This window comes from Sphaeramia orbicularis, chromosome 12, assembly GCF_902148855.1.
Source record: "Sphaeramia orbicularis chromosome 12, fSphaOr1.1, whole genome shotgun sequence".
Lineage (NCBI taxonomy): Eukaryota > Metazoa > Chordata > Actinopteri > Kurtiformes > Apogonidae > Sphaeramia > Sphaeramia orbicularis.
The window spans coordinates 74,189,094-74,300,251 of NC_043968.1; the positions used below are offsets into that span (position 1 = coordinate 74,189,094).

Consider the following 111,158-nt stretch of genomic DNA (forward strand, 5'->3'; position numbering starts at 1 on the left):
CATTTTGTGCATTTTGTGTGCTATTGTAAGGTGGAAAGCAGCAAGGATTATGGGGCAAATTTCCGGTGCATTTATGTCTGAAGGACGTCACAATTCTACAACACAACTCATGCATAGTACTGTTCAAGGACACTTTTTATTTTTTCTGTTCAAGGACACTTAAACATGTCTTGCACCAGCCTTGCAACATTACAATTATGGAAAGGCACCAGGTCTTAGTTTAATATGAAGAAGTATGTAGAATTATGATAAAAATGATTCACACAGTTTTTTTAGTAATATTAAAACCAAACCAGCTGTTTTTTCCTGTGACCAGTGCCCTGTTGGAATCACATATGAACACCACTTTCTTACTGTTTTTAAAATATATAATAGATATAAGCATTTTCATCACTTTTTCAAGTCGAATAATCAGGCTAATTAAACTGGATCGGTTGGTTATTTGTGATGTCAGCGTTAATAACACGTCATCCACACAACAAAAATTATAACCAGCCAAGGAATAGGTGAACCAGAAGTAAACACTTTAAACACGTTTTCAGACTTTACATAATACATGCAGCGCAAACAGTGTCGTAAACATCAGCTCTGCTTTTTTGAAAAGTAAAATGTCAGTTTCATCCAACCCCCACTTTTCATACAAATTAGTTGACTCTTAAAAGAAAGATATCAACTATCCTTATCCCTTTGACTAACTGACTAATCAAGTAATTGTGTGCATTTCTAAATGTAATAATTAGGCTTTGGCTCTGAGAACACTTAATTTGGGTTATAGAGAGAGACCAGATCTTGGTTTATAACTGGAAAAAAGTGTGCGAAATTATTATACAATTACTCACTGTGTATTTGTTCATATTTAAACTAAACCAGGATGTTTTTTTTATCTATCTATCTATCTATCTATCTATCTATCTATCTATCTATCTATCTATCTATCTATCTATCTATCTATCTATCTATCTATCTATCTATCTATCTATCTATCTATCTATCTATCTATCTATCTATCTATCTATCTATCTATCTATCTATCTATCTATCTATCTATCTATCTATCTAGTGTGCTTTCATTTGTATGATCATCCACAAATGAGAATCCTTGTGTTTCTGTTTTTACAGTAGCTCTCAACAGACTTCTTCTTTTTTTACATTTATGGTCGGTGACATCCAGTGTTTGTGTGTTACCATCACCCGCTATGTTTGAGAATTTACGAGAACTATGCGAAGTTTAACATTTTTACCTCCGCCAAGGAGGTTATGTTTTTGTCGGTGTTGGTTTGTCTGTCTGTTTGTCTGTTTGTGTGCAAGATAACTCAAAAAGTTATGGACAGATTTGGATGAAAATTTCAGGAAATGTTAATACTGGCATAAGGAACAAATGATTAAATTTTGAATCTATCTAGCTAGCTAGCTAGCTAGCTATCGTTGCTCAGAATGTACATCACACAGAGATTTAGGATGTTGAACATGAATTGTGAACACACTGAACAGCAATGAGTATTTGTATTTTGGCCCAGTAGTTTTTTGGGCTCTTTTCTCTAAGTCAGTCCAGCTGCTTTTTGGCACCTGGTTGAACTCTAAAAAGCAGATACATGGTAAAAACTTGTCAAAAACACAGCCAAAAAAAAAAAAAAAAAAAGGAAAATCACAACAACACTGCATACAATAGTATATATATATAAAAAAAAAAACAGAAACAGTGTTAAAAAAAAACAAAAAAAACCCCTGAACAGTCTATTTTTATAGTGAGTAGGTCTCACTCACTGTTCTGTGTTTTGCCCCCATTCCACGGACGGTGGGGGGGTGAACTGAGCATGCTCAGATGTCTGTCTGTCTATGTATGTATGTATGTATGTATGTATGTATGTATGTATGTATGTATGTATCTATCTATCTATCTATCTATCTATCTATCTATCTATCTATCTATCTATCTATCTATCTATCTATCTATCTATCTATCTATCTATCCATCCATCCATCCATCCATCCATCCATCCATCCATCCATCCATCCATCCATCCATCCATCCATCCATCCATAGGTGCGTTTAAGGGTTATGCTTTGCAGTAAACTGCACCATTGTTTCAGGCTTGCTGTTTACAAATTATATAGCAGAACATATACAAACAACTTTGTCATGGAAACCAGTGTTTGAACCCAGTAAATAAAGAGCCGTGTATCAATGATGGCTTGGGAAATCTCTGGCCCTCCCCTTTTCAGCTCTACTTAGAAGCAATGATGTTATATAATAAGGCCATCTGCTCTTCACATTGATTTTAAAGTCCAATCATATGACAAAGCTGTGATGAATAAAACCGAACAACAGATGTGTTTTCCTTCTTATATCCCATTTACATCCATACACATTGCATTTTTTGGCATTTTTCTGCAAAAATACAATGATTTTTAGTATGTGCTGGTGAATGCCTATGCTTTATTTGTTGATGCTCAGATGCAAAAAAAAAAAAAGGAAGCTGAGACATGACTATCGGAAAGAAGCTGAAGACAGATTCCCAACTCGAACTCAGTAAAACCTTTTATTGCGTTTTCAGTCTGTGCCAGTCTGTGGGACATTTGGTCTGTAAATCAGACATCTGGAATCAGTGCAGAGAAATGAGGAATTAATTCTGACAATATAATGACATCTGGTGACGCTTTTTGGTACTGCAGTTCCCAAAGCAATAAGGTGAAGCAATTAGACAGAAAAAACCCCCACTGAGGAACTATTCGAACATGAAATTAGCCTGTTGTCTTGCAGAGAAAAGAGTGTAGGCATATAATTACGTGCATCTGTCGACATGTGGCAGTTTAGGCCAGATACTTTGACTCTATTTCGGAGAAAATAAATAAATAAAATAAAACAGATTAAAAGACACAAAAAAACAAACAATTGCACAGTGTCTTTGATAATCATGAAGTGACTAATAAGGATTTAGATCTTGGGCTGTTATAATATTATCAGCCAGTCACCCTGTTGATACAAATGTCCGTTATAAAACAACCCTTTACTCTTTGGATGAAACATAAATCATTTGTTCTAGAAATCACAGTAAATAAACAATGTTGATTTTCTCTCTTTAGCGATAAGATCTGCAGCAAAAACAAAAAGGCTCTAACACTAAAAGTCATGATTACTTTGATCAGTTGTTCAACTTAGAAACAAAATAGTGTTGGAAAGCCTTTAGAGCACAGGTGTCAAACATGTGGCCCGGGGGCCAAATCCGGCCCGCCAAAGGGTCCAATCTGGCCCGCGGGATAAATTTGTGAAATGCAAAAATTACACTGAAGATATTAACAATCAATGGTATCAAAATCATTTTAATTCAGGTTCCATATACAGACACATACAGTCCAATTAGATTTCAAGTGGGTCAGAACCAGTAAAATATTATCCTAATAACCTATAAATAATGACAACCCCAAATTTTCTCTTTGTTTTTCGCTGTAAAAAAAGTAAAATTACATGAAAATGTTTACATTACCAAACTATACTTTCACAAAAAACGTAAATAACCTGAACAAATATGAACAAATGGAAATATCTTAAGAAAAGTAAATGCAATTTTACCAATATTCTGCCTGTTACTAAATGTTTTGTGTGATTGTAAAGCACATGTTTAAATGATAAACTGATAAACCGAGGCATAATATTGTTAAAATTGCACCTGTTTTTCTTAAGACAATTCAAGTTGTTCATGTTGTCAGATTTTTAAGGAAACTTTGTAGATGTAAACCTGATCATTATATAATTGTACTTTTTTCACTGTTTTAATTTTACTGGTCCGGCCCACTGGAGATCAAATTGGGCTGAATGTGGCCCCTGAACTAAAATGAGTTTGACACCCCTGCTTTAGAGTGACTGCTTAATAGAGTGTTTTTCAACCTTGGGGTCGGGACCCCATGTGGGGTCACCTGGAATTCAAATGGGGTCACCTGAAATTTCTAGTCACTGATAAAAATTTAAAAATAAATAAATTTTAAAAATATCACTGGTCTACAAGGAAAATGCTTCCAGAATAAAAGTAATGAAATTTTACCACATGAGAGTCACTGATAAAGAAAAATCAAGTCAAAAATGCTGGTTGGCTGAACTTTCCAAGATACAGTCTTGGGTCAAAATGTGAAATTCAAGAATTAACGAGAGAATGGGTTTGACTCAAAAGGAATATTTGTCTCAGAGCTACAAGATCTACTTCAAAACACTGTCTGCACATTAGAATACATTCACTTTACAGGTTCTATTTAGTGGAAGATTTATAAAATTATTATATAAATGTACATAAACCAATATATATGTGTAATAGCACTTTATCGTATACCTTGAAAACATCAGTAAACCGGCACGTTTGTCATTTATTTTCCAATTAATCTTATTAAAATACATAACATTTAGCACATTTAATCTCTGAAGCAAATCATTTCTAAAAAATTGTAGACCAGTGTATATGGTGACCTGAGAAAGATAATCACAATGTATAAAAGACAAACTGTGAGTCTGAAACTGAAGCACTGTGGTTCTGTTTATCAGTCAAATGTTCATTGTGGTCAGTTTCAGATGCTGCAGCTCTTTCATAATTCATAGTTTGAGTTCTTGTTTGTTCAGTATTAATTGTCAGCCTTGGAAATCCAAGCTGGACTGACTGTACATATCCTGACCAAGGAAAATCAAATTCTCACTTTGTGCAGTAATCTACACCTGGCTTTTCTGCCTCTGTCCATAATAATATACATTTTATAGACTAAGTGTTTTCTAAAATTAACATTTATTTGCAACATAGTACAGCAAATTATTACATGATCAAAAACAAATTAATTTTAGCAAAAAAAAAAAAAAAGTCTCAGTTTTGAATGTCTGCACTGTAAGCCTGGACTTTGTATTTACTAAAATGCTTTAATTACGATGTACTTAAATGATTTAAGTTTTATTCCATTACTATAAAATGTTAAGTATATTCTACTAATTTGTAGACATAGTTGAAAGTACGAAAAAGTTTAAGTTGAATGGAATTAAATCACTAAGTTTTAGTCATGACCACACATTTTTATCTCCACATTGCATTGTGGGTATTGGGCATGTTGTTGAAAATGTGTTATTTTTATGTGCAGGGGTTCAGCGGGATTGTGGTGTTAGTGTTAATTTGGACTTAATGTGTGTATGTCAATGTTTATTGGCTTTTTTGTGTTTGTTTTTGAATTTTTGTAGAGCTGCACCATGAGTCAGAGTCATAGGAAGAACAATGGCTTTACTGTTCATCTAGGATAGATCTTATTTATAAAAAATCTTTATGTCATGCCAAAATAATAGCATTTCCTGTACTGGTGAATTACACTGTGCTGTCTTCCTGCTTAACTTCCATCCATACTGCAATATATTACGATGAGTAACTTCATAAAGCAATTTATATTGCAAAAGATTTTAATTTAAATCAACTCGGAATGAGTCCAAGTTAAATTAACTTGGCATTTAGTGTGTTGTACTTAAAATAGCAATTCCATTCAAATCAAGCATTTAAGTTTACACTCAAGTTTTCATCACTCATTACTTAGATTTTTTAAGGTAACCGGTTTACTAAAATTTTTTAAGTAAACTCAACTTATCTGATCTTACAGTGTGGGGTTGCCAGAAATTTGCGATGTTAAAATGGGGTTACTAGCCAAAAAAGGTTGGGAACCAAAGGCTTAATGCATGTTTCTGGACCAAAGGTCATAAAATCAAAAGTCACAGTGTGCTACTGTGTGTCACTCTGCCATAATAGATACATTATTTAATTTTAACAGAATATGATTTCTAGATGATCTCATGAGTCCATGTCATCCACATCTCAGTTGCCTCTGGTGAGTAAAAGAATAAAGACAGATATCAGCTGCAACAATGGAATTGCATGTTTGATACTTGAAAGCACAAAAATGTAAAACTTTATTTGTCAAAGCTCACCTGAACATGTCATATGTTTGCAGTGACTTAAGGTAATCTTTTAGAGCAGGGGTGTCAAACTCATTTTAGTTCAGGGGCCACATACAGACAAATGTGAGCAGAAGTGGGCAGGACCAGTAAAAATAATAACTTAATAACAATATATAAATAATGTCAACTCCAAACTTTTCTCTATATTTTAAAGTGAAAAAAGAAAAAGGATTAGGAAAATGTTCAAATCTACAAACTATCCTTTAAAAAATGTGAATAACATAATCAGCTATGAACAAAAAGAAATTTAGTGAGAAAAATAAGTACATTTTAAACAATACTATGCATCAGTTTATCATTTACAAACGTGCATTACAACTTACAGATCACAGAGGATCTATAAATACACAAAACACTGAGTGACAGGCAGAATATTGTTAAAATTGCACTTACTGCTCCTACAAAATTTCATGTTGTTCATATTTGTTCCGGATATTCACATTTTTTGTAACAAGATAGTTTGAGAATGTAAACATTTTCATGTACTTTTACTTGTTTTACAATAAAACAAATAGAAACATTTGGAGTTGTCAGTATTTAGAGGTTATTATGGTACTATTTTACAGATCTGACCCACTTTACATTGAAATGGGCTGAATGTGGAACCTGAACTAACATTATTTTTAATACCTTAAGTGTAAATTTTGCATTTTGCAAATTAATCCTACCTTTTGCCGTATGTGTTTACACCCGTGTTTTGGAGCATTTCCTCAATGATCTACGCAAAAGTGTCCCACATTACCTGCCTTCACCTCAGACCTGATGGGTGCAGCAGACTCGCAGCGCCACAGTTTAGGACTTCGTAAGAAACAAAACAGCAGTCACTTCTACTACCTGTAGTTGATTAATAAATAACCAACATTGTAGTAGGAAGTAATAAATCTTACCGATCCCCAATAAAGATCCATAGTCAGTACAAGTCTGCAACTGAGCAATAAGAATCAAAATGGCAGAACAAGTATGTAAAGCACAGGTGTCAAACAGGTGGCCCAGGGGCCAAATCTGGCCCTCCAAAGATTCCATTCCGGCCCGCAGGATGAAAGTGCAAAAATTAACCTGAACAGTCAAAGTTGTCAAAAATCCTTTTGGTTCAGGTTCCACATGCAGACCAATGTGATCGCCAGTAAAAATAACAACACAGTAACCCATAAATAATGACAACAACAAATTTTCTTTGTGAAAAATTATGTGGAAAAAATTGAAGTGAAAAAAAATAACATTACACTGTGAAAATATTCACATTTACAAGACTATTCTTTCACAATAAAATACAAATAAATACATACATAAAAACAAAGATGAACAACCCCAAATGTGCAATTTTAACAATATTCTGCCTGTTACTAAATGTTTGGTGCATTTATGGATCCACTGTGATCTGGAGTTGTGTTAATAAAAACAGATGTAATATTGTAAAAACTGTTCAAATTTTAGTTCCAAACTCCAAAATTTTAACAATATTCTGCCTGTTACCAAATTTTTATGTGACACTGTGTAAATGCACATGTATAAATAATAAGTCGAGGCATAATATTGTTAAAATTGCACTAATTTTTCAAATGAAACTTCTGTTTTTTCAGGTTATTCACATCTTTTTTTGTAAAATGCAAATATTTTCATAATTTAATTGGGGTTTTTTTGTACTAAAACAAAAAGAAAAACTTGAATTTGTCATTTTTTATAGGTTGTCAAGTCATTATTTTACTGGTCTGGTCCGCTTGAGATCAAATTGGGCTAAATGTGGCCCCTGAATGAAAATGAGTTTGACAGCCCTGATGTAAAGGATGAAAACAGACTGAAGGAATGTTCTTTGATGACAAGGCTGGACTTCACCTCCACCTGTTACCTTTTATTTTACTCACAATTACTGCAATACATTTTCATTGTGACCTTAACCCTCCGGTATCTGGGTGCGCTTTTTAGGCACACTTTGCACTTCGTTTTAAAAAACTTCATTTTTTTCCCACAATTTAAATAAGGTTAGAATTCTAAAGTTGTTCATTTGTGCATGATCTTTAAAATTCTGGCCACCAACTAAAATTTGCACAATGTAAACAAACGAAAATTACAAGACTAGCATCTGTCTCCCAAGTGTGCCTAAAACGCACGATTTCTTCCATTATAACCACTGTTTTTGATCCGAAAGCCATTAAGTCATAAATCCTGCTTTTACTGATATCTGGGCTTCATTTGAGAGGTGAGGGTCTAAATTAATTTATTAATGTTGTTGATGTTGCTGTTAATCATTGACATATGCCAGGCTGCAAAAATCAAATAATATGTAATCCAATTTTTATGTAGTATATTGAAAAAGAAAAAAAACCCCAAAAACATATTTTGTGTTTTTTGCATCAAAAAATGTAGTGACATCATGATGAAAAGAGATCGTTTAAAGGGTTAAAAAAAAATGTAAAATGAATGATATGTATGATTAGGGCTGACCTAGATTTACAAAAATAAAATCAAATTAGAGCAGAAAAATAAATCAATATATAATATTTAATAGTTTGATTTATACGTGTGCCATTTTTGGCACACTTGGTGACAGATGCTAGTATTTTTGAACATTTGACCTAGAGCCAAAAATAATAATGCAAATTAACCAATATTGCTGTTAATCATTGACATATGCCAGGCTGCAAAAATCAAATAATATGTAATCCAATTTTTCTGTAGTATTTTGAAAAAACAAAACAAAAACAAAAACAAAAAAACCAAACCAAAAACATATTTTGTGTGTTTTGCATCAAAAAATATAGTGACATAATGATGAAAAGAGATCGTTTAAAGGGTTAAAAAAAAATGTAAAATGAATGATTATTTGATATGTATGATTAGGGCTGACCTAGATTTACAAAAATAAACTCAAATTAGAGCAGAAAAATAAATCAATATATAATATTTAATAGTTTGATTTATAGGTGTGCCATTTTACGCACACTTGGTGACAGATGCTAGTATTTTTGAACATTTGACCTAGCACCAAAAATAATAATACAAATTAACCAGTGTTGCTGTTAATCATTGACATATGCCTGGATGAAAAAAATCAAATAATATGTGATCCACTTTTATGTAGTATTTTGAAAAAAAAAAAAAAATAAATTTTTTGAGTTTTTTGCTTCCAAAAAACTGGTTTGTTTACATTACAAACACGGCATTTAAAGGGTTAAAAAAAAGTGCCAATTATTGTGTATTTGGTGTTTTTATTTACGGCTCAAGTTGATGAAATAGAAAAAAAGTGTAAAAGAATTAAAAACAAACTGTATGAAATTTTTTTGGACATAATTCCATTATTAGTAAGGGCCTTGCTGGACGGGATATATATATATATATATATATATATATATATATATATATATATATATATATATATATATATATATTAAATTTATTATAAATAGTATCATCTGGCCTCCGCCTACCTGGGTCCATTATGACTGTTTTCTTCAAGTGTGATGGCATTTATCCCTTTTCATACTACCACAATCGCTGAAACTAGTCTTATTTCTCCTAATGACTCATGTAGAACATTCACATCAGCCTCCTTCGTGCTGTTACTTTGGTTTAATCCGTTTGCTTCTGTTCATGCAGTGATTGGATGTGCGGCACCAGACCTGCGCTCCGATGGACACTCTTAGCACTGACACCCCATGAGACTTCTTAGACAGACACAGTGACTACAGTGATTAAAATTCACAACGACATCTGAAAAATCCACGATTTTATGTCAGATCGTTCGAAAAGAGAAGAGCCTGAAAAAAAGAGGAAAAACACACGACACAATCCAGATCCACGCCCTCTGCATATTTTATTGGCCAGTGAGAGGCTTTGGGAAATATATGGCGTCGCTAATTGGCTGATGTTTTTAGCAATCATGCATAGTTGCTCTCTGATTGGCTGAGTCTTTAGGAGGAAGTCAAGTGTCACAACGTTTCGGGGGGGATAAGCTCGGAGTTGACAAAAGCGATCTGTATCGAAACATTTTGGACGCAGTTTTTTTTGAAATTCCGGAGTTGAGTGTGGACGGACCACACTGGGGAGGATTATATTATCTGATTTGTGGATCGGTCCGCCGTGCTGCCTTGTGCTGAGGACTTGGTCTCTGCGTTGACTTGACCACCACCGCACGGCACAGAGGAAAGTGGGACTTTATTGTTCAAGGCTAGCTAGCTAGCTTTGCCAGGCGGCTTGTTTTTTGTGTGTCTGCCGTGGACCGCAGGCTATATGGCTACGAATTACGAGCCAATATATGGACTTTCAGAAGATGAGGTAAGCATTGCTCTTAATAAGACTCCGGTGTGGAGTCAGCAGACATGGTTATTCGTCTCCCAGAAGGGGTTAAATTAGAGATAGCTAACTATGACGTTAGCTGGGAGCTAGCAAGCCCTCACCCACGGTAACATTCCATAGTAATGTTCAGTCAGCTGTCACTTTCCTGCACTCTTATGCCTGTGTTTGCATTACTCTACACACCCCAGTTCCATCAGCAACTGCATAGTGTTCATTCATCTCAAAAATCAGCTGCAACAATATTATCCTTTTCCATAGAATGTTTCAGTTCACCAATGAACGACTTGTAACTGGACTAGACCCTCAAAGTGTTGTTTTTGTCAGCACTGTTTACCAGAAGAAAGTGTTGGCATATGGAAGGGGTGGGGTGGATGACATTACAATACAGCCTCTCTGTCAGACTTCAGGACCATCTCATGTCAACATTAGAGAAGTTTATGTTGTGGTGAGTGATTTTTGACTTCTGATTGAAGCCCATGCCCACTCCACCCTGTTGAACTATGGCCTTTGACCCTCTAGTGAATTTTGGATGAGAGATTTCATGTTGACGTTGTTAACTATGGCAGATTCGAGCATGAATATTTTAGTGACATAATGTGATCCTACTAGGGACACGATCATCTCATAACAGAGGTCTGTCATTCCAATTACAGCCAGGAAGTATTATAAGGATGTCCTTTTTTTGGAGGGTCTGATTGATGATTAATAAATGTAATCTATCAAATGTTCATTCTGTGTTCCCATGGGAGAAGAGGGGCGTGTCAGGCTGTGCAGGCTGTCCTTGTCATAAACCAGTAGATTGGTAGCTTAACAGCAAGTACAAGAGATTTGCATGTGGACTTCTGCAGTTGAAGAAACTGTGAAAAGTACTGCATATTTTAGGGCAGGACTTATTTTTGCAGGCAAGTCTGAGTTTGAACTGTTCACTCAGATTGCTGATTTAGATATACTGTTGGCAGATGCAGAGTGCAAAGAAATAGATATTTGAAACTGAAGTACATGTGCTGATGTGTAACATTTATATGATAACAGTCACAACAGCAATTTGTGGCCTGTGAGTTATCTGTGTCAGCTGGCATCTTGACAAGGTAACTCTTTTCACTCTAACTACTTTCTGGTATGTGGATGTATGACTTTGTCAAAACTTGCCATTTCTAGTGTGTTGTTGCAGCTCGGAAGTTGTTTGTTCTTGTTGCATGGGAGGTCAGAATGGTAAAATGCAGATACCAGATTGGATGAGAACTCAGACTGCAATAGTTCCCCATCGGCAGGATTATACCACCAAAGTACAGCCCGTGAGCAAGACTGCATTCACCATTAAACACTTAAAACCATGCCATGGAATCTACACAAGTAATGGGTTTAAGACAATTGTGGCCTTGCATTCCAAAAGACAATGCACTTCCTTTGCCTATGAGGTTCAGTAATGATACACCCTCTGACCAAGGCTGAAGTAACAGCTGGGCTTGCCTTGGCTCCTGCCTGTACTTCATCTCTTCCTACATTCTCAGGCATTCATCAGAACTAAAACTATGATGTACTGTATCATATGACGGTAACACTACTTAGAAGAAACACTGTGCTGTTAAACTTACGACCATATTATATGCTACAGTGAAGGTGAGACAAAAAGTGTGTGCAGTTGTAACCTCATGCTGGAAGTAATTTCACTGTGGACTGCTTTATCTTTTCATGAGAGCTGCTATGAAAATATATGTGTTCATTCACGCAGTAACCAATAATACAATAACCAATAATTATAACATTTAAAACACATGACTTATCATAGCTGGGCTGAACTGCCAGTGTTCCAGGCTGCCTGTACTACATGTGTTATTGACATTTTTTTTTCCACTTTCTTTTATGTCATCTGTCAACTTCAGATGTATAATTAAATGTTGATTAAATGTCTGGATCTGCCATCTCTTTCTTCTGCAGCATGAAACCAGAGTGCTGCGGGTTAAGGTCATTGCAGGAATTGATCTGGCAAAGAAAGACATCATTGGAGCCAGGTGAGTAGTATCACATAATAATTTGGAAAATACACCACAGAATGATGAGGAGTTTTGGTCACTTGCCCTGAAACAGCACATGAAAATGGTCAAAGTAAGACTGGTGCATGTGCAAAAAATATTCATGAAGAAAAACTCTTATCAGAACAAGAACAAAGGTTGTAGCTCTAACGTTGTCTTAGGCATTCTGCAAATAATTTAGAGGGTCTTTTTTTTTTATTAGGCTATATCCTTTCAGCCTTGGGCAACATAGTGTTAAATAGTTTAACTACATTCCTTCTATATATAAACAAAGACTTTGAACAAAGTGTTAATTAATGATTACCTAAGTGCCTTTCCTATCCAGCTCATAACTTGCTTCATTTACAGTTTTTCTAGATAAAAACCTGTCTAATAATTATACATTCCACATACTAACACTGGGGTCACCTGGGAAAACATGTCAAGACCAATGTTAAAATTAAACTGTTGTGAGTCTTTGAGGTGTGAAGTTCAAGGGCCTTTTCTCTGACACTTTCTGACTTCCTCGTCTCATGTGTGATTCTTTGAAGAAATGTAACCAACAACTTTCATGTGACATTGCATAACATTCCTCTGTAGAGCTGTAGTTAAACCCTGTGTTAAGTTTTGCATGGAGTGACTTCTGCCCCTTGAATTTTAATAGCATTCTTTTTTGCCCCTCCACGGTGACATGAGTACTGTGATCAATTAATGTGTTACGAGCAATAACCAACCGCACCTGAAATCAGTTACTGTTGTGTTCATGTGATAAATGCAGACAGCACTAGGAAGGATACATTTAGCTTAATGTGCCAAGATTTTTATTGGAGACCATTTCTAAATTGCCACAAATATTCTGTTTTGACTTTTCTGTGCTGCAAGGTGTTGGTCATTTATGTCTTGATGTGGAAACCAATAATTGTAAACACATTTATGAGGGCATGCTGAAAGTCCACATTTCCTCCAAAACTCCACAGTCCTGTAACTTCAGTCAAACAGTGGGTTTCACAAAGTCAGAAGAGATTGAAGAAAAAGGGATCAGACCCTTTTTCTGAATCTTTTCCAAAATGTAGTGGATTTATTCTTGGCCCAAACTTTAATGTTTTTGCACAATCCTGTTGACAAACGAACAAATTATGAAACAAACAAGTGATGATTAAGAACCTAACTTACACGACAGTCATAAGTGTAGTATTCTCCCTTTCATAAGTGACACTTAAAATGCAGCAGCTCTCTGTCTTGGATTGCTACACCACCAGTGATAGCATCATCTAGAGCAGAGACCTTTATCTAGTGCTGTTCATTGGAATGTGCTGCATCTAAACTATGAAAAAGCAGTTTTTTAGTGAAGAGAAAGAGAGAGAAAGAGCTCAACATCTTTATCAGTGTGAGTGCTGCTCACATGCCAGAGTTCATGTGTTAGCATCCTGATGCCCTGCTGGCAGGACAGCCCATTCTGGCTCAGGAGAGTACTGTACTGTACTGAAGAAACGCTGAATGAGGGCTCGATGTGTGGCTAGCTACCATAGGAGACAGTGCTGACTTGGCAGTCTGTCACCTCTTAAGAGCCTCAAACAGTGCTGGCTTGTTCTTTTCTACTTTTTGCTCCCAAATCATTGCTGCATTCTGTATTGCAGCTTCTTATGGGGACAGCTGATTGTCCAGATTTAGATGCTTTCTTATTGCTGGCATTCATCATTCACTATTTTCCTGGTGACTCCATTACTGTCTTACCTACAGATGTCTGCAAAGAGCCTCTGGGGCTAATCTGATGGTGCAATTGAAACCAATATCTGAGCAAACATAAGTGAGTGAAGTTCTCAAATCTTAAGTAGATGGTATTTTTTCAGAATGTGACAGCAATGCCATGGGACAAGCTTTTTATCCATTATGTGGATGCAAATTGATGATAGTAAATCAGGAAAATAGCATGTGGGGCTGCCCAATTTGGTGAAAAAGTCTTATTTCAATTATTGTGGACAATACTGCAACAGTAATTCACATCTACTTGCTCGGTTATAAACGGACGTGCATAGAGTACCAATCATTTTGACTTGAGTTTTTTACCCTGAGCTTGAACTAGTAAAAATACAGCAGTGATTTTCATTTTGCAATTTTTACACAGTACCTCTCTGTGTTACTGAATCAGATAAAATAGCACCCTGTAACACGCACACTAAACCCATTTAAATTGCATCCTTGCGCGATTATGTAATTGCAAAGGTTGACATTGCTATTGGATTAATTGTGCAGCTCCCCTGGCATGCAATCAAACAACTGGAACAAGCTACAGTTTGAATCTAGTCACCTGCTAGCTCTCATTTCCCAAAGTTGGCTTGAAGTAGTTTGTCTGCTCCAGCAGGATTATTGTTCAGAGAAACAAGGAGGTGAGAAGGAGTGCAGCTGAGATACAGTACTGTAGGGCCATTGTTTTTGTTTAGTCACAGCCGATCACAGAACCCTATAAACACACAATTAGAGCCCATGGGGTTCCTGAAGATGTTAATTAGCTATTTTGCTAGGGCTCTATTTATAGCTCATTTTTTTAATGGATCTCTGAAATCCAGTGATCGGCTCATTCACTCCCCAAGAATGAAGTACTGAGATTGGCAGGCAGGCAGACCAAATCTAATTTCAGGCAAATCGATCCTGGAATTAGATTGGTTATATCAAGTCGGAATGGCTAAATGTCCCATGAAAAAGTCATTATGGCAAATCAGATTCAAAACATTCATATATGAGTCAAATGGGTTTTCTAAATCGCTGTGTCAGACTGACCACTGAAGTCCACATGTAATTCAAGGCACCATTTTATATTAACATTACGCTGAAAAACACAATTTGGAAAGATGGAAAGTTTACTAAATATTCCATCGGAGTGTGGCATAATAAGTCACACTTTTACTTTATCACATGGTTTCAGATTCCAGCATCACCAGTCATTTTATTTACACACAATTTTGATAGGTGTTTTGGAGTAAAGCGGCACACTTATAAAGGGGTTGGACAAAATAATGGAAACACCTTCACCTCAAGATGATAATGCCCCAATCCATACAGCTAGAATTGTTAAAGAATGGCATGAGGAACATTCTAATGAAGTTGAGCATCTCGTATGGCCGGCACAGTCCCCAGACCTCAACATTATTGAGCATTTAAGGTCAGTTTTAGAGATTCAAGTAAGACGTCGATTTCCACCGCCATCGTCTCTAAAAGAGTCGGAGGGTATTCTAACTGAAGAATGGCTTAAAATTCCTTTGGAAACAATTCACAAGTTGTATGAATCAATACCTCGGAGAATTGAGGCTGTAATTGCCGCAAAAGGCGGACCTACACCATATTAAATTATATTTTGTTGATGTTTTAAGGTGTTTCCATTATTTTGTCCAACCCCTGTAGGTATACAGATTTAAAGAATTGAAAATATTTATTTGCAAAGCAATGCTTGGGGTTTGCTAATGTTTAGTTGATTGACATTACATTGATATATAACTGTGAACTATATCTGACCATTTACAAAGTATGCTAAAAAACTACTTTTTGGGAGGTGCTGTTAATTGAACTAGGTCTTGTATAACATGTATGTTTTTTTTTTTGTTTTGTAATTGTGATGAATGGTTTTTAGTTGTTGTTTTGTTTTGTTTGTGGGTGTTTTTGGTAATCTGTGTATTGCAGTATAAAGACAATTGTGATGAGTGTGGACTCCAAGAAGAATAGTGATAGCCTAACCCAAAGCTAATGGAGATCCAAATAAATGAAATGAAATAGGTAACAGTGACTGATATTGGATTTTTAAGCTACATTCAGCAAACTAAGCAGCAGGAAACAGCTGATAGCTAATTAGTCATCTAAAATCATCCCTGCTCCTCCAAATATTTTTCACTGAAAACCCATCATGTCAGACATTAACTTCTTTGCACTTCATTAGAAACTAGGAAACCTTTCAACTGAACATCTAAGTCAAACTAATGAATATGTAACAAAATAAATCTGAATCATGGAAGTGGAACTGAATGTTAAACTAACCTTAAAACCTAGGTTGGATCAATTGTTTTAAACTGGTCAGCTTAAATCTTCCCCAAAGTCAGTTCTAGTTTGTTGTTGTTACTGTTGTTATTATTAGTTGATACATGTGCCCTATCAATGCTGATTAATTGGCCAAAATGATTAATTGGTTATTTCTGATCAATAACCTCGACATGGGTGGGTATCTCAACTGGAGCTCTAGTAGTTGTCAAACTTCAAGTCTTAGCTGGTTTATTGATGTTGGCTTGTTTTTAGGGCTTAGTGATATAGACACAAATTCAGGGATGTTATGGTGGTGTTTATTGAAGTCAAAATATTGTGGTTGTAGAAGCTGCCATGTTGCTTCAGTGATCAGCCAAGGAAGTACAGTAATAAGACTGGCATCAAATGGAGGCTTAGCAGCAATTTGTAATTAAAGCCTATGGTTGTATATTTAACCTTCATATATCACCTGTAATTAGCTGTCCATGCTGGGGGTCTAAATTGTGGTCTTCCATCACCGGGTAGATTTTCTACATCCAGAGGGAACGGTGACAAAAAATATCACACATTGAAGCTTTAAATCTATACAAACAACAACCAAAACAAAAACCAGTCCTTGAAAATGTGTCAGTGTGCATTATTTGGTAAAAAAAAAGAAAATTATTTTAAATAAAATACAATGTGTGTGCAGTTATTAGGCAAATGAGTATTTTGACATATCATTATCATATTTATGCAAGTTTCCCAACTCCAAACTATATGAATTCATTTTCTTGTTGAAATGAGTCATTTTCAGGCAATATATTGGATGGATTCGATGGATTGGAGAGATAATGGCCTTTAACACCCTATATTAAGATAGGGGTACAACGGTACGTGTCGTACCGTTCGGTACACCCCTCACGGTTCGGTATGAGCATATACCATGGTACGGCTCATTTGTCATTTTCAAATGACATTTCTGGACAACTTGCGTTTATATTACAGTTTTGCAAGACGACTGACTTACTATCATTGGTTGGAGCCGGACACGGAGCCCGGATAGAGCATTATGTGATGGAGCCAAAGGCAGCGAGCCCCGGCCTGAGCTAGAAGCGGCAAGCCTGGCGCGAGCCGGATGTGGCCCAAGCCGGAAGTGGCGGACCCCAGCTAGAGCTGAACGCGGAGCACAGCCTTTCTACTTCCAACTACCCTTCTCAGTATCAACATTAGTATCCACATTAGTGCAACCTCCTCTGTCATCACCATGCTTGTTATCACAGACTTTCTTTTTCCTCTCAAAAAACTTTACTCTTCTTCATGGTATTTGGCCAGTATGGTAATTAAGAGTGGCGCCCTCTGGTGGATTGATTGAGAAGCGCTCATTCCAACGTACATGACCCGTGGAAGTATGAAGGCAGTGATTATTGACAGTGTTTGAAACGGGAGAACCTATTTACGCATATGAAGGAACGTAAATGAGCCTTAAGGCTCTCCATCACCTTGCAGTTACGTTTTGGTGCACAGCGGGGCTCCAGCTTGGCTCTGCATCCGAACTGTACCGAACCGTGACTCAAGAACTGCAATACGCACTGAACCGTGGATAACCTGTACTGTTGCATCCCTATATTAAGGTGTGCAGAATTATTAGGCAGCTTCTTTACTTTAGGCAAAATGGATAAAAAAAAAAAGGGATTTAACTAATTTTTGAAAAGTCAAAAATGATAAAATTCCCTTTAGACAGATGAAATAATCTTGAAACAGGTTAGCTATTGAAGCATCACCACAAGATTATCACATTTTATTGCAAATAGTCAACAGGGTCACAAAATATGCAAAGAGAAGAAAACACACAAACTAACAGCAAAAGATTAAAAATAGAATCACGAGCGAAATTAACAGGAACACATGGACCTGCAGAACCACTATGTTCTAGAACAAAAACCTACCTACAGTGTCCAGAAGTAGAAGATGTTCAGTGCTCAGAGACTATGTTAAGGTGAGAAAGGCTGGAATACGACCACCACTGAACAAGACGCATACGTTAAAACATCAGGACTGGGCTGATAACCATCTGAAGACATGTATATTATACGTTTTATGCACAAATGAGGTCAGAGGAACTGTTGATTGACCAGACAGATGGACCCACGGCTGCACCAGTAATATCACAGAACTCCACTTTTGGGTTCTCCACTGAAATGTTGCTCCATCGTGTCAGGTAGTAATGCAAAGTCTGACATGCCCATTTCTTCTAAACTGCCCCTCTTCAGATCCATTTATTATATTGAATTTCTCTGCAGAACTTCTTTAATTCTACTACATAAGTGTCATTGCCTGGACTGTATCCAATGGTTCAATAAATCAATCATTAAGGAATATGACATGCTTTTTTCATGAAGTATATAAACAATATTTAGCTTTTATTCTTATAGACCCTATCAAAAGAGAAATTCAGTTCTCAGTATAAAACCGCCGCTTATCAATGAATTAAGTGATCAATAAGGTCAACCAACTAATGCAGTGTTTTTCAACCTTGGGGTTGGGACCCCACGTGGGGTCACCTGGAATTCAAATGGGGTCGCCTGAAATTTCTAGTAATTGATAAAAATAAAAAAAATAAAAAACTTACTAATAAAAAATCTATGGTGAGTTTACAGAGACAATCACAACACATAAAAGACAAACTGTGAGTGTGAAACTGAAGCACTGTGGTTCTGTTTATCTGTCAAATGTTCATTGTGGTCAGTTTCAGATGCTGCAGCTCTTTCATAATTCATAGTTTGAGTTCTTGTTTGTTCAGTATTAGTTGTCAGCCTTGTGAATCCAAGCTGGACTGACTGTACATATCCTGACCAAGGAAAATCAAATTCTCCCTTTGTGCAGTATTCTACACCTGGCTTTTCTGCCTCCGTCCATAAAAATATACATTATATAGAATAAGTGTCATTTAAAATATAAGTTTATTTGCATCATAATATAGTAAACTATTACAGGATCAAAAACGAATAAATTTTAGCAAAAAAAGGGACTGGGGTTGCTTGAAATTTGTGATGTTAAAATGGGGTCACGAGCCACAAAACGTCGGAAACCACTGAACTAATGATTAATGGATTAATCGATAATTTGCATCCCTAGTAGTAATCATGAAACATGATTATTTCTCTGGCAATAATCGTTGCACCAAAATCTCTAATCGTTACATCACAACTCCACTTCAACTCAGATGCCAAGGTGGAGGTGGGGTTCTGGTATGGGCTGGGATTATTAATGATGAGTAGATGGACCTCTCTGGGTTGAAGATGTACTCAGAATCAACTCCCAAAGCCACTTGCGGTGTTTAGAAGACACGTTCATTTAAGCAGTGGTAACGAAAAAGTTTGTATTTTTCAAGAAAGGTGTTTTTTCATGATTTTTATGCAGGACAATGTTCCATCACATACTGACACCACTGAGTGTCTAGCCAGAAAAGTCTTTAAAGATGGAAGAATAATGACAGGGCCACCTCTCTCACCTGACCTAAACCCTATTGAGAACTCGTCCTACCTTCTTAAACAGAAGATTTATGGTGAAGAAGAACACTCCACTTCTCTGATCAGTGTCTGAGAGGATGTGGTTGTTGCTGCACAAAAAACTGATTGTCAACAAGTTCAGAAACCGACACACTCAGTGAATGGAAGGATAATGACTGGCATTGAAAGCAAGGCTGGCTATATTGGTCAGAGACTTTTTTATTTTTTATTTTTTTGGTAAATTTTGAGTTGTTTTTTCATTATTTTCAATTCAACAGATGAAAATAAACAAGTGAGAAAAAGTAGGAAAATATTTGTTTTTCATTTAGTTGCTTAATAATTCTGTACACTGATATTTGCCAAATGTTTGTGTGCACAGATATTTTCTTAATAAAGACAAAACCTCACTTTCTTTCTTAGATATTCAGGCTTGAGCTTTATGAACATTTTGGATTGAGCAAGAGTGCTGTAGTTCTTCAATAAAATGACTCCTCAAAAATACAACTTGCCTGATAATTGTGCACACGGTTTAAAGCAGTGAAAGGCAGTGACAATCAATCCATAATGAATGATTTACAACAAATGTGGCATTTTGTGTTTCTGTTGAGCAGCAAAAGTCTCCAGAGCAACCACTAATCTTGATTTGTATGATTTAGATTAAAAAAGCAAAATTAGATTAATCAAATGAATTCAATATGGAGCGGGGCAATCTCACAATCTTATCATGATGGATTTATTTTTTCATATCTCCTTTTCAGATGGATTACATACATACTATACAGATTGTGTCATCGAATAACAACAGTGTCAAGACTTTGCTACTCAGTGTATTAGTGTAATTATGATAATTTACAAAAAAATATGACATTATGAGCCGTTAGCATTAACACTGCTAGACGTATATGTTTATTAAAGTCAATTTACAGTGATTCTTTAGTGTCTGTCCACACCAACGTGTTTTAGTTCACATTATCGTGCAGTGGATGTGTCATGTGTTGTTGTTGCTGCTGCTGAAGAAATAATGACAACTTCATATAGTGAAGAATTCCTGGGGGTCTGCTCATCTCTGATTTACACGGATGCTTCACAGTTACGCTGGAGTGTTAAAAACATTTTTGGTTTATTATAAATCTCCCCAGCCTATGTAATTATTGGAAACACTGTCTGTAACTCTCATAGACTGTCATGGATTTACATTTAAGGAGAATCTAGACTGGTGTTTACATCATCAGCTGTTGTCAAAATATTGAAACAATACAGTCCCAGCCTTTAGTTTCATCCTCCAATCCCAATACTTAAACTACAATTAGTAACATGATTTGTACTCTCATAAAACTTAGCCAAAGAAATATGTAGGTTAGGATGGAACCCAAAATGATCATACAGAGTCATTGCTTTTGTTGTGTTGGACCTTGTCGTGATAATAAGTACAAAAATGACATTATAGTTGACACAAAGTTGGAAAGTGCAACACATGCACTGAACACTGTATAAAGTTGTGAAGACCACAGTTTTTTTTTTTTGTTAAAGGAGTGATATTTTGCCTTTTTAAATGGAATTCTTCATTTTCCAACATTTCCCTGTGGTCTACATAAACTGTAAATGCTCTGCTTGGGTCTGAATTCTTCATTAATTCAACTCCACAGGTCCATCTTCAACCCTATTTCTGAGTAATGATACTAGAAAGGTGGTTTGGAGCACTGGTCCTTTAAATGCAAATGACCCACTTCAGGCCCTGCCCCCTCCAGGTTGTTTGCTGTGCTGCTCTGTGCCGTTCAACCAACAACTGAACATTTTAGGTAAACGGCTCCAAGTTTGGACATATTTTCAGTACGGACTACAGCTGCTGCTGCTGACAAGCAATTCTGTCGTACTCAGAGAAATGTCCGTCTGAAGTCTAGACGTTATATGCGCAAATGCTGTGACATAACTAGCTATAAAACGTAACAAATTAAGCAGGAATTGAAACGGGTTGTAGACAGCCACTGGATTTTTGCCAGAATGAATATAAAGATAGTTTTGCAGCACCTGGAGGGTTCAAATTCAAACTTTATGAACTATTAGGGTCCAAATACACAAATAAATGAACCAAAGACTAATAAAAGTGTGTTTAGATAAATATATCTTTAGGTAATTCAGGATGTTCAAACTAATTTTAGTTCAGGGACCACAAACAGCCCAATATGATCTAAAGTTGGCTGGACCAGTAAAATAATAACATAATATATAAATAATATAAGTAATGTAAAATAAATAAGTAAAGTTTATAAGTAATGTTTTTTAGAGTGAAAAAAGTAAAATTACATTATGAAAATGTTAACGTCTACAAATTGTCCTTTTAAAAATTTGGGAACAACATGAACAAGCTCACATTTCTTTAAAAAAAGTGCAATTTTATTATTTACAGTTTATTATTTATACATTTGCAATACAACTTACAGATCACAGTGGATCTATAAATACACAAAACACGTAGTAACAGGCAGAATATTGGTAAAATTGTTCTTAATACTTTTAACCCTTAGGAGTCTGAGCCTATTTTGGCCGTTTTTCAGTACTTTTGATTTTGCTTTTATATACTATGTAAAGAAATGTTTATTATGCCCATGGTATCATTTTTTCCAGCACAACTTTATCTACCTCATCTGCCTATTATTTTTTCACTTCAACCTACTATATCAACACAAAAAGACAAAAAAATAGGACCAATGGCCCTGTAGCTTACCAGCCAAATTAAAAGCTTTGGGAAATGTATCCAGATGCCATTTATCATCACCCGGTTATGTGTATTTATTATATTACAGAAATAATATAATACCATGTTTTGGTCATATTCCAATCAGATCTGTAAAAAATTGAAACTCCAACTTGATATCATTGATATTTACTGATTCATTGTATCAATCCACTTCCTATCTCTTACAATGGGACAATTTTTCAAAGTCGCACCAAATCTAGAATCAGATCCGGATTGAAATAATTTCAATACCTTGTGCTGACATCATCATACAGAAGCTGTATACCAAGTTTGAAGTCAATCGGAACTGTAGTTTCGGAGAAAAAGACAATTGAAATTGTTTCCCTATAAGAGCCCATGTTAAATTTTCCGTCAGTTCCCAGATCCAGAAGAAGATCCTGATCAGCATGTGGACATTATGTTTTGGTCATCTCTTCATCAGGGCTGGACTGTAGAAATTTACACTGGATATCATTTATATTTACTGAGCTATTGCATCGATCCACTTCCTATCTCTTATAATGGGGAAATTTTTCAAAGTGGCACCAAATCCAGAATCAGATCCGGATCTAAAATAATTTCACTAACTTTTGTTGACATTATTATTAAGAAGCTGTATACCAAGTTTGAAGTCAATCGGAATTGTAGTTTCAGAGAAGAAGATGATTGAAATTTTTGTAACGGACGACAGACGATGATGACAGACGCTGCCGCTGGATGCCGCATGATGACAGTAGTTTACGGCCTGTCGGCTGGTAAGCTAAAAACACACAAAATATAAGATCCAATTTGAAAAATATAAATACACAAAGATACTTAATGAACCTTTTCAGAGACTTTAAAAGTGAATATTGGTTCCAAATATTAGGTATAGAAAATCAAATTTGTAATAAATTAAAACTATACTCAAATATTTGACATAAAAGCAGATCTTTACCCAGGCATTTTCTCCAGTTTTGTCACCTCACATTATTTATAGGTTATTATGTTATTATTTTACTGCTCTGATCCACTTGAGATTAAATTGGACTGAATGTGGAACCTGAACTAAAATGATTGTTCATACCTTCAGTGTAATTTGTGCATTTCACAAATTCATCTCACGGGCCAGATTGAACCCTTTGGCGGGCCGGTTTTGGCCCACGGACCACATGTTTCACACCCATGAAGTAACTGATCCGTTCATGTATCCGTCATTCACCGGTATTGAGTTTTACGCATATGTTCACCACAGAATTCTAAAAATGTATTCCAAGTGAGATTTTAGAACGGTTATTGACCGCAGTGACCTGACGCTGTAATTCATGCTGCCTTTTGGAACGGAGATCAGTGGAATAATTGTCCAGTAATGAACAGCACAATTTCAAGTCTCCATCCAGAACTCACTAGAGGTCTCTACCCTGTCAGCACCTTTAAATAAACTGTTTTTTAAATAGCATAGTCACATAAACTCTGAGTACTATTTTATGCTGCAGTTTCTATATTTAGCTCACTGCTTTGTCAATACTACATTATAGCCTTATCTCACAATACCCAAATGCAAGCAGTTTTTTATCTGCAGAGCTGCTGGTGGCGGGCTCAGGTTTCAGGTCTGGGAACAAGCTGTATGTTTAGGTTGTAACCCAACAATGAGGGCTCTGGTGTGCTTAGTGTGATGGTAGATTGGACATAGGATTAGTAAGGGTGGGGAGCACAAACTGCTGTGTGTGTCGTCGTAAAAAGTGATGCGTTCAAACTATGAAAAGACTATTGTTGTATTCAAATGCTGAAAGCTGCCACTTGGAACAGTCTTTTGGCATGTTCCCTGATGTTCATCTATTCACCATTTAATTCACTGTGCATTCTTTAATGAATCTGTTTAAAACATATATTAATTCTCAGTCAACATAATGTTGTTTTAGGAACCTTAAACACAGTATACTGTTAGTATTGTAGCAGATCCTTTTAATATTTATTTGGAAATACATTTGCTAGACTTCGTAACACTTGACTGCAGGCAGTAGATTAGTACCTGTGAATCTGAATGTGTTGTAACAAAATGAAATCTGTGAAAAGCTCAAGATCTCATTATAATAATAATAAAAAAATAATCTTTCTTCCTCTGTTTCATTGTCTCTGCAGCGATCCTTACGTGAAACTTTCCCTCTACGTTGCCGATGAAAACCGAGAGCTTGCCTTAGTCCAGACAAAAACCATTAAAAAGGTGAGTGTTCAACTAAAAACAGTTGCTTTTTGCCACCGTATTAAACACATCACTTTCCTCGTCTTTTAGTCTTACCATAATGAAGTCTAGTGTGTCAGCTGTTTGTCAGATTGTCCTCGTGTGCCTGAATAATCTCCTCCCACACCGTCACCACACATTCACACCATGGTCACTTAAAGGAAGCTTTGTCGAATCCTTTTAAAGTCACAGGTTTGAGATCACCTTCCTCTCCTTAATCCCACCTCGCTCCCATCACCACCTTTACTTTAAACTGAATCACATCCTTTGTAAATGAAAGAAAACACTGGCAGTTACTAGAGGGCAGTGACTCCTAGTTGATTCATAAAGGACTCTTTGAGTCTAGAAGGGTCTTTTCTTCCGGTGGCCTATTTTTGGGGATGATATCTATTCACAGTAGGGGGAGCTATTACATGCTATTAGTGTAACCTGTATTCAGGGACTATTTAAGGACTGTGTTTTTCACTGAAATATCTGTGTTCCACAGTTTTCTCTTCTTTTATAAGTTTGGGGCACAGCTGATGTCAAAAACTAAATTCGTGTGAAATCACTGTGGAGAGCAGCAGTCTCACTAAAGAGCCTTTTATCCCAGATTTAATACTTGCAGTGAGTTCTCAGTGGGCCTTAATGCAAGTGTTTTTCAACATTTTTTGGATGACTTTGTTTATGTATTATCTTGTCTAGCTTTTCCACGTTTTTGTATACAGATGTGGTAATAATAATGGTCTAAAATTATGTGAAATTCTAGGCTTTTTTTTTCAAAATGTGGTCTCTAACCCTTTCATGCATAGTGGTCACTACAATGCACAGCTATTCTACAGCTGTTCTCTTGTATATTCATGGATTTTGTTGTTTTACTTGCGTATCAACCAACAGTGGACGCTTATGCAACACCCCATACATTACAATTCATACCATTACTGTTCCTGTTCTTGCTAAACCTGATCTGCAGTAACATATTTGAGTGTAAATCAATTGTTAATTGTTATTAGACTGTAATTAAAATTTCTTTTAAAACAAAAGTTGTTTTTTTTGTTGCATATTATCTGAGTGAGTAATAACTAGTGTTCTAGTATGTTAAAATGTGAGGAAACATCAGATTCACAACATTAATAATGATTGTAATGCCATATATGTCATACTGTGTGGAAATATGGGGCAATGTGTATAAAACTAATATAGACCTGATAATTACACTCCAAATAAAAGCTATTAGAGTCATAAACAAAGTTGGTTATCTCCAATCAAGTAATCCACTTTTTGTAGAATCTGGTTTACTAAAATTTTTTGATATTGTATATTTAAAAACAATGGAATTTATGTTTTGCGTTAAAAGTGAAAACCTTCCTTTTTGTATTCAGAAAATTTTTAAGTTAAGAGAAGGACATTATAATTTAAGAGGGATGTTTGTGTTTGAAAAATGTAAAGTAAGAACAAACGTTAAATATCACAGTGTTTCAGTTATTGGTGTCAAGCTATGGAACGAATTGAAGGATGAAGTGAAATTGTGTAGCTCACTGTCGAGTTTCAAAAAGACTTTAATTTGTCAAATTATGAAGGGCTATGAAAGTAATATGATTACAAAATGACTTATAACACTGAATGTAGTATAATTTGTGTTTAAGTATTTATCTGCTGCAACTTCAGGTGTGGACTTGGACTAAGGATGGGAATAGGAAAAGCAGAAATAAGCCTCCGGCTTCAGCTTCTTCCTTTTTCAGTTATAAAATGTGTTAATTTTATGTTTGTTTTTTAATATGTATGTGTTTTGTTTTGTTGTTTTTTTTAAATATGTATGTGTTTTGTATTTTGTATTTAACTGAAATAAACATTCATTCATTCATTCATTGTTTTTCATAGTTTTCACACAGTATGTCAGTAAATACATATTTCTTTGCTTCAAAAATTAAATGCATGGTGTCCAGCAAAGGGGACATTTTTGTAACTCAATGAAAAATAGATTCATAAAAAAATTTCAATCACATTGTTTATTTCATGCCTAAAGAGGAATAAAAACATTTGGGAAAAAAAAATCTTGATTTAGGTAATCATAATAATTCATGCATGAAAGGGTTAAAGAAGACTTTACATTATGCACTACATGTATATAAAAATTATATATTTGTATAAAAAGGCCAGAACTCAGATACCTGGGTGGGAGAAAACCGCTCAGCTAAATAAAGAGAAACAGAATTATACCCTGTTACATCATGTTAACAACCACTGCTATTGTTTGATTTTTATTACTTTAAGACATCAGGTTTATCTTATCAATAGTGTATTTGTTTCAGTATAACAGGAAAATTTTAAGTATGTGTGTTTTCTATTTTGATACTATAAGCGTAACATGCATATTACATCACACCTCATGACCCTGCTGGAACCCGAGGGAAGTCCTGTTCATTACCAACATGTGAAATCCTCTTGGCTTCAAGCATTAAAATAAACAGCCTTGTAGCAGATTGAATACACAGGTACTGTGTTACATGTTTCCTTACCTCCAAAGAATATAACTGTATGTGAGGGCATCTCTACAGCACCACACTGATTTATTTATAGTGGTTTGTGCACATTTTATTGACATTTTGAAAGATATGGATTTAGCAGTTTTGTTGTTTCCAGCATTTTCTGATGAATTATTCAGACACAAGACCTGTAACAACAACTCACGACATGAGAATTTTGCGTGGCCACTGCTGTCATGTGACTTGAACGTCATCCAGTGTAACGTCGCATGACAACATTAATTATTGAAAATCAATAAGAAAGTCCGTTAAGGAAGGAGCATGACAAGAGATAAAACTTGAGTTGTTTTCCTGTTTGCAACAATTAAACAGAAAATGATGGAAACTCTAATAACTGCAAAATCCCTGTCTTTTGGATGTCAATAAAATGTGCACAAAACACTATAAATAAATCAGCGCGGTGCTGTAGAGATGCCCTCGCATACAGTTAAATTCTTTGGAGGTAAGGAAACATGTTTGTCAAGAGTAAACTCAAATAAAAACAGCATCAGTACTTTTGTATTTTTTCAGTGAAATTCAAATGCAAAAAACTACACGAGTACTGAGTATTCTATCAGAATTATTAAATACATGCAGCTCTCAGGATTTCGGTCTTCCCCCTCCTTTCAAGGCAGACCTGCCTGATTAGTACATTTTTCATTTTACCCTGTAGTTAAGAAGGTTCGCTATCTGCCAGCTAACCTGCTGCTGGAGTCATGCAGGCAGACATATGCTGCCAGTGGCCATGCTTGCCTTATAGGATATAAATAGCTGACAATGCACTGCTATGTGGGGCAGAAAAAAGAAGCATCACTGCTCTGCTCTTCTGTGGGCTCTGTGTGTGTGTAAGTGGGGCATCTTTGATGGCATCTTTGTTGTTGAAACTAAGAGTTTGGCTCGTGGCAAGATGACATGAACAAAAGATATAAGAAATAAATACAAGAAATAAGCACCAGTCTGAGACTTTTATCAGTAACTAAATGTTCCTCCGAGCTTTTTTCATCCTGGATATATTAATGTTTTGGTGTTTCATTCTGTGGGACACAACAGAATCACAATATTTAAGCATTATTTGATTGTAATTTGCCTTTTTGCTCAGGGCAGGAGGTTCATTTGTAACTCTGATCCCTCCATAGTATTTTAACCGAGACGCTATTTTATTGCTGCTGTAAAACGTCGCCAAGTGTTTATTAATCCGATCGACTTGTGAATAAAGGCTTCATTGACATTCTAGTGTTTAAGTCATTTCAATCACCAGAGGAATTTTAATGAGAAGTGTCACATAGCTTCCAGACTAATAAAATATCAGATGTGTGAGACAGAAGGGGAGTGTGCGCATCCACGTCTTGAGTGGATCGGCGTAGAAAAAGTTGGTCGAAAATCCTCATGGCTGTTGATCCAGGGACTAATGCCGATCACTGGGATGTGTTGTTACTGTAACTCCAAACTTGCCCCTAACAACCTAAGAGGATCATTGACGCACAAGTCTCAGCCTAATTTTCTCACTCAGGCCCTCTGCTTTCACTCACTAGTTGGATGGGTTTCATACATCTGTTCAGTTTCCTGTGTAAACAAACCATGGCGCTTATTTTACTTTAACCCTTTAACCCCTGACGTGTCTGTGGTGAGCATTCTGAATGTGTGATTTATTTTAAATATTCATAGAAATTCAACCATTTGCTCAATGGGAAAAATTTCAAAACGCTCTGATAGAAAAGACTTTTTTCTTTCCATGGACATCCGAGCATGCTCTGTGCACCCCCTGCCTCCTTTGTAGTGGGGGGTAAAACACAGAGCAGTAAGTGAGACCAACTCAAAAAAAAAAAGACGCTTTTTTGTTTTTTTTTTAACACCGTTTTCCTTGTCGTTTTTTGTTTTTACTGTTTGCAGTGTCGTTATGATTTTCCTTTATTTATTTATTTATTTTTACTGTGTTTTGACTGAGTTTTGGGAGTTCAACCAGATGTTGGACGGATTTAGAAAAATAGAGTCCAAAACTAAAACTACTGGGCCCAAATTCAAATCTTTGTTGTTCAGTGTGTTCCAGTTCACAGTTCTTGTTCAGCATCCTAAATCTCTAATTCTGAATGTTTTATTTAGTCCAAATCTGTCAAAATTCAACTCCTCTCTTTGTCTTTTTCTGTTATTCCCCCTGTTTTGACCCTAAAACACACAGTAAAATCAAAACCACTGAAGAAAAGGAACACAAGCACATTCTCACAGCAGCTTTAATGAACCTGAAACAGACGACAATTCAACTGCAGCACTGTTACCTGGAATAATCCTCAGGGGTTAAAGGGTTCATATGTAGCCAGCTAAATCTCAGCATTAACATGTTTATTCTTTTCTGTTTCAGACCCTAAATCCCAAATGGAATGAGGAATTCTTCTTCAGAGTGAGTTCACTTCAGAAACACTTCAATGCATCAGATCTCTTTTCCTCTTGTCGTCCTTCACACTATGATGCTCTATTATTGCACTTGTTTACTCCAGAATGGTAGAGTAGTGGTGTTAGAGTTGTTAATCTCAGGTTGCAGTTGAACTAAGAGCCAAGTTCAACCTTCTCCACCTCCACTGTAATCAAACAGACCATATTAGACTTTACAAGCTTAGCCACATGCGTATGATTACTGCCCACTGGTTATTTATAAAAGAATTATAGTTCAGTCCCAAGTGATAGCAATTAGAAGACTCACGATCTTCTAGCCACAGTCGATGTTAATTATTGTGATAGTCATCCGCTAAGGTTACCTAGTAGGTGTTTGCATGCATCTTCTTTGGCTTTGGATGCCACATAACCGCTGACTGACTCCTTTTACTTCTCCCCTGTTATTTTGATTCCAACCCAGGTGTGTCCGCAGAATCACAGGCTACTCTTTGAGGTGTTTGATGAAAACAGATTGGTAAGAATCAGTCTTCATAAACTTAACTCCATATTGCACATTGTTTTTCCTTCTAGTTTGTCATTGTTTTTCTCTAGCAACAGGTTTTCTTCAATTCCATTTGCAAAACACTTTGTCATCCAACAGGATTTTCATGGTTTTGATTTTCAAGTCACTCAAAGTCCTGAAATTAAGAGAAAATTGTCAGAAATTTTTGGAAAATAATGGAATTTAATTTTGTCTAAGGGAGCAGACCTGTTAGATTTTAGAGGACGACAGGGAAGAGCTTTTTACTGTTAAAAAAAAGCGATGGTTTGTTTCAATCAAACATCCTGTTTTTATATTTTCATCTGGCTGGCATGGGATTAGCTATCTGTATCTGTTTACATTTGGGTTTACTACTTTTTTTTTTTTTTTTTACATTTGCTTATGTAAGGCCTACAGTCTTGTTGTGCCAAGCTGGTAATAATAACTTAAAAACACTGTAATAATTTAATCACTAAAATGTACTTATAAGTGTGTTTGAGCAATTACATCACATATTGTGGTTTTTAAGTTCTAATTCTATTTTAAGTTTCTGCATATCCTTTAAAGAATCTGAAATCAAATAATCTGAATTTTAGGCCTTAAAATTACTTCCATTAGATTTTGTCTGTTCTTAATATGTATTAGAATATGATTTTAATGTTATTCCTTTCACTTCAGAGTCTTAATAAGTGGTCTTGAAAAAATGTAATGAAAATTATCCGAGCGATAGTACAGAATCTGCAACCTAAAAGCATGAACCAATAAGTATCAATGCAAACTGTGCAATGTTAAACCTGCGTATGACTTCCATCACCAATGTGTCATCAAAACTGTAAAGCCCGAGTCATAGCCTAAGTATCACGAATCTATAAGTCTTTCCTTGATCACGCACCTGAATCTCTTCCCTCACGTTGAACAATTTCAAAGTGTATTCCACCATAAACACTATACGTGTTTACAAACAGAGCCGGTAGGTCACTTGGACACTTTCAGAAATTAGTGTCGACGTGTTGTTTAGGAAGCGGAGCTCCACCTACCCGCTTTTGCTTGGTCGACATGTTTGTTGGTGCTGCTACTGCGGCTATGTGGAGCTCCACTTGCCAAAATGCACATCGCAACATATTTCCGAAAACGCACGAGTTACCTACCGGCTCTGTTTGTAAACAAATGGATTGTTTATGGTGGAGTACACTTCAAAATAGTTCACCGAGAGGGAAGAGATTCAGGTCCATAATCACAGAAAGACTTAGAGGTTTGTGATACTTAGGCTGTGACTCGGGTTTTACAGAATTGATGAAAAATTGGTGACGAAAGTCATACGCAGCTTTAATGTTTAAAGTCTGGAAAAAAAAACAATTTAAGAAGCATATTGTATTTTTTTTATGACTCATTCTGCTTCTTTGTGATGATACTGTTTTTTGAAGTTGTACTTTTATAGTTCAGAATTAATCATACCACTAAAAATGATAGCACCAAATATAATTACATGACAGTAAAACTGATGTGGTTGTGTAACCATGTTGCACTCAGTGATTCTCTCGGAATTGTTTTTTTTTTTTTTATTTCACCACAGGGATCAGCATCAGCCTGGAATTAATTGCACTGACCTGCTTTTGTTTGCAACATTTCTGTTATGTCACATTTATCAAAGTAGAAGATTTCTTGACTTGTCAAATTAAAATGTTGTTGAATATCAGTTTCCATGACAGCTAAACTGAATAAGTGTGTAGTGTCAAGTGTTGGAGCAATTTAAAGTAGGACAGTGAGTCTTAATAGACAACTTGCTACTGTTCACAGACAGTCCGGGTATAAGACTCCTTCACCTTAGTTAACCTTCCTTTTGCAGCAGCAGCAGCTATGGGGTGAAGTGGTTACTGACATAATGAAGGCATTATTTTGTGGAAGAAGAGAGAGAATGTGCATGAAGAGCCTTTGAGGCTGCAGTCATATTTGTTTTGTATGGTTTCTCAGTAACTCTGGGTCTGGATCTTGAGCTTAATGTTTGACAAAACAAACAGCAGATGCGTTCATACACTGTTCTGGTGGTCTTGTCTGTGTAAGCCACATTCTTCCTGGGGCTCAGGTTCAGGGCTACTGCTTCTTCACTGAAGCAACGTGGGAGGTAAAGTTTTCATTGTGTCCTTTTTGATGAATATTACAGTCTCTAGTCTTCTGTAAGGTGAGGTGCTGATTAATTTTTGTACATATTCTGCCTAAAATGAGTGCATGTATTTTGCAGCATGTGGAGGAAGAGGGCATTTCTAATGTTTCCGTAGTGCTTTAGGTGCTTTATGTAGCAGCAGGGAAGAGGATGACCCAAGAACACACAGCAAAGCAGTCGGAGCACTGCTCCTCTCCTTATAAGTCTGAGGAGGTTCTTTTCACCTTAGGAGCATGCCAAGACTCTCCCCCACCACCGGCCTGTACTTCTTTAAAGGGTGTGCTTGTCCTGCTGCACTCATGATTTATAGTTTATTTGTCTGAGGAGATAGTTTAAAAACTAGACTTAACTTTGTGCTATAGCAGCTTTGGCAGATTTCACTTTATATAGATGCATACGTGAAATGATGCTCTAAATAATTATTTATTGCAGTGTGCAATGTTTGTTTGTTGTTAATTTAGGTTTTTTATTGCTTATTATTACTATTATTATTATTATCTATTACTGTCATTATTATTATAATTATTTATTATTACTATTTTTATTATTTATTATGACCAGTACTTCTAATGTGCAATTGCCTATTCTTACCACTGTTTTCCTAGTTACCATTATTATTTATCTTCTTTTCATTTTTAGCTTCCAATTCTTCTTACATGTGTACATTTGGTGTTGTGCTCCCACTGGATCTGTACTTTCCTGGAGGGCTCTGCCCAAGGGATCAGTAAAGTCCTATATAATCGAATTTCTAATCTAGTAGACTAAATGTCAATGAATTTAAGTGTCCACAGATTCTACTGTACTCCACATAAGACAATGTAATGTATAGTGTAGAATGTAGAGATAAAGGTTTGAATAGGCCTCCAGTACAGTGTAGTACTGCGTTTTAAGCAGGCTTGTTATGTCATTTGGCAAGCTGGGCATGCTGCCATTGGACCACACATTGGCATTTTGTTTCTTTTATACAGAACATTCTCCATAACATTTCACACACATTTATTGACTGTGCATAAGACTGCAGGCAGTGTGTCATCACTGAACATATCTGCCTGCCAAGCCACAATTTCTTCCAGCATTACAGTCTTCTCATTTTGGCTGTTTCTGTGCCTCCAGTCAATATCACAGTTTGTCTGTTTGATGCCCTCTTGCCACAATGCAGATCTCAGTTTTTAGTTTTTGTCCTTCTCTCCTTTGTTCTCCTCGTGGTACACCATCAATAGCTCAGCTGTCAGATTCTTGCAGCTTGCTTTTGAGATGGAGAAGGAGACGCACTGAGGACTAAACCGTTGCTCAAAGCAGCCATAGAACAGGAACAAGGCAGCCACTTTGTGGATCTCTGAGGCATCCAAAGGCCAAATTATCATAGGGACTTTCTGAATTCCTTGTATGAAGGCAGACTGCTCCCTTAGCATTTCTGCCTTCATTTGTCATAGGCTACTTGAATTATGTTTAATAATTAATGGCTTTGTTGTTTAGCTGTACACATTCCCTCATTAATGTCTTATATTCACTGCACATACTATACTTTAAAATGCTGTGAGGTATATTTTTTCCACAGTAATGTGTAATGTAGTCTAGGATCACAGCTGAGATGTATCTTGAGCAGTTTTTTGGTGGCCTATAAAACCAGCAGACAGTTAAGTGTTTGGCTGTGTAGGGGAGAGAGAGAGGGTATGTCTACTCCATTTGAAGAAGCCTTTTTTTCCTCAGAGAGGACTGCGCTGTTTGCCTTCTCAAATCTGCAATCTGACAGATTCTGCTCCTCACCCTGCCTCGGGGGTTTTTTGGTTCATTTTTAGCAACAGCTTCCTTATGTTTCTTTTGTCTGTTTCCAAGCTACAAGAAGTAACAGCCCAATTTGTCACATAAATTGTCTGTAAATTATGTATTTCTTGTGGAGCTACTGAAGTCACAGAGGTAATGTGATAGAAGGAGGGATGGGCAGAGGGATGGGAAATGGTTCAGGCACCAGTTGGCACTTGAGGGCAGCATGGCTTTGTAACTGGAGGTGGTGGGGCCATTGGTTGTCACATGACTGAAACCCACTGTCACCTCGGAAACCAGGAGCGCCTACCGCTCTTATCCAATCATGTCAGGAATGCTGGCCCTTACTCGGCTCAGGCTATTTCTGCTGTCTGTCTCCAGTGCTTAGTATTGCTAAGAGTCTGCCACCCCTCCTCACCCCTTTTTCTCTTTAGCCTTCACTCTGCCACTCCTCTGAGTGTGTAGTGTAAAGTTCTCAGCTCTCTTGCAGTGGATGTTTAGTTTTTGTGGTGTGACTTTTCTTCAGTACAGTTTACTGTGGAAAGGAAAGTTGTGGAAGAGACTCGGAGGGGTTGTGGGAGGGGAGTAGAGGGAGAGTAGATGAAAAAAGGGGATCAGTCATCTAACCAGTCAAAGAATAGAAGTGGGCGACTCTAGGAGACGGAGGGAGGAGAGGAGGAGAAGAGGGAACCAAACCGGCAGAAGTCAGAAAGTAAGTGAGACTGAACAGAGCTGTGCGAAGTGAGGTGAAAATGGCACAACGTCTACGTTTGTACTTTGGCTCTGGCCGCAGTAACACAGCCCCGGAGATACTGGACGGAGAGTCTGACGAACAGCAAACACATCGTGATCTGACCATGACACCCCACATGCAGTCGCCTCCAGGACCGTGGCCTTTTCAGCAGGAGCCAACTTCACAGCACTTCCCACCCAGAGCGTTTGGGCAGCGCTCGGAGCCTTCACTTAAGCGCAGCTCATCCATGTTCATACCCCAGCTTGCTGCCTACCCTGAGCCACGGCTCACTAAGAGCTCCTCCATGCACATCTCCCTACAGCGCTCCAATGGATCAAATAATGAAGATTCCAGTAATCGTGTCGATGATGTCCCACCACCTTGTTATACTCCTCCAAGCCCTGCGCCTCCATATTCAGAAGTACGAGCAGATGTTCCTCAGCAGCCGCCTCCTCCATATTGCAGCTCAGATTCTTTAAACTCAGCAGCTTTCCTTACAGAGCCAAACTTACCAAAACGTAGGGTTTTCAGTATTGGTTCTAATGGTCATACTGTCTATAGTAGAGGTCAGCCTGGCATCAGTGTCGGTGGGATTTGTATCCAGAGGAAGTCTCCTGATGGCTGTGACATCCAACATTTCCGAATCCTCCCTTATGGAGATACTGGCTGGTCTGTTAAGCAGCAGAGCTTAGATCTGTCCTCTGGCGTTAATGGTGGAACACAGAGACTAGTGTTTCAGCTCCAGCAAAATCAGAACCAGGATCAGAGCCAGGGCAGGCAACAGTCTGCTTCATCCCAGGAAGAATGTACCAATGTTGGCTTTGCAAGTTCAAGGGGGTGTCGTATGGTGCGCTACCCCAGAATTAAGCTTGAGAGAAGCTCATCTCACCAGAGACTTTATCAACACAACGAAAATGACCCAGATGATGAAACTACAGAGGAACACCAAACGGACATGGGTACACAAAGAACGAACACAAGAAGCAGATCTAATGGTTGTACTTTCAAATTCAGTAGGGATACTCCCAGAAGACAGCCTCATTTTAAGATATATTTTACCCCTGGTGGAGGTGGAGATCAAGATAAGATTCCTGGAAATGATGCAACAGAGAGTAGTCCTGAGGTAAAGATTACTGTTGACAAAACTTCTGAATTGTTACTGTGTCTCTAAAACATTTCCTGAAAGAATTCTTGTTTCCTCCAAAATTATGGATTTGCGATTTTGTCAAGACACAAGTAATTTGAGAAGTTACTGCTATTTCACTCACTTCCAGATTCCAGTTCAGATGAGGAGAGATTTGTGTGGCGCAGGAAGAAGGTGGTAACAGTGGAAAGTACAGACACTGTAGCTGAGCTAAATCATACACGCTGGCTTTGTTTTACTTCACAACCACAGGCATTTGAGATTTTAACACACCATCAGCCAGTTCAGTGAGGAAAAGAAAACAGGAAATGGCTTATGGATGAATGGATAATTTCTCCCCCTGCACTTGTTGCCTTCTGTTTCACAGAAATGTGACACTAAAGTTTGGTAATACCCTTAACTGAAGCTAGTGCTCTTGGAGAGTTGGCTGTTTCTATCTTTAGTCTGTTTCGAGTGTGGTTGTTGATTTTGAGAGTGGCCAGGCGGCATGTCTTCTTTGGCTCCAGGCTGGTATGGATCTGAATCCCCGCAGCTGCTCCAAAAGTGATTAAGAACTAAAATGTCATTAGGTCCTATATGACCATCAAGAAGTTGAACAAACTATGACTATCAGCTTTTCCCAAATGTAATGTTACGATCTAGATCTCAAAACAAATCTTAAGGTTATGTTTTTGTCATCAGTGGGTCAGTGAAACACCCCAATCAAAGCTTTATTCCCAAATTAGGCATTTTTTGTCCTGTGTTCACTAAAAGTAATACTGATGCTCTTATATGCATGTATTTTCTTATTTTCATCCTGCTTTTTTTTTTTTTTTTTTTTTTTTTGTCTTCAGGGTGTTTTTGGTGTCAGCATTCAGCCATGAGTTTATATCTAAAGACAATAGCAACATTGCATGTCATGCATGTGAATAATAATATGAAAATGAATGGATTCTCTTTCATTCTGCTCACCTCATTAACTTTACCTTACAGTTCTGTGTAAGAGACAAAATCCTGGGCAAAGCATGCAGAAAGCACACACAAAGTGCACCTCTTGACTCTTACTCGTCTCCCAGATCTGTCAGTTGGGCAGACGGAGGAGATGGGAGGACGTGTGTACTTGTTGTATGTCCTTCTAGAATATTCCCTTTGAGGTTTGCAATGATGTGGGTGACTTTATTTGCTTTATAACATAATCACAATGAAATAATCAGAGAGTAAGGAGTGAAGTTCTATTTACAGACATAAATGAGAATTGCTACTTAGGTTACCTTGTATTTTCTTTATTTTTTGTGTGTGTGTTCTGACGGCCTGCGGGAAATTTCACTTCTGGCAATATGTCAGTGTGCCCTCACAGTTGCAGGAGTGAACAGCATTTCTGATTAGACTTATGCTTGCTTTTTCCAGAACAAAGGGAAGCTTTCCATGATGACATCTATGATATGCTCATCTTAAAGTTAAATGTTTGATAGTGTAATATTTATCAAAAATGTATCCTGTCAAATATACAGCATTGTCAGAGCCAAAGAGTCAGGTTATTGGCAGGTTAAGGTGGTCCGATGACTTTTGCTGTTGCTCTTTGACTCTAAAACCTGTACATTTTTTGCATTAAAATGGATTTGTATTATTTCAATATTAGTAAATGGATCAAAGCCACACAAAACAAATCTGCAATTTTTAAAATAATGAACACCTGAACATATACTTTTACCATCTTATTCCCAGAATTAATGGCCTGTTTGGGATAAAACAATATCTTTCCCCTTCAGATGTATAGGGAAATCTCATAGTTTTTCTGTTTTATCAGAAACCTTTAGGTGTTGCACCCAAGTCTTGTGGTTGAGAGAACCCCATATTAGCTTGAGACAAAGTGAGTGTCTTACAAAAAGTAGCTTATTTATATTATTGAAGGCACTTAGACCATACTTCTACGTATTTTCCACATATCCTATTTTACTTCTTTTTAAACAACTTATGTTGCAGTACCCCTGGGGCATCTTGGAAGGAAAGCCCCTCATAAAGCACAATGACAGGTCCTTTCCAACTGTCCTGGAGATGGAGGACCCCTGTTCAGAGTCAGGATACTACACCAGTGTCTGCGCCAGCTTGACTAGCACCACCAGACAGCTGTGCCATGCCATGTCATGCCGTGCCCTGCTTAGATCCCCTACTTGCCTCTCTGAATAAGCTATTACAGGCCAACAGTCTTGATATATTTACCTTAGATGAGACTGTGAATGGATTTGGGGGGTGGGTGGGTTTGTGGGAAGTTTGTAGTGTGTGAGAGATCCAGTTGGGTTATTGTTGTGAAAGGCTTTTCTCTGTCAGCTCCGATCTGTCAAGAGTTGCATGGCATTGTAATCTAGCAGTGTCAGCACTGAGACTGTTGAGTAGGTGAAACAACTCACACATCAGTGCCAGCCTGGACCTGATCCAAATCACTCTATATCACTCCCATATACCCGAACTAACATTCCAGGAAACTCCTAGTCTATTAACGAGAGTGCATTACAATTACAGTCAGCCAGTGCGTCACCTTATTCCCCCCACTCGCTTTTTGTCATTACGTTAAATTCATTTATGCTCTGATATCTTGCTGCACGATTCCTTCTTTGTTTGGTGTTGACCCTCCTCAATTATGGCCCCCTCCCTTTGGTGAGTGTAACCTGGCCCTGGGAGGCAGCTGCAGGCTCAACTGTGACCCTTTGATGACTCTGCAATTAAATCCCCCTGCATGCTCATACCCACAGCTTAAAATGCTTGTTATAGTTAATAACAGAAAAAAAACTGCCACGTCTCCCAACAGTGCATGTCTTATAGTCAGCCACTATCACAACCATCTGGTTCATCATTCATTAGTACTGAAGCAAATGCAATTTCCAGGTCATTCAGTATTAAATGCTTATAGTGAGTCATCAGTGCTGGGAGACCTGACTACTTAATTTATCATCAACATAAACTGTTATTCTAGACTTTATAAAAACTTTTACAACAGCAATAAGGTGGGAGTTTAGATTACATATCACAAGTTGCATAAAAGAGTGTAATACAATACTGATGATTTGGTTCAAGTTGCTTTTGTTGTCTCTGACTCACAGCTTAACTGAACACTTGTGTAATCACTAAATGAATGGTCCTGTTGGTTTGTAAAATGAAAGCCTCTTCTGCTTTAAAAACACAAAGTTGTGGATCAGTTGTTTAAACGCTGTTTGTGTGTTTCAGTGGGTGGATGTGTTTATCAGAGTAAACATGCTTTCACAGGTATCTGTTTACATGCCTGTGCATTAATAACTCAGCGTTTTTATGTGACTCATTTGTAACCTTTCAGTGTTGAATTCCAGCTCTATTCAGTGAAATGGAAGCCCAGCACGCTGTATACTGATGATATATACACTCCTTTGAGTGATCAGATTAAACCAGTGTAGTACATATCTTTTCCTTGGTCAGTGTACAGTAGTCAGCTGTATACTAGAAAGCAGTGGTTCCAACCTTTTTTGGCTTGTGACCCCATTTTAACATCACAAATTTCTGGCGACCCTAAACATTCAAAACAAGACAATGTTTTTGCTAAAATTAATTTGTTTCTGATCATGTAATAGTTTGCTATACAATGTTGTAAATAAACTTTTATTTTAGATGACATTTAGGCTATATAATGTATATTTTTATGGACGGAGGCAGAAAAGCCAGGTGTAGATTACTGCACAAAGGGAGAATTTGATTTTCCTTGGTCAGGATATGTACAGTCAGTCCAGCTTGGATTTACAAGGCTGACAATTAATACTGAACAAACAAGAACTGAAACTATGAATTATGAAAGAGCTGCAGCATCTGAAACCGACCACAAAGAACATTTGACAGATAAACAGAACCACAGTGCTTCAGTTCCAGCTTCAGTTTGTCTTTTATGTATTGTGATTGTCTCTCTCAAATCACCATATATTTTTTATTAGTAAGTTTAAAAAAAAAGATGTATCAATTACTGGAAATTTCAGGCGACCCCATTTGAATTCCAGGCGACCCTACCAGAGGTCCCGACCCCAAGGTTGAAAAACACTGCTATAAAGCCTTTAGAGCTTTTTTGTTACATTTCTTTTTTTTCTTTTTTTTTACCTCTCTGTATTCAAAAACCAACATGATTGAAGTGAGCCATTTTCACGTGTTTTAAAGTTTGTTTGTTTTTTTTGCTTATCCCAAATATTCGATAGTTGATGTCTCGTCTTAACCCACCGTTCCCTGTTAACGGTGTCTCCAGACCTACAGTGTTGTTAGTAATTGCCTGCTGTCTAAATGAGTTGTGTCCTACACACAGGCTGTATCCAAGAATGGGCTTTTCCATCTCGGACAGGTAATCATTGCCCCTAGTGGGGGCTGCTGCTGTGCAGCTCCATCATCTGTCAGTCCTCCCCTTTTCCTCTCACTCTGCATTAATTACAGCATACGGACGGATACATCTCCGAACGTCTTGGATTTGAAACAGACCTTCCCCATTTCTCAGACCTTCTCCTGTCCTGTCCTCTATCCTTCTGTCCCTCTGTTTGGCTGACGTGGCTTTTATCTGGTGGCAGTGGATGTTATTTTTCCTTGCTGGGTTTCACAGGTTCTTCTCCTAGATCAAAGGTCTATCCAAAAATAAACCCTTCACTCAGCCTTGGGTTTGGATACTTGTGGAAATCTGTGCTGATTGGTTGAGAACATAAAAGAACTAATCACTATAAGATCATAACAAGAGGAAACATTGTTTAATTCAGTAACAGGTTAATTAAAATAATAGATAATTGCATTATATTCAAGGTTTTCAAAGATTCTCAGATTTCACACAGGTGTTCCAAAAATAAGGCTAGATGTTCATTTGTAGTTGGGCTCTCCTTACAATGACAAGCTCTGAATCTTTCTCTGTTCGTGATGAGCACAAAATGCTGGTTTATCTTCTGGTAATTCATTTCAACATTGTGGTTTTTCCTTCTCATTCCTTGGAAACTATGATATTCCCTAAATAGTCTCAAAATGTTGGTGCTTTCCAGTCCAAATGTTGAAAGTCATCTTGTCTTTTCTTTCCTAGACCAGAGATGATTTCCTGGGACAGGTTGATGTTCCTCTCAGTCATTTGCCGGTGAGTTGTTTGCACCTGTGTGCCGCTGCTCGGTCTGATGTTCCACTGCTTTTTAATACTCAGCTGTTTCTTATCTTTTGTTTTGCATTGCCTGATTAACCTCTGTAAAGGTGAAGCTAGGAGTGTGTTGTGTGTGTTTTGTCTTAAGTGTGAGAAAGTGCAAACCTCAAACGTAACATCATGTTGCAACAAACAGCTTAACACAAATGCACAGTGGGCTATCTGCTCTGTAAACAGAAGTGACTGTCCTGAGGGCAGATTAAATGGAAAATGAAAAACTCACATGAAAATTATCAACTGCTGTAAGATAAGAGCCTCTGAAAACAATAATATACTGATGTTTTTTAAAAAAAGAAAAATTATTGAACAGATAAAATCCCATTGAGATTGAGATCTCTTTTAAAAGGGTGACCTGCCCAAGTGGTCAAGCAGCACACATCATACCATAATGACAAACAGGTTCATAGATCAGGGATAACAATAAATTATCACAGGCAATAATTTAGTAATAACACAAAATAACACCAAGAGTTTGACAAAATTTGTGCTATGTAATTTAGGTCACCAGGAATATTTTAAAGTGCGAGATCTGGTCAAGATCAGCAAACAGTTTAAAAACATAGGCACTGTCCAAAGGATTCTCACTGTTTAGTCAGTAAAATGGTACAGAAAGCCTGTAATGAGATGAGTTCTGGTATTTTCAGCTCCGATTGAAGAGTATTCCAGGCAGAGGAGGCTCGCTTCCCCAATTCAGTTTGAATCCTGGGAACATTCAGATAATAAATATCACATGTCTGAAGGGCATGGGGGCTATTTGTTCTCTGAAGAAGAGAAGATAAATATGACAGAACCAATCCAAGAAGAGCCTAGTAGATCAGAGACAATCAATGGTGAACCAAGCTCAATGAAGGCCACTCATCTTTTCTTTCTGTCTTTTCTGTGAATAAACACACATTACACTGACTGTTAACAACAAATATTTAAAGTTTAAGATCTGAAATTTTCTTAAACTTCTGTGTGATTTCAGACCAAGTTCCTGAAGAGTGTGCAGGGCTCTCTGCAGCTCTGCTGAACTTGTGTACTTTTAAAGCAAATCGGTAAAAGTTGTTGGGGTTAATTATTAATGTCCTATTTGGCTCCCACTGGTCCAGGAATTAGAAGATAAAAGCTACAGCTGAGTCACGAGATGTGATGTCAGTGTACAGAAGAGAAGACCTTTGGTCTAATGAAGAAACACTTATTTCATACATTAAATAAGATGTCATAGTACTTATGTGTCTAACGGGGATGATTTAATGTTGTAAGAATCTTATCCTCATTCAATATTGGACTTGGTGTTGTTTAATCTCTAGATTTCCTTCATTTTTCATGAACCAGCCATGTTCTTGCTGAATCATGTGAAGCAGCCTGGTAGCCACATTTACTGTGTGAGCTACTTCAACAGTTTTTTTCACCACACTGCATGACACCCTGTCCCACTCATGTACTAGTTTGTATGAATCACACTGAAGATGTGGCTCATATGTCCTTAACTATGAACAAGGCTTGAAAAGTAGTGTTTTCACACTAGTAGAGTGGGAATGTCCAGTCCCTTTTGGCGGACCATCATAAGACCTTAATTCACAAAAAAATATCTATGATAGTTGATGGTGAGAGAGGAACCATTTTTGATCCCATATGACTTACATCATCAGTTACACATATGCCTAACATTTTGAAACATGATTCTGCAAATCAATACATTTAGTTTGTTATAAAATTTATGAAGTGTTGGACTGTGAAGTTAAGTGAAGTGCAGTTATACAGGGTTTCCATAAAGTCTCTTTACAATATAACACATTTATTACAAAAGCAAATAAATAGACAAATCTGTGGAAATTATTACGAAATGAAAAGTAGATATTGAAGTTTTTTTGCCTCATTTAACCCACCTCTATATGGACAACATTAGCTGCTCGAAGCACATCAAGATGGGACTGGATTTCTTGCCATGTTCACTGTAGCATAAGCCCCTTTACACAGCACTTCTGTTACGGGAATATTTCACCTTTATTCTGGAATGACTTCTGTGTAAACGAAATGGTGGGATCATTTGGTCTCACCTTTATCGCGGCTTTGTAACGCGTCTGGAGGTAGTAGCAGAGCCGTGACAAAGGTGGAATCAGGATTGCAAAACGTTATGTAAAAGGAACACCTCTCGTTCTGCAACCAAGGTGTGACATTTTAATGGCGGTGACCCCCACGCCTGAGACAGCGGGCGCATATGGAGGCACTGGCATGAATTCTGCGGCAGCTACCCTGGGTGCTGCGGCTTCATGCCAGGGGTGCCGTGGCTTTGTGCCACTGGTGCTGCAACTACATGCCATTTTCACCTGTGGCATGAACGAGGTACCCAGGGCGGCTGCTGCAGAATCCGTGCCAGTGTCTCCATATGCGCACTGTAGGCTGCGCTGCGTCACTGCCCCTTTGATTGGGGATCACAGGTCCATTGTGTAAAAGTCCAGCCTGTCTCACCTCTGTTACTCCTTTGGCTTGACTGTGTTTAACGGTCAATGGTGGAAAAAAGGTGGGATCACCATCTTGCGTTTTTTCCGGGATCTCTATGTAAAAATGGCTATAGACTCATCAATTTAGAGTTCAGTTAACTTTCAATAAACCACAATACACATTGTGTCTTTTCTTGTGTAGCCATTTTTTGGAGGGTTATATAGCAGAACCTATTTCATCAACAGTGTACCTTAAATACACAAATGCAATGTGATTTAAAAATTGTGATAACAACTGAGTACATAGAACAAATTTGATAAAGAGATCTTATCAATTGCTTTTGTAATACATTTTTTAAACTGTAAAGAGACTTTGTGGACACCCTGTATTATTTGAAATACTACACCAAAAAGTCATATAAGTGACTTCATCCTAACATTTTATCTAACGACAATCTGCCCAGAGGAAAGTTTTCTTCAGCTTCATCACGACCAAGCATGTAAAATGAGAAAAATGAGATGTAATGTCCCAAGGTAAAATCCCAGAGACACGATATACCATCTACTGAGCCATGTCACACAAATCTGAAGAGTGTTTTATTATTACGATGGTAACTATGGATTTGCAAATGTATCTTTGAAATGGATAATATAACTCAAACAAGTTAAGGTTCTGGAACCACACTGGGAGGGGTACAACTCTATTTAATGAGCAGATATATAAAAACAATAAAAATCAAAGCTGTCAGATATTTTGTGTACTGCTTTGTTTATAACAACTTCATGTCAAAACTGTTTAACAAGATCCGCACTTGAGATTGGTCTTGAGATATGGAAAAGTAATTGGCAGGTTCAGTGGTATGTAAGAACACAGTGAACTGCCAGCGGTAACTGGTTTGGCCCAGTCAGGGCCAGTGGGTGATTTCTCTAAATTACTGAAGGTCTTTTATGCTCTTCATTTTGAAACAGGAGAAGCTTGACATTACATAATGATGATGGCTGATATTTCCATACCGTCAGATGTGTATCTGCTTATGTATCCAATTGACTGTTGTCAACAATCTCCTTTTAATTTGCAGACAGAGGACCCTGCCATGGAGCGTCCCTACACATTTAAAGACTTCCTCTTGCGGCCCAGGAGGTGAGTTTCTTTGGATTCTCACAAACAAACTGTATTATATCTTTTTATTTTAATAGTCTGATTTGTTCCCAAGCAAGTTGTAGCACATAGTATTAAACATTGCTCAGTGTCGTGGCAATTCCAAAAGGTATTAAGTTCACGGTAAAGGTCAGTAGCTCGTTGAAGGTAAAAAGACCATCTGGTGTTCTAAGAGACACTTTGGAAAGTCTCCCACATTTCTTAGCATCAGCCTGCGAGGGGCTTTTGGTTTGCGAGACACCTGGTTCTAATGTGCTATTTGCAAATAAGGGTGTTTTTGCTGATGTATCTTTCCAGTCACAAGTCCAGGGTGAAGGGTTACCTGCGTCTGAAGATGGCCTATCTGCCCCAAACAAGGAGGACATGAAGAGGAGAGCAGGAGAGATGAGGGGAGGAGGCTGAGGTAGGGCTTTGGCTGCCACTGCTGTGATGAGTGCTACCAAAGGCATCTTTTTTATCATCGTGTTCATAATGGCACACAGCCACACCGTACTCCACTTCTATTCCTTCCTGCCCTCCTAAAGACAGACTTCTAAGCTTAAAGTATAAAGCAAGTAGCCTATTTCAGAGTATTAGAAAAGTGAGAATGTCTGTGCTTAAAGTAAGACCAGAAAAGAGGTTTCGTTTATTCTTGTCTCTAAGAATCCATCAGTATGTAGCTGCCAGAATCTGGTGAAAGCCTTATCCAGGTCAGAGCCTGAGAAAGTCATTTACAACACTGCCCCTTATTCAGAGAGAGAAACTTACAGCTAAGCTTCTCCTCTATTTTTTATGCGTGTTAATGTTTGTGTGTGTGTCGAAGTCTTGTGGGTGTGTAAGCTGCAGTGCTCGAGTGCATGTCGGATACAGTTTCAGGAGTAGTTTAAAGCTTCGTAGTGACTATAAAAAGCAAAATTACAAAAAATGAGAAATGTCACTCTGCCAGCCACCCTTGCATCTCTTTGAATGTGTTTTTATCAGTGCACTGACCTGCAGGAAAAAATATATTAAACCAGTCCTCGGAGAGTGTTTCTGTATGTAACTGTTTCTTGCTATCTGTCCGTAGTCACTACAGATGCATGCACATCCTGTGGTTGGAGATATCCCAGTCAGCCAGCGTCTTGTCAGACAGAAGCAAATGTTAACATAAGCATTAAAAACCACAACATAGAACTCAACCTTTTAATGAGCGTCAACTAATTCCTGCAAATTCATTGTTTGTCTGAGTTTGAGTCCCTTCTTTCAGATCTATTTACTGACATGGCAAAAGAAGCTTTATCATGTTTAATACTTTAATTTAAATGGAAACTGTCATATAAGCAATGAAAAGTAAGAAAAGTTTAGTTTTATGAACAAACCCAGAGCAGGGTGCCTCCATACCTTGTAAACCAATAATCACGTCCTCTGATGATGGCATGTGTTATGAGTGACGTGTTAGAAGTCAGTCATTTAACAGATACATTTTTGGTGTAAAGTAACTAAATTGATAAGTAGTAGTAAGTAGCTGCTGTAATCATCACTGGACAATATTAGCAAGACTTGGTATGAGCTGTTCTAGTTAAATCAGATAGCTGTGGTCGCCTACATGACATTGACTTTATTTGCTTACTCACTTTTTCTCCTGATCTTCATTGAAAATGGGTCTGCTTATTGACTATAGATTGGTGATATGTTAAGTGTCATGATACATGGGTCACAATTCATTATATTAGGGTGTATGGTGATACTATAAATAAAGTAAGACTGTTTTTAATATAATTTCAAAACATATCTCACACCACAATATGCTTAAATTCTCAACAGTATTTACCTCTTTTATGAGGAAAAAATGCTAATTATAAATATTGCAATATAATTTTAAAATTTATTTAGATAGTGCCACATCATCAAAAGTCATCTCATGATACTTTATATTTACAAGTGATCAAACCAGACTCTTACTATAATTTTATATTGCTTCAACTAGAAATACATAATTTCCTTCACGGGGGGTAATTTTGTTCATGTTGTCAGCTAAAACACTGATGTTTCTGTGTCTTGTTGGTTTACATTTTATCATTACAAACTTCTAACTTCTTTACTTTTTTATGTAGTGTTTGTCATGTTCTGACCATACAGAAAACTGAGATTAGGCTTTGAACTTAAAATAAATGATGTGATCTTTTTTGTGATAACTAGCAATATCAACTGATAGCAAAATTGCACAATAATAGTATGTTTGGCTGTCAACCTTGTCAAAAAACATAATCCACGTTTCTATTTCTTGCAGTCCCTTTGAAATCACTAGTTTTTGTTCAGTCTTAGCACTAGAATTGTCCTATATAAGTTAAGAAAAAGAGCTCTGTTGTGAATTTTGCTTGCAAATTACTAATAATAAGTATAAGTGTGTATTGGCAAGAATCTGGGCGATAGATACAAATCGCAATATTAGGACCACGATACAATATTTTGCGATATATCCGATACTGTTAATAAGGTAATATTTTTGTTTGTTTTGTTTCCTCTATAATTATAGAATATTTCCTGGAAAATTTTAGTTCCACCAGAAAATATGCACAAATACTAAACAAATTTTATTTGATCAGAACAGGATTTAATACTGTATCACAAAACTTTCCTCTGTATAAATGAAATTTTGTTGTAAATAATCATAATAATGATAAACAACTAAAATTATGTTTACAGACATTACAGTTTAAGATCCTGCTCAAATGTTAATATTCTATTAGTTGTAGAAAGAATGCATAGTGCGCAGTCCCTGAATCATCCAACATCATAACATTGTTTTTGTGTGATCCCAACAAAGAAATTAACATCTGCCTCTCAGACAGTAAAAAGTGTTTTTAGGATGATTGAAATAATCATTATTTAACAAAACAGTGTTATCAGTTAAAAAAAAAACTACATGCATGACCTCACAATACTACTTTTATAATATACAAACAACAGAGCATGTGAATATAGAAATAAAAGCAGCACAAAAAAGAAAAACAAAAACATGAACCTCTGCCATGTCTCTATTTGAATAAATACTTAAAATATCGATACAGTACTTTTTAGTATTGATACAGTATCATCAAATTAAATATCACGATATATTGTGGAACCGATATTTTCTTACACCGCTAATAAGTGTACTGTGTTTTTGAGGCTGATGTTCATGTGTAAGTCTTTATACCAGTATTTGTCATGTTGGGTCAGATAATGTTAAATCTTGCTTTCAGGGTTGGGATGAATCTGCAGACTCGGGCTCTCAGCGACCACAGCAGATGCTGCCACCGTTACCTCCAGGTTGGGAAGAGAAGGTGGACAACTTGGGACGCACCTACTATGTCAACCACAACAACCGCACAACACAATGGAAGCGTCCCTCCAACATGTACGGCACACCTCCCTCCCTGCGTTTAGTCTTGTGTTTCCTATCAGTGATTTGTCAAACACTTGACTGTAAATGAATGAACTCACTTCCTGTCTTTCAGGGATGTGATTTCCGAAACTGAGAGCGACAATCAACAGCGGCAGATCCATCAGGAAGCCCACCGTGTCTTCCGCTCAAGACGCCACATCAGTGAAGATCTAGAGAACGAGCACTTGGAACCCAGGGACATGGACAATGTAAAAGAGAAAACACAGATAATACACTCAAACGCATTAAGAACAATTAATTCATTCTGATTTTGTCCTTTCTGTCGGCCTCATAGTCCTGGGAGCTCATCACAGAAGAGGACCCTAATGACAGCTTGGCCCAGTCTCTGCCCGGCCCCTCCTCCGTCATGACACCACAGCACCCGCCAACACCCGTCACCCAGGAGTTCTCTGAGGATCTGAACCTGAGGCTGTCTCTCACACCTGATGCCAATGGAGAAGTGCCAGGACCTAGCTCTGCTCTGGTGAGACCCATAAAGTAGCAGTCGCAGCCTAAGTCATTTCCCCATGTGACTGATTTCCTAGCAGTATTTACTTTTCTATTGATTCTATTGTCCTTTTCGTTCTTTTCTAACAGAGCCAGTTGTCAAACAGACTGCGTTCCTCTAGTATGACGGATGGTGTCAGTGACCAGGCCCAGGCACCTCCTCTTATGGTACATATTTCCACTTGTTCCTCTGTCCTCCTCTCTCTCTCTCTCGACTTCCTCATTTTCCTTGTTAAGTTAGCATATTGAACATCCTCCTCTTTGTTCTCTGATTGCATTACACGGGCTGTTATTGTTGTGTCGTGGACCTCCTCTTTCCATGCCTCAGTGCTGTGGGTGTACCACGCATCCAATCATCTCCTTAGCTTCTCCTTGTCTTTAAAAATGTCCACTTGTCTTTACTAGGCAGGTGTTGCTACCCCCTCACTTTTCCTTCCTGCTGTCCATGTTTCCTCCGTTGTACGATTCATTCCTCTCTTCTTGCTTCAGTAGAATTACCACACCTCTTCCTCCCCCTCACTTTCACTTGCAGCTGTGTTTGATGTATCAAAGGAAAGCTGGCTACAGCTGCGTGCCAGGCTGCGGCGTGACCACTCCAGTAGTAACCATTGGCAGGGGTGTAAGATTAAGGAGAGCACCACATCAGTGTTAATGCTCCCCACAGAGCACTGAGTCATAGCATCAAGCTGTCACAGGATCTGAATCAGATGTTTGTCACAGCTGAGTCACAGCAGTGAGCTTGGCATTTTGAAGCTGAGGAATAATACAGGTGCTGGTGTTAGCTGTTCACTTTAACACTTAAAGAGGGCTTCACACAGAGAATATCATCGGAGTGATTTTCCTCTGTTCTGCAGGGCTTAAAACCTGCACAGAGTTCATAGGCGCTGTTCAGGTCTGGCATTAACATACACCCTGAATGGGTCTCCAGCGTCTCACACCTCCCTCCTCTATATGCAAATAAGCAAACTCATCTTTAGCCTAAAGCGTAGTAGATGCTGTCATTCTGAATTTAACTGAGTCAATTTATAATGTGTCTTTAATCAAAGAATGCCTGCAGCTTTTGAGGTGGAATGTTTTCTTGTTCAATAATTGAATGGATGAGGTGATGCTGTAAATACATCTATAGACTTCAAATCTCCATTGGACAACTCTGACTATTCCATTTGTATTATTGGTAAAATATGTGCATTTGTACCTGATTGTTCTTGGCTATTTCTCACAAAGGAAAAAGTGTCCGTGTCAGTCCAGTATAGCACTAGTCTAGTCTATTTTGAATGAGTATCTGTGTGTCCCATGCCACCATGAATGTGTCGTGACTACATTCACACCTTCATCCACTCACGATGCATGTTAATGCCAGGTCTGATCAGAGTTATCTATGTTCATATGTATGAAATTGTGGCTATTTTGGTGCTGTTTGGATACATGGTGAGATAAAAAAGAATGCCCTGAAGTTCTTAATTGTCCTAGGTAAAATGAAGGAGGGGGAGGAGCCACGTGTTTAGGATGTGTATGTGTGATAGCGTGTGTTTATGTGTGTGAAAACAGATGTCATAGACTGACAGGGATCGCTTATTGCTCGAAGGCGGTTAGTGATTTTATCCTGTATTTGCAGTTCAGTTTAAGAAGTTTGAGATTATGTATAAATAACACTGGTGTAATCAGAATATTAACAACCTAGCATCGGATGAGCACTAAATACAGGGTTATTCAAAAAGAATGAACTGATTTCATGACGCATTGCTTCAGTTTTCAAACATCGTCATGGAATGAGTCAGTGACCATTTGAAAGAGGAGTTTTCTAAGTTTTGAATGGCTGCCCCAGGCTGATGGTTCGAGCTTTTCTAAATGAAAAAGTGCTTGGCCTGTGAGATCCCCAGACCTCACCGTGTGTGAATTTTTTTTTTTTTTTTCTTGTGGGGATATGTAAAAAATCGCGTTTATGTTCCACCGCTACCCACTAACCTCAATGACCTTAAACATCAAATAACAGCAGCGATCAACTCAGTGGATCATGATATGCTGATACGCGCCTGGGAGGAATTCTCTTATCACATTGATGTTGTCCATGCTGCAGGCGGTGGACACACTGAACACTTGTAGGACAGGAAATAAAAGTTGATTGTGAGTAGAATACTTGTGACTTGGGTGGAGTTTTCTATTGCTTTTCCTTATTAAAATATTGCGTAATGAAAACAGTTCATTCTTTTTGAATAACCCTGTATATTTGTTTATCTTTGGTATTTAAATGTTTCCTATTTTTGCTTGAGATTCATACCTACTATGAACTTTGTGAACTTCATATCCCATTTCTTGCTGCTCCTTCTCCTCTGAGACAACAGTGTTTTCTGACAGATGTTAGCTTTTTTTCCTCGTGTTGAGATAGAATCTGCTGCATTGTGTAGGGGTTAAATTTTCAGCTTAGAAGTCTGTGTCTCTTTACCAGCAAGGAAACATAATCCTGATAACCTCTTCTCACACTTTCTTAACGTGTTTCTTTTTCTTTTTTTTTTTTTATGTGTGTCTAAATCTTAATGATGACATTTTCCTTAACCTGAATCAAATCAAATCAATCACAACCACACCTCACACTTCACTGTGCTCTTTGCTGCTTGCGGCCATGCCCGCTTTCACCGCCTCACTTTCCCACCGTGGCCCATGATCACTGGAATCACCTCTTACTAGACACTGTTCACCTGCTTTGACGATAAATTCCCCCCTTTGTCCATTCAGTCTTTGCTCACTCAGACCCTTCACTGTCACCCAGTGCTCCCACTTGCCCCATTCCTTCCACACTGGCAATTGAATCCTAACAAACTGTGAACTAAAGACCATCTTCCCCTGTTGTCTACACCAGCAGAGTTCCCAGACCAGAAGAACGAGAGCTCAAACAGTCACAGGTGGTGAGGAGCCTATGGTAATAACCCAGTTTATATACAGTCTAAACCCTGTCGATCGTACACCCGAACACCCTCACTTCCCCATGACATACAGCAGCTTACAAAACTTCTCCTACAGTAAAACACAATTTCATGAAACGTTATGCATAAAAAATCACCCTCTATTTATAAAGCATAGTTGATGGACCCATCCAGTACCAGATGAAACTTCCTTTATTCAACAGATCAACAGTTTGTGTGAATGACATATACAATAATACAGTACATAGTTGTTGGTTTTTTTTTTACTTTGTAAAATGTGTTTAGTTGAGCAGCAGTACTTTTACTTGGTTATATCTAAACCTGAAAGTGCATGTTTTTTTCTGTGGTCATTTGGTCAACTATTTCAGGACCCTGTTTTGCTCCAAATGGTTAATATGTGACAAATCTAAGTAGTACTTATCTACTGACTGTCTGCCATGTGGTGTTTGTGTTAGTTCCTCTCTGTTTTCTATTGTTTTTGTCATGTGTAACATTTCACTTTGTCATATTTTGCATTAAAGGTCCAGTGTGTAAGAATTAGGATGATTTTAGATGTTCTAATTGACGGTTGCTCACACTTTTACAGCTTCTGAGCTTCTTTTAAAATGACCAAGACAAAATGATCTACCACCACTGTATATTAATACATATATCAGTGCATAGCTCATTAGGTAATATTACTACCATTTATCTTAATGGTCGGATAACTCAGTGGGTAACGCTACTGACTGTGGTGCATGCAAATTTTGCTAATTTTAGTTCATTTTTAATGTCATGTGATCTACCCATGCTACTGTCACAATCTACTAGTCCATCGTGATTGACGTATTGGACACCCGTGTTGTAATTGCTAATTTTATTTGTTTGTAGTCACATGAGACTGAGAATGGTTGTGTTTTTTTTTACTTCAGAATGAATGTTTTTATATCTGAAGAGTGAGCGCATCCACGATGTTGAACCATTATCCAGTATTAAGGTGCATTGCTGTCACCTACTATGTTCGAATGTGGAACAGAGTTGATATCAGAAGGATATTCATTTGGTTTGAGCCATTTCATCCCTAGATGTGTCTAAATATATCACACACTGAATCTTTAAGATCAAAAACTTCTTGTCATATGTGATACAACTAGGGCTGGGCGATATGGAACAAAAATCATATCACAATCTTTTTTTTCTAATCAGATGATATCGGTATGTATCAAGGTATAAATCAAATCACTGTTTTTGTCAAACTTAAACTTTCCATTACTCATAAGTTAGTTGTGAAGACATCAGAAGGTTATTTTTTGATTTAAATCTGGTGTATTTTCTGTCAGAGGTTGAACATGACAGATGTCCTGAAGAACATTATACAACTGTTTCAGATAAATAAAATGGGTACATATATTTAAAGCTAAACTAAAAGTCTGACCAGCAGGAAAAAGCTTTCAAGTTTTAAAAGAGAACACAAACGAAACAGACCGTCTTCACCAAACAATACCCGGGTATTTACGGGGGGGTACATTCCTTAATTGCTGTAACTGGCGTGAAACTGAAAGTGAAACTTAAAGAAAGGCGAGTGTTTGCATTCTTCACATAGGCTACATGTATTCGTTTGATTCACCTCCGTATTGTATTGAAGGCCCTGAACCGAAAAAGTTCGCACCCTACTTTTCAGTAACCCGGCCACCCGAGTTCTTTTCTACTGAGGGAACAACCGCTGCAGTCCAAACATTAGCACCTGTGCTCTGTGCATCAACCTAACCTGATGTGGCTCTAGTGTGATTGGTTCGGTGCAGCGCTACTTAATTATGATCGGCTGTTCTGTCTATCAAAACATGGTCAAATGAATTCTATAGAAATTGTATAGAGCAGTGGTTCCCAACCTTTTTTGGCTCGTGACCCCATTTTAACATCACAAATTTCTGGCAACCCCGGACATTCAAAAGGGAGACACTTTTTTTGCTAAAATTAATTTGTTTTTGATCATGTAATAGTTTGCTATACTATATTGCAAATAAAGGTTAATTTTAGAGGACATTTAGTCTATATAATGTATATTATTCTGGACGGAGGCAGAAAAGCCAGGTGTAGATTACTGCACAAAGTGAGAATTTGATTTTTCTTGGTCAGGATATGTACAGTCAGTCCAGCTTGGATTTACAAGACTGACAATTAATACTGAACAAACAAGAACACAAACTATGAATTATGAAAAAGCTGCAGCATCTGAAACCGACCACAATGAACATTTGACAGATAAACAGTACCACAGCGCTTCAGTGTCAGCTTCACAGTTTGTCATGTCTTTTATGTATTGGGATCGTCTCTCTCAACCTACCATATATTTTTTATTAGTAAGTCATTATTTTTATCAATTACTGGAAATTTCAGGCAACCCCATTTGAATTCCAGGCGAACCCACCTGGGATCCCGTCCTCAAGGTTTAAAAAACACTGGTATGGAACATGTCTCATATTTCTATCAAGGAAAAGTCATATTGCAGTATATATCGCCCAGCCCTAGATACAATTGTTTATCACAGCTGATGAGGGATGGGGTTTTAAGTCCCTGTTGTTGTTTATGTATATGTATATGGTTGTTGAAAAATGCTTATTGTATTGAGTAGTTATGGCTTTAAAGTCGACTTCACTGAGCCTCCGTCCACTTACACAAACAGTAGTGTGTACCCATACTCCTTTTCTGTGGTGCTGACAGAAATGTTAAACTATTTGAAGACTCCCTCCTCATGTCTCCCAGTGTATCAACCTGTACTGATGAGTTGTCTTTGCTTTGCTCTCTATCCACACTCGGCCAGTCTCCCACCGCGTACTCCTTGACCACCCCTGGCCTGCCCCCTGGATGGGAGGAGAGGAAGGACGGCAAAGGAAGAACTTATTACGTCAACCATAACAACCGCACCACTACCTGGACTAGGCCAATTGTGCAGGTACAGCAGGTCTGAAGGCTGGCTGGACTCCAAGCATGGGACTGGACCTTGCCTGGCCCCCCCCCCCCACTCCCCCAGTCACAGCCTACGTCTGTGTGCTGGACCTCCTCCTCTATTTCCCCCCCTGTCTTTCTTCTCTGAATAATGGAAAAAGACACCACTTTACAAACCAGTGTTTCTCTTCTGTGTTCCTCTGTGTTATTTCTTTTTTTTTTTTTTTTTTTTTTTTTTAATTCTGTCTTGCTGTATCGTATGTCTTTCTTCCTCGTCTAGCGTTTTGTTTGCACCAATGGATGAAGCGCGACTCTGCATTGGCCACATCTTTCTAAACCCTGGCATGGATTTGCAACCGTCACTTTTCCCTCCCCCCCTTTTCCAATTTCCAATTTCTCCCCTGTTCCTTCTCCAGTAGTTGTTCTCTGTCTTTCTGTCTGCAAATCAAGCAGCTCCCTATAGTCTAAGTCGCTACAAGACAAAGAGAGTGTGCTCCATGGGACCGGGTGTATGTTTACTGCTCATGTCTCTTCTCTTCAAATCCACCCATCCATATTTGCTTTTATGTGAAGAATGCAGATTATAACTGTTGATCTGTCATCGGTCATCACATCACATAGTGGCTTATTTTCCCCATTTTCCCATCTGTTTTCATTATTACTCAGGAGACACTGCCAAACAAATGCCATTAATCGCGGTTTTTCTATACATCGTGTGCTTAATTATACCTCATTGTATGTGCCGATTCACTCATTGCGAGTATTGGATGTAAAGCAGTGACACTAACTTTATTCTTCCCCATACTTAACGTCGGATACGTAACTGTAGCCTTCGATATCTTCAATTCCCAATGATTGCTGTTTTTGTCGGTTTTCCGCTACCTATGCTTTTGACATTGTAGGATCTTATTTCTCTGTGGGAAGAGCTTGCATCCAGAGTTTTTTCCCACTGCTGACAGGCATGTGTGACAGCATGGCTTGTGTTGGGACAAGTTTTTCTATTTTTTTTGCCAACAGCATATCGTACCTTTACCAAAAACCCAGCTTAACCGTAAAAGTGCTATTCTCACTAACAGCTGACTGAAGATGGAGCCAGCACCTCGGCAGCAGCTTCAGGAGGAGCCTCGGCCTTGGCATCCATATCCACCCCCTCCTCCTCTTCCAATGCCTCCAACAACCACCTCCATGAGCCCCAAGTCCGACGACCTCGTAGCCTCAGCTCCCCCACTGTCACCCTTTCCACCCCCTTGGAGGTGAGAATTACCCACCTTTACCGACCTCTTCCATCATTTCTCTATCCGTTCCCCTTTTCCACAATCCGAGGATTTCTTATCCTTCGGTCTCCTCCTTTCTCTTCCCCATTTCCTCCTTTCTTTTCTTGCAAACCTTCACCCCGCCACCATCTCCACCCGTTTCCGCCAGATCATTGACCTCGACTGGATCGAACTTATTCACTGAGCTACATCAGTCGATTCCCTTTGTTAATATGACACTTTTCTTCTGTTCATCTTTCATTCTTTCAGGGTAACTCTTCCTTGCTGCTGCTTTCTCTCTTCCCATCCCTCCCAACTTCCCATGGACATGCTAATTTAATCATTTTAACTGCATATTTTTCTCTCATTTCCATCGAAGACACTTGTTTTTCTTCATGGTATTCTTTCTCTTGTCTAGAGCTTGGATTGAGTTGACAGAGTACTAAAGCAGACCGACCATTTAAACCCATAAAACGGTTTGAGCTTCATTCCAGCTTTGTCTTTTTGAACAATTTGCATTCTGTGTACGTTTCAGTCTCGTCTGTTCAAAGCAATAACAGTAACAGGCTAATGTGATTACTGCTGGATGAATAAGGGCAGTCGTTACTGAATTGATTGCAAGTCCCCAATGATTGTTGTAATTTTCTAAAAATGTCCCCCAGGATGTCCAAATCAGTGGTATTGATTGTCCATGTGATCACTTTAGAGATGAAAAGGCAAAGCAAAAATAAATACTGCTGACTGACGCAGATATATTTGACAAAGTTTTCACAATGGAGTCATCTTTTTCAGTGTATTCGTCTCAATAATGGATAAAACAGCTGTAGTGTGTGTTTTATTTGGTAACGTTTACCGACAGTGGAAGGCTTTTGCTCTACTATGTCACTTATTTATTGGACAGGAGATTTACTGCCGACACTGTGTGCGCTTTCATTCTGACTTGAATAGAAAAGCGTTTTTAGGTTGTTACTGGCAAGTTGTATTCACCCTTATTTTCTGTGGAGCCAGATTATAGGGTTGGACCTATTAAGAGGTGGGATGATTTACAAACTATTGGGAGGGTTTCAATGATGTCTAATGGTTAACATTAGACTTCTCTACTGGAATTATGGACTTTAAAGGAAAGCAGAAGATCAAATAGCGTGTCTAGATTTTTTTTTTACAGCTTGTTTGAAGTTTACTTCCAGATTTTCTTGATGTATTACTCCAAGCTTGATGTTTAGTTCAACACTTATTCAAGTCCGAGATATTTGTATAACATTTACAATTTTTGAAGGAGGATGGAAGATGGGTTTGTATCATCTATCACTGTGGTACTCAGCCTTAAAATCCACGATCAGTCGACTTATTTGGGCAATATATTGAATCCTTTTTATTAGTCACCTTTTGCTTATCAAATGCTGTGAAACTGTCTTAATTATTAAACTGACATTACAGTGTTTTTCGAGGACTCAAGAGAAGTTCAAAATGCAATGTACAGGGTGGGGAAGCAAAATTTACAATGAACATTTAGTTGTTTTTTCTCAGCAGGCACTGCGTCAATTGTTTTGAAACCAAACATATATTGATGTCATAATCATACCTACACTATTATCCATACCTTTTCAGAAACTTTTGCCCATATGAGTAATCAGGAAAGCAAACGTCAAAGAGTGTGTGATTTGCTGAATGCACTCGTCACACCAAAGGAGATTTCAAAAATAGTTGGAGTGTCCATAAAGACTGTTTAGAATGGAAAGAATGACTATGAGCAAAACTATTACGAGAAAGTCTGGAAGATACTATTAAAGAAGAATGGGAGAAGTTGTCACCTGAATATTTGAGGAACACTTGCGCAAGTTTCAGGAAGCGTGTGAAGGCAGTTATTGAGAAAGAAGGAGGACACATAGAATAAAAACATTTTCTGTTATATCAATTTTCTTGTGGCAAATAAATTCTCATGACTTTCAATAAACTAATTGGTCATACACGGTCTTTCAATCCCTGCCTCAAAATATTGTAAATTTTGCTTCCCCACCCTGTATTTGTTGTTATTTATTCGTGGTGAATATAATTCTTTAAAAAAATGAAAAAAGGTGAACGACACGCACATCCAAAATTAGAGGTGTGCTGGATCCCAAAAAAGTAGAACGTGAGAAAAAATAAAGGAAGGTCCGCACAACCAGTGAGCTCCCAAGCTCACTGGTTGTGCGGACCTTCCTTTATTTTTTCTCACGAATATAATTCTTTAGGCATTACCCACTAGTTATACTTCATTACATTTATTTTTAACAAACTTTTTTCAGCTGTTTGTTAGACAAGACATCCTTTATTAATCCACAGGAAAATCTTGTTAGTTTTAAGATTAAAAAAAGAGAAGACAAGATATGTCTACATCCTCTTGATTATCCCACAGGGAAATTTGGTTGGGAAGGTAGTGCAACATTACAGCTGCATTGATAAAAATACTAAACATAATGAGAATTGCAATACACATTGAAGCAGATAGTGTAACGCACTATAAGGACAAAGCAGTGAATAAAAACAGCCTCATAGGAAAAATTATTTGTAACAATAGAGAGACTTTAGAAGATAATATGTTTGAAGAACCAGGAAATGTGCGAAACCCAGGACTAAACAAGTGGTTCCAGGCACAACAAACCCTGCCCTTCACACATATTGTAGCTTATTTTGGCGTCGATCCAGCTGATGTCATCATGTCTATCAGTGTGCTGATGACAGCACAGACACATTTTGGCCATTATAAGTAAATGGTGAAAAAACTTTTTTTTTTTTTTAAAAAGTAATAGAAAATTTTAACTTTGACCTACTTTTCCCAAAATGTAATCACATCTATTCTTCGTCACTTGCAATCTACAAACCCAATTTGGTATGAATTCAACTGATAGTTTTGCTGCTGAAGTGTTAACAAACAAAGAAACTGAACCAGAAACGATACCCCTTGCCTTTTCTTCAGGGGATGGGGTCATACTATAAATTAGTCCTGTCCGTAATATATAACATCGTATTGTTATTTGTTAAGTACAGTTATGGATGTGGAGAGAAAAGACTTTATTTGGTTCATTCTTAACATCAGCATTGGTTGAGTTTTCACACAACCAGTCACTTTCATTACTGTTTCTTTCTGTTTTTTCTTGACTTTATTGATTTGAGTCACAAATTGTATTTGTTTTATCTCTGACTTAGAGTTAATTGTATCTGTCTTTGTCTTTGCGTTTGTGTAAGGAGGGACTCGTCATCTTTACACAATAATTTTGGTGACTTAAGTCTAAGATTTTGAAAACCTACAGAAGTTTGAAGCTAGTCCTTCATATCCTGTGCACATTTACTCTGCATACAGAATGAGTTCTGTCTGAAACTTCCAGGGTTAATGAAGGTCACCACATTGTAAAGTTGTGTTGACTTTTTGACTTCGCAGTGTGTTTAATAGCTCAACACAGAAGTAAACATGTTTTTCCCACCACTAAGGGGAAATAAATGAAGGTTTACTTAATGGGGTTGAGGATGTGCATTTATGTGATAACAAGACATCACAAGAGTTAAAGGAAGTGAAACACTCACTGCTAGGTGTTGTAATTACAACATCTAGAGGAGGTGGGAGGTCTGCGGATTAATTAACGGAGTCTTCTCCTGCTGAAAGTCACATTGGTCTGTAATAATTAAAGAATAATGGAGTGTGAGGAGCATTCAGTAGTCTAGCAACTTACTTATAGTTCATGAAGTAACAGAGTATCAAAGAAGGACATGGTGTAAAATGCTGTGATTCTTTTTCAGATTGCTATAAGTACATTTGTTTCAGAGTGTTGATTGACATTTATTGAGCTTTTTGATTAGCCAGTGAACCTTGAAGGGAGAAAAAACTATTTTCATGTTAAACAATGGGGAGGAGTTGGTCTGAGCTGTCATCTGTAACATTTGATGGGTATTCATGGATTATTCTGTTTATACATCAATTAATAATTTAGACATAGGCAGTCTATTACAGATTTCCATCTAGAACTGAAATTTCAATGCAGTTGGCTCAGGAGACAGTGAAAACATAAAACGATAAAAACAGACACTTTATATACATGACAAAATAAATATGCATGTAAAAACGATGTGTCAGTATAGAAAGCCGTGGGGTGTGTGACGAAGGGAGATATTATTTTGAGTTGAGCAGTCTTATGGCATGTGGAAGAAAACTGTTTGACCACTGGAATATTCTGGAAGCTAAAATCTGTCTTATCAATTTTCCATTCATTCTGTTATTCCTGTCCTCATTACTATCCTTGCAGTTCAGAAGACCACCAGGGCTTTGTTTTTTCCATAGTTCAGTACATATTTCATTATCAGTCTGTCTCCTCGTCTTTCCCATTTAGTTTCACCGGGGGATAGATTTACATTTTGCTAATTTTTTCCATTTTCGTTTCAGGGAGCCAACAACATCCAGGTGCGGCGGGCCGTGAAGGACACGTTCTCCAACCCACAGTCTCCCCAGCCGTCCCCCTACAGCTCACCGAAATCACAGCATAAGGCTCAGCAGAGCTTCCTGCCCCCAGGCTGGGAAATGAGGATAGCCCCCAACGGACGACCTTTCTTCATTGACCACAACAGCAGAACCACCACCTGGGTGAGTTGGCACACTTGATAGACTATGTTACTGAGGTTTTTTTTTTTTTTTTTTTTTTTTTTTTTTATAATCACTTCTGCCTAGATGTAGTTTTTGTGTATTTCCATGAGAGTATGGTGTAAATTACAGGGGTATTAAAGGGCATTTTGACTTTAACTCATTAGTCAGACTGGGTTATGAAAAACCTAGAAAATAAATCAACTTAAATCATCTTGATTTTTGGAAGAGTTAAAGAATTTAACATACTCTGAATTGACATTGGAAAAAAAAAGACAGAAAATTTGACATTTTGACACAGATAGATTAGACAAACATGATGTATGAACTTAAATCACTATGACTGAGGCAGTTTTTCTCAGTGTGACCATCCCACATTATAGCAATGACCATGAAAATCCAATCATACTCAATAATTTGTCAACTGTCATGTAATCACTGGCTATGACTTAAATGGTACCTGTGGTGAATTTTCATTGCTAGCTATTTCAAAAGATCACGTATGATACTAGCAGTTCCATCAGGTAACTTGCGTTTTGGTACGTTTGAGTACTAAGTCACTGCTCGGTCAGTCAGGCATGGTTAGAGACATGTTTCCTCCTTCATGGGCTGTTCCAACGTCAGTATTGAAGCAGACTCGTCGTATTATCCAATGACTTGGGCTGTGATGGACTGGTCACTGACCCTGTGCAGCAGACACCAGTCTTATGCCCTGTTTCCACTATGTGGAACCGGCTCGACTCGACTCTGGTACCAGGTACTATTCCTGGAGACCGTTTCCATTACAGGATACTACTGACTTTACAGTACCTGGACGTCATAGCGATGTGGCACGTTACTTCCATGTCGTCTGCTCAGAGAGTCGCTGATAAACTCGCTCTGTGCATGTTGTCTCATCAAGCCCATGCTGAATTTTTTTGTCTGCCACCAAAGACTGAATCTCCTGACTGAATGGTGTAGTTTTGCGGGCTGTCATCATGTGGATTAACCTACCGCTGTATTTACTGTCAACTTCCGCATCAGTTTTTTGTAAAACGGCGGGTCACAGAGACAACTCTCTGACCAATCAGTGGTCTGCACTGTTTACACATCACATTTTGATATCTGTTCCACAGTCTTGGAACCTCAGTGGAGATGAGACCAAAAAACTAGTACCGGGTACTAGATTCCAGGTCCTTTCTCATAATGAAAACGCAAAAAAGTCGAGTCGAGTTGAGCCGAGCCGGTACCACGTAGTGGAAACGCGGCATAAGATGACACATTATCGACCAGCGCTGGGTCACATCTCTAGGACAGTGGCGGAGTGTAAAGCCTACGACTGCACAAACAACAAGTGTGAACACATGCTTTACACTCAATCTCAATCACTGACTGCTGCTTGTTTACTCGCACTCAATCACCCAGAATCAACGATGGTTTGTCACTTCCGGCTGGCAATGGCTGCTCCCCATAGGTTCTGCCCTCACCTGTAATTCACGTAATAAAAAGGTCCAGTGTGATGCATTTATGGCAATTTTTTACTGAACTTGTATCTCTCTTGCTTATAAGTAACAAACAAGTGGTTCCAGGCACAACAAACCCCGCCCCTCACACATATTGTAACTTATTTTGGCACCGATCCAGCTGATGTCATCATAGACAATTTTCGGCCATTATAAGATTTTAAAAATTCATAAAAAATTGGAACTGTGTACCTACCCAATTTGGTTTGAATTCAACCAATAGTTTTGCTGCTAAAGTGTTAAAAAACAAAGAAAACAAACTGAACCAAAAATAATACCCCTTTCCTCCCCTTTGGGGGCGAGGTAATAAATCACAATTAATGTCGTAAACATGCTCAATACAGGTCCACTTTAAGGCCCTGCTACCAGTTATCAGACAACAGTCCTCACTTTTTCTCCGTCTGCCATATTAAAGGCAGAGGAGCTGAGCATTTGACAGAACTCTTCACAGTTTAATTGACAACTTTAATTCACTCTGCAGTAAATATATCCGGTAGATTTATTTAGCCAGGTAGTGTTTTACAGGCTAAGTTTTTATTTTCCTTTCAGAGGTATTAAAAGGCATTAAGTTTGTACTTCAGTAATGTGTAAATCCACTGGTACGGACTGGAAAAGAGATGAAACTGGTCCTAAATTGCATTCAGAGTTGTTTAAAGAGAACTTCATGAAACCTGCACAAACCTTTTGTTCCCCTCAGTTGCTATAATGTTACATCTGTAATGAAGAGTAGCATGACACCAGTATTAAAAAAATTATAATAATTAACCATAGTGAACTTCATAGAGATTATAGTAATGCCCCTTGAAATGTCTTGGTGAAGTTTTAAAGCAGGTCTATAAACGTGTGGAAACCCTGTTCGTGTGCTTTCTATTAAAATAGCACTCTATATTGATTATATGCGTATATTCTTTATATTTTTCTTAAATTTTTAGCAATTTAGCAACCTGATGGAAATTCTAGCTACTGAAAAAGCTGTAAAACTATATATCTACGTATGTCTTTGTACTTGATTCTCAACACTACATGGTGAAAATCTAGGGCAGTGGTAAGTGATGAACTCATGGGGTCTTTTAGTGACATCTGGTGGTGTGAAAGTAAATCTAACATTGGTTTGACCCTGAATAAGAATTATGCTCCTTCAAAGTCTTAAACTCTGTGGCTGTGATATTGAGGATGTTCACTTTGATTTTAAACAAGAACAAATCTAAAAATATATACAAATATATGTCTTCTTTACATCCTTTCTTTTCTTAATATCAGTTTGTTTGTTCTTTTTGTACCACTAGGAGGATCCCAGGTTAAAATATCCGGTCCATATGAGGAACAAAAATTCAATGGAGCCTGGTGACCTTGGCCCACTTCCCGTAAGTACTATCTTCATTAGACCGAAGGGATATTTATTTGGCAACCAAGTGCATTTTGCAGTAAACAGCTGAATCTATTGTAGTATTCAACTATTTCTGCTACTGGCAGTTATTTGCACAAGTGAATAACCTTATTAATATTTTCCTCCTTTTTCACTAATATCTAATAGTATTTTGTTGACCCTCCCATAAGACAGAAAGTGGAATGGAAAACTGTGCAAATTGTCACAAATAATGTTATTACAATGCACAATACTGTCATGATGCATTCACATAAATCTGATCACAGGTCAGTAACACGTGACAACTTTATTCAAGACTCGTGCAGTTGAATCCAGAATGTGCAGTTATTTAACTGTTCAAATCATGTATCGGGATTATGCATCAATGAAATTTGCATATTAGGAAACAAACATACACTATATAAAGCATTTCTGTCTGGCGTTTGAACATTACTTACTTCTTAACCCTTTAACCCCTGAGCCATTGTTTCATTGAAACGGGCTGCTGTTGAATCGTCGTCTGTTTCAGTGTCATAAAAGCTGTTGTGAGTACGTGTTTGTGTTCCTTTTCTTCAGTGGTTTCACTTTACTGTGTGTTTTAGGGTCAAAACAGGTGGAATAACAGAAAAAGACAAAGAGAGGAATTGAAGTTTGACAGGTTTTTACTAAATAAGGCGCTCAGAATATACATCAAGAAGAGATTTAGGATGTTGAACATGAACTGTGAACTGGAACACACTGAACAACAAGGATTTGAATTTGGGCCCAGTAGTTTTTAATTTGGGCCTTTTTTTTTTTTTTTCCTAAATCAGTCCAGCTGCTATTTGACACCTGGTTTAACTTCAAAAAGCAATTGCACAGTTAAAACATGGTAAAAACACAGTAGAAAAAAAATAAGGGAAATCACGACAACACTGCAAACAGTAAAAACAAAAAATGACAAGGAAAATGGTGTAAAAAAAAACAAAAAACAAAAAAAAAAAACCCAAACTATTGATTTTTATAGTGAGTCAGTCTCAGTCACTACTCTACTACTCTCAGTAATTTTGCACCCCATTACACAGGTGGCAGGGGGTGCACTGAGCATGCTCAGATGTCTATAGAAAGCACAAGGTCTATTCTATCAGCCCATTTTGAAATTTTTCTTATTAAGCCAATGGTTGAATGTTTTTGAGCATTTAAAATAAATCATACATTCCGAACACTCACCACAGACACGTCAGGGGTTAAAGGGTTAACCTACCGACCTACTAACCAGTCGTACTTCTGTTTTTGTGTTAGTTAGCTCAGTAAACATCACTTGCTGGTTGATCTGAAGCACTTGTTTGTGGGTTTTGCAGTAAAAGATGAGATGTGAGCATGTGACAAGACTGTATCAGACATTTCCTTTTTTGTCCTTTGAGTGGGGAGGGGGGGGTGAGGATGAGGAATTAGATTCTGTCAGGGTTGGGCTGTGGGAGGGTGTGTGTGTGTGTGTGGGGGGTGTTCACAATTCCTAATTTGGTTGTGGTGAATGTCTATCAACCATGCTATTATTTCTTTGATGCAGACAAACTCCCACCAAATGCCAAACATGACTGTTGCTAAATGATAAATGCTCAAACGTTAATGCGCTTGTACATCTCACAGGCTTGTGTGGAGTGTGTGCACGGGCGTGTGTTTTCTCTCCCTCTTTCTCTCTTTTCTCTTTCCATTCTGGTGGATCTAATGTATGCTTCTTCTTCTGCACCTGGCCATGTCTGTTTGGCAGAACCTACCAGAGGAGGTTGGTTGGTGCCTCCCTCCATCTGCCTGCCTACCTACCTGTCTGGTCCGGTTTTAGTCAAATGCCTGCAGACAGCCTTGCGCTTTATTATTATTATTATTATTATTATTATTTCTTTTTTTTTCTCCTCTCTTTCTCTCGTCTTTCTTTCTCTCTCATGACCGGCATGGATGGACTGTACCCACCCCCACCCTGCCCCGTCCATCTCCCCTTTTTCATCAATATTTGATCCCTCTCCCTCTCTCTGCACCATCACCACCATCCTCTTTTGTTATAGATTAACATTCGGAGTGCCCTACCACTCTCCTGGGACCCCTCAGACTGCACCTTGTCTGTTTACCTGTATCAGTGTTTGAGGCACAGATAGTCAAAGTTGGGAAAGTGGAGCTCTGATGCACTTTTAGGAGGAGAACGAGGGAGGAATTTAGGTGGGAAAAGTGGGATACAGTAAATAAAGGGCAGGAGGAGAGTGAATGATGGAGGCAGGTATGAACATTTCAAGACTAAAGCAGCTGTGTGTAAGAAGAAGAAATGTGCTGCATGTGTTTCTAGCGTGTTGACCTCGTTTCCACTCATGCAATTGCAGCACTTATAAACCACACACACTGTAAGTTAGACATGGGGCTGGGCAATAAAACAATAATGATATTTATCACAATATAGCTCTATATCACAATAAATATCATTATCGTCATGTGTTTTTGTTTTGTCTTGAGAGTAGTTTCTGTGTTTTATTTAAATCAACTCCTATTTTTTAATGAACATTTTGTCATTATAATTGTTGTAAATGTTCTACGTATAGATTTCTGAAATATTTCACAGCTGGACTAGTATTGGTCACGTTCTGACCATAAAAAATAGTGTCAAACTACCAATACGCTGTGGCCCGAAACATCACTTCTGTGGTTAATAAAACATTTTTTGGGAGCTCACAGGTTGTGCAGACCTTATCTAATTTTTTCATCCACTGTTTTTTTGGCAGCTGGATGTGCGTGTCACCACCTCTTTTCACAAACTACCAATAACCCAATAAACTAATAATGATTAGGGGTGTGTATTGGCAAGAAACTGGCAATACGATACAAATCACAACACTAGGATCACGATACGATACGATATATCAAGATATACTGTTAAAAAGGCAATTTTTTCTTTGTTTCTTTTTTAAAAATGATTATTTCTTGGAGGAATTGAATAACACCAGAAATATGCACAAATACTAAACACATTTTGTTTGATCACAACAGGTTCTAATGCTATATCACAAATTTTCCTTTGTTAAAACTTAAATTGTATTTTACAGACATTACAGTTTAAGATCCTGCTCAAATGTTCATATTCTATTAGTTCAGAACTGACATCATAACATTATTTTTGTGCCATCTCTACAAAGGAACTAACATCTGCCTCTCTCTGACAGTAAAAAGTGTTTCTAGGATGCTTCAAATAATCATTATTTAATAAAACAGTGTTAAATGATAATAAATAAGATATAAACAATAAAGAAAACCAAAAAATAAAAATGAACCTCTGCCATATCTGCATTTGAATAAATACCTAACTAGAAGCACTTGGAGAGTGCAGACCTCCGCCAAGGCTGATCAGTGGCGCCCCCCGTGGGCCCCCCCACCCCCGATCACCACCAAAATTTAATAATTTCTTCCTTATCCCATTTCCAACAAACCCTGAAAATTTCATCCAAATCTGTCCATAACTTTTTGAGTTATGTTGCACACTAACGGACAGACAAACAAACAGACAAACAAACAAACCCTGGCAAAAACATAACCTCCTTGGCGGAGGTAAAAAAAATATCGATTCAGTATTGTGAAATGAAATATCGCAATATATTACAGAACCGATATTTTCTAACACCCCTAATAATGATATTAATAATAAATGTTTTTCATCTTGTTAAATAAGATTTTATGAGTAGCTGACATATGAATTTAGGGTAGGTAGAAGGATGGGGTAGGGAGGTGGGAGATTATAAATTAAACGTCATCCCACTCCTTTTTGAATGTTTGAGTTTCTTTTTATATGAATCCTTTTGTTTGGTTTTAATGTTGTATTCAAAACAAACAAACAAGTTTTGAAAAAAAAAAAATCTATCATGAAATCAGAGACTACAGGTGCATCATGTAACAGTCTTTTATATTGTGCAGTAACATCTTATGCATCATTTTCATCCTGTTGAATCATTTATGTGGTTTAATATTGTTTCTTTTATTATATTTAAGTCTCGCCACATCTTTTATAATGTGTCTTCTGGCGTAGCGTTGCATCTTTTTACCGTGTTTTTATTGTAACGTCTTATACATGGCTTCAATTTTGCTGCATTTTTCGCCTTTTGCCGTGTTTTTATCCTGTTGTGTCTTCTAATTTTTTTTTTATCTTGTGCTATACACATGGCTTTCATCTTGTTGCAGATCTTACGACACTGAAGTCTAGCTCCATCTTTCATAAAGTGTCTTCATGTATCTTGTTGCAACTTCTACCATGTTTTTATAAGATGTTTTTATTTTTTTGGTCTCGATCTGTTTTTATCTTGTGTCATCTTATACATAGTTTTCATCTTGTTGCAGCTTTTACCACATCATAAATCTTGCCTCATCTGTTGACGTGTGTTGCCGCATCTTGTTGCCCGTTTACAATGTTTTGCCTTGTTGCATCTTTTACATACGGCCTGATCACAATCAAGGGTACCAGAAAGGGTGCACAAATAGATAAAAAATAATAATAATCCTCTATCAAAAAATCAGACAGGCCATTTTATTTGTCTGATATTTCTCTTTTAAAGTCCAAAATATTTTTGTATTATGGTGTCTACTAAAAATTTCACAGGCTTGCCCCTGTCAATTCAGAAATTATTGGGTGTACGGACACTCCAGCCTGATAGCCTCCATATTTAATGCCTAGAAAGATATACTAATGTTTCAGCACTCAGGATAATCATGCATAGTTTATTGCATAGATGTCGTGTCCAAAGCATACGAGCTGAAAAATTCCATATATTGACAGAAACAATAAAATTAGACCCACATATTTTGATATGGTGTACGGACTCTACAAGATTGGAATGAAAATCTGGCTTACCACATGGTTGCATCTCTGTTAGATCTGTAACTAAGTCTTCCTGGTACAGGAGGAAATAAACATTTGTGAACAAGTTATAACAATATATCTATAAGGCATATACTCCATATTATTGATGGAAGTATATTGGTGTACAGACACTACATGAATTTTGTTGAACGCACCATTGACATAAACATCCGTTTGCCACATTGTTACCAAATTTTCTGCAGCCAGAGAGCATACCAAAATCTGTCTAGTTGTGCATATGTAGTCATAATAATATTGAAATAAGAGGTTCTCATTCTATTATTACAACTAAAGGGCTGTAAAAGAAGGGTTTTCAGAACAAAATGGTTGATTGTCTTAATACTGAAAATAAGAATTGATAATCAAACAGCTGTTCAACAAAAATGATCAACAAATGAAAAGCAATGTGATGTGTGTATTTTGTAATAAAAAAGACACAGGAGTTGAGTAGTAATTATTTATTGTGTTACAAACATTATGTACAATAATTTTGCTCTCTTATAACAATAAAATTGTGCACATGTTTTCACGCTCATTGGGTCGCCATTTTATCAGTTTTTATCCGATTTTCTTCAAATTTGGTGGATTGCAAGATCTAGTAATAAGATGGCCAAAGAAACATTTAGGGAATGGTTTTGGGGGGATCTTTGTGGAATACTGATTAATAACTGATACAAATATACTTGTACACCTTGATTGTGATCAGGCTGATAGTTTTTATCTTCTTGCGTCTTGTTGTGTCTTACATTGTATTTAACGTTTTCAAGTTGTTACATCTTTCATGTCACCTACATCTTGTGTTATTGTAGTTTTTTTTTTTACCCACAAATCATCTAAAACCACAAATAATCAGCTGGCTTTTTAAACTCGCAACAGGACAAAATATCAGCCGAGGAACTAATATTATTTATCAATATTGACCGATGACATTTTTTTGTAACCATGATACCATTTGTGTCCGTATTGCCCAGCCCTAGTTTGACAAATGTTAGCCTCAGTCCCTTTCCCGACCTCCTCTCCTCTCGACCCAGTGTAATGTTCTGTTTTAACCGCCTGACTGCTGGTGCCGTATGAGTGTGTGTGGCCTGTGACACTGTACTGAGTGGTCACCGTGTCAGTGGTGGTGTACTGGTTTGAACTCTAGTGCTGATTAACCTCTATGTTGTGGTCATACCCCTGCCTGGCTGACGTTTCAGACCTCACTCAAATAGGAGAGAAAATCCCTTCAGTTCCTTTTGGTGTTTGATTGAGCTCGCCCTACTGCCAGTATAGGGCTCTATCAATGCTTGAACCTGAAAAGGTCACTCTAGTTCAATCAAGCATACTATTTTAAAAAAGGACAGACATGGATGGATTTAATGACTATTTGAGGATGGCCTGTTTTTAATAGTGTTGTCTAATGGTGACTTGGTACTTTTTTCTAACTCATCGTCTTTTCTTTTGATTCCTTTTTTAGCCTGGATGGGAAGAAAGAGTTCACACAGATGGACGTACCTTCTACATTGACCACAGTAAGCTGAATTCAACTTATTTTCTCAATGCTTTGTGTGTGTTGTGTGTGTATTTTATTCTGCATTCTCTTCATATCATCCACCTTTCTTGTCTTACGGCAGGAATGTCAAACGTGCGGCCTGCGGGCCAAATTCAACCCCCAAAAGGGTTCAATCTGGCCCGTGCAATAATTATACTTAGGAATTAACAATCAAGGGTATTAAAATCATTTTAGTTCATGTTCCACATTCAGACCAAAATGATCTAAAGTGGGTCAGACCAGTAAAATAATATCATGACAACTACTACAGGGTGGGGAAGCAAAATTTACAATGAACACTTAGTTGTTTTTTCTCAGCAGGCACTACGTCAATTGTTTTGAAACCAAACATATATTGATGTCATAATCATACCTAACACTATTATCCATACCTTTTCAGAAACTTTTGCCCATATGAGTAATCAGGAAAGCAAACGTCAAAGAGTGTGTGATTTGCTGAATGCACTCGTCACACCAAAGGAGATTTCAAAATAGTTGGAGTGTCCATAAAGACTGTTTATAATGGAAAGAAGAGAATGACTATGAGCAAAACTATTACGAGAAAGTCTGGAAGATACTATTAAAGAAGAATGGGAGAAGTTGTCACCCGAATATTTGAGGAACACTTGCGCAAGTTTCAGGAAGCGTGTGAAGGCAGTTATTGAGAAAGAAGGAGGACACATAGAATAAAAACATTTTCTATTACGTCAATTTTCTTGTGGCAAATAAATTCTCATGACTTTCAATAAACTAATTGGTCATACACTGTCTTTCAATCCCTGCCTCAAAATATTGTAAATTTTGCTTCCCCACCCTGTACATTTGTCTTTGTTTTAGTGTAAAAAAGTACAATTACAAGGAAATGTTTACATTTACAAACGATCCTTTCACAAAAAATGTGACTTACTTGAACAAAATATGAACAACCTCAAATGTCTTAAGAGCAGTAACTGTAATTTTATCAATATTCTGCCTGTTATTAAATGATTTGTGTATTTGTAGATCCACTATGATCTGTAAGTTGTGTAAATGCTAAACTGAGACATAATGACATGTTAAAATTGCACTTATTTTTCTTATGAAATTTCAGGTTATTCACATTTTTTAAAACACAATTTGTGGATGTAAACATTTTCATTAGGGATAGGGTAGGATATAATTGTACTTTTTTTCACTGATTTGAAAATTATTATTATTATTATTATTATTATTATTATTATTATTATTATTATTATTTTTATTATTATTTATTTATTTATTTTTTTTTTTATTATTTATTATTATTATTATTTTAATTTACTGTTCTGGACCACTTGAAATCAAATTGGGCTGAATGTGGTCCCTGAGAGAAAGTGAGTTTGACATCCCTGTCTCGGGGTATAATTGTTGTTGTGTCGTCAAACATTTTCCAGTGACAGTGAAAACCAAACCCATCATCAATTATAGCAGCGACAAAGTGGACAGGCAGGCAGAGGAAAAGGCTTTACATAGTGCAACGGTATCACATAACTGAATGGCCTGTCATTAGATACAGGGTGAACATGATTTGATTGAAAAAAAAAAATGACAGATTACATAAAAAGATTTTATAAATGAAGACATTTTAATTAAAAAAAAAATAGCACAGTTTCACAATACTGCACAGACATCCTAGACCAACTTTGGCTTAGAAATGAGCCTACATGTTCATGTCTAAGGAAATATGTGCATAATGTTTAAAAAAGAAACTAAATCAGGTCAAAGCCAGTATTTAGTCCAACCGTATGACCTCCACTTATTATGCCCTGAACTCTCCTGAGTAGGCTGTATATTTTTGTATTTTTCCTCTGTTCAGATAGTCCTGTATAGTTTCTGTAACATTCATACAGTAGTGGAAAAAAGTTTTTGGACAACCTTAAAATTTTACGCAGTCTCAAATATTATCATGAAATATTTGCAGAAAAATATTTTATGTTTTTCAAAAGGTGTGGCTGGATCAGGTACAAACAAGTGCGAATAATTTGTTTCTTTATTGTAACAAAAAAAAAAAAAAAAAAATTCTTGACTGTTGCATTCATGCCCTGGTATTTTTTCCTTATCTTGTTGAAACATCCTGTTTTAACCATGAAGGAACAGTGCACATGTAGAAGGTAACGTGGGTTTGGGGAATGGAATAATACTTGGCAGAAGTCAATGAATTAAGAGTGATTCTTAACTCTTTAAGTGCCAGACAGTTAAGGGGCTAATAAGCCTTAAAAGTGCCACAGAATTTGGCTGTTTTTCAGTATTTCGCGTCGTTTTTATAATATTTGAAGAATCCTGCAGGAAACCGCTCGGTAACATCCGACCGATTGCTAATTAGATTCAAAACGCACCGGACGCAGCCGATTCATTATTGATCGTAATTTGCATAATTCATAATAATAATAATAATAAAAATAATCTTTATTTATATAGCACTTTTCATACATTAAAAACTGTAGCACAAAGGGCTTTACATATCAGTTTAAAAATCAGTACCGCCCCCCACCCACACCCACCCACTCACCCGCGCGCACACACACACACACACACACACACACACATATACATGCAAACCCACAAGCTCACACATACTTAAGAAGACTGACTGAGCACGGGTAGACCAGAACAAAAATGTACAAGTAAAAGTAAAACATCAATTTAGGAGGCGCTGTCTCAGGGAGCCATCCGCACCAGGATGCAGCCGCCGACCCCGGCGACCAGGCACCAGCAACACAGCCCCGCATCCCAACTAGTGGGAGAGGGCCAACTGGGACCCCCACCCACCAGAAAGGAGCGGACCCCAGTGAGAGAAGGCGCTGCCACAGCCCCCGGAGTCCACAGCCGCCCCCCGGCATGGAGGGCTCCCTCTGATGAAACACCGGAGAATAAGAAACATTAAAAAGATATAAAAATATTATTCGGTCGCGTGACCTCAAATTCCCGTCTGCTTGGTCTCAAAAGGGGGACACAGAAAGAATGTCATCGAAATGTGAGAAAGAAATGGGGGTGGATGGTTTGTTTGTACACAAATATGGCGTGTTCTCCAAAGCTGATCTGATCGGCCCGTGGCACTTTACAGGTTGTTTTCGTAAAGCCGATTTAATCGGCCCATGGCACTGAAAGTGTTAAAGCAATATATCACAAAAACTGTCCAAAAGCTTTTTTCCGCTGCTGTATTTTCTGTAAGTGGTTTTTAATGCTATTTTCATATTTCCTCAATACTCTGGTTGGATCTTGAGTCAGTGATTGAGGAATGCACATGTGTCCTCACTCTGTTCTTGATAAAATAACAAACCTAGCGGACAGACAGATTTTTCCTGTTCTTTCCTTAAACATTTGTCTGTCTTTTGTCTTCAGATACAAAGAACACTCAGTGGGAGGACCCTCGCCTGCAGAGTCCAGCCATCACAGGACCTGTGAGTACTTTAGTTTGAGCTGCTGCTTTCCTTCAGACAGCCTCAGCCGTGACAGTTTTGCAACATGGAAGCAGAAGGGTTTTGTTTTAACACTGTTGTACTAAGTGTGTGTCATTTGTAATATCTTTGCAGTGACAAAGTGATTTATCTGTGTGGTGCAGAGGTCACTTAACATGCCGGCACCTTCGTGTCACTTTGTGCACCACTCCAGATATGGTTTCTCCTGTAAAACTTCCATATCCTAGTGTTGCTCATTGTAGTTCTGAGAGCAGCAGAATTAATCAAATCACAAACACAATGTCAGACTGTGCAATTTATAATCACAAAAGGCTGTAATTTAGAAGTTTGAACTTTGTGTTAGTGGAGTGATAGTTTGACCCAGTTCTACGTTTGTGGCAGTACCCAAATTAATTTTCCTCTTTATTTAACCTTTCTTAAGTGATTTATCACCATTTCTTATAATATTGTCCTCTGTATTTTGTGTTTTTTCAGTGTGAATAATGTATTTTCTTATTTTTATTTTACTGATCGTGTAGATGTTCATAAAAACTCAGATTAAAGTTGAGGATTATTATATCAAAAACAGAGAAAACTGAAAAAAAAGTGACTTTTTCAGTCAAATCTATCATTAACTGAACATAATCTTAGCGTCTCCATCCACTGTCATTGATCCAACTCCATGGGTTTTACTGGTGAGTCAATGTTGTAGAAGATGACGGTGTTTCCACGATAACTACGGAGCCTCTGAACGTCCAATGGGTCATATCTGATGACCATGAAAAGATGATAACTGTATTTTACACCAATTATTGACATGGATTGATAGAATCAGTGGGTCAACAGGTATTAAACAGTTTAGCTCAGTAGATGGTTTTTATGGTGCAACTGGGATCAGTATTCCATAAGTCTGGCAAAATATTTAAAACAATTATAATAAATTAAAAAATCTACATAAAGTAAAATTAAGACTGGTGAATCAACGTTGTAGAAGATGACAGTGTTTCCACGGTAACTACGGAACCTCTGAACGTCTAAATGGGTCGTATCTGATGACTATGAAAAGACGAATAACTGTATTTTACACCAATTATTTCAACACTGTCATAGGTTTAGTGGTTCCGAAGTTATTGAACATTTTAAATCAGTAGATGGTTTGCGTCGGTGGTGGATGTTTGGGTCTTTATGGTAAATGGAATGGTAAATGGGCTGAACTTAGATAGCGCATTTTCTACACCTTCATGGTGCCCAAAGCGCTTTACAATTCCTCACATTCACCCATTCACACACACACTCATACACCAGCAGGCGGCTGGAGGGTTGAAACTGTTTTTGTATTTTAAAAAAAAATAAAAAATTGTTTGTATATTTGATCTTGCAGCTGCAGTGTTGTCCACAATTTTCGCTAGATGACTTTGTCACCAAATCATAAAACTCTTGTATTGTTAGAGTGTACTGGTACATACACTGAACAAAAATATAAATGTAGTATTTGTGTAACACGAGACATGAGGCTCAAAATGAGCTCATGATGTCTTATAATCATGATTTGTAAACAAACTTTGTGTCCATTTCTGTGAGTGTGTACTTACTCAGTGATGCAGTGATTCCTCCCACAACGCAGGTGTGTCATATCCACCAGGCCCCACAGTGTCCACATGAATGTCCCTGAATTCCAGACGCAATAGTGTTCTAATAGACATAAATCTGTACCACATTGATAAACAAAATAACCTGTGTATGATTTAATATATTGCGAAACACCTAATGCTATTAAAAATGTAAAGTGTCACATGGGGCATTTATATTTTGCTCAGTATATTTAGGACATTGAAAGCTGACCTTATTATTCTTTGATTTCCTTGTGTTTCTTTGTGTTCAGGCTGTTCCCTACTCCAGAGAGTTCAAGCAGAAATACGACTATTCAGGAAGAAATTAAAGAAACCGGTAAGACTTTATTACCCTGATAAACTTTTAAAGTCTGTAAACTTTTGCAGTACAATGTCAGTGCAGGTAATCCTCCTCTTTCACACCCTTCTACATGTTAAATATTCATTGTCATTATATCACACTTATTTTTAATTAGCACTTGTCAGGTGATGTGGCATTATCAGAACTTTCTATTTCTCAGCCCTTAAGAATATAATCAGTGTGAGCATCTGACGGCAGGGTGATGGGAGCTTCAGTCTTGTCAGTGGGATTTTTGTGGTATACACAGTGAAAGAGACTAACGCACCACTAGTATATTATGAGACGTAAGAAAAGGTAATAATTATTAGAATAATTCTCAAATTCCCATTTGAAATTCTGTTCATGGAATGTCATTTGTAGATTGTTCTTAGTGTATGTGCTGCTTATTTGGGTTTTTGTTGTCATTAACCATTAGGGGTCTGAGCCTATTTTGGCCATTTTTCAGTACTTTTGATTTTGCCTTTTTATACTATATAAAGAAATGTTTACTATACCCTTGTTTGGTATCTTTTTTTCAGCACAACTTTGTCTATCTCATCTGTCTATTATTTTTTTCACTTTAACCTACTATATCAACACAAAAGGGCAAAAAACACACAAAAAACATAAAATCCGATTTGAAAAATTTGTATAATTTATTGCATAAATAACACAAAGATGCTTAACAAACCTTTTCAAAGACTTTAGAAGTGAATATTGGTTCCAAATATTAGGTATGTAAAATCAAAATTGTAGTAAATTAAAACTATACTCAAATATTTGACATAAAAACAAATCTTTAGATAGGGGTTTTCTCCAGTTTTCTCACTCCTCCACCCACCCCTACCCCCCCCAGTCCTCCGGTTTCCACATCTGGTTCAGGTGGGCGGTCATTCTCACCCTTAACTGCAATGCTAATGCAGTCTGTGGATTAGAATCTGCAGATTGGGCCAGTTTTTTCCATTTTGAAAAAGGACAAATAAGGACAAAGATATGGTCAGAAATATAACGCCCCCACCACCTCATTTTCATACTTTTACTCCCATTTGTTTACTCCGGTTTCAAACTGTCATATCTCCGGTAGTATTTACTCTGTCAATATCAAATAAAAAGTGGGAGAGTGTTTCAAGTCTGCTTTTCATGTGTCTTTACCAGATGTTTTACAAGTTAGATTTAGGACAAATGTTGCGTTTTCACAGCAAGAGAAAAAGCAGCATCTTTTGTGTTTTTGTAGCCTGACATGAGGATAAGGCATTAACAGTAATTATTGTTCACTAGTAAAGTAACTATAAAGTGGACTTGGCTGGAGGACTGGTTTGAAAATGATTGATCAAATTCACAAAATGGAGAGAATAACATTATGCTGAGGCTGCAAGCTGAACTTTACATGATAAGGTGGGGCAAATGGATTAGTTTCTTTAAAAACAAGTAATGTGTGGTTTGTTTCATAGTCCTGTGAAATGTTAAATAACACTACTGCTCTAAAAATGTAATAGTGCAACTTGATTGCTATTCATAACTGTAACCTAAATTATCTTTACTATTAGATTGTAGCTATTATCTATTGCCGATTGTTTATTTGTTGCTACATTCTGTATGACAAAATGATAAATTCCTAATAAAAAAAAAAGTGGACTTGCTACCTAGTCAGCTAAAGCATTTTCACCATAGTTAAAAATGTCGAGATAAAACTATCCTTTGTCCATCTGTCATTACACCCATTTCACCACAAATAATGTTTTCTTTTTAACTTTTTTAGGCCGACATCCCCAACCGCTTTGAGATGAAGCTCCACAGAAACAACATATTTGAGGAATCGTACCGTCGGATCATGTCCCTGAAAAGGCCGGATGTTCTGAAAGCACGGCTGTGGATTGAGTTTGAGTCAGAGAAAGGACTGGACTACGGCGGAGTGGCCAGGGAATGGTTCTTCCTCTTATCAAAGGAGATGTTTACCCTTACTACGGCCTGTTCGAATACTCTGCCACGTAAGTGTCTGCTCAGTAGTGCTTTAGAGTCTAGAGTTAGCTGAGGAGAGGCCGTGAGTTCAGAGCTGTGGAAAAATCCTCCTCCAGTTGTGCTCTGTTGTTTTTTTCCACAGTGTTTTGAGGAGCTGGCCTGCCCTTGTGTTGTCCTATGAGACTTGTTGGAGTTTCCTGTAGACTTTGATTAACTTTTCCTGTCATTCACAAACCCATCCTGAAACAATATTTCCCACATACAGGCCACGTCAAGTGTCATGTGTTTTGCTCATGATCATGCTTTTCTTGGCACCATCAATTCAAGATAAATCCTCTGACTGTTTTCAAAGGATAGTTTAGAAGGAACTTATTTCTTCTTATATTTCTTCAGGGACAGATTCATTAAAACGTGAATAATACTGTCACTGACTTCCTGAAAAGACTTAACATTTCAGAAACAGGCCAGTATCACTAGAATGTACTGGAGGTGGTTTTAAAAAATCACACCTAAATGTGCCAGAGTAACCGCAGAGTAATAACCTTATGGTGGCCTCTGATGTTACATACTGATCTGGTGCTACATAAACAAAATTTGATTGATTGAGTGGTTTTGATTGGTTTTCCCCTGTAAGTCGCTTCGGAAAAAAGCATCTGCCAAATGCATAAACCTAAACATACCAGTGACAGTGATGTATACTGACCGCCATGTCAGGGAGGGACAGCTCAGCTTTAATGAATTTCTACGGGAATTCTTGTATATTGTGTCCTTTCAGAAATTCTGTGGCTGCATATCATTAGCCTCATAGCATAATATCCTTAGTCATGTTTTTTGGCCAAATTGTAATACCGCATAATGTTATTCTCCTAATAGTACTGCCCTCATTTTATGCAGATATCACAATTTGGCCACAAAAATATGACTTTAAGGTAGGGATGTAAACAATCATCGACTATCAATTACTTGTCGATAAGAATTTGCTCGATAAATTATTCATTGTGGTTAATTGCCCTTTTCCACGGTGGGATTTGTGTGTGGGGGGGGGTCATCTCCGCTGAAATCTCGCTCCATCATGTCAGGTGGTGATGCAAAGTCAGAAATGCTCATTTCTTCTAAACTGCCCCTCTTCAGATCCATTTATTTTATATAATTTCTATAAATCTCTAAATGTCATTGCCTGTACTGTACCCAATGGTACAATAAATCAATCATTAAGGAATATGACATGCTTTTTTCATGAAGTATATAAACAGTATTTAGCTTTATTCCTATAGACCCTATCGAAAGAGAAATTCAGGTTTTACTATTTAGAGTAAAAAAAAGTCTGCATAAGATTTCAAAAAATATTCCAAGGCACACTGTAGGATTTGTGTAAAAATAAAATGCCTTTATTACTCCATGGCAATCTTTAAAATACAGCCAACGCGTTGCAGCCTGGTCTTCATCAGGGCTTTTTTCAACAGAATATTTTTTGAAATCTCTCTTGCTTATGCATAAACAGTCCACTTGTTTACATAACAAACCAAAACATCACTCTGGATTTTTTGGAAATTGTATTGTGGGAAGTGAAAATGGTTTCTCACGGATTCGGCAGGAAAACGAGCCAGATCGCTACAATGTAAACTCCTCCAATCCACCAGGGATGTTATACAGAATGAGTCTGGTCGGTGGATGGAGGTAAAGGCCACATCTGGGTTCAGCACTCACAAAGGGACAGACAAACTGCTGCTACATGAAATTCACATTCCCACAATGCACTTAACAAAAATTTTCTAAAAGGCCCGAGTGACATTTGTTCTGTAAACAAGTGGACTGTGTTTATGATGGAGTCATCTTCGAAATTGTTCACCATGAGGGAAGTGATTCAGGTGTGTATGCACAGACAGACTAATGGATAAGAGATAATTACAATGTGACTGGGGTGATACAAATGTGAAAAAAAAAAAAAAATGCGAAAGTCATACCTTCTTTAATATTGCCACAAATTTTTTGCAACTTTTGTTTTTTTTTTCTCCTCCTGATATTCTTGCAGTTTTTCTCTTGTCCCTGTCTCATGCTATAAACCACAGGTGTCAAATATGCGGCCCGGGGGCCAAAACCGGCCCGCCAAAGGTTCCAATCTGGCCCGCGAGATGAATTTACAAAGTGCAAAATGCAAAAATTACCCTGAAGATATTAACATTCAAGGGCATCAAACTCAAAAATAATAGCATAATAACCTAGAATAATGACTCCAAATGTTCTTCTTGGTTTAATGTGAGAAAAAAATACATTATGCCGATAAATAATGGCAACACTAATTTTTTCTTTCTATTGCAAAGAACATTAAATTCTGATATCCTTTAAGAATAAAGTCAATAACCTGAACAAATATGAACAACCTGGAATGTCTAAAAAAAAATGTACAATTTTAACAATATTCTGCATTTTTTGTGCCTTGGTAGATCTGATCTGTAATGCACATATATCATAACCTGAGGCAGAATATTGATAAAATTGCACTTATTTTTCTTCAGAAATTTCAGTTTTTTTCCAGTTATTCACATCTTTTTTTGTTTGAATAGAAATAGTTTCATCGTTTAATGTTATTTTTTGCACTAAAAATTTGCAGTCGTCATTATTTATGTTATTATGCTATTATTTTACTTGTTCCGGCCCGCTGGAGATCACATTGGGCTGAATGTGGCCCCTGAAAGAAAATGAGTTTTGACACCCCTGCTATAAAGCCTAGACTTATTTAGGGGAGCGTAAGGCCTCCTAGGAGCCCCTGGTTTATGTTTCTACTTCATTCTAAGACTTTCTGCAAAGCTAGTGAAGAATAACCAGGTTGTGATTTTTCTTTACTGTTACAAGTGTTGTTTCCTTTTTCATTATTCAGATGAAGCTTAGCAACAGTGTTGATTTCTGAGACGTATGGCTGCATAAATACAGTTTCACGAAAGAATGGTCGTTAACTTTTTTGAATTGAAGTGAAACTGCAATGTAATATAATACTCTAATGATGAGCTACTGCTTTGTTGTTGATAAAGACAAGGATGGGGAAATGAACCAAGTCATAAAACTGTTTCCTGCAGAAAAGAAATGTTGCTACCACCTGCTTGGAGAATAATCTGGAAATGTTTTGTTCTTTCCAGGGACAATTACACTCTACAAATCAATCCTAACTCTGGCCTGTGCAATGAGGATCATCTGTCTTATTTCAAGTTCATTGGACGTGTGGCAGGAATGGCTGTGTTTCATGGAAAACTACTGGATGGTAAGGTGTATGAAAGAGAACCTCAAACCCACCACTGAACCTCATACTGTTCTTTGACCTGTAGATTTAGGATTACGAATGGAAAAACAGAGGTCATAATACCAGTCATATTTGTAAATTAAACTAACTGAGCGTAAGACCACAAATCTCTACATATATATCAATACAACAGCTGTTTGATTTGTGATTTGTAATAGTGGAATAGTTTCCATCATCAGATTTCTTCATTTCTGTGTTTGTATTTTAGAAGAATGTGTTCATGGTGACATAGATTTCAAAACATCTTATTTCTTGTGAAGCAAATAGATACAGATTTTAACTTCACATTTTCACAAAGAAAACACCCTGATGGCTTTATATTCACAAACTGTTCACCACTATGTCAGTTTGTAAATAATTATTACCAATAATTGTTTCTTCAAGCATTCTAACTACAGTAAATTAAGGGTTGTTCTATGACTATCATGTTTATTTTACTTTATACCTTTTTTTGTGATTGTAGTTGTACCTGTGTTATCCATTTGTATTTTGATGTTCTTTTATGAAGCATTTTGAGACTTCTCTTGTCTATGAAAGGTGCTATGTGAATAAACTTTGCTTGCTTGCAAAGCCACTAATACTACTTCCCTGTAGATTTATGTACAGTATTGAATAAGAAAATGCTGAGTCATCTACAACACAGACAAAACTGGGAAAAAATTAATCTCAAAAAGCACTTAAATATTTTTTAACTCATAAAGACCCAGCGCTACTTTTGCGCCAGTTCCAAAATATTTTTATCTTTATATTTAACCTTTCTTAAGTGATTTATTACCATTTATTATACTATTATCCTCTGTATTTTATTTTTTTCAGTATAATCATGTGTTTTCCTATATTTAAGTCACTGATTATGTAGATGTTCATAAAGCTCAGATTAAAGTTGAGGGTTATTATATCGAAAACAAGAAAACTGAAGAAAAAGTGACTTTTCAGCAAAGATATCAATAGACAAACGTAAAAACAAATGTCTCCATCCACTGTCATTGATCCAATTCCATGGTTTTTACCGGTGAATCAATGTTGTCGAAGTTGCCGGTGTTTCCAAGGTAACTACGGAGTCTCTGAACGTCCAAGTGGGTCACATCTGATAACCATGAAAAGATGACAAACTGTATTTTACACCAATTATTTACATGTATTGACCGGATTAGTGGATCAGTCACCAGTGGATGTTTGGGTCTTTATGGGTTAATTTTATGTGTCTGATACAGGTAGACGCTCTTTAGTTTGTATAAAAATATGTAGAATCTGCAAATACCATTTATGTGCACGTCTGCTTATGTTGGCAGGTTTTTTCATTCGGCCGTTTTACAAGATGATGCTGGGAAAACAGATTTCTCTTAAAGACATGGAGTCTGTGGTAAGATTGACAGTGCGACTACAATAATATTAACTCACCTGTGATTACATAAGTCAACGCAGCATAAAACCAGTGATATCAGGTATTTAGTTTTGCTTAATGTTGTTGGTCTGCATCCCTGCAGGACAGTGAATACTACAACTCCCTGATGGATTCTAGAAAATGATCCACTGAGCTGGACCTGAGGTTCTGTATCGATGAGGACAACTTTGGACAGGTGGGTAGATGTCCCTCACATCACACTGACCCTTTAATCCCTGATGTGTCTGTGGTGCTCATTCTGAATGCATTATTTATTTTAAATATTTGTAAAAAAAATTCAACCTTTTGCTCAAGTGGAAAAATTTCAAAACATGCTGATAGAATAGACGGTTCATCTGAGCATGTGTAATGTGGTGGAAAACACAGAGCAGTGAGTAAGACTGGCTCACTATAAAAATAGACATTTAGATTTTTTGTTTTTTTCCTTTTTGGACCATTTTCCTTGTCGTTTTGTGTTTTGCTGTTGTTTTCAGTGTTGTTTGATTTTCCTTTTTTCTTTTTTTTTTTTTACTGTGTTTTTACTTACCGTATTTTCCGGACTGTAGAGCGCACCTGAGTATAGGCTGCAGGTGTCCATGTTGTAACGTGAGTTATTTACACAGAAAGATGGTAAACAGAAAGATTATTCAAATATTTATTTCCATACCTTAACTGCTTTTTTCCAAACAGTGCCTGTAACACCAGTAACATGGCTGGTTAAAAAACCCAGAAAAGTCATTGATCGCTATCTTCATCTTCCTTCTGCATTGAAACAACTGAAGCGTCGTCTTCAGTGTCGGAGTTGGAACAGCCTCAGAAAGGCTCCATCACTCACCTTCTACGTCTCTTTTCCGGTTGCTCTCAATGACACTTCGGTGCAGCAGCTCTGTTTCCATCTTGGACAGCCAGATCGATTGCTTTTAACTTAAAAGCTGCATCATATGCATTTCTTTGTGTGTTTTCCACAATGAGGGTTTGTGCAAAATGATTTTTAAAAGTTAAGCTTAAAACTTCTCTTCGCATCACCTCTTCCACCTGTCTGTCTCGCGTTTGCGCTTCCTGCTAAAACACCCCCTGGAGCTGTTAGCTGCTAAGAATCTATACATGCCGCATCGTTGTATAAGCCGCAGGGTTCAAAGCGTGAGAAAAATGTAGCTGGGTCAAATCACGCACCTATGGACTTGACTGAACTTTTTATATGAACTAAATTCAGTCCCTCGGAAGGTTCTCTAAGAATGAATACTAACACTAATTGTCATTGCTATAATTTGAAATCTCAATCATATATTTCTATTTTCAATATAGTTTTATGACCTTTTACACACCCTTTTATCATTATAAAATCATTTTGTCTGAAAAATTGGTGTGAATTGCTTTTTTAAGCATTTTGATATCAGATGGTGCTGGTTATGTAGGGAATTTCATTTTTCTCAAACATGTTTTTTTTTTTTATCACTAATTAATCGAATGAGTTAAACCAATGGAAATTTCTGAAAGAAAGCATTTAATCCTCTGCTTAAGCATGGCTTCATTGGAATTTAAGATTATTTTGTCACTAATCTAAAAAAAAAGATTTCTTTTTTTCCCCTACATAACCAAAAATAGGTCTCGACATGAAATCGCTAGCTTGTGAAGGTTTTTTTTTCAAGGTCAAGGTTACTTTATTAATACCCGTAGGTAGATTTGTTTTGCAGTCTAGGTGATTGCCTTGGCATTACAACAACACATACATTGAACATGCAAGACAGGCACTTGATCACGCTTACAGACAGGACAAAAGACAGGACAAAAAGTGCTCAGTGTTCCACCATTCATCGGTATAGCAGCATGGATAAGTAAAAGAATAAATAAATCGGATCAATAATAAAACAGATGCAATAAAAACACAATAAAACCAAAAGGGTAAATAAAAACAATCTGGGATAAAACCAGGATAAGAACATGGAATTAAAAAATTTAAAAAACTAAAATTTGAAGTCACAATAATAATAAATAGAGCAAAGAAATGGAATAAATAACTAAATAAGTTAGTAAAGTGCAATGTCACTATTTCTTATTGAGCTCAGTGACGGCGACAGGAACAAAGCTATTTTTATAACAGTGTCCTGCACCTTGGGACTAAGAACCTCCGTCCAGAGGAAAGGAGTTGAAATTCACCTCGTAAAGGATGGGAGTTAAGAACTGATGAAGCCATCCTCTTTCACTTTCTATAGATTTAACTTTTCATATCAATAATTCTGATAGTCTGTTGTCTTCATATGGATTTGGTATACATGAATATTACATTCTCTGGAAAATATCCTCTTAATTGAGATGAAAGGTAGTTATCACAGGATATTGATGAGACTCAGCTTGAGCAGTCTGTCAGCTGGTATGAATGGAGCCACAGCTAAGTTACTCAAAACTGGAACAGTCTCAGAGCTTCTCTCAGCTTTAGCCACCAGCATCCCTTACTTCAAGACCCACAGCTTCATCAAAGAGAAGCAGTCCATCCAGGATCCTAGCTGCTGCACCATTCAGATTGACTTCAGTGAGAATGATGTATTATTCATGTGTCTATCTTAAGTACTTTTTGAATTCCAGTATAAAATGTAGTCGGGCACTCCCTACATAACCGCGTGATTTGACCCAGCTGCTTATAGTCCGGAAAATACAGTAGTTTTGAACATGTAGCTGCTTTTTGGACTTCAACCAGGTCAAAAACCAGCTGGACTGATTTAGAAAAAAAAGAGCCTCAAAACTAAATCTACTGGGCTGAAATTCAGTTCCTTGTTGTTCAGTGTGTTCCAGTTCACAGTTCATGTTCAACATCTTAAATCTCTTATTGATGTACATTGTGGGTGTTTTATTTAGTAAAAACCTGTCAAACTTCATTTCCTCTCTTTTCTCTTTCTGTTATTCCACCTGTTTTGACCCTAAAACCACATTAAAGCAAAACCACTGAAGAAAAGGAACATAAGCACATACTCACAGCAGCACCTTTACCTGGAGTCATGTCTCAGGGGTTAAAGGGTTAACACTGACGTTTCTTTGAATATTATTCCTGTTTTAGTCTTTCCCTGATTGTTGTTTCTTGTGTGTTTTCTGTCTCAGACGTACCAGGTGGATCTGAAGCCCAGTGGCTCAGACATGGTGGTGACGAACGAGAACAAGAAGGAATACATCGAGTAAGAACCATTTCTGTCATGTCCTCTTTTGTGTTTTTTAGCAGTGATCATTTGTTTCAAAAACTACCGTGTGTTCCATATAAATGCCATGGATCTTGTCTCCAACAGCCTGGTCATCCAGTGGAGGTTTGTCAATCGGGTGCAGAAACAGATGAACGCTTTCCTGGAGGTATTTATGTGCACTTGCGCTGTTGCCACTTGGGGGCGATATAACAACAGGTTTCAGGTTGATGTAACACAAGTGTATTGAGTTAAATGTGTTAAACTTCAACCTACTTTCATACATTTTTGCAACTTCTGAATACTTTCGTGGCTCTCTACTTATGTTGCCAGTTTTAACTTTTTAATATAAGCTGTTTTAATTCCATTTTATTTCATTTTTCAGGGTTTCACTGAGCTTATTCTCATAGATCTGATCAAGATCTTTGATGAAAATGAGCTGGAGGTAGGAATTCCTCTATGTTTGTTGTATTATTTCTACTCTACAACAGCATGTTACACAGTGTTTATTGGATGCTTGCTGTCTTTGTGTCCGTGCAGCTACTCATGTGCGGTCTGGGTGACGTTGATGTCAACGACTGGAGGCAACACACTGTTTACAAGAACGGCTACTGTCCCAACCACCCTGTTATCCAGTGGTTCTGGAAGGTAAAAACACACTCCGCTGTGCTTCAAAAGCCACACCTTCACACAGTTTCTGCATAAATGCTCAATCTAAGTAAAAGCTACCATGTTCCCCACATGTGTCAGTTAATATTTTATGGGTTTAGTCTTTTTTCCGTGGCTCTGTGGTGCCTGTGACAGGTCTGCTGGCCTTGCTTTTGAAGATCAAAGTCTGTTTGGAAGAACAAGCTTGTTTGCTCTGATGAAAGAGCTGAAGTAGTGACTGCCCTGCTTATCATTTGTCATGACTTGCACTTTAACGCACACTCGGCCAGTAAACAATAAAAATACAAGCCAAAAATGTGTTGACGAAATGTGCTGTATACTGTATGTACTTGAATACAAAGAGACTGTCATAACATAATGTCATTATGTAGTTGAATGACTGACACACATACAGTAGTTTTTCTGCTTTTTTTTTTACTCTTGCATAACTCAATTAGAGTTAGTTTTGTTTTTGTTTTTTTAATACTTAGTGTCTGTACTTCTTCATCAGGTTGTCCTGTTGATGGATGCTGAGAAGAGGATCAGACTCCTCCAGTTTGTTACAGGAACATCACGAGTGCCCATGAATGGCTTTGCCGAGCTTTACGGTACGTGACCTCACAAGACAATGTCAGTTCAGTTACTGCAGAGCTTGAACTTTATGCAACAGTGACATAAAAATAGTTTACACAGAAACTGAATCAACAGTGTCTGGGTTCCTAGAATTAACTGATTTCCCCTGTATAAATGTGGACAGGAGGTAGAAATGACACTTGGACGATTAATGGTACATTATTATCATTATTTATTGGATTTTTTTTTTTATATAGCACTCATTTAGAAAGACAAATAGCAAAAAAATGTGTTTTATTCTCACTTTTGTTCTTTTTTGCATGAATGCAAACACTCAGTGTAGAAATAATTAAAACTCATTGGGATCAGGTGCAATGTGACCAGATTCCATTTTCATTAATAAAACTTATTTTCAGAACAGAAAGTGCATACGAGCTGGAACAGTAGTGGATTGGTTTTGGAGAGAAAAATGACAAGGTGTTTTTGCATTTTTCTTGCTCCGGTGATCCTTTCGACATGTGGTTAAAGTGCTTTTTGCTGATCTTTGCTGAATAATTTTGTTTCATTGTGGTGCTTAAAGCTGCAGTGTTAGCATTATTGGACAAAATTCCATAATTATCTTTAAGCATATGTTCAACTGGTCAGTCACAACATGAGACTTCTGCATTAACTCTGTTCTCATATTTTCAGACTGCAGGAAATCTACCTTGTTGAACCTTAATTTTGTGTAACAAGTGTTTCCAGACAGGGGGAGGGGTTAAATCCATGATTAACAGCTGTAATTACTGATCACTGATCAGACTTGGTCAGATGTGACATGCCACTACTGCTCTGCTCTGTGTTTGAAGCCTTCACTTTTACATAATATCATGAAATGACTTTAGGGTCATCTGTATTTATATTTATTCTGATTTGGACTGAGAGGAAAGGCTACAGGAGGAAACCGTATATTCTCAAATTCTGGCTTTTCTTCCCTTTGACCTCAGCTCTTTACCTTATGTTATACCTTGGAGGTGCTGTTAAATCATACAGTATTTTTGGTGTGTCCTTGTGATAGTGAATCATAATGGTGGATCCTCTGAAGTAGGAGGATTAGTTTACAGTCATTAATAACATCACTTGGAGCAAAACATTTGCAGAATTCAAACTCAGTCCAGATATTTCTTTCAAATAAAATCTTTCACATCAAGTTGTTTTTATGGGAGTTGTTTTTTGTTTTTTTTTTTTTAAATAAAAAGTAGTGAATTTACACCTTCGGATCGATAAAATAAATCTTTATCTGTATGTATCTGAAAATGACTTTTAGGTTGATATTGACTTGACTTGAAAACAATAGTACAGAGTGAATAGGGTGTTAGGGAAGGCAGCTGAGAGGATGTACAGCGAGGATCCACATCAGATGCTTCTGCTCAGTGTCTTAAAAGTGTGGGAGACTATCGTCACCAGTTTTTCATGAAATCTGTAAATCTGTAATCTCAGTCATAGTCTTAGTATCACAAATCCATAAGTCTTTCTGTGATTACTCACCTGAATCTCTTCCCTCAACACAATTTCAAAGTGCCATCCACCATAAACAAACCATTTGTTTACAAACAGAGCCAGGAGGTAACTTGGGCATCTTTGGAATTTTGTCGCGACGTGCATTGTGGGAAGCAGAGGTTCACGCAGCTGCTTGGAAACGGCAACAAACACGACGCGGAAACGGCTGGAGCTCCACTTCCCTTCAGCTGTTTCCACGTTTCAGCCGTTCCCATGTCGTATTTGTTGCAGCCATGTGATGTCATATGGTTGCACTGTCGCTACCAGGTGGCTGTGCGAACCTCCGCTTCCCACAATGTACATCGCAACAAAATTCCGAAGATGCCCAAGTTACCTACCAGCTCTGTTTGTAAACCACTGGTTTGTTTATGGTACACTTTGAAATTGTTCACAGTGAGGGAAGAGATTCAGGTGAGTAATCACAGACAGACTTACACATTCATGATACTGAGGATATGACTGGGGTTTGACAGACCTGATGAAAAACTGGTGACAAAAGTCTCCCGCAGCTTTAAACCTCTAAAGCACAGGTGTCAAACATACGGCCTGCAGGCCAAAACCGGCCCGTTAAAGTGTCCAGCGTGGCCCCTGGAGGAATTTGTGAAATTAAAAAATTACACTGAAGATATTAACAATTAGTAGTTTCAAACTCATTTTAGTTCAGGTTTCATAGTCAGACCAGTATGATTTCAAGTGGATCAGAGGGTGAGGGTCATCAGGGGGTGAATGATTCGTAACCCACCCCCCCCCCCCCCCATCCCCTGGTCTACCTCCCTCCGTGCCGAGCATACCTCACACTGAGTACGCACAGACCATACAACCATCTCCTCTTTCCCTTTGCAAAGTCAAAGTGAAACTTAACACACGTTACTAATTCCTCTCCGTCTCCCACTGTTGTGAAGCTCATTTACCTTTTCCCTACCTCCTGAAAGTTTGCAAACTTTCATTTGAGGGGGCAGGACGTTTGTTTAAGGGGGCATTTCTCCCTCTTGCACCCTCCCCCAGAAGCGGCCCCAATACCAATATGTTCGGGACTGTAGCTAGTAAGTGTGGCGTTCCTGTTCTGAACTTCATTTCCCATCATGCAGCTTGGTACTGCGCTTCCATGATTGTAAGGCAGTGTGTTCCAAAATGACTAATCTCCAAAAATATTGGTCCTGTCAACTTTCTGAGAAATGTGGAGACGGGACCCTTCCGCAACTGTTTAGTTTTGTTTAGTTTATTTCGAATATGCAACAAAACAAAGTAATCCTACTTAGTCTTTACAAATGAAACAGATGATAAGAAACAAAAACAAAAACCTGTACTTATAGATGAAAACAAAGTATGACTTTATTTGCACATTCGAAAAGGAGTGGAAGGAAGTAGAACTTACTTAATCCCACCCCTTCTCCAACAAAACAGTCTATTGTTCAGCTTCCTGTAGGTACCAAATTGGCCCGTTAAAATCATCTCAGTTTGTCAGAATCAATCTGATACACACACACACACACACACACACACAGATGCTCTGAGACCTTCCAGTATTATTGTATAGACTGTTCTTATCATATGTTATCTTACCGGTCCGGCCCACTTCAAATCATACTTGGAGGATGTGTGCCCCCCCCCCCCCCCCCAGCTCTAAAGTCCTTGGACTAATAGAGGAATTACCACTTGATCAGAGCAGTGTCATCCTCATTATTATCATTTTGTGTCCAGGTTCTAACGGCCCTCAGCTGTTCACAATCGAGCAGTGGGGAACACCAGACAAACTGCCAAGAGCTCACACATGGTATGTGGCTTCACACACACACACACACACACACACACACACTGGTAAAACAATATGACATAAGAGACCGAAGTGACCTTGTTCTTATCGAATATTTTTCTCTCAGTTTCAACGCCTGGATCTGCCAACCTACGAATCCTTCGAAGACCTGAGAGAGAAGCTCCTAATGGCCGTAGAGAACGCGCAGGGCTTCGAGGGCGTCGACTAAAGAGACGATAAAAACAACAGAAAACAGCAGCCACAGACTGCGACTAAACAACCAACGATAACAAAAAAAAAAAAAAAACACCACAAAACAAACGCCACAGGGATGTCCAACAACAACACAGCTGCCGCCGTAGCAGCTCTGTGCGAGCATGTTTACTGTAACGCCTGACTGAGCGCCGCCGACACGAGCACGGCGGTTCCACCGACTGTACAGCGACTTGTCGAGCCGATTCGCCGACGTCTTTCTATCTTTTCAGCGTGGGTAGGCGACTCCTTAAAGGTGCTGGGGCTGGTGGAAGAAAGGGAGAGTCAGTCGAACGCCGAGTCCGATCCACCCACAAGGCATGAGCGATAAATGACGAGCTGCCCCCCCCCCCCCCCCCCCCCCTTCCCCCACCCCTGTACGACTTTTCTGTCCCCTTTTCCCCCCCTGTCGTCCTGTGAAAATCTACAGTGCTGGAAAACACCAATGCATTTCAATAGCTCCTTTACACTATAGCACAGTATTCCAGTGCCCTTCAGTGAGAGGGTCTTAGCATGGCCTTAATCTGGCTCCTACATGCACTATTTCTGCAATGGCACTAATGATCACAACACTCCTAAAATCCTTAGACCAACACCAGATTACCTTAGGAATGCTAGCCAATCACCTTTCAGGAAATCGGCCACGCCCCTCCATAGAGCCTTGTCTACGTCAGATGTGTGATCAGATATCGCCGCTGCAGCCTTTTGTAGAATAACACCTTTGTTTAACCACTCGGAGGGAGTCAAGAAAGGGGGATGAAAAAAAGAATCCCCATGGAACAGGATTTTTTTTTTTTTTTAATTTTTATTAATCATTGGTATAATTCCTGCAGGAAATACTCTCGACGTATTTGTACTGATGAACAATGTTGTTTACTATTTTGACAATTCTATATGAATGGTGTGTGAAGTGTAAATCTGGCTAGTCTGGGAAAAGATGATTAATCCATATCATTTGTTATTACAGTGATAGCAAATGTGTTGAATAAAATGGTTTTTATCGTAGTGCTATGGAAGCAGCATGAAACTGTATCTTGTGTTTGCTTTGACTACATAGTAATTGGACGTGTAATCGGTCTCGAGGGCGGGATGGGTTCAACTAAAAACGGGTAGTTTCTCTGAGACGTTTGCATCATGATTATTTAATATTCTCATGCCTGTTGCTGTTCATAATGCTGTAAATTGTTCTTGGGGGGAAAAAAAACATGTTTTAAGTTCTTTCATGATATATATATTATGTATTACATTTAACAGAAGTATTACTGATCAACAACACTAAAATGAAGCTGTGTGTGCGCGGGTGTCTGAGAGAAAAGCTGTGATTGCCACTAAATATAAAACAGCACGTTTTCTTACAAAGAAAAAAAAGTTTCCTTTTTTTATTCTGTTTTATTTCTCTCTCTCCTTTTCTAACACCATTGAACCTAAAGGGCACTTTATAGATCACTCTGAGGTCATGTCGCCTGTGTATGTCTTTTGTCATTAACTTGAATGTGATTCTCTTTTTGTTTTTTGTTGTTTTTTTCCATTTGAAGCACTTACCTGGTGCAATATAAATAGTCTGTAAATCTGGGCTGCTGCTAACATAGAGAAAGTTGACAGAAGTGAAGAAGAAACTTCACACCCTTTAGTATTCTCTGATTCTTTTGTACCTTCCTTCCTTCCTTCCTTTGACTTGTTCCTTCCTGCTGTGATCCCACCACTCAAACTGACTCCGTAAAACATTAGTCCCTTTTTTTCAGAGGAGTTTCTTTTTGTATTGAACGACAGGAGATATCACTTTTGTCAAAACATTTCACCACTCTGCTACTCTTTGTGGTTCGTTTAATTTCAGTCAAATAAAAATGAAACTTCTCCATCTGTGTTTGTGCTGACGTCATTGAATGAAGTTGAACTGACGAGATTAGAGATCAGAGCTGAGGATCCATGACCAGATTCACTCCTGAGGGGTCTAAGCAAGACACTGAACCCAGATGGACGGACAGATAGATAGATAAATACTGCACAAAGGGAGAATTCCTTGGTGAGGATATGTACAGTCAGTCCAAAGCGACTTACAGGGGAAAAACCACAATACAAGAATAGATTAAAGACATAAAACAGCTGTACAATTAAAAACAGTGTCATACAGAAGAATAAAAAGCAAATATAATGCATATTATTATGGACGGAGGCAGAAAAGCCAGGTGTAGATTACTGCACAAAGGGAGAATTAGATTTTCCTTGGTCAGGATATGTACAGTCAGTCCAGCTTGGATTTACAAGGCTGACAATTAATACTGAACAAACAAGAACTCAAACTATGAATTATGAAAGAGCTGCAGCATCTGAAACCGACCACAATGAACATTTGACAGATAAACAGAACCACAGTGCTTCAGTTTCACACTCACAGTTTGTCTGTTATGGATTGGGATTGTCTTTGTCAACTCACCATAGATTTTTTTATTAGTAAGTTTATAGATAGATAGACTTTATTGATCCCAAACTGAGAAATAACACTGCAGCAGCAGCAGCAGCATTGCACAGTAAAAATAGAATATAATAATAAGAAAAGCACTCGGAGAGTGCAGACCTCTGCCAAGACAGATCTGCCCCCCCGATCACCACCAAAATTTTATCATTTCTTCCTTGTGCCAGTATCAACATTTCCTGAAAATTTCACCAAAATCTGTCCATAACTTTTTGAGTTATCTTGCTAACAAAACAAACAAACACACAAAGAAAAGTGATCACAATACCTCCTGGGGGAGGTAACAATAGAATACAAGCGCAAATACAGTATACATTATAAACTAGAAAAGCACTTGGAGAGCACAGACCTCCGCCAAGGCAGATCAGTCCCCCCCCCCCCCCGATCACCATCAAAATTTAATCATTTGTTCCTTGTGCCAGTATCAACACTTCCTGAAAATTTCATGAAAATCTGGCCATAACTTTTTGAGTTATCTTGCTAACAGACAAACAAACAAACAAACATGCATGCACACAAAGCAAAGCGATCACAATACCTCCTTGCGGAGGTAAAAACAAAACTGGTAGAAAATCTGGATGATCAAACAGTAAGGCGTAACAATTAACTGTAATGTGCAAAGTAAAATGAAACATTTCACTAATATGGACAGTAAAGAGCATAGCGGAAATATGTTTATGACCTTTAACATTTAACCCTTTAAAACCTGATGCGTCACCGCTGACACACCCTGTGCATATGCAGTTTAAATGGTTGTAACTCTTTCACTGTTTGTGCAATTGGAAAAATTCCAACCGTTTCTGAAACCTGAGACGTTACGCTTTGTCATCCTTATTTGGTCATTATGGTCATTTTACTCAAGTCTGTACTAGAAGATGGAGAAGTAGGTGTTTCAGCAGAATTAACACACAGTGAATTGTACATGACTGCTACATTTTGGAAGTTAAATACTCTAGAAAAATGGGCAAAATGACTCACAACATATTTTCTAACCTTTTTATAGTAAAAAAAAAAAAAAAGTCCAGATGGACCATTTCAGGCTTAGGGTTTAAAGGGTTAAACATCAGGCAGAGATGAGTTTATTACCTCTGCCAAGGAGGTTCTGTGTTCGCCAGCTTTGGTTTGTTTGTTCATTTGCCTGTCCATGTTCAAAACAACTCCAAAAGTTAAGGAAGGATTTGGATGAAATTTTCAGGAAATGTTGATACTTGCACAAGGAACAAATGATTAAATTTTGATGGTGATGGGGGGGGGGGGGGTCTGTGCTCTCCGAGTGCTTTTCTAGTCATATATGAAATGACGTGGCAGAAAAGACTTCCTGTATGTGTCTGTTCAACTGCAGAACTATTTCCTTACAGGTTAAAGTGTGTGTAAATGTGAGACGTAAAGCTCTTTCAGTATAAGTAGAAAAACTTCATAAAAGTCCTTTTCACTGGATGCAAAGTTACACAGTAACAGGATGAACATTCACTACTAAAAAAACACGTTTATATATTTTAGTTTACAAATGCATGAAATCCAAATTTACACAATGACCCCAAAAAAGACTTTGTACCGGACCTGGGAATGGATGATAGAAATCCAACATTTTACAGTGTAAATATTGATTTCTATCTGCATTTTATTCTCACTGGCTGATAGACCATGGGTTGTAGTGAAGGCGTCATCGTTGTCTTCGTTAGCAATTTCTTCAAACCAAGGTTATTATCGTTAGCGAAAACTAACAAAATGACGAAAACTAGAATTGTAAAAACATTTTCGTTAACTGAAATAAATAAAAACTATAATTAAAAGAAAAAACGATAACTAACGGAAACTGTATTGTGTGTTTACAAAACTAACTAAAACGGATAAAAATTATGCATAAAATTCCCTTTGTTTTCGTCTGTCAGTGGTGGATTGATATGAAATCGATTTATTTCACTTGAGCAATTTTAGCTAGCGGCACCATACGACATTTCACGGTCCGTCACTTCTCGTCACTTGTGGTTTCCAGTCGTCTTCTGGTCCCCACTCTACCTGGAAACATGGAGACTAAAGCAGCAGAGTCCTGTCTGGGATTTATTTGAATACGACGGAGAAAGAAAAAAAAAAAAAAAAAAAAAAAAAAAAAAAAAAAAAAAAAAAAAACTTGAATTAAGTAAAAAAAAAAAAAAAAATCTTCAATTAAGTAAAAAAAAATATTGAATCAAGGGAAAAAACAATCTAGAATTAACAACTTAATTTTTTTTTCTTTGTTTCAGTGCAAAAAATAACATTAAATTAGGAAAATATTTACATTTACAAACTATCCTGGAACACTAAAATGTGAATAAACTGAACAAATATGAACAACCTGAAATGTCTAAAGAAAATTCAGCACACTTTCTCATAATGGGTTTTAAATACATGCCTTTGCTTCAAAAATTAAACGCATGGACATTTTTAGAACTCCATGAAAAACAGGTTAATTTAACACGTTTCAAACACATTGTTTCTTTTATACCTAAAAAGGAATAAAAACACTCAGGAAAAAAATCGTAACACAGGTGGTCATAATTCATGCATGAAAGGGTTAAATTAATTTTTCAAAATGTTTAGATTCAAACTCTGCTGAATATTTCACAAACATTCATTTAATTTAGGACTTGCATGTGTTCAATTTTAGATTTCCTAAAGCTCTTGGTTCCACTTCTTGTTTTGCTTAAATTTTCTGACATTTTCATCGTTTATTCTTTCATGCACAGATATCACATGCCTTTTTCTTGCCTTCATTTTGTTTGTGTCCTGATGCAGATAAGTTTAACCAGTGGACTTGTTCTGTTTTTCATCCCTCTGTTAAAGGAGGTTCATTTCCATTCATTTATTTCTAGCTCAGGGGTGTCAAACATGTGGCCCAGGGGCCAAATGTGGCCCGCCAAGGGGTCCAGTTCGGGATGTTTTTCCCAAGTCCAAAAATTCCAGTCTTGAATTGAATTAAGCAAAGAAATTTTTTTTATCTTGAATAAAGGAAAAAATTTTGAATTAAGCAAAAAAAAATAAAATCTTCAATTAAGCCAAAAACAAAAATCTCAGATTTAGCAAAAAATCTTGAATTAAGCCAACAAAAATCTTCAATTAAGTAAAAAAAAAAAAAAATCTTGAATTAAGCCAAAAAAAAATCTTCAATTAAGTAAAAAAAATCTTGAATTAAGGCAAAAAAAAATCTCAAATTTAGCAAAAAATCTTGAATTAAGCCAACAAAATCTTCAATTAAGTAAAAAAAAAAAATCTTGAATTAAGCCAAAAAAAATCTTAGATTAAGTAAAAAAAATCTTGAATTAAGGCAAAAAAAATCTCAAATTTAGCAAAAAATCTTGAATTAAGCCAACAAAAATCTTCAATTAAGGAAAAAAAAAACTTGAATTAAGCAAAAGAAAAAAAAAACAACAAAAAAACAACTTCCAGTGAAACAAGTGAAAATTATCTTGTAAATTTTTATGAAATCAGATTTTCCAGCTCTATTGTTTATCAATCAGTTTTTATATCCCACTGAAAAGTTCCTCTTTAGGTGATTCTGTCTTTTTTTAAGTGGTGAGATATTCGGACTAGAAATGAGAAAATACACTTGGTAAAATTTTGATTTTTGCAGTGGAAAGTATGTCAAAATATGAGAAAACATCAGATTATCAGCATTAAAAATGTCTTTATTTCATAGTTTTTCTCACAGTTTATCACTTTCTCATAATGGGTTTTAAATACATGCCTTTGCTTCAAAAATTAAACGCATGGACATTTTTAGAACTCCAAGAAAACAGGTTAATTTAACACGTTTCAAACACATTGTTTCTTTTATACCTAAAAAGGAATAAAAACTCAGGAAAAAAATCGTAACACAGGTGGTCATAATTCATGCATGAAAGGGTTAAATTAATTTTTCAAAATGTTTAGATTCAAACTCTGCTGAATATTTCACAAACATTCATTTAATTTAGGACTTGCATGTGTTCAATTTTAGATTTCCTAAAGCTCTTGGTTCCACTTCTTGTTTTGCTTAAATTTTCTGACATTTTCATCATTTATTCTTTCATGCACAGATATCACATGCCTTTTTCTTGCCTTCATTTTGTTTGTGTCCTGATGCAGATAAGTTTAACCAGTGGACTTGTTCTGTTTTTCATCCCTCTGTTAAAGGAGGCTCATTTCCATTCATTTATATTCTAGCTCAGGGGTCAAACATGTGGGCCAGGGGCCAAATGTGGCCCGCCAAGGGGTCCAGTGCGAGATGTTTTTCCCAAGTCCAAAAATTCCAGTCTTGAATTGAATTAAGCAAAGAAATTTTTTTTATCTTGAATAAAGGAAAAAATTTTGAATTCAGCAAAAAAAAAAAATCTTCAATTAAGCCAAAAAAAAAAAAAATCTCAAATTTAGCAAAAAATCTTGAATTAAGCCAACAAAAATCTTCAATTAAGTAAAAAAAAAAAAATCTTGAATTAAGCCAAAAAAAATCTTCAATTAAGTGAAAAAAATCTTGAATTAAGGAAAAAAAATCTCAAATTTAGCAAAAAATCTTGAATTAAGCCAACAAAAATCTTCAAATAAGTAAAAAAAAAATCTTGAATTAAGCCAACAAAAATCTTCAAATAAGTAAAAAAAAATCTTGAATTAAGCCAAAAGAAATCTTCAATTAAGTTAAAAAAAAAATCTTGAATTAAGGCAAAAAAATTCTCAAATTTAGCAAAAAATCTTGAATTAAACCAACAAAAATCTTCAAATAAGTAAAAAAAAATCTTGAATTAAGGCAAAAAAAAAATCTCAAATTTAGCAAAAAATCTTGAATTAAGCCAACAAAATCTTCAAATAAGTAAAAAAAAATCTTGAATTAAGCCAACAAAAATCTTCAATTAAGGAAAAAAAAAATCTTGAATTAAGCAAAAGAAAAAAAAACAACAAAAAAACAACTTCCAGTGAAACAAGTGAAAATTATCTTGTAAATTTTTATGAAATCAGATTTTCCAGCTCTATTGTTTATCAATCAGTTTTATATCCCACTGAAAAGTTCCTCTTTAGGTGATTCTGTCTTATTTTAAGTGTGATGAGATATTCGGACTAGAAATGAGAAAAATACACTTGGTAAAATTTTGATTTTTGCAGTGGAAAGTATGTCAAAATATGAGAAAAACATCAGATTATCAGCATTAAAAATGTCTTTATTTCATAGTTTTTCTCACAGTTTATCACTTTCTCATAATGGGTTTTAAATACATGCCTTTGCTTCAAAAATTAAACGCATGGACATTTTTAGAACTCCAAGAAAAACAGGTTAATTTAACACGTTTCAAACACATTGTTTCTTTTATACCTAAAAAGGAATAAAAACACTCAGGAAAAAAATCGTAACACAGGTGGTCATAATTCATGCATGAAAGGGTTAAATTAATTTTTCAAAATGTTTAGATTCAAACTCTGCTGAATATTTCACAAACATTCATTTAATTTAGGACTTGCATGTGTTCAATTTTAGATTTCCTAAAGCTCTTGGTTCCACTTCTTGTTTTGCTTAAATTTTCTGACATTTTCATCATTTATTCTTTCATGCACAGATATCACGTGCCTTTTTCTTGCTTTCATTTTGTTTGTGTCCTGATGCAGATAAGTTTAACCAGTGGACTTGTTCTGTTTTTCATCCCTCTGTTAAAGGAGGCTCATTTCCATTCATTTATATTCGGGCTGGTTTTCTGGAATGTGTGTGTACGTGGTGTGGTGAAGGGACCTCAGTTCATTCACACGTGCAATCTGGGAGTTATCAGCTCCAAGGACAAGCAAATAAAAGCCACGCTACCAGTCCAGGGACATTTTATCAAGACCTCCTACCCTCAATCTGGTCTCAAATAAACCAGGAGCCAACTCTTCTGTGGTTTCACCTTTCAGACGGAACTGAACAATTACTGCATTCGCAATATCAGTTTGTGCAGTTACGTCATCACAGGAGGCTGTCATGTACAGGTCCAGGTTTAGGAGGATTTAAGGTGATCTGCAGCAGAAGAAAAGAAATACTGTTATACATATCAGCTTTGTCGACGATTTTTGATTTCTGATGCGGTTTAAAAACATGTTAAAAGAATCTTGTAAGTTTTCTTTTGTATTTTCTTTATGTTTGTGTTTTCAACTTTTGTTAAGGCTGAAAACAATACATTTACATTACATAACTACAAAACTGTTAAAACTGTTCAAACTGTTCATGTTCTTCCAAACAGACACTATGTGCACCAAAGAAAATTAATAAATAAATAAAATAAACAGAATTAAATAAATTAGAATAGAATAGAATAGAATACAATAAAAGAATAGAATAAAATAGAATAGAATAATAAATGAAATGAAATTAAAATAGAATAGATAAAATAAAATAAATGGAATAGAACAGAATAAAACAAAACAAAATGAAATAAATTAGAATAGAATAGAATAGAATAGAATAGAAAGAATAAAACAAAATGAAATACATTAGAATAGAATACAATACAATACAATACAATAAATTAAATTAAAATAGAATAGAGTACAATACAAACAATACAACAAAATAGAATAAAAAATTAAATAGAATAGAATAGAATAGATATAATAGAATAGAATAGAATAGAATAGAATAGAATAAACAAAATAAAATAAAATAGAATGGAATAGAACAGAATAAAACAAACAAAATGAAATGAATTAGAATAGAATAGAATAGAATAGAATAGAATAGAATATATAGAATAGAATAGAATAGAATAGGCTTTATTGTCATTCCACTAGTCGTGCACCAGAATTGCAGGTGGTCTGTACTAGTGACAGTGAACTTACATTTAACAACACCATAAGATACAGACATATAATAGAAAATACAGGATATAAAGTATAAAGAAGGACACATTGAACTAAAGTTTGTTTTCACTTAATTTTACTTTATGTAGATTTTGAATTCATATATATATATATATTCTATTATAATTATATATACACAAAATTTTTGCCAGATTAATGGAAACTGATCCCATTCACACCAAAAACACCCATTTTAACCCATAAAGACCCAAATATCCACCAGTGACCAAAACCATCTACTGATCTAAACTGTATAACACCTGTTGATCCACTAATCTTATCAATCCATGTCATAATTGGTGTAAATACAGTTTATTCGTCTTTTCATGGTCATCAGATGTGACCCATTTGGATGTTCAGAAGGTCCGTAGTTACCGTGGAACACTGTCATCTTCTACAACATTGATTCACCAGTAAAACCCATGGAGTTGGATCAATGACAGTGGATGGACACACTGGGTTTATGTTCAGTTAATGTGAGATTTGACTGAAAAAGTTCCTTTTCCTCATGTTTTCTCTGTTTTTGGTATGATAAACCTCAAATGTAATCTCAGCACGATGATTTAACTGAAAAAAAATGCAAAATGGAGACGATAATATTATGATAATGGTAATAAATCACTTAAGAAAGGTTAAATATAGAGAAAAATGTATTTGGGAACTGACACAAAAGTAGCGCTGGGTGTTTATGAGTTAAATCACAAATACCCACCTGGGTTCTTCAACTGTCACTGAGAAACAAACAACTGTTAACCCTTTAACTGCCAGCTCAACCATATGGTTGAGTTACTCATCAGGTTCCTTATCAGGTTCCTCTTAGTCTGGTAGTTAAAGGGTTAAAATAAAGGAGGAGATACTGATTCAACAACATCAATAACAAATGATATGAAAAATATTTTAACACAGTGGTTTCCAACCTTTTTTGGCTCATGACCCCATTTTAACATCACAAATTTCTGGCGACCCCAGACATTCAAAACAGAGACTTTTTTTGGGCTAAAATTAATTTGTTTTTGATCATGTAATAGTTTGCTATTCTATGTTGCAAATAAATGTTAATTTTAGAGAACATTTAGACTGTATAATGTCAATTTTTATTAGTAAGTTTTAATTTAAAAAAAAAAAAAAAAAAAAATTATTAGAAATTTCAGGCAACCCCGGGGGGGGGCAGGCACTGATCAGCCTTGGCGGAGGTCTGCGCTCTCCGAGTGCTTCTAGTTTCGGCTGTTTTTCTTCATTTTGTTGCTTATTTTCTCCATTTTATGTATTTTGTAGATTTTCTTTCTCTTTGTTCATGTTGTTAATTACCTCCGCCAAGGAGGTTATGTTTTTGCCAGGGTTTTTTGTTTGTTTGTTTGTTTTGTTTGTTTGTTTGTCTGTCCGTTCGTGTGCAACATAACTCAAAAAGTTATGGACAGATTTGGATGAAATTTTCAGGGTTTGTTGGAAATGGGATAAGGAAGAAATGATTAAATTTTGGTGGTGATCGGGGGTGGGGGGGCCCACGGGGGGCCACTGATCAGCCTTGGCGGAGGTCTGTGCTCTCCGAGTGCTTCTAGTTATTACTAAGTTTTAATTTTTTTATCAATTACTAGAAATTTCAGGCGACCCCATGTGGGGTCCCAACCCCAAGGTTGAAAAACCCTGTTTTAACATAATAATGTTTTCCAATCAACAGAAGTGTGAAGTGGTACAGGCTGTAGGTGTGTTTGTCTACACCAGCGCACACACACACACACACACACACACACACACACACACACACACACACACACACACACACACACACAAGCACCACATGACCTCATTATATCCTCCTGAGCCCCAGCAATGCATTTTGGTCCTCTGTCCTCTGTAGTGGACAAGAGTTTCACAGCTTTACTTTAAAAGAATGTCCACTGAAAAGAACATTATATTAAAAAAAAAAGTATCTGAAAAACTGTTGCATCATGCTGTTTCCAATTAAGGCAATTATTTAACGTAAAATGGCGAAAATATTTACTTACTGGTTCTCAGGAGGATATATTTAGGGTTTTAATTCCACTATATTGATGAATTTTCTGAGTTTTAATCGATAATCCACACCTCTTACAGCATGATTTTAATTTCCGGGGATTTTAATCTGCACATTGATAATGAGTTCGATAACCTGTCTAATGATTTTATAAACTTACTTAACTCCATGGATTTTACCCAACATGTCATACGGCCAACTCACAACAGGGGACACACTCTGGACCTTGTCATTAGCCATGGCCTGTCCACGTGTGTCCTCTGTTGTTGATTTGGTTGTATCAGACCACTACTGTGTGTTTTTGAACATCACCGGTTTTAACAAAAGGGAGACCTCGGTGAGAACTGTGAGGAGGCGCTGTCTGACCCCTGAAGTGGCTGCAAATTCTATTGAAGTTTTACAGAAATACCCTCCAGTACACTCTAAAAAATGATTAATAGGCTCAACGTAAAAAAATTGAGGTAACAATTTCCATTAATCTTTTTAAGTTATTTCAACTTGGCAAATTGCTTAAATGCCACAAGACTTCTCTAGTTAAGTAAACTCTATTACTTTAGTACAAACAAAATGATTTGCTTTTTACTCTACGAGCTTAATTAAGTCGAACCAACTTAATTTTAATTGTGTAAAAACTACTTCATTTAGTTATATTGACTTATTGTTTTACTTTTATTCTACTCAAAAAAGTTCATTCAAGTAGTTTCTTTAATTTTTGGAGTTGGTCTAACTTATTTCTGTACATCAGAAGAAATTCCACATGGAAATTCCAGTTATATGACTGACCCGTTTAATTCTCTGCGCAACTAACTTACTAAATTTGTCTGCATGTTAATATCTCAAATGTACACAGTACTATTGTTCTCATGTTCTTGCAGATATTAATTTATATTTGTTAAAGGTCCCGTATTATGCAAATCTCACTTTGTGAAAGTTTTCTTATAGTGTGTGTTGCAGTAGCCTCATTATGAGGTTCGAATTTGAAAACTGTCTGTTTCCTCCCTGCCTTGCTACACCACATTTAGTGAAAATGCCTGCTCAACGGCCGAGTTTGAGTTGGGTCCGCTTATGATGACATAAGCGGATTTAACTCCTCCCCCTGACTGCCCCCCACCCTGCATGAAAAGGTAAGCCCCACCCTGGTAAAGCGAGCCCCGCCCTGGCAAAGTACCTCTTGGACAACAAACATGGCGAAGGCGAGACACGCAAGTTGTGGTGTTGCTGGCTGCACACACCAACACGATAGTTTATTTTTGCTCCCCGAAAAAAGTGGCTGGATTCTATCTTTGATGGTCATGTACCAAACAACATTCCCAAACGCTTGTATGTGTGCCCGGCATTTCACGGACGAGTGTTTTTTTTAACATGGGCCCATACAGCTCCGGCTTAGCACAAAGACTCCGAATCAAGACGGACGCAGTACCAACGCTTCGTGACCCAAGTACAAGTGTGGGAGATGTAAGTTCTTATCATTTTTTTGTATCTTTACTGCATAACCCTACATTACGGATAAGCTGGTGGTTGTTGATGTGTATGTCTAATGTTAGCATGGCAGCTAACATAGCTCGGTTACTGCTGCTAACGTTTGCGTCCCCGTTAACATGCAAGAGCTGATAATATCAAGAGACATTCAACAGAACTACTGTGAACACTGGCCTTTTGTGGTTGGCATCAGTAGAGTTAGCATCAAGCTTGTTAGTAGCTGCCTGCATTAGTGGCGGCAGGCGTCTTTCCGTGTCAGGTCCACGAACCCGACACAACACCGCCGTTTTCCGTCGGGGCTCAATCACGCCTCAAGGCAAAGAAAGCCAGTGTTTGGAAAGACGTTCTGTCTGAGACATGTGTATGATGGCTTCACAGTCAACATTAGCGCGTAGTACCGCTAGCGTAAGCCGCGTCCTCTCCCAGAGAGGGGAGGGGGAGTGGGCGTGGACAGATGCGTTCATTTGCATACCCGGAAGCAGGCCCAGAAACAGACTGTTCTGAGGAGGGCTGGTGAGAGGGACTTTTTCGACCGCTGAAACTCCGAACAAAGGATGATTTTGGGGCGAACAAACTTAAATACTGTGTTTGGGCTTCTGAGACCTATATGACGTGCCTGAAAAATAGCATAATACAGGATCTTTAAGCAGTGAGGAGTTACATTAAGCTACATAACTGCAAACTAATAAACAGGAAAGGCACTGTTTGGCCTATGGCTCTGACTCATGGTGCAGTTCTATAAACATAAAAAAAAAATAAACACAAAAAAGCCAGTAAACATTAGCATGCACACATTAACTCAAAATTACACCAACATCACAACCCTGCTGAACCCCTGCACATAAAAGAACATGTTTTCAACAATATACCCAATACCCAATGCAATGCAGCAAATATGCGACAATATATGCTACAATTTAAATTAGAAAGGAGCAAAATGTGTATTATTCAGTCCTTGAATAATTAAAACTACTGTTGCAGAAACAAAGCTAAATTCTCTCAAGCCTTAAAGTTTGGTAAAGCTCTGTGCAAAATCATATTTCTCCCTTTTTTTTGTGCTTCCCTCCTTTTCTTGTGGTAGGCGTGGTCTGTCAGCAAAACATGTCCAGGCTCGTCAGCTTTGTACTCAGCTTTTAGAGGAAGCTTACAAGATTTTAAGCTGTACTAACTTAATATATTCTTTGTTAAGTTAAAGGCAGAAATGTCTGTTCAAAATCAATATGTTATTAAGTTAAGAGTGTTTTCCTTGTTTTCATTTAGACCAACTTAATAAGATAACTTATCATCTGATTTAAATGTGTACATGTAACAAACTTAATTTTTTAAGCAGAGAAAGCTCTTGATTTAAGCTTAACTTACTAACCCCATGAATCATTTTTTAGAGTGTACGTTTATCAGCATCCTGTGATTTTATTGTCGAATATCTTAATAACAAACTAAAGTCAAGCCTCAATGCAGTAGCTCCACTGGTTACAAAAAAGGTCAAAAGAAAGCCTGCACCCCCATGGAGAAATGAGGAAACAAGAACCTTGCAAAGAAAATGCAGGATGGCTGAAAGAAAATGGAGGAAGAACAAAATAACAGTAAACCATCAATTATTCCTCGAACAACTTCAAATATACAACAAGGCAGTCAGACATGCCTGAAACACATACTTTGCTAATACCATATCTTCCCATAAAAATAATTCCAAACTCCTTTTCCTACAATTGATCATTTAATCAACCCAGATATCACCAGACACTCTGCTGCAACTGACTCCGTGTGTGAAAGTTTCGCAGACCACTTCAGGAGCAAAATCGATTTTATCAGATCTAGTATTTTACCTGTCCAGGAAACCATTTTGAATAAGACTGAGGGTCTACTTTTACCTGATGAAACACTGGACAGTTTTGCCCTGATTGACACTCAGACACTTGGTAGAGTTTTCTCCCAAGTAAACCCAACCAACTGCCTTTTAGACCCAATTCCCACGTCACTTTTTAAGTTATTTTATGGATCCTTTGAAAGCGAACTTTTAAAATTGCTAATTGTTGTGTTCAGACGGGCACCTTTCCCACTGCCTTTAAAACGGCAGTGGTGAGGCCCCTTCTGAAGAAGAGCAATTTGGACCCTGATAATTTTAATAACTACCCACCAGTGGCGATTTCTCACAGACTGCAAGGGAGGCCCAGCTTCCCCTAAAATTCCGAAAATTAAATGGTTAAATATGTACAGTTGTGTTGACATTTTATTGACTACAAATGTGTTAGAACACGTTCATCTCACAGATGAGTTCGTTCAGAATCAGCTTTATCACAAACCAACGGACGCAATGTTGTTCACCTCTCCTCCATTCCCGTTGCGCTGTTTTCTCATTCGATCTCTGCTCAGTGCATTTGTCCGTAGACGCCGGGCGTCTCTGGGCTTCAATGGGACTGAATGGAACAGTTTTTTTCATTGCCTCAAAACTGGACGGTAATTGGATAAATGCCACGATGTTGTCCCGCCCCCGGACGCCGGGTGTCTCTGGGGGTGAATGGAGCTGTGGGCGGAGCTCGGCCGGGCTGGACGCCAGAATCCCACGTGCTGATTGGAGGATCAGTCGAAAGGCTGAATCCCGTTTGATTGACAGCTGTTTTCAGATCTCCTCCTTCACTGACACAGTTCAGTTTAATCACATCGCACATTCTGCTGTGAAATCAAGAGAAAAACCACGACAAAATTACTCGTTCATTTCTTGCACTGTAAATAAATCACACACATTGTACTTCCTTGTTTCAATTTAACATAATTTCAGCGTTTTCTTGTTTCAGTTCCATAATTTAATCATTTCTTGTTCGAGTTTAATATCGTTTTGTAGACAGTTAAATCAAACTGTCGGCTAGGTCAGAGTGAAAGGAGCTTCTCTTGTTTATAAAGGCTGAAGTCTTACACCCACAACACACTGGGCCAAGGCCGTCTAAGCAGCCCTAGCTCTGCTGGACATAGAGAGGACACTGGTCCAGTCCCTGGAAAAGACGCCTACTTGGTACGATAAGGTCACTGAGCATTTTCTTTAAAAGGAACGGAAAGCCGAATGTATGTTTAAATAACTTGACAATTTTTTTTTTTTTTTTTGATGTAAGCCGACAATGAGCTTCCCCTGTCTGAAAGACAAGCAGCTGCCACTGCTACAGACCCATATCCAACTTACCTTTTTTAAGCAAAATTTTAGAGAAAGTTGTTTTTAATCAATTGAATGAATTTTTAGATAAAAACACAATTTTAGAGAAATATCAGTCTGGTTTTAGGATTAATCACAGTACAGAGACAGCTCTTTTAAAGATTGTCAATGATCTCAGGTGCAACTTGGACTCACACAAGATCTCAGTCCTGGTGCTACTGGATCTGAGCGCTGGTTTCGATAATGTGGATCACCCAATTCTTTTAAATAGACTGAAACACCTGGTGGGCCTCTCTGGTACTGTTTTTAACTGGTTTCAATCCTATCTCACAGATAGAAATTTTTGGTAAGTATGGATACATGCTCTTCAGCGATCCATGAAATTATATGTGGTGTGCCCCAAGGATCAATTTTAGGCCCCTTACTTTTTAACCTATATATGCTCCCACTTGGGGATATCATCAGGAGACATGGAATCAACTTTCACAGTTATGCTGATGACACACAGCTGTACATTGCCATGTCTCCTGAAGACACCCAGCCAATTGATGCCCTTTTTAACTGCATTTCAGCTATTAAAACCTGGGTGGCAGATAACTTCTTACAGCTCAACCAGTGCAAAACTGAAGTTTTAGTTATCGGTCCTGAGGCTACAAGAGAGAAGTACTTACCAAAAACAAGCATATTCTTTTAACCCATCTGTACAAGTAAAAAACCTGGGTGTTATCTTTGACTCTGAGCTCACTTTCATCCCACACATTAAATCTATTGTAAAAACAGGTTTCTATCATCTTAAGAACATAGCCAGAATCCGTCCAGTTCTCTCTCGAGCCAACACGGAGATGCTGATGCATGCTTTTATTTCCAGTAGAACTGACGACTGTAATGCCCTGCTTTCTGGTCTTCCCAAAGACAGAATTTCACAACTCCAATTTCTTCAGAATTCAGTCGCTCGAGTGCTGACGAAGACCAGAAGGTGGGCTCACATTACACCGGTTTTAAAATCACTGCACTGGCTCCCTGTGTTTTTCAGGATTGATTTTAAGGTCCTATTAATAGTTTTTAAATGTCTTAATGGTCTTGCTCCTTCTTATCTTTTAGATCTGCTTTTACCTTATGAACCCTCGCCGACCCTGAGGTCCTCTGGCACTGGCCTTTTAACAGTTCCAAAAGCTAACACCAAAACTCATGGTGAGGCAGCTTTTCAGCATTATGCTCCTCGCCTTTAGAACAGCCTGAAGGGAACCTCAGGGCCGCAGAGAATGTAGACATTTTTAAAACCAGGCTCAAGACCCACCTCTTTAATTTGGCTTTTAATTAGCTTCTGTTTTATCTACTCTAAGGTTTTATATATATATATATATATATATATATATCTTAACATTGTTTTAACCAATGCTTCTGTATTATCATTTCAATGTTTAATATTTATATTATATTTATACATATATCTTACACTTAGATTCTTTTAACCAATGCTTCTGTTTTATCATGTTAATGTTTAATATTTATATTATTTATGTCTTACATATAGATTCTTTTAATCAGTTCTTTTATCTTTTTAATGTTTCTTATCTATATTTTCTAGTGTCTCATCAGAGGGAGCCCTCTGTGCCGGGGGGGTGGGTGGGGGCTGTGGACTCTGGTGGCTGTGGCGCCTCCTTTCACTGGGTCTGCTCCTCTCTGGTGGGTGGGGGTCTCCGCCGCCGTGATGCGGTGGTGGTTGGCCCTCTCTCACTGGTTGGGATGCGGCGCTGTGTCGCTGGCGCCTGGTTGCTGGGGTTGGCGGCTGCCTCCTGGTGTGGATGGCTCCCTGAGACAGCACCTCCTCTTTTACTCTTTTACTTTTATTTTTACTTTCTGGTCCTCTGTGCTCAGTTAGCCTTTTTAAGTATGTCTGTGCTTGTGTGTGTGTGTGTGTGTGTGTGTGGTGGGCGGTGGGCGGGTGGGTGGTACTGATTTTAAACTTATATGTAAAGCACTTTGTGCTACACTGTAAATGTATGAAAAGTGCTATACAAATAAAGATTGATTGATTGACTGATATTACTTCTAGCTGTTGTTGTCTTCGCTGATTCAGTTACTTTCTGTGGTTCATCTGTTCTGATTGTAATTATTTTAACCACTGTTGAAGGTTTTATTGTTAACCCATAAAGACCCAGTGCTACTTCTGTGTCAGTTCCCAAGTGAAATTTTCTCTATATCTAACCTTTCTGAAGTGATTTATCACCATTTATTAGAATATTATTTTCTGTATTTTGTATTTTATCAGTATAAATGAGGTATTTTTCTGTATTTAATTCACTGATCATGTAGATCACAGGTGTCAAACATTCGGCCCGGGGGCCAAATCTGGCCCGCCAAAGGGTCCAGTCCGGCCCCTGGGATGAATGTGTGAAATGCAAAAATTACACTAAGATGTTAACAATCCTTTTAGTTCAGGTTCCACATTCAGACCAGTTCAATCTCATAATAACCTATAAATACTCACAACTCCGACTCCACTTTGTAAATGTAAATATTTTCATGTATTCACACTAAAACAAAGTATAATTTTTAGCAAAAAAAAAAAAATCTGAATAACCTGAACAAATAAGAATAACCTGAAATGTCTTAAGAGAAGTAAGTACAATTTTAACAATATTCTGCCTGCTACTAAATATTTTGTGTATCTGTAAATCCACTGTGATCTGTAAGTTATAATGTACATGTGGAAATAATAAACTAAAGCTTAATAATATTAAAATCACATGTTCATGTCATTCACATTATTTGAGAGGATATTTTGTGTTTGTAGATGTAAACATTTTCATAATGTAATTTTACTTTTTTCACTGAAATACACAGAGAAAAGTTTGGAGTTGACATTATTTTATATATTATTATGTTATTATTAGGGATGTAATGATCCGAAAATTTCATATCACGGTTATTGTGACCAAAATTATCACGGTTATCATTATTATCGCGGTATTGTTGAAATTGTGCTCAAAATGTTCAAAAGGTACTGATACACACACTGAAATAATTTAAGCAAGTTTTATTTAACAAAAATAATAATAATAAAATAATAGGCATAATGTACCTTCTGTTGGCAGAAACATTCAAATATTAACCCTTAGGGGTCTGAGCCTACTTTCTCCGTTTTTCAGTACTTTTGATTTTGCCTTTATATACTATATACAGAAATGTTTACTATTCCCATGTTTGATATCTTTTTTTTTTTCAGCACAACTTCATTTATATCATCTGCCTATTATTTTTTCACTTTAACCTACTTATCAACACAAAAGGACAAAAACACACACAAAATATATTTGAAAAATGTATATAATTTATTTCATAAATAACACAAAGATGCTTAACGAACCTTTTCAAAGACTTTAAAAGTGAATATTGGTTCAAATATTAGGTATAGAAAATTAAAATTGTAATAAATTAAAACTATACTCAAATATTTGACATAAAAGCAGATCTTTGCATTTTTAGGTTTTTTCCCCTAAAAATGCAGTAATCAAACACGGTTCTCATGATAATTAATTAATTATTATAATTAATTATGAATTAATTATTACCATTTATCGTAATATTATTGTCTCCATTTTGCATTTTGCATGTTTGAATGTCTGGGGTTGCCTGAAATTTCTAATAATTTATAAAAAAATAAATAAATAAATAAATAAATAAAAATTAAACTTACCCATAAAAATTGACATTATACAGTCTAAATGTTCTCTAAAATTAACATTTATTTGCAACATAGAATAGCAAACTATTACATGATCAAAAACAAATTAATTTTAGCCCAAAAAAAGTCTCTGTTTTGAATGTCTGGGGTCGCCAGAAATTTGTGATGTTAAAATGGGGTCATGAGCCAAAAAAGGTTGGAAACCACTGTGTTAAAATATTTTTCATGTCATTTGTTATTGATGTTGTTGAATCAGTGTCTCCTTTATTTTAACAGTTGTTTGTTTCTCAGTGACAGTTGAAGAACCCAGGTGGGTATTTGTGATTTAACCCATAAACACCCAGCGCTACTTTTGTGTCAGTTCCCAAATACATTTTTCTCTCTATTTAACCTTTCTTAAGTGATTTATTACCATTTATCATTATATTATCATCTCCATTTTGCATTTTTTTTCAATGAAATCATAATGCTGAGATTACATTTGAGGGTTATCATACCAAAAACAGAGAAAACATGAGGAAAAAGGGACTTTTTCAGTCAAATCTCTCATTAACTGAACATAAACCCAGTGTGTCCATCCACTGTCATTGATCCAACTCCATGGATTTTACTGGTGAATCAATGTTGTAGAAGATGATGGTGTTTCCATGGTAACTGCGGAGCCTGTGAATGTCCAAATGGGTCATATCTGATGACCGTGAAAAGATGAAGAACTGTATTTTACACCGATTATTGACATGGATTAATAGGATTAGTGGATCAACAGGTATTAAACGGTTTAGATCAGTAGATGGTTTTGGTTGACGGCCGATGTTTGGTTTTTATGGGTTAAATGAATGAATTGATTTTATCACAATTTGTGTTTTTCTAAGTTTTATGTCAATTGTCAAACCTTGAACTTTGGCCTACTTGGCCCAAAATGTAATGGGTTGGTCCCAGGGCCTAAGCCTATCTGTGGGTATAATTTGGTAAAGATAGTTGGAATAGTTTTCCCGTAAAGTTGCTAACAAACAAACAAACAAACAAACAAACAAACAAACAAACAAACAAATACAAAAAGCAAAGTGATCCCAATACCTCAGAGGTAAAAACAACTTCATTCTTGCTAAAAAAACAAAAAAAAATGTCAGTTTTGATTGTCTGGGGTCACCAAAAATTCATGATGTTAAAATGGGGTCACAAGCCACAAAAAGTACTTTAGTGGATATATTTCCATATTTCCATGTGTGTTTGTTGGATCCTAAACTCTTCCAGCTCACAGTGAAACGTTGCTCTCCAGGCCTTATTGCCACACCAGGTCACTCCCCTTCACCCCCCCCCCCCCCCCCCTCCATCTGTGGTCAGGGTCGATCAATACTTCCCCTGTAGCTTATCACTAATGTGGAACCGGCTGTTTGTCCAAACCTTGCTCTGTCTACATAAAGTCTTGGACAACACAGCAGCGAACCCTAAACGCACCACGGACCTCCTCATGATCCTGTAGCCGCATGACTTCACGACTGGACTTTTAACCGTTTGGATCCAGAAAAAGACTGGGACAGCGAAATATGAGAAAGAGAAGAGGAGAAGAGAGTGGGATGAAGAATGAAAGTGGACAGGGATCCCACAGGTAAGATAGTTCATATTTAGTCACACTTTGCATCATCGTTCCATTGACTTTCACTGTGCATTTAAAAAGGAATCATCCAAAAATATCTTGTGTGCACGTTAATGGAAAAAAAAGCATCTGATTTCACTGAAAGCAGAATGATTTTCAGGATTTTGCAAAGAATTCAGGCTTTAAAGTGAAAAAAAAAAACACACACACATTGTGACTTTCTCACACACACAACACAGCTGCACTCATCCCCACAACCAGCACAAAAAAAAAAAAAAAAACAGACTTTGAACAACCACGATAAGCTTTTCGGTTTCTATCCTCACACACTTTTCTACTATTTTCATTGCTGTTTTAACACATATTAAACTGAATCGAATCATATGCAATATTTCCATTTCTGATGTATTTTTCTCCTTAATTTGCTTCATTTCCTGACAAAACC

At 37.3% G+C, this 111,158-nt stretch overlaps 1 protein-coding gene across 1 annotated transcript; it reads left to right on the forward strand.

The window, feature by feature from the left end:
• The first annotated feature begins 9,906 nt into the window (after nucleotides 1–9,906).
• nedd4l (NEDD4 like E3 ubiquitin protein ligase) lies at nucleotides 9,907–90,252 on the forward strand. Its single transcript, XM_030149782.1, is given in 35 exon segments — nucleotides 9,907–10,240; nucleotides 12,200–12,273; nucleotides 24,631–24,712; nucleotides 29,591–29,629; nucleotides 30,083–30,136; nucleotides 40,236–40,271; nucleotides 40,986–41,036; nucleotides 44,602–44,663; nucleotides 44,979–45,084; nucleotides 47,885–48,039; nucleotides 48,140–48,275; nucleotides 48,362–48,550; nucleotides 48,664–48,741; nucleotides 51,431–51,490; nucleotides 54,295–54,426; nucleotides 55,496–55,672; nucleotides 60,087–60,284; nucleotides 63,070–63,147; nucleotides 64,900–64,914; nucleotides 69,476–69,530; nucleotides 72,911–72,969; nucleotides 74,849–74,888; nucleotides 74,891–74,913; nucleotides 76,676–76,868; nucleotides 76,871–76,904; nucleotides 80,010–80,131; nucleotides 81,463–81,533; nucleotides 81,658–81,750; nucleotides 84,648–84,721; nucleotides 84,830–84,890; nucleotides 85,107–85,166; nucleotides 85,262–85,369; nucleotides 85,881–85,977; nucleotides 89,183–89,255; nucleotides 89,362–90,252. Coding segments are annotated over 35 exon segments (2,976 nt in total). The 5' UTR covers nucleotides 9,907–10,195; the 3' UTR covers nucleotides 89,408–90,252.
• Nucleotides 90,253–111,158: the final 20,906 nt, after the last annotated feature.